This window comes from Oncorhynchus masou, unplaced genomic scaffold, assembly GCF_036934945.1.
Source record: "Oncorhynchus masou masou isolate Uvic2021 unplaced genomic scaffold, UVic_Omas_1.1 unplaced_scaffold_965, whole genome shotgun sequence".
Lineage (NCBI taxonomy): Eukaryota > Metazoa > Chordata > Actinopteri > Salmoniformes > Salmonidae > Oncorhynchus > Oncorhynchus masou.
Genome location: NW_027016152.1, coordinates 1 through 121,149, shown reverse-complemented (window position 1 = coordinate 121,149; position 121,149 = coordinate 1). Strand labels below are relative to the sequence as shown.

Here is a 121,149-nt window from a genome sequence, read left to right as displayed (position 1 = left end):
TGGCTCGTTCAGTGTGACAGGGCCTAGGTCTGCTGATTCAGTACCACTAGGTCTTGGCTCGTTCAGTGTGACAGGGCCTAGGTCTGCTGATTCAGTACCACTAGGTCTTGGCTCGTTCAGTGTGACAGGGCCTAGGTCTGCTGATTCAGTACCACTAGGTCTTGGCTCGTTCAGTGTGACAGGGCCTAGGTCTGCTGATTCAGTACCACTAGGTCTTGGCTCGTTCAGTGTGACAGGGCCTAGGTCTGCTGATTCAGTACCACTAGGTCTTGGCTCGTTCAGTGTGACAGGGCCTAGGTCTGCTGATTCAGTACCACTAGGTCTTGGCTCGTTCAGTGATTCAGTACCACTAGGGCTCAGTGTGACTAGGTCTGCTGATTCAGTACCACTAGGTCTTGGCTCGTTCAGTGTGACAGGGCCTAGGTCTGCTGATTCAGTACCACCAGGTCTTGGGTCTTGGCTACCACCAGGTTCAGTGTGACAGGGCCTAGGTCTGCTGATTCAGTACCACCAGGTCTTGGCTCGTTCAGTGTGACAGGGCCTAGGTCTGCTGATTCAGTACCACCAGGTGTGACAGGGCCTAGGTCTGCTGATTCAGTACCACTAGGTCTTGGCTCAGTGTTCAGTGTGACAGGGCCTAGGTCTGACAGGGCCTAGGTCTGCTGATTCAGTACCACCAGGTCTTGCTCAATGTGACAGTAGGTCTGCTGATTCAGTACCACAGGTCTTGGCTTCAGTGTGACAGGGCCTAGGTCTGTGTGACAGGGCCTAGGTCTGCTGATTCAGTGTACCACTATTCAGTACCACTAGGTCTTGGGTTCAGTGTGACAGGGCCTTCGTAGGGCCCTAGTGTCTGCTGATTCGCCGTAGGCACAAAGTTCTTTATCGTGCAGTGTGGCTGGTGTTACGAGCCAATCCCCGGTGACTGACCAATAGGAACACGGCCGGCACATGAGTAGGCACACAATAATATGATTATTGTGAATAGTCAGATTAATATAATAGTTTGATTTAAACATTTACATGCTTTATATACTTTCAGTTTGTCCCGAACTCACTTCTCTCGTGCTAATGCAAATAATCTACCAAAAAACACAAATTCCTATGATTTACAGCGTTAAATAATGAGAACAATATTTATTGTAAACAAATGTTTCATTTTGTCATTATAACAAGCAACAAATCTTTGTGGAAATCGGTTGCAGCTCAAGTCGAATACAAAACCCACAATGGAATGCTCTCTCTGGGCTGGCTAGGTAGCTAGCTATGTAGCTACACACAATAACAACAAAGTCAATATCAGCACGTGAAGTCGCTAGTTAAGCTGTAAAATCGCCTGATTTCACAGACGGACCACTTTGAAGTCAAGTCATGGTGAAAATAGTTATTTTACCCACTGAGAGAAGACACCAAACTGACAGGAGTGTCTGATTTGTATATTATCCCTTTATAAGCTCCAGCTGGCAAGCAGAACCAGGTGATAAGTTAACAAAAGAACAACGTCCTGCAGGAGGATGGCTCTCAAGGAGAATGGGTTGAACACCGCTGGTTTACGGCAATGTCAACTACGCTACTTCACTGTCAATGATATTAGACAACAGTTACCTTGTAGAAGGCAATGGGCCCCAGTTTAGCTGTATCTCTCACACAGTGTAGCAGGCCCTGGAACAGAAGAAACACAATCCAAGACGATAAAAGACACTTCTTAATGCAGCTCATGGTCGATGGTTGAAAACAACCCATTTCTAACTCCCCCATCCCTCATTTACCTTCCCTCCCTCCCAATACCGTCGTCCCTCATTTACCCTCCATCTCTCATTTACCCTCATTTGCCCTCTGTCCCTCATTTACCCTCATTTGCCCTCCGGCCCTCATTTTGCCCTCCGGCCCTCATTTGCCCTCCGTCCCTCATTTGCCCTCCGTCCCTCATTTGCCCTCCGTCCCTCATTTGCCCCTCCGTCCCTCATTTGCCCTCCGTCCCTCATTTGCCCTCCGTCCCTCATTTGCCCTCCGTCCCTCATTTGCCCTCCGTCCCTCATTTGCCCTCATTTGCCCTCCGTACCTCATTTACCCTCCGGCCCTCATTTACCCTCTGGCCCCTCATTTACCCTCCATCCTCATTTACCCTCTGGCCCTCATTTGCCCTCCATCCCTCATTTACCCTCATTTGCCCTCCGTCCCTCATTGCCCTCCGGCCCTCCCTCCCTGACCATCAACAACAGAACTGTCAGAGCAATGAGGAGCAGCAGCCTGCCAGATAAAGCCTCCGTGGACCTGATGACATCAGAACAGCAACACAGAGGCCACAGGTGGAGAAGGGTTAGATTTACTGAGGTAAAAGAAAGAGTCATACCAGTTCACAGTGATATCCCTAACAACATCTACCCCGGCATTGTCCTCAGTCCTGGGGAGTCAGAACCCACCGTGAATACACATGTTAACTCTATCCCTCAACAGCAACACCCTGATTCAATGAATCATCTAGCCCTTAACTAGTTGTATCGGGGGGTGGGACAGTGTTAGGCTACAGTCCTGCAAATACCTAGGACTGGAACTGACAAGCCCTGATCTACAGTATACACACACTTACCACATATTCCCCTTTGAGTTCATCAGCCTGGTCTTCAAGACATCCAGTGGTTGGCACAGGACAGTGGCACAGCCTCCCTACACAGAGAAGCAGAGGGCATTTATACACCACTAACCCAGAGCTCCTGTGTCTCCACACCACTAACCCACCGCTCCTGTCTCCACACCACTAACCCACAGCCCCTGTCTCGTTGCCTTTCTAATGTGTAGACTGGACACTCACTGCGATGAGGCTGGCCAGGAAGTGAGTTAGAATGTTATCTTGCATGGCTCCAGTCCCCAGAACCAGCTGCTTGGCCTGATCATAACAGGCCAGCTACAGAGAAATAAAATAGAAGTTAAATCTAGCTGATACATTTTGGACAAAGACACACACGTAATACCCCCACAGACACAAACCCACCATAGGCCCTTACCTGTCCAACAGTGACCAGTGCTCCTCTAGAAGATGCCATTGTGGCTCCAGAGAACAGCTTCTTCATTCCCTCTATGGAGAAATACTGTCATGAGTGCAACTGCGTCCCTTCAAATCGTCCAGTGACTTCAACCTCGCCTGATCCCAACGATCCACCATCAAATCAACCCTTACTTACCCTCTTTCCATACCCGGAACAGTCCATCGAGTGCATGAGCATAACTGGAAGAGATGGAGGAAAAACAACACTTGTGTAGGTCAACATCTCTCCAAAGATGATCCTTAACAGCGTTATGGAAGTTATCATATTATGTTACTATACTTAACTCACATACTCACTTTCTCCTGAGTTCTAGTGGTACTTTAACGTCATTCTGCATTCTGGATCAGGGGGAATGTGGCAAGTGTGAATGTTTGGCCCTGTACATTTGTTCACTGAGTTGAAAGGACAGGCAACTCCAGTCCTCTGGGGCCTGATTGGTGTCATATTTTGTCCCCAGCTAACACATCTGACTCCAATAATCAACTAGTCATGATCTTCAGTTTAGAACGCAATCAGTTTAATCAGCTGTATTTGCTAGGGCTGATGGGGGAACAGTGTGAAACCACTCCAGTCCCCCTGAGGGCTGTTGTCCAGTCCTGATCTATTGAATGGTTGAGTAAAGCAATACAGAGCCTTGTAAAAGTATTCATCTCCCTTGGCATTTTTCCTATTTTGTTGCATTACAACCTGTAATGTAAATGGATTTTCATTTGGATTTCATGTAATGGACAAACACAAAATAGTCCAAATTGGTGAAGTGAAATTTAAAAAAGTACTTGTTTCAAAAAAAAATGAAAAAATCAAAAATGGAAAAGTGGTGTGTGTTTATGTATTCACCCCTTTGATATGAAGCCCCTAAATAAGATCTGGTGCAACCAATTACCTTCAGAAGTCACAGTTAGTTAAATAAAGTCCACCTGTGTTCAATCTAAGTGTCACATGATCTGTCACATGATCTCAGTATATAAACATACACCTGTTCTGAAAGGCCCCAGAGTCTGCAACACCACCAAGCAAGGGGCACCACCAAGCAAGGGCACCACCAAGCAAGCAGCACCATGAAGACCAAGGAGCTCTCCAAACAGGTCAGGGACAAAGTTGTGGAGAAGTACAGATCAGGGTTGGGTTATAAAAAAAAATCAGAAAATTTGAACATCTCACAGAGCACCATTAAATCCATTATTAACAAATGGAAAGAATATGGCAGCACAACAAACCTGGCAAGAGAGGGCCGCCCACCAAAACTCACGGACCAGGCAAGGAGGGCATTAATCAGGAGGCAACAAAGAGACCAAGGATGACCCTGAAGGAGCTGCAAAGCTCCATAGCAGAGATTGGAGTATCTGTCCACAGGACCACTTTAATCTGTACACTCCACAGAGCTGGGCTTTATGGAAGCGTAGCCAGAAAAAAAAAAGCCATTGCTTAAAAAAAAAAAAGCAAACACATTTGGTGTTTGCCAAACGGCAAGTGGGAGACTCCCAAACTTATGGAAGAAGGTATTCTGGTTAGATGAGACTAAAATGTAGATTTTTGGCCATCAAGGAAAACGCTATGTCTGGCGCAAACCTCCCCATCACCCCAAGAACATCATCCCCACAGTGAAGCATGGTGGTGGCAGGATCATGCTGTGGGTATGTTTTTCCATCGGCAGGGACTGGGAAACTGGTCAGAATTGAATGACAGTTAAATTCTTGAGGGAAACCTGTTTCAGTCTTCAAGAGATTTGAGACTGGGTAGAGGTTCACCTTCCAGCAGGCCAATGACCCTAAGCATGCTGCTAAAGCAACACTCATGGTTTAAGGGGAAACATTTAAATGTCTTGGAATGGCCGAGTCTGTGGTATGACTTAAAGATTTCTGTACACCAGCGGAACCCATCCAACTTGAAGGAGCTGGAGCAGCTTTGCTTTGAAGAATGAGCAAAAGTCCCAGTGGCTAGATGTGCCAAGCTTATAGAAACATACCCCAAGAGACCTGCAGCTGTAATTGCTGCAACACGTGGCTTTACAAATAATTGACTATGGGGGGAGTGAATAGTTATGCACGCTCAAGTTCTGTTTTTTGTCTTATTTCTTGTTTGTTTCACAAAAAATATTATGAATTTTCAAAGTGGTATGTATTTTGTGTGAATCAAATTATACAACCTCCAAAAAAATCTATTTTAATTCCAGGTTGTAAGGCAACAAAATATGGAAAATGCCAAGGGGGTGAATACTTTCACAGGCCACTGTATACTGCATGTCATCCACGACATCTAGTAGACATTATCAACCATGGACAACTGCAATACAATTCTTAAAATATACAAATCAGTCATCTTATTTCTAGATTTGACTCACCTGACATTAACCATGTCTGCTGGGGTCCCAATGAATCCCCGGCAAATCCTACAGACAGACAGATATGAACCATACTGCTGGGGTCACTATAAATCCACAGACAGACAGATATGAACCATACTGCTGGGGTCACTATAAATAAATAAATAAAGAGACAGACAGACAGACAGACAGACAGACAGACAGACAGACAGACAGACATGAACCATACTGCTGGGGTCACTATAAATCCACAGACAACGGTGAGAGACTTATACACAGTATTGTGGTGACCTGTACAGTGGGGAGGACAGGCTCGCTGTAATGGCTGGAGCGGAATTAGTGAAATGATATTAAACCGTTTTCCAGGTGTTCTATACCATTCCATTTACTCCGTTCCAGACTTTATTATGAGTCGTCCTCCCCTCAGCAGCCTCCTGTGATACGTTCCACCCAGCACGGTTCCAGCAACTATAGTGGATGTGTAATCTTGGCCCAGTTCGGTAGTGTGAAAGGTGTACAACAGAGCATTACAGAACTAATCATGTTGTCATTAGAGCCAGCTGGGTTTAGGTCTGTGTAGCAACAGATAACACTGTGGTTAAAACACAGTGTGAATACAGTGTGTGTACCTCCAACCAACCCCAGAAGGACCTTCTGGTAGAAGGGCATGGGACCATGGGTCCTGTCCTTCATCTGATCACTCACTGTCTCATAGATGGCGAAGCGGGACAGAGAATAAGTCATCTGGGGGGGGCAGAGATAATATTTGATTAATTCACCTTTATTTAACCAGGTAGGCCAGTTGAGAACAAGTAATCACAAACAACAACAGATTTACACATGGAATAAACAAATGTACAGTCAATAACACAATTGAAAAAGTCTATATACAGTGTGTGCAAATGGCGTAAGGAGGTAAGGCAATAAATAGGCCACAGTAGCAAATTAATTACAATATAGCAAGTTAACACTGGAGTGATAGATGTGGAAGTAGAAATACTGGTGTGCAAAATAGCAGAAAAGTAAATAAATAACAATATGGGGATGAGGTAGTCGGATGGGCTATTTACAGATGGGCTGTGTACAGCTGCAGCGATCGGTAAGCTGCTCAGACAGCTGATGCTTAAAGTTAGTGAGGGATATATAAGTCTCCAACTTCAGCGATTTCTGCAATTCGTTCCAGTCATTGGCTGCAGAGAACTGGAAGGAAAGGCAGCCAAAGGAGGTGTTAGCTTTGGGGATGACCAGTAAAATATACCTGCTGGAGCACGTGCTACGGGTTGGGTGTTGTTCTGGTGACCAGCGAGCTGAGATAAGGCGGAGCTTTACCTAGCAAAGACTTATAGTTGACCTGGAGCCAGTGGGTCTGGCGACGAATATGTAGCGAGGGCCAGCCGTCGAGAGCATACAGGTCGCAGTGGTTGGTGGTATATGGGGCTTTGGGGCTTTGGTGACAAAACGGATGGCACTGTGATAGACTACATCCAATTTGCTGAATAGAGTGTTTTTTGTGAGTCTTTTGTGAGTCTATTTTGTAAATGACATCGCTGAAGTCAAGGATCGGTAGGATAGTGAGTTTTACGAGGGTATGTTTGGCAGCGTGAGTGAAGGAGGCTTTGTTGCGAAGCCAATTCTAGATTTAATTTTGGATTGGAGATGTTTAATATGAGTCTGGAAGGAGAGTTTACAGTCTAGCCAGACACCTAGGTATTTGTAGTTGTCCACATATTCTAAGTCAGAACCGTCCAGAGTAGTGATGCTAGTCGGGCGGGCAGGTGCAGGCAGCAATCGGTTGAAAAGCATGCATTTAGTTTTAATAGCCTTTAAGAGCAGTTGGAGGCCACGGAAGGAGTGTTGTATGGCATTGAAGCTTGTTTGGAGGTTTGTTAACACAGTGTCCAAAGAAGGGCCAGATGTATACAGAATGGTGTTGTCATGACTGTCCTGATCAGGTCAGGTTACAGGAGACCACAACCCTACAGATTATCTCTCAACCCCACCAGAGGAGGAGAGATCTAGGGGTCTGAAGATGTGGGGGTTTATGACCCCTCACGCCCCTGGTAAATCTTAGGCCACAGACAACATTCCTTTGTCCTGTTACTATGGAGAACCAGCCTCAGAACATTAAACATGAAATAAAGGGACTTTGGCACAATGGCTTCCGTCAGCCACGATGGTGGTCATGACGATAGATGGAATATGAAAATGTCTGTCATTTTTTGTTTTGTTATTAAAGGTTAATAAATTACATTTTTATGAAAATATTGTAACGTTAAGAGTTTTCCTAGTATATGTTTGATGTTTATACATTGTACGTTGTGTGGGAAATGTCCAAATCAAAGAGAATGTTTTGGTAAAGACAAAATGTTAAGTTGGGTTGTCTAAAATTGGATTTGAGTAAAATCTAGAGCTTGCCCTTAACTTGGTACACCCAGAGAATTGCCCTAAAGGAGGTTACGCACACTTCTGACCAGAGGGTATAAAACCTGTGCGTGAAGAATTAACAGATCAGACTAAGTGACCCGAGCTGCAGCCGAGGTCTAAAAAGGTGAATTCAAGTCGAACCGCCTAGCCTCCACTCCCCATTGAATCGTGGTATCTACACTGTTTCATTCCTACGCTGTGAGCTCTGAGCTACAGAGCTGTCTGTCCTCAGAAGAGCCATTCCAGAGCGAGGGAACAGACTCCTAAGCCAAAAGGACACTGACATCGTGAGGACAACCAGAGAGTTGCGCCAGAGAAGTGCGTCATTGAGCAGCCTGAACGGTTCACGCGGAGAATCCACAGAGACCTTCCCCACGTAATTACATCATTATATTCTAACCCATAAGAGCGGCAGTTTGGGGCAAGGCTCGGGTTAGAATAAGCATAGCTGACAAATTCACCCAAATGTATATTTCTCTCGTGTACTCTTTCTCTCTCTTTTAAATCCCCATTTTGGGTAACACGCGTCATAGTGTGTTGGCCCGTTATACTAAATTTTAATCAATAGCCTAGAATGTGTATGTATATCTTTTATCATAACTGATTAGCGGCTGTTGTAAAATCGATATTCTTTGAGTTCATTTGGGAAATAGAAACTCAATAAAATCTAATTTTCCCATGGTGCCCCAGGTTAATGAGTTAATAATTGCTTGATTCAGTTAATCACGTAATTAGAAATCTTTAATCATTCGATGAGCAACAGTCGTCACATTAACTAATACAACGTCACGACAGTGTCGTCTGCGTAGAGGTGGATCAAGGAATCACCCGCAGCAAGAGGGACATCGTTGATATATACAGAGAAAAGAGTCGGCCCGAGAATTGAACCCTGTGGTACCCCCATGGAGACTTCCAGAGGTCTGGACAAAAAGCCCTCCGATTTGACACACTGAACTTTATCAGAGAAGTAGTTGGTGAACCAGGCGAGGCAGTCATTTGAGAAACCAAAGCTGTTGAGTCTGCCGATAAGAAAATGTTGATTGACAGAGTCGAAAGCCTTGGCAAGGTCGATGAAGACGGCTGCACAGTACTGTCTTTTATCGATGGCGGTTATGATATTGTTTAGTACCTTGAGCGTGGCTGAGGTGCACCCGTGACGGCTCGGAAACCAGATTGCACAGCGGAGAAGGTACGGTGGGATTCGAGATGGTCAGTGGCAGGGCAGGATGGATATAAGTCTGTAACAGTTTGGGTCTAGAGTGTCACCCCTTTGAAGAGGGGGATGATCGCGGCAGCTTTCCAATCTTTAGAGATCTCGGACGATACAAAAGAGAGGTTGAACAGGCTGGTAATAGGGGTTGTAACAACGGCGGTGGATAATTTTAGAAAGGGAGGGTCCAGATTGTCTAGCCCAGCTGATTTGTACGGGTCCGGGTTTTGCAGCTCTTTCAGAACATGTGCTAACTGGATTTGGGTGAAGGAGAAGCTGAGGAGGCTTGGGAAAGTAGCTACGGGGGGTGCGAAACTGTTGGCCGGGATTGGGGTAGCCAGGAGGAAAGCACAGCTAGCCGTAGAGAAATGCTTATTGAAATTCCCAATTATCGAGGATTTATCGGTGGTGACAGTGTTTCCTAGCCTCAGTGCAGTGGGCAGCTGGGAGGAGGTGCTCTTATTCTGCATGGACTTTCCAGTGTCCCAAAACTTTTTGGAGTTAGAGCTACAGGATGCAAATTTGTATTTGAAAAAGCTGGCCTTTGCTTTCCTAACTGACTGCTTGTTTGGACCTGTCCGGGGGGGGGCCTCGGATGGGGCCACAGTATCTCCTGACCCCTCCTGTCTCAGCCTCCAGTATTTATGCTGCAGTAGTTTGTGTCGGGGGCTTGGGTCAGTTTGTTATATCTGGAGTACTTCTCCTGTCCTATCCGGTGTCCTGTGTGAATTTAAGTATGCCCTCTCTAATTTCTTTTTCTCTCCCGGAGGACCTGAGCCCTAGGACCATGCCTCAGGACTACCTGGCATGATGACTCCTTGCTGTCCCCAGTCCACCTGGCCGTGCTGCTGCTCCAGTTTCAACTGTTCTGCCTGTGATTATTATTATTTGACCATGCTGGTCATTTATGAACATTTGAACGCCTTGGCCATGTTCTGTTATAATCTCCACCTGGCACAGCCAGAAGAGGACTGGCCACCCCTCATAGCCTGGTTCCTCTCTAGGTTTCGGCCTTTCTAGGGAGTTTTTCCTAGCCACCGTGCTTCTACACCTGCATTGCTTGCTGTTTGGGGTTTTAGGCTGGGTTTCTGTACAACACTTTGAGACATCAGCTGATGTACGAAGGGCAATATAAATAAATTTGTTTTGATTTGATTTGTATTGGTTCCTGACTTCCCTGAAAAGTTGCATATCACGGGGACTATTTGATGCTAGTGCCACAGACTATTGATCATGGGGACATTAGAACATACAGAATATGACAAGAAGTGTATTTAACATAACGATCTTGGAGGCGATGGCGGTGTGCGTATTTACCCACCTGTCTGCAGAGGGAGGCGCTGAGGCCGCTGTAGAGAGCCAGAACACCTTCTCTCTGCACCACACTCATGGTCATTCCCATCATCCTCATCCTCACCTCGTGCTGTGTCTGGAGGTGCACCTGGAGGAGAACAGATATCAGAAACCAGGAAGAGACACAGTAGAGAGGAGTCAATGTCAATGTAACGTTTTAGTATTACTGTTTTTAAATGAATAAATAGCTACATTCGGTGTGATGTTGATAATGCATCAACTGGAAGTCAAAGTTCACACAGAACAACAACAGTCAAAGACCAAGGTCTAAATGTTTACATGACAACTGGTGGACGTGATGATGTCAGACTCACAACTCCCACTTTCTCCACGACCGAGATAAGGAACCATCAAGAAGACTCAACACAAATATTACAACCAGTAAAGTGAACTGTAGAATTCACTAGTATTAAATATTGGGCTAGTAGGAGAGCCGATGAAGTGAACTGTTAGGCCTAATTCATAGAAACGTCATACCATTGGTACAATTCAGCCCATTTGTTATTTTTGCGGAAGTCCTGAAGGCCAAGGAAGAAGAAAAGAAACGTAGAGCCTTAGAATAATCTGAACGGCTTGGCATCTAGTCCGAACGACTTGGCATCTAGTCCGAACGACTTGGCATATAGTCCGAACGACTTGGCGTATAGTCCGAACGACTTGGCGTATAGTCCGAACGACTTGGCATATAGTCCGAACGACTTGGCATATAGTCCGAACGACTTGGCATATAGTCCGAACGACTTGGCATATAGTCCGAACGACTTGGCATATAGTCCGAACGACTTGGCATATAGTCCGAACGACTTGGTATATAGTCCGAGCGACTTGGCATATAGTCCGAACGACTTGGCATATAGTCCGAACGACTTGGCATATAGTCCGAACGACTTGGCATATAGTCCGAACGACTTGGCATATAGTCCGAACGACTTGGCATATAGTCCGAACGACTTGGTATATAGTCGAACGACTTGGTATATAGTCCGAACGACTTGGCATATAGTCCGAACGACTTGGCATATAGTCCGAACGACTTGGTATATAGTCCGAACGACTTAGTTATTATATATTTTTTTACTAGGTCGTTTCAAACCTGCTACTAAGTCATTTAAATGAGATACTGAGTCAATTGAACCACTTACTATTTTGTTCAAATGACATATTGTTATTTTGTCTAATTAGGCCTCATTTGTTATGCAGTGCCAGTTGTCAGTTGTCCTCGTCAGACCGTTGTTGCAGCCATTCATTTACTGATTCTATCCATTGATATGATTATTTATCGACAGTTATTTGATAGCCAGGTATTTGATAGCCAGGTATTTGATAGCCTAAAGCAGGGCTGCTTTTGGATGCCAGGGCATGTAAGTGAGCCAACAAAATCTCACGATTTTACACATTTTACTTCAGATGTTGATGTTTACTGACGATGTGCTTTCGACATCTGGGGTTGTTCCTAGTGCTCAGCATAGGAGGTTGTGTGTTCAATCCCAGTGGAAAACACATTTAAATACACTGCTCAAAAAACAAAGGGAACACTTAAACAACACAATGCAACTCCAAGTCAAACACACTTCTGTGAAATCAAACTGTCCACTTAGGAAGCAACACTGACTGACAATAAATTTCACATGCTCTTGTGCAAATGGAATAGACAACAGGTGGAAATTATAGGCAATTAGCAAGACACACCCAATAAAGGAGTGGTTCTGCAGGTGGTGACCACAGACCACTTCTCAGTTCCTATGCTTCCTGGCTGATGTTTTGGTCACTTTTGAATGCTGGCGGTACTTTCACTCTATTGGTAGCATGAGACAGAGTCTACAACCCACACAAGTGGCTCAGGTAGTGCAGCTCATCCAGGATGGCACATCAATGCGAGCTGTGGCAAGAAGGTTTGCTGTGTCTGTCAGCGTAGTGTCCAGAGCATTTAGGCGCTACCAGGAGACAGGCCAGTACATCAGGAGATGTGGAGAAGGCCGTAGGAGGGCAACAACCCAGCAGCAGGACCGCTACCTCCGCCTTTGTGCAAGGAGGAGCAGGAGGAGCACTGCCAGAGCCCTGCAAAACGACCTCCAGCAGGCCACAAATGTACATGTGTCTGCTCAAACGGTCAGAAACAGACTCCATGAGGGTGGTGTGAGGGCCCGACGTCCACAGGTGGAGGTTGTGCTTACAGCCCAACACCGTGCAGGACATTTGGCATTTGCCAGAGAACACCAATATTGGCAAATTCGCCACTGGCGCCCTGTGCTCTTCACAGATGAGAGCAGGTTCACACTGAGCAGATGTGACAGACGTGGCAGTCTGGAGACGCCGTGGAGAACGTTCTGCTGCCTGCAACATCCTCCAGCATGACCGGTTTGGTGATGGGTCAGTCATGGTGTGGGGTGGCATTTCTTTGGGGGGCCGCGCCACGTTGCACCACAGACTGTCAGGGTAGCCTAGTGGTTAGAGCGTTGGACTAGTAACCGTGAGTTCAAACCCCCGAGCTGACAAGGTACAAATCTGTCGTTCTGCCCCTGAACAGGCACTGTTCCCAGGCCGTCATTGAAAATAAGAATGTGTTCTTAACTGACTTGCCTGGTTAAATAAAGGTAAAATATAGAAACTGTCCAGGAGTTGGCGGATGCTTTAGTCCAGGTCTGGGAGGAGATCCCTCAGGAGACCATCCGCCACCTCATCAGGAGCATGCCCAGGCGTTGTAGGGAGGTCATACTGGCACGTGGAGGCGCCACACACTACTGAGCCTCATGTTGACTTGTTTTAAGGACATTACATCAAAGTTGGATCAGCCTGTAGTGTGGTTTTCCACTTTAATTTTGAGTGTGACTCCAAATCCAGACCTCCATGGGTTGATAAATTTGATTTCCATTGATAATTTGTGTGTGATTTTGTTGTCAGCACATTCAACTATGTAAAGAAAAAGTATTTAATAAGAATATTTCATTCATTCAGATCTAGGATGTGTTATTTTAGTGTTCCCATTATTTTTTGAGCAGTATATATATATATATATTTTATGTTTTAACCCTATCCAAAACGTAACCCTTAAATGAACCATTTAGAATGAATAAAGAATGGATGCTGAGCAGGAGGAGCAACCCAGGCTGTCAAAAAACACTTTGATTTGTGATGTTTGGAGAAACGTGGATAAGCGTCAGAATCTGAAGTCAAATTAGTAAAACGGATAGCTCTTGTTGGTCCACTTACATGCTCTGGCATTCAAACGCAGCTTGATCAAAAACTGTCAATGAATAATCATATCATTCACCTGTATTTACCCACCCCAAAAAATGAATATGCTACCTTAAAGAACTACAAATACCATGATGATCTGGACCAGACTGACGAATCGAGACAAAGGTAAGAATCTCTGGATTAACTGTCTAATGTTAGCAAAATGTTGCAATGAATACATTGGCTGCATTTCTGTAAATGGACAATTATGTGAACTGTCTTGTGCAAGTTTTAAATTGATACAAAACCTGTTAGAAAATGTGTCAGCTAGAGAAGACATGCAGAAACTTGTAGGGATTAGTAGTCTTGCGTGAAGTCTACTTTGATGCTAATTAGCATGTTCAAAATCAGAGAGTAAATAGAGGTGAATATATTGACAAATATATTGCAAATATATTGTCACCTTGTCCGAGAGAGAGATTTACATGGTTATCGTAACTTTACGCCAGGGTAAACCGACACGAAACACAGCACTTATTTTTAAGTGATTCTAAAATCCCCCATGGGGAAAATTCATGGTGGAAAAACTATTTTTGATGGGTATTATGACGCCTCCACTGTGGGGCTCTATAAATGCAGATATTGACTCCTTAAATCAAGCATACTTTAGTGGCAAAGTCAATTGCGCGCTGGGCTTCGGGACAGAATCACTCATTGCATGTTACATTACAATATCTTACCTTGATCAGATCCCCTCTGCATATCTTACCTTGATCAGATCTAAGGGGTGTGTAATACTGGCGGCAGCACTTGAGGAAAGTCCACCGAAATACCATCGCGACCGGCGTTTCTCCGACATGTTTCCAAGTGTCCTGTTGTTTAATCAAACCAGAGACACCTTGTCTGGGCCGTCTTGTGTTAGCCTATCCAGTGACACCTGCTTGGACCCACACTACCTTATTTCAACTCCCGAGCTAGAGATTTATTGGCCTGTGTCAGATAATGTCCAAAACTGGCGATTGGTGGAAAATGTTTCCCGGTTCTTGCGCCGTTCTTTCCGCGGCATTTCATACAAAACGCATGGCAAAACGTCGCCTATATTACATATGAATACTGCTAGCCTGGTTGACGCAACTCACGAGTTTAGTGTTAGCAAGCTGCACCAAAGTCTTTTAAACTTGTATGGACCTATTATGGAACGAACATACATCTCGACCAATGAGGCGATTCGATTAATCTGGCCCGGGTAAGCGTGTTTTCCACCGGGAGAAAGTTGATTGCATTCCTTTTAGAACCGGGCTGAGCCAGTTGCCCTGTTCAAAGCCCACGACTAAATCGGCTCAAAACAAAAAGTGACGTATTTAGCACGTGGAGTTAAGAGTGCGATTCTGTATTTGCACATTGTAAAAGTGATTGCTTTTGAAAAAACGCTTAATCTGCGTTTCGAAAATTAGAATATATATTTAATGGAAAAGGGATGCATGTATGTAGATGATGCAAAATGCTGCGTGGTGGACATGACCGTGCTGTGCCGATTACTGCCATAGACCGGTGCCCCGCGGTTCAGCATAATCGAATCCGCCCGGTATCTCGTTTCGCAACAGCTGTGTTGTAGTAGTCATTCAAAAACCTCCCAAGTTACACACCTACTCTTCTAAGAACCAAACATCAGATTTTCTTTCTATATCTGATATTTTTTTACTGACTGTCCACACTCCGTTGTACATCTGACACACATCAGATGTGCGCATTTTCACTGACGTAGCCTCTGACGTAACAAACAGACGCCATGCTCATTTCAAGTCACCAAATGTCTGGGTGGTTGTCATGATAATGGCAGGTCGTGAAATAAAAACAGATCAAAAAGAATCTGATCTGAGCATCCAGACAAAGATCACATATGGAGGATAGGGTTTTTATCAGGGTTGAGATCCACTTAGGCTATGTTCAAACAGGTAGCTCAATTCTGAATATTTTTTCCCACTAATTAGTCAAAACAAAAAAAAGTACCCAATTTTTCTCCCCAATTTGAAAACGATCTTGTCTCATCGCTGCAACTCCCCAACGGACTCGGGAGAGAAGGCCAAGTTATCCATCCTCCAAATCTTTATTTAAACTAGACAGTTAACACCCACTTGCTTAACCTGAAAGCCAGCTGCACCAATGTGTTGGAGGAAACATGTACAACTGACGATCGAAGTCAGCCTGCAGACGCCCGGCCCGCCACAAGGAGTCGCTAGAGCACGACGAGCCAAGTAAAGATCCCCCGGCCAAACTCTCCCCTAACCCGGACGACGCTGGGCCAAACTCTCCCTAACCCGGACGACGCTGGGCCAAACTCTCCCCTAACCCGGACGACGCTGGGCCAAACTCTCCCCAACCCGGACGATGCTGGGCCAATTGGGATTGAATCCCAGGCTGTAGTGATGCCTCAACAGACCGCTGCACCACTCGGGAAGCCGACTAATTGGTCTTTTGACCAATCACATCAGATCTTTTCAGAGCTTATCTGATTGGTCAAAAGACCACTTAGTGGGAAAAAATGTCAGAATTTGGTCTGCTTGTGTAAACGCAGGTATAAATCCAAGTCAAAAGATGAGATTCCATGTGTTTTGTTGCTGTTTACACATTAAGGTAAAGACCAGATATATCAGATATGTATCAGATATGCAAATAATTGTCAAATGATCAGAATTGGGCTGCCTGTGTAATAGAGGTCTAATTTGCCTTGTCAGCTGGTGTTCAAGTGGGTGTGCTCTTTTTTAGAAACTAGCGCGCACTGGAAACATGATTCAACGTAGGCACATAGTCTTTCCACAACTTTGACACACAGCATGGGCCCAGCCAACACTGCCAGAATAACCAGGGAAAATAGGCTTTTGTTTTGTGCCAATCTTCCCAGCATGGAAAACAAGTGCATGTCACTGAACGTGTTGTCTCATGATAGCCACTGACCACTTCTGATCCAACTCAGGAGACAAGGTTATACGAGTCTCTGCAGGTTTTCTCAACTACTCTGTAATAAATATTCCTCTGTACAAATACTTGTTAGAATAGACACTAGATCAGAATGTTCTTTACTGTGCAGGAGGATCCGTCTGCTGGTCAAACATTACCCATGTGTCTTGAGGGTGGGAGAGAATTCTACTTTGCTCTACCATCTCGTGCCAAGACTGGACGCAGCTGGTTCCACCCTGAGTGGAAGTGTGGCCTACGTGACTGATGTAAAAATAGTAGCCAAGACCCCTCCCTGCTCCTGTAGTGTTGTGGAATACAGCTGCCCTCTACATAGCTGTAGATGACCTACGGTACTGGGCTCTGACCTGTAAGAGGGCTTCAATAGAACCTAAACCGAGGAACCAATTTTGGTTTCCGGTCAGACTGGCAGACAGTGGACCCAAAGATGTCGAGGGTTTAGAAAAACATTCAGAACCCAGCTTGACAGAGGTCAAACGGACAAAGGTTTTCACAAACAACAACAACAACGTCACTTCTCACGTTATTACACAGCTATGATTATATTGTGTTGAGATATAACACAAGTGCAACATGTCATGGACCCGTGTTAAACTGGGCCTGGAGCCCATCTGGTTAAGACCAGCGTGGTTTTCATAAGCTGTCAGTGGTATGTGGGGTAACAGAGAAGATACACAGAAACACATGGTGCAAGAAATAGTAAGGAGACACCCACTCCTTCTCTCCCTCCACTGACTGTCTGACACCCACTCCTTCTCTCCCTCCACTGACTGTCTGACACCCACTCCTTCTCTCCCTCCACTGACTGTCTGACACCCACTCCTTCTCTCCCTCCACTGGCTGTCTGACACCCACTCCTTCTCTCCCTCCACTGGCTGTCTGACACCCACTCCTTCTCTCCCTCCACTGACTGTCTGACACCCACTCCTTCTCTCCCTCCACTGACTGTCTGACACCCACTCCTTCTCTCCCTCCACTGACTGTCACTGCATGAAGAGCAGTGACACCCCCCCTCCTCCTAGCCTGGGGGGGCTGGTCTAAAGAAACACATGAAGAAAATGTAGGCCTGTTCATTTATCTGACAGGATAGACTTATATGGCCCATGTCATTTTATATTATACGATTTTATAGTAAAAAGAATATTACTGAATATTTTTTACATTCCAGAGGAGGTGCATATATGAGGTGGCTATGTTCTATACATTAGATTGAGTTATTTGGCAACTTTAGTGGTGAATGATACAAACCTTAGAATGTGTTAGAAGTCAACACAAACTGCATGGTGCAATTTCAGGATACTGACGATTTGAGAAGGTCTTGCACTCAGTTCGCGATGCGACTACAGGATACTGACGATCTGAGAAGGTCTTGCACTCAGTTCAGCGATGCGACTACAGGATACTGACGATCTGAGAAGGTCTTGCACTCAGTTCCGTGATGCGACTACAGGATACTGACGATCTGAGAAGGTCTTGCACTCAGTTCAGCGATGCGACTACAGGATACTGACGATTTGAGAAGGTCTTGCACTCAGTTCCGCGATGCGACTACAGGATACTGACGATTTGAGAAGGTCTTGCACTCAGTTCCGCGATGCGACTACAGGATACTGACGATTTGAGAAGGTCTTGCACTTAGTTCCGCGATGCGACTACAGGATACTGACGATCTGAGAAGGTCTTGCACTCAGTTCAGCGATGCGACTACAGGATACTGACGATCTGAGAAGGTCTTGCACTCAGTTCCGTGATGCGACTACAGGATACTGACGATCTGAGAAGGTCTTGCACTCAGTTCAGCGATGCGACTACAGGATACTGACGATTTGAGAAGGTCTTGCACTCAGTTCCGCGATGCGACTACAGGATACTGACGATTTGAGAAGGTCTTGCACTCAGTTCCGCGATGCGACTACAGGATACTGACGATTTGAGAAGGTCTTGCACTCAGTTCCGTGATGCGACTACAGGATACTGACGATCTGAGAAGGTCTTGCACTCAGTTCCGCGATGCGACTACAGGATACTGACGATCTGAGAAGGTCTTGCACTCAGTTCCGCGATGCGACTACAGGATACTGACGATTTGAGAAGGTCTTGCACTCAGTTCCGCGATGCGACTACAGGATACTGACGATCTGAGGTCTTGAACTCCAGTTCCGCGATGCGACTACAGGATACTGACGATTTGAGAAGGTCTTGCACTCAGTTCGCGATGCGACTACAGGATACTGACGATTTGAGAAGGTCTTGCACTCAGTTCCGAGATGCGACTACAGGATACTGACGATCTGAGAAGGTCTTGCACTCAGTTCCGCGATGCGACTACAGGATACTGACGATTTGAGAAGGTCTTGCACTCAGTTCCGAGATGCGACTACAGGATACTGACGATCTGAAGGTCTTGCACTCAGTTCCGCGATGCGACTACAGGATACTGACGATTTGAGAAGGTCTTGCACTCAGTTCCGCGATGCGACTACAGGATACTGACGATCTGAGAAGGTCTTGCACTCAGTTCCGCGATGCGACTACAGGATACTGACGATCTGAGAAGGTCTTGCACTCAGTTCCGCGATGCGACTACAGGATACTGACGATTTGAGAAGGTCTTGCACTCAGTTCCGAGATGCGACTACAGGATACTGACGATCTGAGAAGGTCTTGCACTCAGTTCGCGATGCGACTACAGGATACTGACGATCTGAGAAGGTCTTGCACTCAGTTCCTTGCATCAGGCTACACACCCTCTTCTCTAATCAAGTGATCATATTTTCACCCATCAGACTATTCTCAATTTAATCTTGCTTTTGCTAATATTTGAAATGAGTTTGGATTTAAAATGGCCCATTATGAAATGGGCAGGAACAGGGGGAAATAGATATCATCTGTATACACTGGAAGAGGTAAATGGGAGGCCGTTTCCCGCCGGTTCCTTTTCAACGGTGCCTGGTTCGCTCCTCCGGTTAGGTCACTCCACGCATCAACCATCAACCTCCACGGGTTCTCTAACGTTGTTCCTGAAACTACTCAGTGCTTCATTAGGAAAACCAAGTGGAATCTGTTCAGGAACATCGATAAGTAAAAAAAAATTCACAAAACATAATTAATTAAACTGTTGACAACCCCTCTCTCTGCGAGCTGAAAAAAGAAATGAAGGAGAGGAGATGGAAACACACGGCGGTGAGATATTCTATAGTTAAAAGGTGATGTCAGCCTATTAATTATGAAGATATAATAAAATACCCTATAACTAGGCTATTATATACCCTATACCTAGGCTATTATATACCCTATAACTATGCTATTATATGCCCTATAACTAGTCTATTATATACCCTATAACTAGTCTATTATATACCCTATAACTAGGCTATTATATACCCTATAACTAGTCTATTATATACCCTATAACTAGTCTATTATATACCCTATAACTAGGCTATTATATACCCTATAACTAGGCTATTATATACCCTATAACTAGGCTATTATATACCCTATAACTAGGCTATTATATACCCTATAACTAGGCTATTATATACCCTATAACTAGGCTATTATATACCCTATAACTAGGCTATTATATACCCTATAACTAGGCTATTATATACCCTATAACTAGGCTATTATATACCCTATAACTAGGCTATTATATACCCTATAACTAGGCTATTATATACCCTATAACTAGGCTATTATATACCCTATAACTAGGCTATTATATACCCTATAACTAGTCTATTATATACCCTATAACTAGTCTATTATATACCCTATAACTAGGCTATTATATACCCTATAACTAGTCTATTATATACCCTATAACTATGCTATTATATACCCCATAACTATGCTATTATATGCCCTATAACTAGGCTATTATATGCCCTATAACTAGGCTATTATATACCCTATAACTAGGCTATTATAAAATCAAATAGAAATTCACAATAATTGTAGGCTAACTCTGTAAGCCACCCTGCACAATCAATGAATCAACAGCATCACCTATATGTTCTCTCCCAGACTCATGGAGACAGTCTGGATCGTAGCATAAGGTAACCAGTCCATCCAACAGCATCACCTATATGTTCTCTCCCAGACTCATGGAGACAGTCTGGATTGTAGCATAAGGTAACCAGTCCATCCAGTATGTATAATAATACCATCACTCAAAAGGCCATTACCAGCCTTTGTAAAGGCCCGACCAATGATGAAGCAAAGACATCTTACATAAATGTTTTGTAATGTTTTTCTGCCTTTAGTAATTATGCAGTGCAGTAGGCGATGTATTGTATACATCATTACTTTAGTTCTCGTGTGTGGGGGTTATATAGGCATATCTACAAGCTCTAACATGCTTATGGGTGTTTTTAATGAATCATCACCTTAGAAAGCAATGCTGTATTAAGGCGTTGAAACAACATCGACCAGGACCATGTTTTGGGTTCTACCAAGGCATGTCCAGAGTGCACAAGAGGAGATTACTGTGACTCACATAGAGTCACGTTGGTCTTGTGGCTGCTGGTGTGGCGGTAATATGGTCAACACAACAGCCCAAGCTGGAGAGAAAAATGTGCCGTTTTAAAAGCTAATTTCCTGCAGTTCTACACATTTTGCCATAGGGTGGAGAGAAATGTTTGCCATCCCCAGTTGGTCATTTTTTATTTTATCTTTATTTAACTAGGCAAGTCAGTTAAGAACAAATTCTTATTTTCAATGACGGCCTAGAAACAGTGTGTTAACTGCCTTGTTCAGGGGCAGAACGACAGATTTGTACCTTGTCAGCTCTGGGATTTGAACTTGCAACCTTTCGGTTACTAGTCCAACACTAACCACTAAACCCCATGTTTTGACCATGATTGCTTGCTGGCCTCTATAGACTAATTTACCAATCTAAATGTTTAGTTGACATGGCTGATTGAGTGACTGTCAGTGGTCGACATAAAGAGAAAAGCTGCTGATGTAAAACCACGTTTCTAAATTGCACCTTGGTGTATTCTACTATTATAACTCAACAGTAAGTTGAGATCCCATGGGACTTACCTTTTGGGAGGAGGGATTGATCCGTGGGCCTACAGAATCAGGCCAGTTGCCCTGGTCTGGGCGAATCAGCAAAGCTCTCTTTTGCCCCCTAGTGGCTCTTACATATTACAATGCACTTTGTTTCAAATTCTAATGAATTCAAAATATAGATGTCGAACACCAAACAAAGCTTTACATAAAAAATAAATATGTAATCCCATCATTATGAATACATTTCACATAGGTACTATTTAATAATCGTTCACAGTCTTTACAGCACAATCTGTCAAATGTGATCCAATGTAAGATTATATTCAACCAACCAAAGAAATGTAACTTGTTTTATTTTTTTTAATCACTTCATCATTGATCCTATATCAGCCATACAGTATAAAGACCAGGGGTTGGAACCAAAATTATTTTTTCCAATCGTTCCGAACAGGAAAATACAAATTTAACTGTTACGTTCCACTGTTCCGACCGGAAAAATAACTTTCTGAACCGGTTCAAACCAAACAAAAGTACCGGTTTATAGCGTTCCTTCCTATTCCTTTTATAACCTTTAAAATCAACCTGCCCCCCCTTCACATTTAGCTAATTAAATGACTTCACCAATCAGTGCGGATAGAGCCGGAGGGGTGGGGGCCTAAACATGCACACACACTGGTACAGAGTTTCAGCTTGCAGGCAGATACTGGAATATGTTTCTGAGTGACAGAGTGAGGGCTTTGCCTTGGCACTTTGTTTGCGTTTTTTTGTGAGAGTAGAAACAACGCCTGGAATGTAAAAGAACGTTATTAACCGGTTCCCATGCTTTTAAAATGATGGTTCTGTTCCGGAACAGCATGGATCACTTTCGTTCCAGGTTCAGTTTCTGCTACTACATTATTTTCCGGCTTTTCAGTTCTGTTCCGGGTTCCAACCCGTAATGAAGACACAGCTCCGTTCTCCTGGTTCTAGATAACACGAGTCTGTTACCAGTCAGGGGGAGGGGTTCTAAAAAAGCTTGGTTGCCAACGTGGTACCTCAGTCCTCTTGATGACCCACTCACACCACTCATAGAACAACCAGCCAAATGTCCATTTGACGAATTTGGTTCATTGACGCACATAAAATACCTGCGGAGGCTGGTGGGAGGAGCTATAGGAGGACAGGCTTATTGTAATGGCTGACATGGAATTAATGGAATCCAATGGAAACCGCTTGTTCGACGCCGTTCCATAATTCCATTCCAGCCATGACGATGAGCCTGTCCTCCTATAGCTCCTCCCACCAGCCTCCTCTGGAGAATACAGACAGTCAAATGTAGATATTTCAATGGTGTCACCGTGGAGGCTGGGTTGTCAGGGGAAATAACATGCCACGTTAACGACGAGGCTTCCAGGGAAACTCACCCCAGACGAATACAGACATGAGGCCAAGTCCAGCTTGAATGCAGACCAATGGGCAAAAGTACCAGACTGATAGATGGGCAAAAGTACCCATTATCCACCCTTCTCCTGTACCCTCATATTCCCAGTCGTGGACTTTTAAACATGGGACATTGGCTTGAGGGAGTTTTGAGTTTCCACCATTGTTAAACCAAATTCGAGAAAGAACCCAAGAGAAGTGCACACTTCGGGAGAAGGGTGGAGAATCGGGACAGAGCCAGCCACACAGACGAACAAACAAGACAAACGGGCGAGGGAACTGACGAGCGGCCGGGCGGTGGGCGGGTGCGTTCAGGCTCTGAGCCTGAGGAGTCCAGTCTGAGTTAGTTTCTCCCGCCCCACACCGTCCAGTTGGTAGCTAGTACAGCAACGTTGTCAAAAAGGCTAGATTTTAGTTTCCTTTTCCAAGGCATTGGTTCCTTTGTTTTTTTCCTGCTGTATACAACAGAAAGATAGACAGGAGTAACAGCAGCCAGACAGTGGATGGGGTCAGTCGGGTGGAGGGATGGAGAGAGGAGAGACGGTCTACTCCAGCACCACAGTGCCCCCTGCTGTCTCCAGGACCGTCTTCAGCTTCTCCGCCTCCTCTTTGGACACATTGGCTCTGATCTCCTGGGGGAGGGACTCAACCAACTTCTTAGCCTGGTAGAGGACAGAGGAGATCAGTGATCTACAGTAACAATAACACACAGCAACCAACTTCTTAACCTACTATATACATAGAGAGCAGTACCACAGAGTGAAAGGCCTCCAACTTCTTAACCTACTATATACATACAGAGAGCAGTACCACAGAGTGAAAGGTCTCCAACTTCTTAACCTACTATATACATACAGAGAGCAGTACCACAGAGTGAAAGGTCTCCAACTTCTTAACCTACTATATACATAGAGAGCGGTACCACAGAGTGAAAGGCCTCCAACTTCTTAACCTACTATATACATACAGAGAGCAGTACCACAGAGAGAAAGGCCTCCAACTTCTTAACCTACTATATACATACAGAGAGCAGTACCACAGAGTGAAAGGCCCCCAACTTCTTAACCTACTATATACATACAGAGAGCAGTACCACAGAGAGAAAGGCCTCCAACTTCTTAACCTACTATATACATACAGAGAGCAGTACCACAGAGTGAAAGGCCTCCAACTTCTTAACCTACTATATACATACAGAGAGCAGTACCAGAGTGAAAGGCCTCCAACTTCTTAACCTACTATATACATACAGAGAGCAGTACCACAGAGTGAAAGGCCTCCAACTTCTTAACCTACTATATACATACAGAGAGCAGAACCACAGAGTGAAAGGTCTCCAACTTCTTAACCTACTATATACATAGAGAGCAGTACCACAGAGTGAAAGGTCTCCAACTTCTGAACCTACTATATACATACAGAGAGCAGTACCACAGAGTGAAAGGCCCCCAACTTCTGAACCTACTATATACATACAGAGAGCAGTACCACAGAGTGAAAGGCCCCCAACTTCTTAACCTACTATATACATACAGAGAGCAGTACCACAGAGTGAAAGGCCTCCAACTTCTTAACCTACTATATACATACAGAGAGCAGTACCACAGAGTGAAAGGCCTCCAACTTCTGAACCTACTATATACATACAGAGAGCAGTACCACAGAGTGAAAGGCCTCCAACTTCTTAACCTACTATATACATACAGAGAGCAGTACCACAGAGAGAAAGGCCTCCAACTTCTTAACCTACTATATACATACAGAGAGCAGTACCACAGAGTGAAAGGCCTCCAACTTCTTAACCTACTATATACATACAGAGAGCAGTACCACAGAGTGAAAGGCCCCCAACTTCTTAACCTACTATATACATACAGAGAGCAGTACCACAGAGTGAAAGGCCTCCAACTTCTTAACCTACTATATACATACAGAGAGCAGTACCACAGAGTGAAAGGCCTCCAACTTCTGAACCTACTATATACATACAGAGAGCAGTACCACAGAGTGAAAGGCCTCCAACTTCTTAACCTACTATATACATACAGAGAGCAGTACCACAGAGTGAAAGGCCTCCAACTTCTTAACCTACTATATACATACAGAGAGCAGTACCACAGAGAGAAAGGCCTCCAACTTCTGAACCTACTATATACATAGAGAGCAGTACCACAGAGTGAAAGGTCTCCAACTTCTTAACCTACTATATACATACAGAGAGAACAGAGAAGTCCGCCAACTTCTTAACCTACTATATACATACAGAGAGAACAGAGAAGTCCGCCAACTTCTTAACCTACTATATACATACAGAGAGAACAGAGAAGTCCGCCAACTTCTTAACCTACTATATACATACAGAGAGCAGTACCACAGAGAGAAAGGCCTCCAACTTCTTAACCTACTATATACATACAGAGAGCAGTACCACAGAGTGAAAGGCCCCCAACTTCTTAACCTACTATATACATAGAGAGCAGGACGACAGAGTGAAAGGCCTCCAACTTCTTAACCTACTATATACATACAGAGAGCAGTACCACAGAGTGAAAGGCCTCCAACCCAGAGCTATCCTAGGTCTCAGATTGATTTGACTCCTTTAAGCGTGGACACTGGAACATGTGTGGTCAGAGATGGAATGGACAAATGATTAGAAAGACAGGAAAGAACTGAAGAATCCTTGTCTGGCTGTGACATCACACAGAGACAAACAGACCATCTGACCTGCACCAGGTTCAAGCCTTGATGAGTTCTTCCAGTTCTTCACTTCCTTTATGAGTTTCACTTTCTCCGCTGCCTTCAGTTCTGTCAGTTTTACTGTGAAGTGAGTCTTCTCTTTCTTGACTGGTGCCACGTCCTCTTCCACTGCCTGAAGGAGCAGAATGAACACAATGCCAGGTGAAAACATGCTCCATCTACGCCCTGAGGACACTACATGACATGTTTATGTGTACAGTCAAGCACAACGATTGCATTGCAGTAAAGAAGCTTCCATTGGGCATTGAAACTAAACGACGTTATAGCCTTTATAGATAAAAGGCCAATGAGCTCTGCAGGGGTACCTCCTAGATCAAGTCATGTGGGGTGAGGGGTAACCACGGGCGTCGTGCAAGGGCGGGGTAACCACGGGGCGTCGTGCAAGGGCGGGGTAAACGGGCGTCGTGCAAGGGCGGGGTAACCACGGGGCGTCGGTAAGGGCGGGGTAACCACGGGCGTCGTGCAAGGGCGGGGTAACCACGGGCGTCGGCAAGGGCGGGGTAACCACGGGCGTCGTGCAAGGGCGGGGTAACCACGGGCGTCGTGTCAAGGGCGGGTGGCAACCACGGGCGGAAGGTAAGGGCGGGCAAGAACCACGGGCGTCTAAGGGCGGGAACCACGGGCGTCGAGGCAAGGGCGGGGTAACCATCTGGGCTCGTGCAAGGGCGGGGTAACCACGGGCGCGTGCAAGGGCGGGTAACCACGGGCGTCGCGGCAAGGGCGGGTCTCCACGGGCGTCAGGCAAGGGCGGGGTACCAGGGCGTCAGGGCGGGGTAACCACGGGCGTCAGTGCAAGGGCGGGTAACCACGGGCGTCGTGCAAGGGCGGGGTAACCACGGGCGTCGTGCAAGGGCGGGGTAACCACGGGGCGTCAGGTGCAAAGGGGGCACCACGGGCGTCAGGCAAGGGCGGGTAACCACGGGCGTCGTGTAAGGGCGGGTAACCACGGGCGATTGTAAGGGCGGGTAACCACGGGCGTCAGGCAAGGGCGGGTAACCACGGGCGTCTTTAAGGGCGGGTAACCACGGGCGTCAGGTAAGGGGGTAACCACGGGGGGGCAAGGGCGGGTAACCACGGGGCGTCGTGCAAGATGGGTAACCACGGGCGCGGTAAGGGCGGGTAACCACGGGCGTCAGGCAAGGGCGGGGTAACCACGGGCGTCAGGCAAGGGCGGGTAACCACGGGGGCGTCGGTAAGGGCGGGTAACCACGGGCGTCAGGTAAGGGCGGGGTAACCACGGGCGTCAGGTGCAAGGGCGGGGTAACCACGGGCGTCGTGTAAGGGCGGGGTAACCACGGGGCGTCGTGCAAGGGCGGGGTAACCACGGGGCGGTGCAAGGGGCGGGGTAACCACGGCGTCGTGCAAGGGCGGGGTAACCACGGGCGCGTGCAAGCGGGGGGCGGGGTAACCACGGGGCGTCGCAAGGGCGGGGTAACCCAAGGGCGGGGTAACCACGGGGCGTCGTGCAAGGGCGGGGTAACCACGGGCGTCGTGCAAGGGCGGGGTAACCACGGGGCGTCGTGCAAGGGCGGGGTAACCACGGGGCGTCGGTACCACGGGCGTAAGGGGGGTAACCACGGGGCGTCGTGTAAAGGGCGGGGTAACCACGGGGCGTCGTGTAAGGGGCGGGGTAACCACGGGGCGTCGTGTAAGGGCGGGGTAACCACGGGGCGTCGTGTAAGGGCGGGGTAACCACGGGGCGTCGTGTAAGGGCGGGGTAACCACGGGGCGTCGTGTAAGGGCGGGGTAACCACGGGGCGTCGTGTAAGGGCGGGGTAACCACGGGGCGTCGTGTAAGGGCGGGGTAACCACGGGCGGGCGTCGTGTAAGGACGGGGTAACCCACGGGGCGTCGTGGTAAGGGCGGGGTAACCACGGGCGTCGGTAAGGGCGGGGTAACCACGGGGCGTCGTGTAAGGGCGGGGTAACCACGGGCGTCGTGTAAGGGCGGGGTAGCGTCAGTAAAGAAGCTTGATAAACGTATTGAATAAAACACAGAAACACACTGAAACAATCCCTGTCTTACCAGAGCTGCAGGTGTTGCTGCTGCAGTCATGGCTCCCATTGGCATCATCCCAACATCCTGGATATTCAGGGTTTTCTGGGACAAAAAAATTAAAACATACTTTATTGGAGAAGTCATTGAGCCGATCAAAATGTTACTCATCACATGCCTCGTTAACAACAGGTGTAGACCAACAGTGACATGCTGACTTAGACCTTCCCAGCAATACAGAGAGAAAGACAGTCGAAATAATAAAGTAAAACAAGTAATAATAAATACACAATGAGTAATGATACACATGGGGTATCAGTTAATGTAGCGGCAGGTAGCCTAGCGGTTAGAGTGTAGGGGCGGCAGGTAGCCTAGCGGTTAGAGTGTAGGGGCGGCAGGTAGCCTAGCGGTTAGGAGTGTAGGGGGCAGGTAGAGTGTAGGGGCGGCAGGTAGTCTAGTGGTTAGAGTGTAGGGGCGGCAGGTAGACTAGTGGTTAGAGTGTAGGGGCGGCAGGTAGAGTGTAGGGGCGGCAGGTAGTCTAGTGGTTAGAGTGTAGGGGCGGCAGGTAGAGTGTAGGGGCGGCAGGTAGTCTAGTGGTTAGAGTGTAGGGGCGGCAGGTAGACTAGTGGTTAGAGTGTAGGGGCGGCAGGTAGCCTAGCGGTTAGAGTGTAGGGCGGCAGGTAGCCTAGCGGTTAGAGTGTAGGGGCGGCAGGTAGCCTAGCGGTTAGAGTGTAGGGGCGGCAGGTAGCCTAGCGGTTAGAGTGTAGGGCGGCAGGTAGCCTAGCGGTTAGAGTGTAGGGACGGCAGGTAGCCTAGCGGTTAGAGTGTAGGGGCGGCAGGTAGCCTAGCGGTTAGAGTGTAGGGGCGGCAGGTAGCCTAGCGGTTAGAGTGTAGGGGCGGCAGGTAGCCTAGCGGTTAGAGTGTAGGGGCGGCAGGTAGCCTAGCGCTTAGAGTGTAGGGGCGGCAGGTAGCCTAGCGGTTAGAGTGTAGGGGCGGCAGGGTAGCCTAGCGGTTAGAGTGTAGGGGCGGCAGGGTAGCCTAGCGGTTAGAGTGTAGGGGCGGCAGGTAGACTAGCGGTTAGAGTGTAGGGGCGGCAGGTAGACTAGCGGTTAGAGTGTAGGGGCGGCAGGTAGACTAGCGGTTAGAGTGTAGGGGCGGCAGGTAGACTAGCGGTTAGAGTGTAGGGGCGGCAGGTAGACTAGTGGTTAGAGTGTAGGGGCGGCAGGTAGTCTAGTGGTTAGAGTGTAGGGGCGGCAGGTAGACTAGTGGTTAGAGTGTAGGGGGGCAGGTAGCAGGTAGACTAGTGGTTAGAGTGTAGGGGCGGCAGGTAGACTAGTGGTTAGAGTGTGGTGGGGCAGCAGGTAGCCTAGTGGTTAGAGTGTAGGGCGGCAGGTAGTCTAGTGGTTAGAGTGTAGGGGCGGCAGGTAGTCTAGTGGTTAGAGTGTAGGGGCGGCAGGTAGCCTAGTGGTTAGAGTGTAGGGGCGGCAGGTAGCCTAGCGGTTAGAGTGTAGGGGCGGCAGGTAGCCTAGTGGTTAGAGTGTAGGGGCAGCAGGTAGCCTAGCGGTTAGAGTGTAGGGGCAGCAGGTAGCCTAGCGGTTAGAGTGTAGGGGCGGCAGGTAGCCTAGTGGTTAGAGTGTAGGGGCGGCAGGTAGACTAGTGGTTAGAGTGTAGGGGCGGCAGGGTAGCCTAGTGGTTAGAGTGTAGGGGCGGCAGGTAGCCTAGCGGTTAGAGTGTAGGGGCAGCAGGTAGCCTAGCGGTTAGAGTGTAGGGGCAGCAGGTAGCCTAGCGGTTAGAGTGTAGGGGCAGCAGGTAGCCTAGCAGGGGCAGCAGGTAGCCTAGTGGTTAGAGTGTAGGGGCGGTTAGGTAGACTAGTGGTTAGAGTGTAGGGGCGGCAGGGTAGCCTAGTGGTTAGAGTGTTAGACCTGTAACCAAAAGGTTGCAAGTTTGAATCCCCGAGCTGACAAGGTAAAAATCTGCTATTCTGCCCCTGAACAAGGCAGTTAACCCACCGTTCCTAGGCCATCACTGTAAATAACAATGTGTTCTTAACGGACCTGCCTAGTTAAACAAAAGTTAAACAATAAAAATACATTAACTCTATGGAATAATACACACACTGCTCAAAACAATAAAGGGAACACTAAAATAACATCCTAGATCTGAATGAATGAAATATTCTTATTAAATACTTTTTCTTTACATAGTTGAATGTGCTGACAACAAAATCACACAAAAATGATCAATGGAAATCAAATTTAAAATCAACCCATGGAGGTCTGGATTTGGAGTCACACTCAAAATTAAAGTGGAAAACCACACTACAGGCTGATCCAACTTTGATGTAATGTCCTTAAAACAAGTCAAAATGAGGCTCAGTAGTGTGTGTGGCCTCCACGTGCCTGTATGACCTCCCTACAACGCCTGGGCATGCTCCTGATGAGGTGGCGGATGGTCTCCTGAGGGATCTCCTCCCAGACCTGGACTAAAGCATCCGCCAACTCCTGGACAGTCTGTGGTGCAACGTGGCGTTGGTGGATGGAGCGAGACATGATGCCCCAGATGTGCTCAATTAGATTCAGGTCTGGGGAACGGGCGGGCCAGTCCATAGCATCAATGCCTTCCTCTTGCTGACACACTCAAGCCACATGAGGTCTAGCATTGTCTTGCATTAGGAGGAACCCATGGCCAACCACACCAGCATATGGTCTCACAAGGTGTCTGAGGATCTCATCTTGGTACCTAATGGCAGTCAGGCTACCTCTGGCGAGCACATGGAGGGCTGTGCGGCCCCCCAAAGAAATGCCACCCCACACCATGACTGACCCACCACCAAACCGGTCATGCTGGAGGATGTTGCAGGCAGCAGAACGTTATCCACGGCGTCTCCAGACTGTCACGTCTGTCACATGTGCTCAGTGTGAACCTGCTTTCATCTGTAAAGAGCACAGGGCGCCAGTGGCGAATTTGCCAAACTTGGTGTTCTCTGGCAAATGCCAAACGTCCTGCACGGTGTTGGGCTGTAAGCACAACCCCCACCTGTGGACGTCAGGCCCTCATACCACCCTCATGGAGTCTGTTTCTGACCGTTTGAGCAGACACATGCACATGTCTGCACATTTGTCCGTCTCATGCTACCACTAGAGCGAAAGCACCGCCAGCATTCAAAAGTGACCAAAACATCAGCCAGGAAGCATAGGAACTGAGAAGTGGTCTGTGGTCACCTCCTGCAGAACCACTCCTTTATTGGGGGTGTCTTGCTAGTTGCCTATAATTTCCACCTGTTGTCTATTCCATTTGCACAACAGCATGTGAAATTTATTGTCAATCAGTGTTGCTTCCTAAGTTGACAGTTTGATTTCACAGAAGTGTGATTGACTTGGAGTTACATTGTGTTGTTTAAGTGTTCCCTTTATTTTTTTGAGCAGTGTATATATAGATACCATGGTATAGAGGTAGATACTAGAACTATGTATATAGGACAATGTGCTATAATTTATGACACTGACTGTGTGGCACTGGATACGAGCGTCTGCTAAATGACTCAGATGCCCACGTCTCCTTAGGTTAATCTACATGTTCCAGTTCCATACCTTGAGGAGCTCATTGAGGTCTGACACCTCTAACAGGGTGAGGCTGGTGATGTCGTGTACCAGCTGGGTGATTTTGGGGGGTACTGTTTGGGGGCTCCATCCAGAGGGGGACGGCGATGACAGCAGAAAGGCTGGCTGGGCTGGTCCCGAGTGTTCGGAGGGCACATGACGTTGGTGTCTGGAGCTCCTGCCTGGGGAAACAAAATCACACAGTTAATGTATTGTTTTATTGAACCTTTATTTAACTAGGCAGGTCAGTTAAGAACACATTCGTATTCACAAACCCGGACGACGCTGGGCCAATTGTGTCGCCGCCCTATGGGACTCCCAATCACGGCCGGATGTGATGCAGCCTGGATTCGAACCAGGTACTGCAGTGACGCCTCTTGCACTGAGATGCAAGGTAAGTTGCTAGCTGGCATTGCTAGCTAGCATCTATCTTAACATAATCAATAGTTAACTACACACGGTTGATGATATTACTCGTTTATCTAGCTTATCCTGCGTTGCATATAATCGATGCGGTGCCTGTTAATGATTTCATCGAATCACATCCTACTTCGCCAAACGGGTGATGATTTAACAACCGCATTCGCGAAAAAAGCACTGTCGTTGCACCAATGTACCTAACCATAAACATCAATGCCTTTCTTAAATCAATACACAAGTATATATTTTTAAACCTGCATATTTAGTTAATATTGCCTGCTAACATGATTTTTTTTTAAATCAGGAAATTGTGTCACTTCTCTTGCGTTCAGGGTATATGCAGCAGTTTGGGCCGCCTGGCTCGTTGTGAACTGTGTGAAGACCATTTCTTCCTAACAAAGTTTGCCAGAATTTTAGATAATTATGACATTGAAGGTTGTACAATGTAACAGCAACATTTACACTTAAGGATGCCACCCGGTGCCAGAACGGTTCCGTATTTCACTGAAAGAATAAACTTTGTCTTCTAAAGGAGTTTCCGGATTTGACCAAATTAATGACCTAAGGCTCATATTTCTGTGTGTTAATTATAATTAAGTCTATGATTTGATATTTGATAGAGCAGTCTGACTGAGCGGTGGTAGGCAACAGCTGGCTCGTAAACATTCATTCAAACAGCACTTTCCTGCGTTTGCCAGCAACTCTTCGCTGTGCTTCAAGCATTGAGCTGTTTATGACTTCAAGCCTATCGACTCCCGAGATTAGGCTGGCAATACTAAAGTACCTATTAGAACATCCAATAGTCAAAGGTATATGAAATACAAATGGTATAGAGAGAAATAGTCCTATAATTCCTATAATAACTACAACCCAAAACGTCTTACCTGGGAATATTGAAGACTCAAGTTAAAAGGAACCACCAGCTTTCATATGTTCTCATGTTCTGAGCAAAGAACTTAAACATTAGCTTTTTTACATAGCACATATTGCACTTTGACTTTCTTCTCCAACACTTTGTTTTTGCATTATTTAAACCAAATTGAACATGTTTCATAATTGATTTGAGACTAAATTGATTTTATTTATGTAATTAAGTTAACATTTAAAAAAAGTGTTCATTCAATGTTGTTGTAATTGTCACTATTAGCCGATTAAATCGGTATCGGCTTCCTTTGGTCCTCCAATGAAAAATCATAATCGGTCGACCTCTACATTCAATCCAGTGTTTCCTCTGTAGAGCGTGCATCCCGTCCACCTAAAATAGTTTGGTTTCTATTGGTTTAAATGGACAGTTTTGGTGCAAATTAATTTACAACTATGCACTAATGAATTAGATTTAGGCTCCTGGATGTGACTTTAGGGGCCTTTTGAGTCCCATCTGTAAAACCCTCTAGGCCTAAGGGAATGAGTGATTCAATGTTGTCACAGATCTCTCAAAGATTCTTCAAATCCACCAGCTAGTACTATCGCAGTAGCTAGTTAGCTGCTATTTCTCATCCTAATTTTCCACCTGGTTCAGTTGGGAAAGGGAATACTTAGTTAGTTGCACAACTGAATGCATTCAACCAAAATGTGTCATCCGCATTTAACCCAACCCCCCTGAATCAGTTGTACAACTGCCACGGTAAGGTCGACAGGAGCATTATACAATGGTGAAAATCTATACAAATCACCAATCAGAACCGGGAGGGAAGCTCTAGCAAGGTACAGGATATGACAACCATTTGTCAAAGTTAAACACAAATGCCGTACAAGAAACACATGACCTTGACTGGCACGTCTCATAAGGAAGGAACGGGGTGCATTAGGTCCGTGGAACTGGCTAACGTTATTTACTGCAGAGCCTACTCGCTCTAGATTACAAGTTAGTTAGCTGGTTTTACAACACATTCCCCGTGACGGATTAAACCATTTGGCTGCAAGAGTGTTCCTCACTAGCTAGCTAACGAGGAATTGATGGCATTGCGGTTGGCTAGCTAGCCGGCTGATCATAAAATCTGTTCTTCACAAAGCAAATGAATGAGCCCAGTGTTATTATGTTAATAGTTCTACGTGATTCCGACTATTTGGGGCACATAAATGGTTAATGCATGGCAAATTAGCTAGCAATTCTCTGCCCTTGACGCGTTTAGCGTTAGCAAACCATCTAGCTCCTGTGTCCCACTGTTCTAGAATTTACACAAGCAGCTACGATCCCCGGTTATGACACCCGCTTACCGACGAGTCTTTGCGGAGATTCGCAGCGCGGTCCGAATGCAGTGTCTTGTGCAGTACATGTTTATTATTTGTGCCCCCGGATCTCCTCCAGATATTTCCAATTCACAGAGTCGCAGCGTTGCCTGTCAGTCCTGGTCCTTCTCCCTCAATAGCACATGGCGTCCTCCACTCTCTGTTACTGACCTACCCACAATGCATTGCACCACAAACGAGTTGTAGTTCGACTTAAATAACTTTATTAACAAAGTAGCTTTTGTCAATCTCAGTGTGTGCATCTCTCTCTCAATTCAATTGACTTTATTGATATGGCAAAGTATACATATTGAAAAATATAAATCTATATTTTATATATATATATATATACATTTATACATACACATATATATATATTTATACACACATTTATACATACACACATATATATATATATACACATTTATACATACACACATATATATATATATATATATATATACATTTATACATACACACATATATATATATATACATTTATACATACACACATATATATATATTTATACATATATAATTATATATAAATAAATATATATTTATACATATATAATTATATATAAATAAATGGTGGGACCAACAGCAATAATAATAGTAGTAGTGGACATGGGATTACCATTAACAACAACAATATTAATCAGAATAACAATACATTAAAGCAGTGTCAACATTACTGAGAAGACACATGACATGGTATGAAAGACAAAACAAAACAAGATGGGAAATATTATCAACATTACATTGCACTTTTCACTGGCTGCCCCTCAGGTTGTGGCAGAAGGACACATTGGACTAGTAACCGGAAGGTTGCAAGTTCAAACCCCCGAGCTGACAAGGTACAAATCTGTCGCTCTGCCCCTGAACAGGCAGTTAACCCACAGTTCCTAGGCCGTCATTTAAAATAAGAATTTGTTCTTAACTGACTTGCCAAGTTAAATAAGGGTAAATAAATGTTCAGTAGTTCCAAAACATTCAGTGATTTTGCAGAGAGCCACATCAATTTTACAGAAATACTCATTATAAATGTTGATTGAAATACAAATGTTATACATGGAACTTTAGATACACTTCTCCTTAATACAACCGCTGTGTCAGATTTCAAAAAAGCTTAACGGAAAAAGCAAACCATGCAATAATCGGAGTACAGAGCTCAGAGACCCAACAAGCCAAAAAGATATCCGCCATATTGTGCAGTCAACAGAAGTCAGAAATAACATTATAAATACTCACTTACCTTTGATGATCTTCATCAGAATGCACTCCCAGGAATCCCAGTTCCACAGTAAATGTTTGAAATGTTTGATTTGTTCGATAATGTCCATCATTTATGTCCAAATAGCTACTTTTGTTAGAGCCACGTAAGCGAAAGTCACGAAGCGCGTTCACTAGGAGCAGACAGTCCGTTACAGTCCGTAGAAACATGTCAAACGATGTAAAGACTCAATCTTTAGGATGTTTTTAATATAAATCTTCAATAATGTTCCAACCGGATAATTCCTTTGTCTGTCGAAAAGCAATGGAGTGCGAGCTACCTCTCATGTGAATGCGTGTGACCAGCTCATGGCACTCTGCCAGACCACTGACTCAAAGAGCCCTTATGAGCCCCTCCTTTACAGTAGAAGCCTCAAACAAGTTTCTAAAGACAGCTGACATCAAGCCTTAGGAAGTGCAACATGACCAATATCCCACTGTATCTTCAATAGTGAATGAGTTGAAAATCAACCAACTCAGATTTCTCACTTCCTGGTTGGATTTTTTCTCAGGTTTTTACCTGCCATATGAGTTAGTCATAGGCCATAGGTGTTTTTTTTCTCTCTCTCTCTCCCCTCTCTCTCTCTCTCTCTCCCTCCCTCCGTGCTCAAAGTTACGTCCTTCTGTCTAGAAAGATCTCCCATTTAGGAAGAGGAGTGTTGTTCACTAGTGCTTTAAGAATCCTCTGAACCAAGTTATCACATGACCCATCTGCCCTACAGGCTATTACCCATCAGCCACCTCCCAGTCCCAGCCTCCACCAATATGTCATGTCCTGAGCCTCTCCAGAGCAGCTCAAGAAAAGGTGAGTGTAAAACAGTACTATTTACCCCATAACAACAGTTTTATAATGATGATATACATTAGTCTGTAATTGTTGTAGGTTGGCTTTGTAGGCACAGATTGGACTGTGTGGTTGATAGTCTATGCGTTATAACCTTTCTCTCTCTCTTGCTATCTTCCCCCTCTATCTGTCTCGCTCTCTCTCCCCTCCAGACCATGCTAATCTCTCCTCTAGCAGACAGGAACCAGAAGGAGTTGTGTTCAGTGTTGTGTGATGTGTTGGAGGAGCTGTCTCACAGGGAACTGTTTGCCTTAGAGCTGGGCTCTGGCACCGGAAAGCATGTGGTAAACTTCGCCATGGCAACGCCCTTCATCACCTGGCAACGCCCTTCATCACCTGGCAACCGTCAGACATCAAAGAGGAGTCCCGTGACAGGTGGGCCCTGCTAGGACCAAATACAGTATATATTACTATATAAATACAGTATATATTACTATATAAATACAGTATATATTACTATATAAATACAGTATATATTTGGTTGATGAAAATACAAGTGTTATAGACAATTTGTCTTACCATGGACTGATGAAGTATGTGAACCCCTAGGCTAATGACTTCTCCAAAAGCTAATTGGAGTCAGCTAACCTGGAGTCCACTCACACAATTCAATCATTTTAACGGTAGGTTTATTTGAACAGCGAGAGACAGAATAACATAATAATAATGCCACTAAGTCATGTTTTGCAGAGGTGTCAAATACTTATTTCCCTCATTTAAATGCAAATCAATTTATAACATTTTTGACATGCATTTCTCTGGATTTCTTTGTTTTTATTCTGTCTCTCACTGTTCAAATAAACCTACCATTAAAATTATAGACTGTTCCTTTCTTTGTCAGTATGCAAACGTACAAAATCAGCAGGGGATCAAATACTTTTTCCCCTCACTGTAGATGCGAGAACTGTATAAAGTCTAATTCGGAAGTTTACATACACTAAGGTTGGAGTCATTAAAACTTGTTTTCTTACCACTCCACATGTCTTGTTAACAAACTGTAGTTTTTGAAGTTGGTTAGGACATCTACTTTGTGCATGACACAAGTAATTTTTCCAACAATTGTTTACAGAGAGATTATTTCACTTACAGTGCCTTGCGAAAGTATTCGGCCCCCTTGAACTTTGCAACCTTTTGCCACATTTCAGGCTTCAAACATAGATATTAAACTGTATTTTTTTTTTTTGTCAAGAATCAACAACAAGTGGGACACAATCATGAAGTGGAAGGACATTTATTGGATATTTCAAACTTTTTTAACAAATCAAAAACTGAAAAATTGGGCGTCCAAAATTATTCAGCCCCTTTACTTTCAGTGCAGCAAACTCTCTCCAGAAGTTCAATGAGGATCTCTGAATGATCCAATGTTGACCTAAATGACTAATGATGATAAATACAATCCACCTGTGTGTAATCAAGTCTCCGTATAAATGCACCTGCACTGTGATAGTCTCAGAGGTCCGTTAAAAGCGCAGAGAGCATCATGAAGAACAAGGAACACACCAGGCAGGTCCGAGATACTGTTGTGAAGAAGTTTAAAGCCGGATTTGGATACAAAAAGATTTCCCAAGCTTTAAACATCCCAAGGAGCACTGTGCAAGCGATAATATTGAAATGGAAGGAAATGGAAGGAGTATCAGACCACTGCAAATCTACCAAGACCTGGCCGTCCCTCTAAACTTTCAGCTCATACAAGGAGAAGACTGATCAGAGATGCAGCCAAGAGGCCCATGATCACTCTTTATGAACTCCAGAGATCTACAGCTGAGGTGGGAGACTCTGTCCATAGGACAACAATCAGTCGTATATTGCACAAATCTGGCCTTTATGGAAGAGTGGCAAGAAGAAAGCCATTTCTTAAAGATATCCATAAAAAGTGTCGTTTAAAGTTTGCCACAAGCCACCTGGGAGACACACCAAACATGTGGAAGAAGGTGCTCTGGTCAGATGAAACCAAAATTGAACTTTTTGGCAACAATGCAAACGTTATGTTTGGCGTAAAAGCAACACAGCTCATCACCCTGAACACACCATACCCACTGTCAAACATGGTGGTGGCAGCATCATGGTTTGGGCCTGCTTTTCTTCAGCAGGGACAGGGAAGATGGTTAAAATTGATGGGAAGATGGATGGAGCCAAATACAGGACCATTCTGGAAGAAAACCTAATGGAGTCTGCGAAAGACCTGAGACTGGGACTGAGATTTGTCTTCCAACAAGACAATGATCCAAAACATAAAGCAAGATCTACAATGGAATGGTTCAAAAATAAACATATCCAGGTGTTAGAATGGCCAAGTCAAAGTCCAAACCTGAATCCAATCGAGAATCTGTGGAAAGAACTGAAAACTGCTGTTCACAAATGATCTCCATCCAACCTCACTGAGCTCGAGCTGTTTTGCAAGGAGGAATGGGAAAAAATTTCAGTCTCTCGATGTGCAAAACTGATAGAGACATACCCCAAGCGACTTACAGCTGTAATCGCAGCAAAAGGTGGCGCTACAAAGTGTTAACTTAAGGGGGCTGAATAATTTTGCACGCCCAATTTTTCAGTTTTTGATTTGTTAAAAAAGTTTGAAATATCCAATAAATGTCGTTCCACTTCATGATTGTGTCCCACTTGTTGTTGATTCTTCACAAAAAAATACAGTTTTATATCTTTATGTTTGAAGCCTGAAATGTGGCAAAAGGTTGCAAAGTTCAAGGGGGCCGAATACTTTCGCAAGGCACTGTATATATATATATATATATATAGATGCCATGATATAGAGGTAGATACTAGAACTATATGAAGTCTAATATATATATAGATAGATGTAGATACTGCAACAGTCCATTACTCTGAACCCTCTTGTTATCTGACCTCTCTGATTCTGTATGGTTGTTGGTTGTTGGCAGATGCCCCACTGTATATATATATATATATATATATATATATTAGATAGATGCCCTGATATAGATGTAGATACTGCAACAGTCCATTACTCTGAACCCTCTTGTTACCTGACCACTCTGATTCTGTATGGTTGTTGGTTGTTAGCAGATGCTTTCTTGTATTTCTCATATCCATCTTATATCCCGACGCACTAAACAGGCTCACATTGTAATTACATTTTCAACAAGGTAATTACAATGTAATAACAAGGCTATTGTCTGACCACGAGCGTCAAGTCATAAAATGTCATATTTTGCCGGGCTGCACTGGCTCCAACATGTCATACTGTCTATGGAACCTATGGGGTCATGGCTCCAACATGTCATACTGTCTATGGAACCTATGGGGTCATGGCTCCAACATGTCATACTGTCTATGGAACCTATGGGGTCATGGCTCCAACCTGTCATACTGTCTATGGAACCTATGGGGTCATGGCTCCAACATGTCATACTGTCTATGGAACCTATGGGGTCATGGCTCCAACATGTCATACTGTCTATGGAACCTATGGGGTCATGGCTCCAGTGGGTGTGATGTTATTTTGCAGTGTCAGATCCTACATAGCGGCGACCAAAGTGAAGACCGTGCTGCAGCGTGTGCACTTGGACGCCAGCGAACCCTGGGAGAAGTGGGCGGGCCTTCCACGCGGGGCCTGTGATGTCACCGTGGCCATTAACCTGCTTCAGTACAGCTCATTCGACACCGTAGAGGTAGGCCTTACACGTCAGATCAGCATTATACGCATCATATTTGGCTGTGAAGTTCTATGAATGTATGAGTGAAGATGTGTCAGTCACTTATAGCCAGTGTGAAGTGCCAGAGTCTGGGTCTCTGTTTCTCTCCCCAGGGCGTCGTCAAAGGATCAGGCCAGATCCTTAGACAAAATGGTCTCTTGATCACACATGGGGTAGGTATCATGGATGGGGGGGAAGATGTTTTTTTAACGTCAGACACCTCTCTCGCTCCCCAGCCCTACGCCATCAACGGCACCATCACCCCCAGCTGTATGGAGGACTTGGACCAGGAACTATGACAGATCTGAGTTATTACATCATAAGAGAGGAGCTGGCCAATGCGGAGCTACTACCATATCGCTTCTTCCCATTAGTTCACTCAGGGTTGAGGGTCAAAGTCATGAATCCCAACCGTCACTCTGTTTTACCATGTCAGCTCTGTTCCCCTACAGGAACCCAGGGTGGGGTCTACCAGACATCGACATTCTGTTCCCCTACAGGAACCCAAGGTGGGGTCTACCAGACATCGACATTCTGAGACAGCTCTGTTCCCCTACAGGAACCCAGGGTGGGGTCTACCAGACATCAATGTTCTGAGACAGCTCTGTTCCCCTACAGGAACCCAGGGTGGGGTCTACCAGACATCAATGTTCTGAGACAGCTCTGTTCCCCTACAGGAACCCAGGGTGGGGTCTACCAGACATCAATGTTCTGAGACAGCTGGCGTTTGGGAACGGGATGCGCATGGAGAGGATGGTGAGCCTCTTTAACCAGTCTGCTGGTGTGTATGTATAAACTAATGGATCTTTAAGGATGGACTATACTGTACACACAGAACATGTAACATGGGTGTCTGCTACTAGCTCAGTCCTTCTATAAGGATGGACTATACTGTACACACAGAACATGTGACATGGGTGTCTGCTGTTAGCTCAGTCCTATGAGGATGTTTAGGACCAAGCCTTCAGAATATGTAACATAGAAGGTATATCAGCTGTTTAGTCAGTCCTTCTATAAGGATGTTTAGGACCAAGCCTTCAGAATATGTAATATAGAAGGTATATCTGCTACTAGCTCAGTCCTTCTATAAGGATGTTTAGGACCAAGCCTTCATTTGTTTTCCCAGATAGAGATGGAACAGTATAATAAATGCCTGGTCTTCAGGAAACGTTGACATGGAAACAGGGCTTCTTCTGCATCTGAACAGACATCCTAATGACCCATATTTTAAACATGTATTTATGTAAATAAAGTATGTTTAATGCAAAAAAAAAATGTGTACCCTTTAATTTTCTGCTCCTAAATGACAATGCATCGAGCCTGGTCCCAGATCTATTTGTGCACCTGCCAACTGCATGGCAATGAGTGACAAGGAGTTGGCATGACAACAGACTGGCACTCCGCCTACTTCAGATTCCAAAGATAATATGACAGAAAACACACTAAAGCAGGTGGACAAGAGAAGAACAAGATATTTATTAAATATAATCTTAAAATGACTTTAAAGAAGTCAGACAGAAAGAAGATCATTAATGGTGAAGTAAATAAGTTCAAAGACGGCGTCAAAGGGGGTTCCATAAGAAGACACTGATTGGGTGGATGTTGCATCACATGTTACATCACATGTTACATCACATGCACATACCCTGAAGAACTGACAACCACCACCTCTCCACTCCCGGCCCACAGGGTTCTAAAAGACACTCTGAAGGGTGGATCTCAAAAGGTATTTACCTGATTCCCCCCTACGTCCTCTCTCTCTCTCCTAGAGAAGAACCAAGGAAAGGAACCGAGGAATTGAGGAAATGGCTTTGTGATTAAACCGAACTTTACTGAAACTAGCACCAGAAACAAAATGGATGCCCATCTAATGTAGAGTCCCCCTCTACAGATAACTCCACCTCAGCCCTGTCTACACCTCAGCACCCACAGATACACACCTATAGGGCTTTTATCAAAAGTAGTGCACTATACTGGAAAAAGAGTGCTATTTAGGACACACCCAGTCAGAGGGTCTCTCTACTTGCTCATAGGCTGTGTTTATACAGGCAGACCCATTCTGGGGGTTTTGACACTAATTGATCTTTGACCAATCAGGTCAGATCTTTTGCCACTAATTGGTCAAAAGATCAGAATGGGACTGCCTTTGTAAACAGCCATATAGACCCGACTGCAACCCTCTGGATAACTGCTAGTTAATATTTGGCAATGGAACTACATGTGTAATCTTAAGTTATATTCACACTAGTTCCTCCTGGAGTGTGATGCAAGGCATTGTGGTTAATGGAGTTGTTGGGAGAGACCCATTATGTCAACAGTTGCGACACGGGACACCTTGAGAGAGTGATGGTGGTAATCGGTCTCTGGAGCTGTGAATATTGGGAATTGTAGTTCCACACTGGATGTAAGTGTTCTATTGTAGTCCCATACTGCTTCCCCTCAGCCAGTCTGATTGGTGAGAAGATGTCAGAAGTGTAAAACCTTAATAAAAAAGGGTACTTTCTTTCTCCCAAGTTCTCAATCATCAACTCAAAAGCTTTAGTGAAAAACACTACCAAGCCGTAGCAACATAAGATGACCCATCTATACTTTAAAATGAGCTCTGTGTGTCTCTGACACTCTCACTAGAACCCTGGAACCTGTTAGAGGTGCTTTCTGTGCTCCGTCCTACATCTTTCCTTCACTCATCTCTCCAGTCACTCTCACAGCCCCTGTCAACCAATCAGGCAGTATGAAACATGTCCAATCACCACAATATGACCCCAGAACAGTTACTGCTGTAACACCTGACATGTTCATGGAAATAACGACTTCAACATGCAACTAGCTTATTCAAATATGAGAAAGGACGGCTATGGTCTTGTCTTAGATTCCATTCATATTTGATTTGTTCCTTTATTATACCACTGACTAGATGAGCTTCAGATATTAGTTTCAGAAGAGAAAGACTACATACATTATCAGAGAGAGAGAGAGAGAGAGAGAGAGAGAGAGAGAGAGAGAGAGAGAGAGACAGAGAGAGACAGAGAGAGACAGAGAGAGACAGAGAGAGACAGAGAGAGACAGAGAGAGACAGAGAGAGACAGAGAGAGACAGAGAGAGACAGAGAGGTGAGATTAGGACAGAACACTGTAGCAAAACACATTAAAAGGGGAAGTGTTTCTTATAAGTTCAGGTAGTCCCTCCCCGTCTAGGTTCCTAGTGAATACAACCCTGGGGTACGCATGGTACATAGTAACACTACCTAACCCCCTCCTCACTCCTCTCATCCGCCATGTCAGCTGAGGGAGAGAGGATGCCTAGGAGGAGAGGTAACATGTCTGTTACAGAACTATAATATTTCACAACATTGCCGTAACAGAAACAGAAACAATGTGAGAAACATGTGTGTTTGTTGGGGAATCCAGGCCACAAGCCCAGCAGAGAGAGAGAGGAGGACAGAAGAGGAGAAGAGAGGTGAGGACAGAAGAGAGGTGAGGACAGAAGAGAGGTGAGGACAGAAGAGGAGAGAGGACAGAAGAGAGAGAGGACAGAAGAGGAGAGAGGACAGAAGAGGAGAGAGGACAGAAGAGGAGAGAGGTGAAGACAGAAGAGGAGAGAGAGGGTGTAGTAGTGTGTTGAACCCTGCCAGCAGCAGGTGGTAATGTTAAGCTGAGCTAGCCAGGTGGATGGATCAGTCGAAGGAGATGAGCTGTGCCTCGCTGCCTGGATGGACCTGCGGAGGCTGCTGCTGCTGAACCTGCTGCTGGGGGCCACCAGGGGAGCCATCTACACAGAGAAAGACAGAAGTAGTGTGAGAGATTATACATATATATATAGAGAGAGTGAGAGTGAGAGAGAGAGGAAGGGAAGAGGGCGAGAGAGAGGAAGGGAAGAGGGCGAGAGAGAGGAAGGGAAGAGGGCGAGAGAGAGGGAGGGAGAAAGAGAGGGCGAGAGAGAGGGAGAAAGAGAGGAAGAGAGGGATAGAGCAGAGGGAGAGAGGAAGAGCAGGAAGAGCGGAGAGAGAGTGGAAGAGCGGAGGAAGAGAGGAGGGAGAGAGAGGAAGAAGAGAGAGAGGAAGAGTGGAGGGAGAGAGCGGAAGGAGAGAGAGAGGAAGAGAGGGGAGAAGAGAGAAACCAAGAACTCCTACCTGTTGGTACATGGGCTGTTGTCCTGGGCCCTGCATGTAGGGTTGTTGTGGGGGCATGTTGGGGTCCTGCCCAGGTAGGGCTGCCATCATACTCTGCATGGCGTAGGGTGGAGGGTAGGCCACGTAGGACATACCGTTAGTGGGAGGAGGCTGGGACATGGGGGCAGAGACTGGGCCTGGGACACCACGTTCTGCTGAGACCAATGACAAGAAAACATTAACATTACGGACGTCGCTAACAGATGATTTAAAGCCTACATGTAGAATGTATTATGATGTGGTTATAATAGATTATAACCACTAGTCATGAGCCGCTTGACTCCCTTTATAAACATCATCACATTATGATGCTAAATAAGGAGGAGGAGCCACGTTGAGCTTCAACTCCCTTTATAAACATCATCACACTATGATGCTAAGGAGGAGGAGCCACATTGACTGACTCAGTTTATAAACATCATCACATTATGATGCTAAGGAGGAGGAGCCACATTAACCTTTGACTCCCTTTATAAACATCATCACACTATGATGCTAAATAAGGAGGAGGAGGAGCCACGTTGACCTTTGACTCCTTTATAATCATCATCACACTATGATGCTAAATAAGGAGGAGGAGGAGCCACGTTGACCTTTGACTCCCTTTATAAACATCATCACATTATGATGTTAAATAAGGAGGAGGAGCCACGTTGACCTTTGACTCCTTTATAAACATCATCACATTATGATGATGAGGAGGAGGAGCCACGTTGACCTTTGACTCCCTTTATAAACATCATCACATTATGATGAGGAGGAGGAGGAGCCACGTTGACCTTTGACTCCTTTATAAACATCATCACATTATGATGAGGAGGAGGAGGAGCCACGTTGACCTTTGACTCCCTTTATAAACATCATCACATTATGATGAGGAGGAGGAGGAGCCACGTTGACCTTTGACTCCCTTTATAAACATCATCACATTATGATGCTAAATAAGGAGGAGGAGGAGCCACGTTGACCTTTGACTCCCTTTATAAACATCATCACACTATGATGATGAGGAGGAGGAGGAGCTTTGGAAAGTCAGTGAGGACCGGGACACAAAATGAAAGAGGGACATGAAACCTGAAGGCCATTTTAAAAGGACTCCAGGTAAGTGGTACCGGAGCACCAGGTCCCAATGGATAGTGCCAACTGTCATGAAGGAGGAAGTTTAGTGAAGGAGGAATAATGGTGGCAACAGTTTGAGGAAGGCCCTTTCCTGTTTCAGCATGACGTTGCCCCCGAGCTCAAAGCCAGGTCCATACAGAAATGGTTTGTCGAGATCAGTGTACCAAGAGGCTTCTTAACAGCTTCTACCCCCAAAACCATAAGACTCCTGACCAGCTAATCAAAGGGCGACCCAGACCCTCTTTAACACTGCTGCTACTCTCTGTTATCATCTATGCATAGTCACTTTAACTCTACCTACATGTACATATTACCTCAATTACCTCAGCTAACCGTGCCCTAAGCTCATTAACTCTGTACCGGTACCCCTGTATGTAGCCTCACTACTGTTATTTTACTGCTGCTCTTTAATTATTTGTTACTTTTATTTTCTATTGTTTTACTTAACACTTATTCATCAATGCAGTTTTAAGAATATAATTAAAGGCTTTAAATAAGCATTTCACTGTAAGGTCTCTACTCCTGTTGGTTAAGGGTTTTAAATAAGCATCTCACTGTAAGGTCTCTACTCCTGTTGGTTGAGGGCTTTAAATAAGCATTTCACTGTAAGGTCTCTACACCTGTTGGTTAAGGGCTCATGTGACAAACAGCATTTGATTTGATCTGTATTGCTGAGCCTCTCATTGGGACTTGACATCAGGCATTACATCATGTGGTTCACATTAAGGAGGAAACCTAGTTACCTTGACGACAAACTCAGCATGACGAAGTCCACGAGCACGTTTCCATTTCAACACCAATAGTATCGTAACAGGCATGACATTCCCCCCTCTGTTCTCACCTGGTATCCCTGTGTGGGTGTGGGCTGGTAGTTAGAGTAGGCGGGGCTAGTAGTGGGCGGGGCCTGGCCAGGGGGTGCAGGCTGCCCATTGGTTCCTGCAGGCTGGTACATGTACATGTTGGGGTCTGGAGCAGGGAGGCAAACACAGGAGCGTCACGTTACAGAAAGTTAATGTACACAATATATACAGAAGTATGTGGACACCCCTTCAAATTAGTGGATTCAGCTATTTCAGCCACACCCACTGCTGACAGGTGTATAAAATCAAGCACACAGCCATGCAATCTCCATAGACAAAAATTGACAGTAGAATGGCCCGTACTGAAGAACTCAGAGACTTTCAACGTGACACCGTCATAGGATGCCACCTTTCCAACAAGTCTGCTTGTCACATTTCTGCCCTGCTCGAGTTTCCCCGGTCAACTGTAAGTGCTGTTATTGTGAAGTGGAAACACCTAGGAGCTCAAGCTCACAGAACAGGAAAGCTGAGTGCTGAAGCATGTAAAAATCATCTATCCTCGATTGCAAGACTCACTACCAAGTTCCCAACTGCCTCTGGAAGCAACGTCAGCACAAGAACTTGAAATGGGTTTCCATGGCCGAGCAGCCGCACACAAGACTAAGATCACCATGCTCAATGGGTTTGGAGGATGCCAGGAGAATGATAACAGGCCCAATGGATAGTGCCAACGGTCATGAAGGAGGAAGTTCAGCGAAGGAGGAATAATGGTGGCAACAGTATGAGGAAGGCCCTTTCCTGTTTCAGCATGACGTTGCCCCTGAGCACAAAGCCAGGTCCATACAGAAACTACCATGCTGGCCCCTAGACTAACTACCATGCTATTCAACAAGACATGCTGGCCCCTAGACTAACTACCATGCTGGCCCCTAGACTAACTACCATGCTGGCGCCTAGACTAACTACCATGCTGGCCCCCAGACTAACTACCATGCTGGCCCCTAGACTAACTACCATGCTGGCGCCTAGACTAACTACCATGCTGGCCCCCAGACTAACTACCATGCTGGTCCCCAGACTAACTACCATGCTGGTCCCCAGACTAACTACCATGCTGGTCCCCAGACTAACTACCATGCTGGTCCCCAGACTAACTACCATGCTGGCCCCTAGACTAACTACCATGCTGGCCCCTAAGACTAACTACCATGCTGGCCCCTAAGACTAACTACCATGCTGGCCCCCAGACTAACTACCATGCTGGCCCCCAGACTAACTACCATGCTGGCCCCTAGACTAACTACCATGCTGGCCCCCAAACTAACTACCATGCTATTCAAGTAGACATGCTGGCCCCCAGACTAACTACCATGCTATTCAACTAGACATCCCCAGGCTAACTACCATGCTATTCAACTAGACACAATGGTCACCAGACTAACTACCATGCTATTCAACTAGACATGCTGGTCACCAGACTAACGACCATGCTATTCAACTAGACATGCTGGTCCCTAGACTAACTACCATGCTATTCAACAAGACATGCTGGTCCCTAGACTAACTACCATGCTATTCAACTAGACATGCTGGTCCCTAGACTAACTACCATGCTATTCAACTAGACATCCCTAGGCTAACTACCATGCTATTCAACCAGACATACTGGTCCCGTGGCTAACAACCATGCTATTCAACTAGACATCCCTAGACTAACTACCATGCTATTCAACTAGACATGCTGGTCCCTAGACTAACTACCATGCTATTCAACTAGACATGCTGGTCCCTAGACTAACTACCATGCTATTCAACTAGACATCCCTAGGCTAACTACCATGCTATTCAACCAGACATACTGGTCCCGTGGCTAACTACCATGCTATTCAACTAGACATTCCTAGACAAACTACCATGCTATTCAACTAGACAAACATTTGACTCATTGGGGTCTGTACTAACCTGGAGGCATGGCCTGGTACTGTCCTGGTCCAGGCTGGTTCATGTAGACGTTGTGCATGGGCGACCCCTCCACTGACCCTGAGGGGCTAAAGGTGCCTGGGTAACTGGGGGGTCCCCCCGGCTGCCCGTACACCACCCCTCCTGCCACGTTGGGGGGCAAAGACTGCATCTAGGGTGAAAAGGAGAGGAATTTACACAAGAGCTGGACAAAAAGAACAGCCACTAAGGGAAACGCCAGGTGAAACTCCTGCAGCAACCGTTTACACAGAACCTCTATAGACTAACAGTATCGTGACACACCTGCCCCAAGGATCTGCTTGAAGACTAACTCCCCCGTGTGCCGGCCAGAGAGAAGGCCTCTAACCTGTGGGCAGGGTATAGTGTAGTGTATACCTCTGGGCAGGGTATAGTGTCTACCTGTGGGCAGGGTATAGTATAGTGTCTACCTGTGGGCATGGTATAGTGTAGTGTCTACCTGTGGGCAGGGTATAGTGTAGTGTCTACCTGTGGGCAGGGTATAGTGTAGTGTCTACCTGTGGGCAGGGTATAGTGTAGTGTCTACCTGTGGGCAGTGTAGTGTCTACCTGTGGGCATGGTATAGTGTAGTGTCTACCTGTGGGCAGGGTATAGTGTCTACCTGTGGGCAGGGTATAGTATAGTGTCTACCTGTGGGCATGGTATAGTGTATTGTGCAGTGTATAGTATAGTGCACCTGTGGGCATGGTATAGTGTAGTGTCTACCTGTGGGCAGGGTATAGTGTAGTGTCTACCTGTGGGCAGGGTGTATACCTGTGGGCAGGGTATAGTGTCTACCTGTGGGCAGGGTATAGTGTAGTGTCTACCTGTGGGCAGTGTCTACCTGTATAGGTGTAGTGTCTACCTGTGGGCAGGGTATAGTGTAGTGTCTACCTGTGGGCAGGGTATAGTGTAGTGTCTACCTGTGGGCAGGGTATAGTATAGTGTCTACCTGTGGGCAGGGTATAGTATAGTGTCTACCTGTGGGCATGGTATAGTGTAGTGTCTACCTGTGGGCAGGGTATAGTGTAGTGTCTACCTGTGGGCAGGGTATAGTGTAGTGTCTACCTGTGGGCAGGGTATAGTGTAGTGTCTACCTGTGGGCAGGGTATAGTATAGTGTCTACCTGTGGGCAGGGTATAGTGTAGTGTCTACCTGTGGGCAGGGTATAGTGTAGTGTCTACCTGTGGGCAGGGTATAGTATAGTCTACCTGGTATAGTGTAGTGGGTCTACCTGTGGGTATAGTGTAGTGTCTACCTGTGGGCATGGTATAGTGTAGTGTCTACCTGTGGGCAGGGTATAGTATAGTGTCTACCTGTGGGCAGGGTATAGTGTAGTGTCTACCTGTGGGCAGGGTATAGTGTAGTGTCTACCTGTGGGCAGGGTATAGTATAGTGTCTACCTGTGGGTGGGCATAGGTAGTGTCTACCTGTGGGCAGGGTAGTGTCTACCTGTGGGCAGGGTATAGTGTAGTGTCTACCTGTGGGCAGGGTATAGTGTAGTGTCTACCTGTGGGCAGGGTATAGTGTAGTGTCTACCTGTGGGCAGGGTATAGTGTAGTGTCTACCTGTGGGCAGGGTATAGTGTAGTGTCTACCTGTGGGCAGGGTATAGTGTAGTGTCTACCTGTGGGCAGGGTATAGTGTAGTGTCTACCTGTGGGCAGGGTATAGTGTAGTGTCTACCTGTGGGCAGGGTATAGTGTCTACCTGTGGGCAGGGTATAGTGTCTACCTGTGGGCATGGTATAGTGTAGTGTCTACCTGTGGGCAGGGTATAGTGTAGTGTCTACCTGTGGGCAGGGTATAGTGTAGTGTCTACCTGTGGGCAGGGTATAGTGTAGTGTCTACCTGTGGGCAGGGTATAGTGTAGTGTCTACCTGTGGGCAGGGTATAGTGTAGTGTCTACCTGTGGGCAGGGTATAGTATAGGTATGGGCATGGTATAGTGTAGTGTCTACCTGTGGGCAGGGTATAGTATAGTGTCTACCTGTGGGCAGGGTATAGTGTAGTGTCTACCTGTGGGCAGGGTATAGTGTAGTGTCTACCTGTGGGCAGGGTATAGTGTCTACCTGTGGGCAGGGTATAGTGTAGTGTCTACCTGTGGGCATGGTATAGTGTAGTGTCTACCTGTGTGGGTATAGTGGTATAGTGTAGTGTCTACCTGTGGGCAGGGTATAGTGTAGTGTCTACCTGTGGGCAGGGTATAGTGTAGTGTCTACCTGTGGGCAGGGTATAGTGTAGTGTCTACCTGTGGGCAGGGTATAGTGTAGTGTCTACCTGTGGGCAGGGTATAGTGTAGTGTCTACCTGTGGGCAGGGTATAGTGTAGTGTATAGTGTAGTGTCTACCTGTGGGCAGGGTATAGTGTAGTGTCTACCTGTGGGCAGGGGGTATAGTGTAGTGTCTACCTGTGGGCAGGGTATATAGTGTCTACCTGTGGGCATGGTATAGTGTAGTGTCTACCTGTGGGCAGGGTATAGTGTAGTGTCTACCTGTGGGCAGGTTATAGTGTCTACCTGTGGGCAGGGTATAGTGTAGTGTCTACCTGTGGGCATGGTATAGGTAGTGTCTACCTGTGGGCAGGGTATAGTGTCTACCTGTGGGCAGGGTATAGTGTAGTGTCTACCTGTGGGCAGGGTATAGTGTCTACCTGTGGGCAGGGTATAGTGTAGTGTCTACCTGTGGGCAGGGTATAGTAGTGTCTACCTGTGGGCAGGGTATAGTGTAGTGTCTACCTGTGGGCAGGGGTATAGTGTAGTGTCTACCTGTGGGCAGGGTATAGTATAGTGTCTACCTGTGGGCATGGTATAGTGTCTACCTGTGGGCAGGGTATAGTGTAGTGTCTACCTGTGGACAGGGTATAGTGTCGACCTGTGGGCATGGTATAGTGTAGTGTCTACCTGTGGGCATGGTATAGTGTAGTGTCTACCTGTGGGCAGGGTATAGTATAGTGTCTACCTGTGGGCAGGGTATAGTGTAGTGTCTACCTGTGGACAGGGTATAGTGTCTACCTGTGGGCAGGGTATAGTGTAGTGTCTACCTGTGGGCAGGGGTATAGCATAGTGTCTACCTGTGGGCAGGTTATAGCATAGTGTCTACCTGTGGGCATGGTATAGTGTAGTGTCTACCTGTGGGCATGGTATAGTGTAGTGTCTACCTGTGGGCAGGGTATAGTATAGTGTCTACCTGTGGGCAGGGTATAGTGTCTACCTGTGGGCAGGGTATAGTGTAGTGTCTACCTGTGGGCAGGGTATAGTGTCTAACTGTGGGCAGGGTATAGTGTAGTGTCTACCTGTGGGCAGGTTATAGCATAGTGTCTACCTGTGGGCAGGGTATAGCATAGTGTCTACCTGTGGGCATGGTATAGTGTAGTGTCTACCTGTGGGCATGGTATAGTGTAGTGTCTACCTGTGGGCAGGGTATAGTATAGTGTCTACCTGTGGGCAGGGTATAGTGTAGTGTCTACCTGTGGGCAGGGTATAGTGTAGTGTCTACCTGTGGGCAGGGTATATAGTGTCTACCTGTGGGCAGGGTATAGTGTAGTGTCTACCTGTGGGCAGGGTATAGTGTAGTGTCTACCTGTGGGCAGGTATAGTATAGTGTCTACCTGTGGGCATGGTATAGTGTAGTGTCTACCTGTGGGCATGGTATAGTGTAGTGTCTACCTGTGGGCAGGGTATAGTGTAGTGTCTACCTGTGGGCAGGGTATAGTGTAGTGTCTACCTGTGGGCAGGGTATAGTGTAGTGTCTACCTGTGGGCAGGGTATAGTATAGTGTCTACCTGTGGGCAGGGTATAGTGTAGTGTCTACCTGTGGGCAGGGTATAGTGTAGTGTCTACCTGTGGGCAGGGTATAGTGTAGTGTCTACCTGTGGGCAGGGTATAGTGTAGTGTCTACCTGTGGGCAGGGTATAGTGTAGTGTCTACCTGTGGGCACCTGTGGGGGTATAGTGTAGTGTCTACCTGTGGGCATGGTATATAGTGTCTACCTGTGGGCAGGGTATAGTGTCTACCTGTGGGCAGGGTATAGTGTAGTGTCTACCTGTGGGCAGGGTATAGTGGTAGTGTCTACCTGTGGGCAGGGTATAGTGTAGTGTCTACCTGTGGGCAGGGTATAGTGTAGTGTCTACCTGTGGGCAGGGTATAGTGTGTGGACAGGTATAGTATAGTGTCTACCTGTGGGCATGGTATAGTGTAGTGTCTACCTGTGGGCAGGGTATAGTGTCTACCTGTGGGCAGGGTATAGTGTAGTGTCTACCTGTGGGCAGGGTATAGTGTAGTGTCTACCTGTGGGCAGGGTATAGTATAGTGTCTACCTGTGGGCAGGGTATAGTGTAGTGTCTACCTGTGTATAGGCTACCTGTGGGGGTATAGTATAGTGTCTACCTGTGGGCAGGGTATAGTGTAGTGTCTACCTGTGGGCAGGGTATAGTGTCTACCTGTGGGCATGGTATAGTGTAGTGTCTACCTGTGGGCAGGGTATAGTATAGTGTCTACCTGTGGGCATGGTATAGTGTCTACCTGTGGGCAGGGTATAGTGTAGTGTCTACCTGTGGGCAGGGTATAGTGTAGTGTCTACCTGTGGGCATGGTATAGTGTAGTGTCTACCTGTGGGCAGGGTATAGTGTAGTGTCTACCTGTGGGCAGGGTATAGTGTAGTGTCTACCTGTGGGCAGGGTATAGTGTAGTGTCTACCTGTGGGCATGGTATAGTGTGTAGTGTCTACCTGTGGGCAGGGTATAGTATAGTGTCTACCTGTGGGCAGGGTATAGTGTAGTGTCTACCTGTGGGCAGGGTATAGTATAGTGTCTACCTGTGGGCAGGGTATAGTATAGTGTCTACCTGTGGACAGGGTATAGTGTAGTGTCTACCTGTGGGCAGGGTATAGTGTAGTGTCTACCTGTGGGCAGGGTATAGTGTCTACCTGTGGGCAGGGTATAGTGTAGTGTCTACCTGTGGTCTACCAGGGGCATGGCATAGTGTCTACCTGTGGGCAGGTTATGTGGGCATGGTATAGTGTCTACCTGTGGGCAGGGTATAGTGTAGTGTCTACCTGTGGGCATGGTATAGTGTAGTGTCTACCTGTGGACAGGGTATAGTGTCTAACTGTGGGCAGGGTATAGTAGTGTCTACCTGTGGGCAGGTATAGTGTAGTGTCTACCTGTGGGCAGGTTAAAGCACAGTGTCTACCTGTGGGCATGGTATAGTGTAGTGTCTACCTGTGGGCATGGTATAGTGTAGTGTCTACCTGTGGGCAGGGTATAGTGTAGTGTCTACCTGTGGGCAGGGTATAGTATAGTGTCTACCTGTGGGTAGGGTATAGTATAGTGTCTACCTGTGGGCAGGGTATAGTGTAGTGTCTACCTGTGGGCAGGGTAGTGTAGGTATAGGGTATAGTGTCTACCTGTGGGCAGGGTATAGTATAGTGTCTACCTGTGGGCAGGGTATAGTGTAGTGTCTACCTGTGGGCAGGGTATAGTGTAGTGTCTACCTGTGGGTAGGGTATAGTGTAGTGTCTACCTGTGGGCAGGGTATAGTGTAGTGTCTACCTGTGGGCAGGGTATAGTATAGTGTCTACCTGTGGGCAGGGTATAGTATAGTGTCTACCTGTGGGCAGGGTATAGTGTAGTGTCTACCTGTGGGCAGGGTATAGTGTAGTGTCTACCTGTGGGCAGGGTATAGTGTAGTGTCTACCTGTGGGCATGGTATAGTGTCTGCCTGTGGGCAGGGTATAGTATAGTGGTATAGTGTAGTGTCTACCTGTGGGCAGGGTATAGTGTAGTGTCTACCTGTGGGCATGGTATAGTGTAGTGTCTACCTGTGGGCAGGGTATAGTGTAGTGTCTACCTGTGGGCAGGTTATAGTGTCTACTTGTGGGCAGGGTATAGTGTAGTGTCTACCTGTGGGCATGGTATAGTGTAGTGTCTACCTGTGGGCATGGTATAGTGTCTACCTGTGGGCAGGGTATAGTGTAGTGTCTACCTGTGGGCAGGGTATAGTGTCTACCTGTGGGCAGGGTATAGTGTCTACCTGTGGGCAGGGTATAGTGTCTACCTGTGGGCAGGGTATAGTGTAGTGTCTACCTGTGGGCAGGGTATAGTGTAGTGTCTACCTGTGGGCAGGGTATAGTATAGTGTCTACCTGTGGGCAGGGTATAGTGTAGTGTCTACCTGTGGGCAGGGTATAGTATAGTGTCTACCTGTGGGCAGGGTATAGTATAGTGTCTACCTGTGGGCATGGTATGGGTATGTAGTGTCTACCTGTGGGCAGGGTATAGTATAGTGTCTACCTGTGGGCAGGGTATAGTGTAGTGTCTACCTGTGGACAGGGTATAGTGTCTAACTGTGGGCAGGGTATAGTGTAGTGTCTACCTGTGGGCAGGTTATAGCATAGTGTCTACCTGTGGGTTATAGCATAGGTTATGGGCAGGGTATAGTGTCTACCTGTGGGCATGGTATAGTGTAGTGTCTACCTGTGGGCATGGTATAGTGTAGTGTCTACCTGTGGGCAGGGTATAGTATAGTGTCTACCTGTGGGCAGGGTATAGTGTAGTGTCTACCTGTGGACAGGGTATAGTGTAGTGTCTACCTGTGGACAGGGTATAGTGTCTAACTGTGGGCAGGGTATAGTGTAGTGTCTACCTGTGGGCAGGTTATGGGCATAGTGTCTACCTGTGGGCAGGTTATAGCATAGTGTCTACCTGTGGGCATGGTATAGTGTAGTGTCTACCTGTGGGCATGGTATAGTGTAGTGTCTACCTGTGGACCTGTGGGCAGGGTATAGTGTAGTGTCTACCTGTGGACAGGGTATAGTGTCTAACTGTGGGCAGGGTATAGTGTAGTGTCTACCTGTGGGCAGGGGTTAAAGGGTATAGTGTGTCTACCTGTGGGCAGGGTATAGTGTAGTGTCTACCTGTGGGCATGGTATAGTATAGTAGTGTCTACCTGTGGGCAGGGTATAGTGTAGTGTCTACCTGTGGGCAGGGTATAGTATAGTGTCTACCTGTGGGTATAGGGTCTATGGACAGTATAGTGTCTACCTGTGGGCAGGGTATAGTGTAGTGTCTACCTGTGGGCAGGGTATAGTATAGTGTCTACCTGTGGGCATGGTATAGGGTATGGGCAGGGTATAGTGTCTACCTGTGGGCAGGGTATAGTGTAGTGTCTACCTGTGGGCAGGGGGTATAGTGTGGGCAGGGTAGTGTCTACCTGTGGGCAGGGTATAGTATAGTGTACCTGTGGGCAGTATAGTGTCTACCTGTGGGCAGGGTATAGTGTAGTGTCTACCTGTGGGCAGGGTATAGTATAGTGTCTACCTGTGGGCAGGGTATAGTATAGTGTCTACCTGTGGGCAGGGTATAGTATAGTGTCTACCTGTGGGCAGGGTATAGTGTAGTGTCTACCTGTGGGCAGGGTATAGTGTAGTGTCTACCTGTGGGCAGGTGTATAGTGTAGTGTCTACCTGTGGGCAGGGTATAGTGTAGTGTCTACCTGTGGGCATGGTATATAGTGTCTGCCTGTGGGCAGGGTATAGTGTAGTGTCTACCTGTGGGCAGGGTATAGTGTAGTGTCTACCAGTGGGCATGGTATAGTGTCTGCCTGTGGGCAGGGTATAGTGTAGTGTCTACCTGTGGGCAGGGTATAGTGTAGTGTCTACCTGTGGGCATGGTATAGTGTAGTGTCTACCTGTGGGCAGGGTATAGTGTAGTGTCTACCTGTGGGCAGGTTATAGTGTCTACCTGTGGGCAGGGTATAGTGTAGTGTCTACCTGTGGGCATGGTATAGTGTAGTGTCTACCTGTGGGCAGGGTATAGTGTAGTGTCTAACTGTGGGCAGGGTATAGTGTAGTGTCTACCTGTGGGCTACCTGTGGGCAGGGTATAGTGTCTACCTGTGGGCAGGGTATAGTGTAGTGTCTACCTGTGGGCAGGGTATAGTGTCTACCTGTGGGCAGGGTATAGTGTAGTGTCTACCTGTGGGCAGGGTATAGTGTAGTGTCTACCTGTGGGCAGGGTATAGTATAGTGTCTACCTGTGGGCATGGTATAGTGTCTACCTGTGGGCAGGGTATAGTGTAGTGTCTACCTGTGGACAGGGTATAGTGTCTACCTGTGGGCATGGTATAGTGTAGTGTCTACCTGTGGGCATGGTATAGTGTAGTGTCTACCTGTGGGCAGGGGGTAGTGTCTAGTATAGTGTCTACCTGTGGGCAGGGTATAGTGTAGTGTCTACCTGTGGGCAGGGTAGTGTAGTGTCTAACTGTGGGCAGGGTATAGTGTCTAGTGTCTACCTGTGGGCAGGTTATACCTGTGGGCATAGTGTCTACCTGTGGGCAGGTTATAGCATAGTGTCTACCTGTGGGCATGGTATAGTGTAGTGTCTACCTGTGGGCATGGTATAGTGTAGTGTCTACCTGTGGGCAGGGTATAGTATAGTGTCTACCTGTGGACAGGGTATAGTGTCTACCTGTGGACAGGGTATAGTGTCTACCTGTGGACAGGGTATAGTGTAGTGTCTACCTGTGGACAGGGTATAGTGTCTAACTGTGGGCAGGGTATAGCGTAGTGTCTACCTGTGGGCAGGTTATAGCATAGTGTCTACCTGTGGGCAGGTTATAGCATAGTGTCTACCTGTGGGCATGGTATAGTGTAGTGTCTACCTGTGGGCATGGTATAGTGTAGTGTCTACCTGTGGGCAGGGTATAGTATAGTGTCTACCTGTGGGCATGGTATAGTGTAGTGTCTACCTGTGGGCAGGGTATAGTGTAGTGTCTACCTGTGGGCAGGGTATAGTATAGTGTCTACCTGTGGGTAGGGTATAGTATAGTGTCTACCAGTGGGCAGGGTATAGTGTAGTGTCTACCTGTGCGTAGGGTATAGTATAGTGTCTACCTGTGGGCAGGGTATAGTATAGTGTCTACCTGTGGGCAGGGTATAGTGTAGTGTCTACCTGTGGGCAGGGTATAGTGTAGTGTCTACCTGTGGGCAGGGTATAGTGTAGTGTCTACCTGTGGGCAGGGTATAGTGTAGTGTCTACCTGTGGGCAGGGTATAGTGTAGTGTCTACCTGTGGGCAGGGTATAGTGTAGTGTCTACCTGTGGGCAGGGTATAGTGTAGTGTCTACCTGTGGGCAGGGTATAGTGTAGTGTCTACCTGTGGACAGGGTATAGTGTAGTGTCTACCTGTGGGCAGGGTATAGTGTAGTGTCTACCTGTGGACAGGGTATAGTATAGTGTCTACCTGTGGGCAGGGTATAGTGTAGTGTTTACCTGTGGACAGGGTATAGTATAGTGTCTACCTGTGGGCATGGTATAGTGTCTACCTGTGGGCATGGTATAGTATAGTGTCTACCTGTGGGCAGGGTATAGTATAGTGTCTACCTGTGGGCATGGTATAGTGTCTACCTGTGGGCAGGGTATAGTGTCTACCTGTGGGCATGGTATAGTATAGTGTCTACCTGTGGGCAGGGTATAGTGTAGTGTCTACCTGTGGGCATGGTATAGTGTAGTGTCTACCTGTGGGCATGGTATAGTGTAGTGTCTACCTGTGGGCATGGTATAGTGTAGTGTCTACCTGTGGACAGGGTATAGTATAGTGTCTACCTGTGGGCATGGTATAGTGTCTACCTGTGGGCAGGGTATAGTATAGTGTCTACCTGTGGGCAGGGTATAGTGTAGTGTCTACCTGTGGGCATGGTATAGTGTAGTGTCTACCTTGGGCATGGTATAGTGTAGTGTCTACCTGTGGGCATGGTATAGTGTAGTGTCTACCTGTGGGCATGGTATAGTGTAGTGTCTACCTGTGGGCATGGTATAGTGTAGTGTCTAACTGTGGGCAGGGTATAGTGTAGTGTCTACCTGTGGGCAGGTTATAGCGTAGTGTAGCAGTGTCTACCTGTGGGCAGGTTATAGCATAGTGTCTACCTGTGGGCATGGTATAGTGTAGTGTCTACCTGTGGGCATGGTATAGTGTAGTGTCTACCTGTGGGCATGGTATAGTGTAGTGTCTACCTGTGGACAGGGTATAGTGTAGTGTCTACCTGTGGACAGGGTATAGTGTCTAACTGTGGGCAGGGTATAGTGTAGTGTCTACCTGTGGGCAGGTTATAGCATAGTGTCTACCTGTGGGCAGGTTATAGCATAGTGTCTACCTGTGGGCATGGTATAGTGTAGTGTCTACCTGTGGGCATGGTATAGTGTAGTGTCTACCTGTGGACAGGGTATAGTGTCTAACTGTGGGCAGGGTATAGTGTAGTGTCTACCTGTGGGCAGGTTAAAGCACAGTGTCTACCTGTGGGCATGGTATAGTGTAGTGTCTACCTGTGGGCATGGTATAGTGTAGTGTCTACCTGTGGGCATGGTATAGTGTAGTGTCTACCTGTGGGCAGGGTATAGTGTAGTGTCTACCTGTGGGTAGGGTATAGTGTAGTGTCTACCTGTGGGCAGGGTATAGTGTAGTGTCTACCTGTGGGTAGGGTATAGTATAGTGTCTACCTGTGGGCAGGGTATAGTGTAGTGTCTACCTGTGGGCAGGGTATAGTATAGTGTCTACCTGTGGGCAGGGTATAGTATAGTGTCTACCTGTGGGCAGGGTATAGTGTAGTGTCTACCTGTGGGCAGGGTATAGTATAGTGTCTACCTGTGGGTAGGGTATAGTATAGTGTCTACCTGTGGGCAGGGTATAGTGTAGTGTCTACCTGTGGGCAGGGTATAGTATAGTGTCTACCTGTGGGCAGGGTATAGTATAGTGTCTACCTGTGGGCATGGTATAGTGTCTACCTGTGGGCAGGGTATAGTATAGTGTCTACCTGTGGGCATGGTATAGTGCAGTGTCTACCTGTGGGTAGGGTATAGTGTAGTGTCTACCTGTGGGTAGGGTATAGTGTAGTGTCTACCTGTGCGTAGGGCATGGGGAAGGCAGGCATCTGGGCTCTCATCTGGATGGTGTGTTTCTGTTGCTCCAGCCTCATCTGTCTCTCCTTCTCCTGCTCCTGGAGCCGCTGGATGGCCAGCTGACGCTGCATCTCTAGGTACTCCTGAAACAGTCACCACATCAGACACCACATCAGACACCACATACCACCTAACAGGCTGACGCTGCATCTCTAGGTCCTCCTGAATCAGACACCACATCAGACACCATATACCACCTAACAGGCTGACGCTGCATCTCTAGGTCCTCCTGAAACAGACACCACATCAGACACCACATCAGACACCATATACCACCTAACAGGCTGACGCTGCATCTCTAGGTCCTCCTGAAACAGACACCACATCAGACACCACATCAGACACCATATACCACCTAACAGGCTGACGCTGCATCTCTAGGTCCTCCTGAAACAGTCACGACGTTCAGACACCACATCAGACACCACATACCACCTAACAGGCTGACGCTGCATCTCTAGGTACTCCTGAAACAGACACCACATCAGACACCACATCAGACAGCACATACCACCTAACAGGCTGACGCTGCATCTCTAGGTCCTCCTGAAACAGTCACCACATCAGACACCACATCAGACACCACATACCACCTAACAGGCTGACGCTGCATCTCTAGGTACTCCTGAAACAGTCACCCCATCAGACACCATATACCTCATGTGACTAACCCCCTACCGCAGAACAACCCATACCTCATCATGTGAATAACAGGGAAATCACGTTTTTCACTACACTTGGCCTTTAAACACTACAGCTGATCTGTTCTACACAATATATCTGAACAGACTCCCAGCCCTGTTGTTCCCCAGTCTGTCACCTGTTATTATAACATAGCACCCCTCCTAAACAGACTCAGCCCTGTTGTTATCTATAACATAGCACCTCTCCTAAACAGACTCAGCCCTGTTGTTATCTATAACATAGCACCCCTCCTAAACAGACTCAGCCCTGTTGTTATCTATAACATAGCACCTCTCCTAAACAGACTCCAAGCCCTGTTGTTATCTATAACATAGCACCTCTCCTAAACAGACTCAGCCCTGTTGTTATCTATAACATAGCACCTCTCCTAAACAGACTCAGCCCTGTTGTTATCTATAACATAGCACCCCTCCTAAACAGACTCCCAGCCCTGTTATTATCTATAACATAGCACCTCTCCTAAACAGACTCTCAGCCCTGTTGTTATCTATAACATAGCACCTCTCCTAAACAGACTCAGCCCTGTTGTTATCTATAACATAGCACCCCTCCTAAACAGACTCCCAGCCCTGTTGTTATCTATAACATAGCACCCCTCCTAAACAGACTCAGCCCTGTTATTATCTATAACATAGCACCCCTCCTAAACAGACTCAGCCCTGTTATTATCTATAACATAGCACCTCTCCTAAACAGACTCCCAGCCCTGTTGTTCCCCAGTTCTGTCACCTGTTTCTTCTGTCTCATGATCTCTAGTTTCTGGGCCAGCTGGATTTGTCTCTGTCTCTCCGCCTCCTCGGCAGCACGACGCAGCTTCTCTCTGTGCTCGTCTCGTAGAGCGTTCAGGGCGGCTCTCGCATCACGCACCTGGGCCAGCTTGTCCTGCAGACCCTCGTAGTACACTGACAGACAGACATGGAGATGTTTAGTTAGTGGTTAAACGTTACAGGACCAAGACAATAAACATGGTAAACTAACAAGCAGACAGACATGGAGATGTTTAGTTAGTGGTTAAACTGTCTAGGACCAAGACAATAAACATGGTAAACCAACAAGCAGACAGACATGGAGATGTTTAGTTAGTGGTTAAACTGTACAGGACCAAGACAATAAACATGGTAAACTAACAAGCAGACAGACATGGAGATGTTTAGTTAGTGGTTAAATGGTACAGGACCAAGACAATAAACATGGTAAACTAACAAGCAGACAGACATGGAGATGTTTAGTTAGTGGTTAAATGGTACAGGACCAAGACAACAAACATGGTAAACTAACAAGCAGACAGACATGGAGATGTTTAGTTAGTGGTTAAATGGTACAGGACCAAGACAACAAACATGGTAAACCAACAAGCAGACAGACATGCTCACGGTTTGAGCAAGAGTGAGGCCGGGATTGAATCCAATCACAGCTGTGGACAACATGCCATTTCTAGGAAATTCCTGATTGAGACATGTTGTTGACAGTGAATGTGGTCTCCACAAACATGTGAACCTAGTTTTTAAAACAGACATTGCACACAAAGCGCCATCAGATTGAATCCCGGCTTACATAAACAATCACTGAACCAAAGTCACACACACACAGAACCACCCCCACACACACTCAGAACCACCCCCACACACACACACACTCAGAACCCCCCCCACACACACACACGCACTCAGAACCCCCCCCCCCCCCCACACACACACACACTCAGAACCACCACCCCCCCACACACACACACACACTCAGAACCACCCCCCACACACACACACACACACACTCAGAACCACCCCCCCACACACACACACACACACACTCAGAACCACCCCCCCCCACACACACACACACACACTCAGAACCACCCCCCACACACACACACACTCAGAACCACCCCCCCCCCCAAACACACACTCAGAACCACCCCCCCCCCACACACACACACTCAGAACCACCCCCCACACACACACACACACAGAACCACCCCCCACACACACTCAGAACCAAATCTCCCCCTAACTCACGTCTCTTCTCGTCCAGCTGATTGAGGATGTCCAGTAGCTGGGGGTGCATGGTGTTGATGGACTGGAAGAGGGAGAGCACGGCGCTGTCGTTGGTGATGCTGCGACCACGCATGTGGTTACTCTTCATACGGTTCAGGAAGGTGGTGACCGCGTTCTGCAGAGCCTTCAGGAACGCATCGTGGTTCTCCTCCGACTCACCGTTCTGATACTGCTGCTGGGGGTGGGGAAGAAGAGGGAGGAAGGGAGAAAGGGAGGACGGGGACGGGAGAAAGGGAGGACGAGGAGAAAGGGAGGACGAGGAGAAAGGGAGGGACGAGGAGAAAGGGAGGACGAGGAGAAAGGGAGGACGAGGAGAAAGGGAGGAAGAAGAGAGGAGAAAGGGAGGAAGAGGAGAGGAGAAAGGAAAGACGGGGGAGAGAAAGGAGAGGAGGGAAGGTCAATCAGGAAGAACAAACAGCTAATGACAAAGAGCATGTTGTCATTTCTAACCTAAATCTACTTCAATCTCTGCTGCTATGCATGAATTTTCACCTGAACAAATAAGAAACTCCGTTTGTCTTCCATCTCTCATAACACAGCAGTGTACAACTAACCTCCACTATGTTGACTGGAGGCGGGGCCATGACGACTTGTGCTGGGATTGGTGCGACAGTTTCCACTGGCTGGGGCTGGCTGATTGGCAGGGGCTCAGTAGCCAATGGTACGGGGGCAGGGGCAGACGGGGTGGGACTCTTACGTGCCTCTTCCTGTTTCTTCTCCCAGTACGTTCTGTTCAGGTAGCGAGCCAGCTGGAGAGAAAACCATTATAGTTCAGGAATGTCCTCTCAACCAAAACATGACTAGACATACTGACCTGGGACCAGTTTCCCAAACACATAAAGATCGTCTTTAGCAGTAAGATCATACATCCATAGGTGGGCAATGGACAACCAGTGATCTAGTAATTATCTTTATGTTTCTGGGAAACTCACCCCAGTATATAGTTAATTTACACTACAGTGAAGTCTGAGCTCAGTAGACAGCTCAGTAGACAGCTCAGTAGACAGCTCAGAGACAGCTCAGAGACAGCTCAGAGACAGCTCAGTAGACAGCTCAGTAGACAGCTCAGTAGACAGCACAGAGACAGCTCAGTAGACAGCTCAGTAGACAGCTCAGTAGACAGCTCAGAGACAGCTCAGAGACAGCTCAGTAGACAGCTCAGTAGACAGCTCAGAGACAGCTCAGAGACAGCTCAGTAGACAGCTTAGAGACAGCTCAGTAGACAGCTCAGAGACAGCTCAGAGACAGCTCAGTAGACAGCTCAGTAGACAGCTCAGTAGACAGCTCAGAGACAGCTCAGTAGACAGCTCAGTAGACAGCACAGAGACAGCTCAGTAGACAGCTCAGTAGACAGCTCAGAGACAGCTCAGTAGACAGCACAGAGACAGCTCAGAGACAGCTCAGTAGACAGCTCAGTAGACAGCTCAGAGACAGCTCAGTAGACAGCTCAGAGACAGCTCAGTAGACAGCACAGAGACAGCTCAGAGACAGCTCAGTAGACAGCTCAGAGACAGCTCAGAGACAGCTCAGTAGACAGCTCAGAGACAGCTCAGTAGACAGCTCAGTAGACAGCTCAGAGACAGCACAGTAGACAGCTCAGAGACAGCTCAGTAGACAGCACAGAGACAGCTCAGTAGACAGCACAGAGACAGCTCAGTAGACAGCTCAGTAGACAGCTCAGTAGACAGCTCAGTAGACAGCTCAGAGACAGCTCAGTAGACAGCACAGAGACAGCTCAGTAGACAGCACAGAGACAGCTCAGTAGACAGCTCAGAGACAGCACAGAGACAGCTCAGTAGACAGCTCAGAGACAGCTCAGTAGACAGCACAGAGACAGCTCAGTAGACAGCACAGAGACAGCTCAGTAGACAGCTCAGTAGACAGCTCAGTAGACAGCACAGTAGACAGCACAGAGACAGCTCAGTAGACAGCACAGAGACAGCTCAGTAGACAGCACAGAGACAGCTCAGTAGACAGCTCAGTAGACAGCTCAGTAGACAGCACAGAGACAGCTCAGTAGACAGCTCAGTAGACAGCTCAGTAGACAGCTCAGTAGACAGCTCAGTAGACAGCTCAGTAGACAGCTCAGTAGACAGCTCAGTAGACAGCACAGAGACAGCTCAGTAGACAGCTCAGTAGACAGCTCAGTAGACAGCTCAGTAGACAGCTCAGTAGACAGCTCAGTAGACAGCTCAGTAGACAGCTCAGAGACAGCTCAGTAGACAGCTCAGAGACAGCTCAGAGACAGCTCAGAGACAGCTCAGTAGACAGCTCAGTAGACAGCTCAGAGACAGCTCAGAGACAGCTCAGTAGACAGCACAGAGACAGCTCAGTAGACAGCACAGAGACAGCTCAGTAGACAGCTCAGAGACAGCTCAGAGACAGCTCAGAGACAGCTCAGTAGACAGCTCAGTAGACAGCTCAGAGACAGCTCAGTAGACAGCACAGTAGACAGCTCAGAGACAGCTCAGAGACAGCTCAGAGACAGCTCAGAGACAGCTCAGAGACAGCTCAGAGACAGCTCAGAGACAGCTCAGTAGACAGCTCAGAGACAGCTCAGAGACAGCTCAGTAGACAGCACAGAGACAGCTCAGTAGACAGCTCAGTAGACAGCTCAGAGACAGCTCAGTAGACAGCTCAGAGACAGCTCAGTAGACAGCTCAGAGACAGCTCAGTAGACAGCACAGAGACAGCTCAGAGACAGCTCAGTAGACAGCACAGAGACAGCTCAGTAGACAGCTCAGTAGACAGCTCAGTAGACAGCTCAGAGACAGCTCAGAGACAGCTCAGTAGACAGCACAGAGACAGCTCAGTAGACAGCACAGAGACAGCTCAGTAAACAGCTCAGAGACAGCTCAGTAGACAGCTCAGAGACAGCTCAGTAGACAGCTCAGTAGACAGCAGAGTAGACAGCTCAGAGACAGCTCAGTAGACAGCACAGAGACAGCCTAGGGACAGCTCAGAGACAGCTCAGAGACAGCTCAGTAGACAGCTCAGAGACAGCTCAGTAGACAGCTCAGTAGACAGCTCAGAGACAGCTCAGTAGACAGCACAGAGACAGCCTAGGGACAGCTCAGAGACAGCTCAGAGACAGCTCAGTAGACAGCACAGAGACAGCTCAGTAGACAGCTCAGAGACAGCTCAGTAGACAGCTCAGAGACAGCTCAGTAGACAGCTCAGAGACAGCTCAGTAGACAGCACAATAGACAGCTCAGTAGACAGCACAGAGACAGCTCAGAGACAGCTCAGAGACAGCTCAGTAGACAGCTCAGTAGACAGCTCAGTAGACAGCTCAGTAGACAGCTCAGAGACAGCTCAGAGACAGCTCAGAGACAGCTCAGAGACAGCTCAGTAGACAGCTCAGAGACAGCTCAGTAGACAGCTCAGTAGACAGCTCAGAGACAGCTCAGAGACAGCTCAGAGACAGCTCAGAGACAGCTCAGTAGACAGCTCAGTAGACAGCTCAGAGACAGCTCAGTAGACAGCTCAGTAGACAGCTCAGAGACAGCTCAGTAGACAGCTCAGAGACAGCACAGTAGACAGCTCAGAGACAGCTCAGTAGACAGCTCAGAGACAGCTCAGAGACAGCACAGAGACAGCTCAGTAGACAGCTCAGTAGACAGCTCAGAGACAGCACAGTAGACAGCTCAGAGACAGCTCAGTAGACAGCACAGAGACAGCTCAGTAGACAGCACAGAGACAGCTCAGTAGACAGCACAGAGACAGCTCAGTAGACAGCACAGAGACAGCTCAGTAGACAGCTCAGAGACAGCTCAGTAGACAGCACAGAGACAGCTCAGTAGACAGCACAGAGACAGCTCAGTAGACAGCTCAGAGACAGCTCAGTAGACAGCACAGAGACAGCTCAGTAGACAGCTCAGTAGACAGCTCAGTAGACAGCTCAGGAGTGTCAGAGGTGACATGTGTCTTACCTCAGGGTCGACATCTTCAGCTGAGGGAGCAGAGGAGTTCTGTGGAGAACACACACATTATACATCACAACAGAGCCCATACATGGTTTAGTCCCTGCATAGTAATTACAGGTGTATAGACCCCCTGCATAGTAATTACAGGTGCATGGGCCCCCTGCATAGTAATTACAGGTGTATAGGCCCCCTGCATAGTAATTACAGGTGTATAGACCCCCTGCATAGTAATTACAGGTGTATGGGCCCCCTGCATAGTAATTACAGGTGTATAGACCCCCTGCATAGTAATTACAGGTGCATGGGCCCCCCTGCATAGTAATTACAGGTGCATGGGCCCCCTGCATATTAATTACAGGTGCATAGGCCCCCTGCATAGTAATTACAGGTGCATAGACCCCCTGCATAGTAATTACAGGTGCATGGGCCCCCTGCATAGTAATTACAGGTGTATAGACCCCTTCATAGTAATTACAGGTGCATGGGCCCCCTGCATAGTAATTACAGGTGCATGGGCCCCCTGCATAGTAATTACAGGTGTATAGACCCCCTTCATAGTAATTACAGGTGCATGGGCCCCCTGCATATTAATTACAGGTGTATAGGCCCCCTGCATAGTAATTACAGGTGCATGGGCCCCCTGCATAGTAATTACAGGTGTATAGACCCCCTTCATAGTAATTACAGGTGTATAGACCCCCTGCATAGTAATTACAGGTGTATAGACCCCCTGCATAGTAATTACAGGTGTATAGACCCCCTTCATAGTAATTACAGGTGTATAGACCCCCTTCATAGTAATTACAGGTGTATAGACCCCCTGCATAGTAATTACAGGTGTATAGACCCCCTGCATAGTAATTACAGGTGTATAGGCCCCCTGCATAGTAATTACAGGTGTATAGACCCCCTGCATAGTAATTACAGGTGTATGGACCCCCTGCATAGTAATTACAGGTGTATAGACCCCCTGCATAGTAATTACAGGTGCATAGACCCCCTGCATAGTAATTACAGGTGCATGGGCACCCTGCATAGTAATTACAGGTGTATAGACCCCCTGCATAGTAATTACAGGTGCATAGACCCCCTGCATAGTAATTACAGGTGTATAGACCCCCTGCATAGTAATTACAGGTGCATAGACCCCCTGCATAGTAATTACAGGTGCATAGACCCCCTGCATAGTAATTACAGGTGTATAGACCCCCTGCATAGTAATTACAGGTGCATAGACCCCCTGCATAGTAATTACAGGTGCATAGACCCCCTGCATAGTAATTACAGGTGCATAGACCCCCTGCATAGTAATTACAGGTGTATAGACCCCCTGCATAGTAATTACAGGTGTATAGACCCCCTGCATAGTAATTACAGGTGTATAGACCCCCTGCATAGTAATTACAGGTGTATAGACCCCCTGCATAGTAATTACAGGTGTATAGTGGTACTTGAATATACACGTTAGCATAACGACACATACAGACAGAGTACATGTCTCATTCACCTTTTGACCAACTAGGTGGTTATTGTAAAAGATGACTTAGGGGTCGGAAGAAATATTTAGATAAAAAAATATGTGCAGCAGTTCAGTATAATATGGAGCCGTCATAATGTACCAGTTACTAAGTACTGCTCCACAAGAGGCCGAGTGGGGCGGCACGACTTAGTGAAGAAAACAGAGTACATCTATAGAGAGAGAGGGGATGGTGTGAACACAGACTACATCTATAGAGAGAGAGAGGGGATAGTGTGGACACAGAGTACATCTATAGAGAGAGGATGGTGAACACAGAGTACATCTATAGAGAGAGAGGATAGTGTGAACAGAGTACATCTATAGAGAGAGGATGGTGTGACACAGAGTACATCTATAGAGAGAGAGGATGGTGTGAACACAGACTACATCTATAGAGAGAGAGGATGGTGTGAACACAGAGTACATCTATAGAGAGAGAGAGGATAGTGTGGACACAGAGAACATCTATAGAGAGAGGATGGTGTGAACACAGAGAACATCTATAGAGAGAGAGGATGGTGTGAACACAGAGTACATCTATAGAGAGAGAGGATGGTGTGAACACAGTGTACATCTATAGAGAGAGAGAGAGGATGGTGTGAACAGAGTACATCTATAGAGAGAGAGGATGGTGTGAACACAGTGTACATCTATAGAGAGAGAGGATGGTGTGAACAGAGTACATCTATAGAGAGAGAGGATGGTGTGAACACAGTGTACATCTATAGAGAGAGAGGATGGTGTGAACACAGAGTACATCTATAGAGAGAGAGGATGGTGTGAACACAGAGTACATCTATAGAGAGAGAGGATGGTGTGAACACAGAGTACATCTATAGAGAGAGAGAGGATGGTGTGAACACAGAGTACATCTATAGAGAGAGAGAGAGAGAGAGAGAGAGAGAGGATGGTGTGACACAGAGTACATCTATAGAGAGAGAGAGAGAGGATGGTGTGACACAGAGTACATCTATAGAGAGAGAGAGAGAGGATGGTGTGAACACAGAGTACATCTATAGAGAGAGAGAGGATGGTGTGAACACAGAGTACATCTATAGAGAGAGAGAGAGAGGATGGTGTGACACAGAGTACATCTATAGAGAGAGAGAGAGGATGGTGTGAACACAGAGAACATCTATAGAGAGAGAGAGAGGATGGTGTGAACACAGTGTACATCTATAGAGAGAGAGGATGGAGGGAGTGGATGAGAGGAAGTCTTACCACAGGAGAGGAGTAGAGTGAGTTGACGGGCGGGGCTGAGGAGGTGACTGGGGCAGGGTCAGCTTTGGGGTAGACCCCGTACGAGTTCTTCTGTCTCTGTAGACACACAACATGTATCAGTGTCTTTCCATTCCCACTGTGGAGCTACAGTCCCATGATTTATATACAGCACTACCCACCATCCTCTCCTTCTCCTCAGCCTCGCTCTGTGATAGGGCGATGGCCAGCTGAAGCTCCTCCTCCTCCTGCAGGGCCGCCTCGTCCCGTTTGGGGGGCACCTGGTGAGACAGGGAAGAGAGATGAAACCCACAGGGGAGGGAGGCCCGGAGGGGAGAGGGCCAGGGAGGAGAGAGGACAAGGGAGGACCAGGAAAGCCCACACGGGAAAGGGCCAGGGAGGAGAAAGGACCAGGGAGGGGAAGGTTAGAGGAGAAACACCAGGGAGGGGAAGGTTAGAGGAGAAACACCAGGGAGGGGAAGGTTAGAGGAGAAACACCAGGGAGGGGAAGGTTAGAGGAGAAACACCAGGGAGGGGAAGGTTAGAGGAGAAACACCAGGGAGGGGAAGGTTAGAGGAGAAACACCAGGGAGGGGAAGTTTAGAGGAGAAACACCAGGGAGGGGAAGGTTAGAGGAGAAACACCAGGGAGGGGAAGGTTCGAGGAGAAACACCAGGGAGGGGAAGGTTAGAGGAGAAACACCAGGGAGGGGAAGGTTAGAGGAGAAACACCAGGGGGGAAGGTTAGAGGAGAAACACCAGGGAGGGGAAGGTTAGAGGAGAAACACCAGGGAGGGAAGTTTAGAGGAGAAACACCAGGGAGGGGAAGGTTAGAGGAGAAACACCAGGGAGGGGAAGGTTAGAGGAGAAACACCAGGGAGGGTAAGGTTAGAGGAGAAACACCAGGGAGGGGAAGGTTAGAGGAGAAACACCAGGGAGGGGAAGGTTAGAGGAGAAACACCAGGGAGGGGAAGTTTAGAGGAGAAACACCAGGGAGGGGAAGGTTAGAGGAGAAACACCAGGGAGGGGAAGGTTAGAGGAGAAACACCAGGGAGGAGAAGGTTAGAGGAGAAACACCAGGGAGGGGAAGGTTAGAGGAGAAACACCAGGGAGGGGAAGGTTAGAGGAGAAACACCAGGGAGGGGAAGGTTAGAGGAGAAACACCAGGGAAGCAGGGTGTGCATTGGGTAATGAGCCAATGGCTGCGTTCCAGGTGGTCTTCAATGCAGTTGAGCTTCACTTCTCAGAATATTGATTTTTTTATCATATCGTTGCGGTTCCAGGATTGATGGTTAACTTTGAAACAGTCCGACAGACGTTGTGAGATCTGATCATCAGAGGGAGCACTGCTGCCGCCTCGCTCTCCAACCAACGGGGCATGAATCGAGGAGCAGCCTCACTGCAACCACAGACAACCTGGAACCCCACCGCGGTCAAGGAGGCAGGGAGAGACAAACGGGAGACAGCAGGTGGGCCTGGTAAGAATCTAATAACAAAGACGTGTTTTCTGTGTGTTCGAACGGGGAGGGAGAGTTAGGAGAAGGACAAACAGGAGACAGCAGGTGGGCCTGATAAGAATCTAATAACAAAGACTTATTTTCTGTGTTCGAACGGGGATTGGTGATCATTGGGAATCATTTTACCACGTCAAACTACAACCCCCCTCATCGAACTACAACTCCCACGTTGTAGTTTATGGCATGTTAAACTGATCCCCATACATCGTCTCTATTGGGGGAGGATGAGACTGTCTGGGTCTGCACTTGAAATGAAACCCTACTCCCCATGTAGTGCACTACCATAGAGCTCTGGTGGTCACAGCCCAAAGTAGTGCACTACCATAGAGCTCTGGTGGTCACAGCCCAAAGTAGTGCACTACCATAGAGCTCTGGTGGTCACAGCCCAAAGTAGTGCACTACCATAGAGCACTGGTGGTCACAGCCCAAAGTAGTGCACTACCATAGAGCTCTGGTGGTCACAGCCCAAAGTAGTGCACTACCATAGAGCTCTGGTGGTCACAGCCCAAAGTAGTGCACTACCATAGAGCTCTGGTGGTCACAGCCCAAAGTAGTGCACTACCATAGAGCTCTGGTGGTCACAGCCCAAAGTAGTGCACTACCATAGAGCTCTGGTGGTCACAGCCCAAAGTAGTGCACTATGTAGGGAATAGGGGTGCCATTTGGGACGTAAACACCTTGACCCTGGCTATCACCACCAGGGGGTCGTCTCTCAGGCCATACATTCACTTACTGTTTCCTGGACCACTACCTGAGACTGCTGGGACAGGGGGCTGGTCAGGTACTCTGGGGGCAGCTCTGCCGGGCCTGGGGCCACGGACGTGGTTGTCCCGACTGGTTTACCCCTTCAGCTTTCCTAGGCGGGGGAGAGAGGGAAGGGTGGCTGGTGAGGAGAGGGGTCAGAAGGGAGGTCAGGGGTCAGACACACAACTTGGTGAGTCAGAGGTTGTTGGACATGGACAATAAACTGGATGGATGGAAACCGACTGGGAACTGAGCAGCAGAAAGGTATTTACAGTAGAAGATCACTCGTATCCATACAGATCACTCGTATCCATACAGATCACTCGTATCCATACAGATCACTAGTATCCATACAGATCACAGGTATCCATACAGATCACTGGTATCCATACAGATCACTGGTATCCATACAGATCACTGGTATCCATACAGATCACAGGTATCCATACAGATCACTGGTATCCATACAGATCACTCGTATCCATACAGATCACAGGTATCCATACAGATCACAGGTATCCATACAGATCACTCGTATCCATACAGATCACTGGTATCCATACAGATCACTGGTATCCATACAGATCACTCGTATCCATACAGATCACTCGTATCCATACAGATCACTCGTATCCATACAGATCACTCGTACCCATACAGATCACTAGTATCCATACAGATCACAAGTATCCATACAGATCACTAGTATCCATACAGATCACTAGTATCCATACAGATCACAAGTATCCATACAGATCACTAGTATCCATACAGATCACTAGTATCCATACAGATCACAAGTATCCATACAGATCACAAGTATCCATACAGATCACAAGTATCCATACAGATCACAAGTATCCATACAGATCACTGGTATCCATACAGATCACTAGTATCCATACAGATCACAAGTCGGCGGGACATTTTAAATACACAGGCTGATGAAATGGAATTGAGGGTGGTTTTGACTAACTCTCTCGCTCTCTAGCCAGGTAACTCACTCTCTCCAGTCCGTCCTCCCTCCCTCCCGCCAGTGCGTCCTCCCTCCCTCCCTCCCGCCAGTCCGTCCTCCCTCCCTCCCTCCCTCCCCGCCAGTCCGTCCTCCCCCAGTCCGTCCTCCCCCTCCCGCCAGTCCGGTAACTAACTAACTCACTCTCGCTAACACTCTCGGTAACTCTCCCCCTCTCTCTCGGTAACTCTCCCCCCACTCCCGGTAACTCTCACCCTCACTCCCGGTAACTCTCCCCCTCACTCCCGGTAACTCTCCCCCTCACTCCCGGTAACTCTCCCCTCTCTCTCGGTAACTCACTCCCGTAACTCTCCCCCTCACTCCCGGTAACTCTCCCCCTCACTCCCGGTAACTCTCCCCTCACTCCCGGTAACTCTCCCCCTCACTCCCGGTAACTCTCCCCCTCACTCCCGGTAACTCTCCCCCTCACTCCCGGTAACTCTCCCCCTCTCTCTCGGTAACTCTCCCCCTCACTCCCGGTAACTCTCCCCCTCACTCCCGGTAACTCTCCCCCTCTCTCTCGGTAACTCTCCCCCCTCACTCTCGGTAACTCTCCCCCTCACTCTCGGTAACTCTCCCCTCACTCGGTAACTCTCCCCCTCACTCTCGGTAACTCTCCCCCTCACTCCTCGGTAACTCTCCCCCTCACTCGGTAACTCTCCCCCTCACTCTCGGTAACTCTCCCCCTCACTCTCGGTAACTCTCCCCCTCACTCTCGGTAACTCTCCCCCTCACTCTCGGTAACTCTCCCCTCACTCTCGGTAACTCTCCCCCTCACTCTCGGTAACTCTCCCCCTCACTCTCGGTAACTCTCCCCCTCACTCTCGGTAACTCCCCCCTCACTCTCGGTAACTCACTCCCGGTAACTCTCCCCCTCTCTCTCGGTAACTCTCCCCCTCTCTCTCGGTAACTCTCCCCCTCTCTCTCGGTAACTCTCCCCCTCACTCCCGGTAACTCTCCCCCTCACTCTCGGTAACTCTCCCCCTCACTCTCGGTAACTCTCCCCCTCACTCTCGGTAACTCACTCCCGGTAACTCTCCCCCTCTCTCTCGGTAACTCTCCCCCTCTCTCTCGGTAACTCTCCCCCTCACTCCCGGTAACTCTCCCCCTCTCTCCCGGTAACTCTCCCCCTCACTCCCGGTAACTCTCCCCCTCACTCCCGGTAACTCTCCCCCTCACTCCCGGTAACTCTCCCCCTCACTCCCGGTAACTCTCCCCCTCTCTCTCGGTAACTCTCCCCCTCACTCCCGGTAACTCTCCCCCTCACTCCCGGTAACTCTCCCCCTCACTCCCGGTAACTCTCCCCCTCACTCCCGGTAACTCTCCCCTCACTCCCGGTAACTCTCCCCCTCACTCCCGGTAACTCTCCCCCTCACTCCCGGTAACTCTCCCCCTCACTCCCGGTAACTCTCCCCCTCACTCCCGGTAACTCTCCCCCTCACTCCCGGTAACTCTCCCCCTCACTCCCGGTAACTCTCCCCTCACTCCCGGTAACTCTCCCCCTCACTCCCGGTAACTCTCCCCCTCTCTCCGGTAACTCTCCCCCTCACTCTCGGTAACTCTCCCCCTCACTCTCGGTAACTCTCCCCCTCACTCTCGGTAACTCTCCCCCTCACTCTCGGTAACTCTCCCCCTCACTCTCGGTAACTCTCCCCCTCACTCTCGGTAACTCTCCCCCTCACTCTCGGTAACTCTCCCCTCACTCTCGGTAACTCTCCCCCTCCTCTCGGTAACTCTCCCCCTCACTCTCGGTAACTCTCCCCCTCACTCTCGGTAACTCTCCCCCTCACTCTCGGTAACTCTCCCCTCACTCTCGGTAACTCTCCCCCTCTCTCGGTAACTCTCCCCTCACTCTCGGTAACTCTCCCCCTCACTCTCGGTAACTCTCCCCCTCACTCTCGGTAACTCTCCCCCTCACTCTCGGTAACTCTCCCCCTCACTCTCGGTAACTCTCCCCCTCACTCTCGGTAACTCTCCCCCTCACTCTCGGTAACTCTCCCCCTCACTCCCGGTAACTCTCCCCCTCACTCCCGGTAACTCTCCCCCTCACTCCCGGTAACTCTCCCCCTCCCGGGTAACTCTCCCCCTCCCGGGTAACTCTCCCCTCCCGGGTAACTCTCCCCCTCCCGGTAACTCTCCCCTCCCGGTAACTCACTTGTTGAGCAGCTCGTGGCAGGGCTCACACACACGCACTTCCTTCTCGATGCCAAACTTGGGGATGGTGGAGTACTTGGAGGAACACTTCCCACAGAAGATCTGACCACAGGCCCTGCAGTGGTGCTGCAACAGGAGGGAGAGAATGTCAGACAGACAGACAGACAGGCAGACAGACAGACAGGCAGACAGACAGGCAGACAGACAGATCTGACCACAGGCCCTGCAGTGGTGCTGCAACAGGAGGGAGAGAATGTCAGACAGACAGGCAGACAGACAGACAGACAGGCAGGCAGGCAGACAGACAGATCTGACCACAGGCCCTGCAGTGGTGCTGCAACAGGAGGGAGAGAATGTCAGACAGACAGACAGGCAGACAGACAGACAGACAGACAGACAGGCAGGCAGGCAGACAGGCAGGCAGGCAGACAGATCTGACCACAGGCCCTGCAGTGGTGCTGCAACAGGAGGGAGAGAATGTCAGACAGACAGGCAGACAGACAGGCAGGCAGACAGACAGATCTGACCACAGCCCCTGCAGTGGTGCTGCAACAGGAGGGAGAGAATGTCAGACAGACAGGCAGACAGACAGACAGGCAGACAGGCAGGCAGACAGATCTGACCACAGGCCCTGCAGTGGTGCTGCAACAGGAGGGAGAGAATGTCAGACAGACAGACAGACAGGCAGACAGACAGATCTGACCACAGCCCCTGCAGTGGTGCTGCAACAGGAGGGAGAGAATGTCAGACAGACCGAAGACAGACAGACAGACAGACAGGCAGGCAGACAGATCGGACCACAGGCTCTACAGTGGTGCTGCAACAGGAGGGAGAGAATGTCAATAGACCATAACATCTACAAAGTCATATCATTCTCTCCCTTTTACTTACATAATGTGTTACTGGAGGAGGAAGGAAAGAACACATTTCCACACAAACCACTGCTGCTGGTCTGTCCGCCAGTCCGTCCGTCATTCCCACAGCTATTCCTCCCGCCAGTCCGTCCTCCCTCCCTCCAGTCCGTCCCTCCCTCCCTCCAGTCCGTCCTCCCTCCCTCCCTCCCTCCAGTCCGTCCTCCCCTCCCTCCCTCCCTCCAGTCCGTCCTCCCCTCCCTCCCTCCCTCCAGTCCGTCCTCCCTCCCTCCCTCCAGTCCGTCCTCCCCCTCCCGCCAGTCCCTCCTGCCAGTCCCTCCCGCCAGTCCCTCCCTCCCTCCCGCCAGTCCGTCCCCCCCTCCCGCCAGTCCGTCCCCCCGCCAGTCCGTCCTCCCCCCCCCGCCAGTCCGTCCTCCCCCCCGCCAGTCCGTCCTCCCCCCCCCCGCCAGTCCGTCCTCCCCCCCGCCAGTCCGTCCTCCCCCCCGCCAGTCCGTCCTCCCCTCCCGCCAGTCCGTCCTCCCCTCTCCCGCCAGTCCGTCCTCCCCTCCCGCCAGTCCGTCCTCCCCTCCCGCCAGTCCGTCCTCCCTCCCTCCCTCCAGTCCGTCCTCCCTCCCTCCCTCCAGTCCGTCCTCCCTCCTGCCAGTCTACTATTCCGCCAGTCTGCCATGCTACCTTACCTTCCTAGTCATCACTCCAAACTGAACCCGGCATCGATGACACTCCTCCGCATCCACCCAATCTGGAGCCTGGACACACACAGAGAGAGAGAGAGAGAGAGAGAGACATTTGAGGTCCTCTAACAAGCTGAGAACATTCAGTACTAAGGAGTATCGAACCAGAACAACATCAGTGAGAGGAAGACTCTTACTCTCTCTGCAGCGAACATGGCGTCACTCTCCTTGAACTCTGGAAACACGTGACCTGGAACAACAGGAGATACAAGATGTCCAACAATACAGGATAAAGCTTTTTTTTTTTAATACAAGATCAATATTTACTGTGACACTACTCTATTCTGTTTTACTGTGTGTTAGTGACTGTGTCTGAATCCCAGATCATAGCTGACCTCCAGACCCCAAGGAAAACCTGAGGACACCTGAGAGGAAGTGATGACAGCTGCCACCATGTTTCCTCCACCGAGCCAATCTTCTCAGGTCTTCAACTCCTAGGGGGCTGATCTGGGATCTGACTTACCCTCCACCTTCTCAGGTCTTCAGGAGTGTCCAGGGGGCTAGGGGCTGATCTGGGATCTGACTTACCCTCCACCTTCTCAGGTCTTCAGGAGTGTCCAGGGGCTAGGGGCTGATCTGGGATCTGACTTACCCTCCACCTTCTCAGGTCTTCAGGAGTGTCCAGGGGGCTAGGGGCTGATCTGGGATCTGACTTACCCTCCACCTTCTCAGGTCTTCAGGAGTGTCTAGGGGGCTAGGGGCTGATCTGGGATCTGACTTACCCTCCACCTTCATGATCTGGTACGTGTCCTGAACCACCTTGTATTTGGGCTCGTTGCGGAAGGCGTGGGCCCAGGCCTGGATCAGGTAAAGGATCTTATTCCTCACGTTGGGCTCCGTCTGTTTCAAGGGGCAATACATCACCACTCACTGAGTTACAGCCATAGATACACTGTAGTACATCACCACTCACTGAGTTAGTCACAGTACAGATACACTGTAGTACATCACCACTCACTGAGTTAGTCACAGTACAGATACACTGTAGAACATCACCACTCACTGAGTTACAGTCACAGATACACTGTAGAACATCCCCACTCACTGAGTTACAGTCACAGATACACTGTAGTACATCACCACTCACTGAGTTACAGTCATAGGTACACTGTAGTACATCACCACTCACTGAGTTACAGTCACAGATACACTGTAGTACATCACCACTCACTGAGTTAGTCACAGTACAGGTACACTGTAGTACATCACCACTCACTGAGTTACAGTCATAGATACACTGTAGTACATCACCACTCACTGAGTTACAGTCACAGATACACTGTAGTACATCACCACTCACTGAGTTACAGTCATAGATACACTGTAGTACATCACCACTCACTGAGTCACAGTACAGATACACTGTAGTACATCACCACTCACTGAGTCACAGATACACTGTAGTACATCACCACTCACTGAGTCACAGTACAGATACACTGTAGTACATCACCACTCACTGAGTCACAGATACACTGTAGTACATCACCACTCACTGAGTCACAGATACACTGTAGTACATCACCACTCACTGAGTCACAGTACAGATACACTGTAGTACATCACCACTCACTGAGTCACTCACTGAGTCACAGTACAGATACACTGTAGTACATCACCACTCACTGAGTCACAGATACACTGTAGTACATCACCACTCACTGAGTCACAGTACAGATACACTGTAGTACATCACCACTCACTGAGTCACAGTACAGATACACTGTAGTACATCACCACTCACTGAGTCACAGTCACAGATACACTGTAGTACATCACCACTCACTGAGTCACAGATACACTGTAGTACATCACCACTCACTGAGTTAGTCACAGTACAGGTACACTGTAGTACATCACCACTCACTGAGTTAGTCACAGTACAGATACACTGTAGTACATCACCACTCACTGAGTTACAGTCACAGTACAGATACACTGTAGTACATCACCACTCACTGAGTCACAGATACACTGTAGTACATCACCACTCACTGAGTCACAGATACACTGTAGTACATCACCACTCACTGAGTCACAGCCACAGATACACTGTAGTACATCACCACTCACTGAGTCACAGATACACTGTAGTACATCACCACTCACTGAGTCACAGTCACAGATACACTGTAGTACATCACCACTCACTGAGTTACAGTCACAGATACACTGTAGTACATCACCACTCACTGAGTCACAGTACAGATACACTGTAGTACATCACCACTCACTGAGTCACAGATACACTGTAGTACATCACCACTCACTGAGTCACAGTCACAGATACACTGTAGTACATCACCACTCACTGAGTCACAGTCACAGATACACTGTAGTACATCACCACTCACTGAGTCACAGCCACAGATACACTGTAGTACATCACCACTCACTGAGTCACAGGTACACTGTAGTACATCACCACTCACTGAGTTACAGTCACAGATACACTGTAGTACTCAGTGAGTGGTTGTGTACAACTTCACAAGAACTTTTATAGACAGATAAACTGCATTTAAAAACACTACTCTATATTAAGTGCAAAAAAACAAAAAACTGGGCACCTCAGTTCCCTGACAAACACAACACTTCCTTCTTCCAGAATAGAAGATAATACCAGGCTATACTATACTATAATAATATGATAGGAATACACCTAGACTGAAACAAGGTTCTAACTTAGGTAGAGACTTGTTTTACCAGACCAACAAGTCTCTAGAGAAATCCTTCCAACTAAGCTATCTGAGCAGCTAACCGATCGCTGCAGCTGTACATAATCTATTGGTAAATAGCCCACCCATTTCCAGCTACCTCATCCCCACAGTTTTTATTTATTTACTTTTCTGCTCTTTTGCACACCAATATCTCTACCTGTACATGATCATTTATCAATCCAGTGTTAATCTGCAATATTGTAATTATTCGCCTACCTCCTCATGCCTTTTGCACACATTGTATATAGACTCCCCTTTTTTTTCTACTGTGTTATTGACTTGTTAATTGTTTACTCAATGTGTAACTCTGTGTTGTCTGTTCACACTGCTATGCTTTATCTTGGCCAGGACGCAGTTGTAAATGAGAACTTGTTCTCAACTAGTCTACCTGGTTAAATAAAGGTGAAATAAATAAATTAAATAAAAGGTTTCCTTCAGTCCTTTCCCCCTAAATAATCCCATTCCAGACGTCACTTCAGAGACTAAATGTTCAGAGTGTTGTCTTGCTGTGTTCTCTCACAGAGTAGAGACTTGTGTTGGGAAGTCCCTCAGTCGGTCTGACCTGAATCAGCGTGTGACCAAGCTATGACATCACCGTCAGGAAGTCAACAGAAGGTCACCTGACAAGGGTGGGGAGCCAATCAAAAGACTGCAATGTCATGCCGTAACATACCATTCACAATCAGATAGATATGCGTTGTGTAGAACAGATATAACTGTCAGGTAGAATAGGGGCAGCAGCGTAGCCTAGTGGTTAGAACGTTGGACTAGTAACCAAAAGGTTGTGAGTTCGAATCCCGAGCTGCCTCTAGGCCATCATTGAAAATAAGAATTTGTTCTTAACTGGTTAAAAATAGATATTTTACTAATAAAACTGAAATCAGTCTATCTTATTCTGAACATTGCAGATAGAAATGCATTGTGTAGAACATACAATTGACAGTCCTGTAAGGAATCGTGTCAACTCCACTCATTAGGCTACATTTCTATGTGGAAAACTGAATGACCTCTGGCCAGCTCCCAGGTTGTCAGAATACAGGGTTCAAATACTATTTGAAAATCATTTTAAAGACTTGATCAAGGCTTGATTTCGCTCACCTGGAGCAATGCAACCAATAGAATAGTCTGAAAACGGTAAACCCTGCAGATTCTGGCACTCCAGACAGGTTTAAGCAAAACACCAGAAATGTTTGAAAGACTTCGAACCCTATTTGAACCCAGGTCTGCAGTTCACTACAGCACCAGTGGGTGATTATGAGGCTAAGACGCAGGGTGAAAAGGTCATAAGGATTGGAGTCAGCAGCACCAGGCTTAGACATATCCCCAGACAGATCACACTGTGTGTGTAAAAACTAGTACAAACTGTAGCTGGACATGAAGCCGATTTCAGTAGTAGAGGGACCACGAATACGTCTGCTATCGAGACACGGTGGAGAAATCAGAGCAGAGGGAGAGGTGTCCGCTGTGTTATTACAGCCGTTCTGGTGTGCTGTGATCGCCATGGTTACGTCCCAAACCGCACACTATTCCCTACATAGTGCACTACTTTATACCAGAGTCCTATGCGGGCCCTGGTCAAAAGTAGCGCACTAGGAAACAGGGTGTAATTTGGGAGGCAAGCCCATGTCAGCTGACTGGGTCACAGCCGTGTCTTAGCTTCCCTCCTTTACCCAACTCAACCACGAGAGCTCCGGAGATAGAGAGGGCATTCCTTCCACAAGGAGCAGCCTGGGCTGAAGTTTCCTCTAGGTTCAGATCTAGGGTCAGTTTCCCTTCCCCCACTCCAAACCTTAACCATTAGTGGGGCGGGGGGGACAAAACTGACCCAAGATCAGTGTCTAAGGAGAACTTCCCCTCGTCCAGAAGAAACCCTCACGTGATTGGATCAGTACTTCAGTGCTCCAGCTTGACACTCCCAGTTTCTACACTGAGATCACAATAAGTTGTATCTCGTAAAACTGACAGTCGACATAAACACCAAGACATTCCTTTTCTGACCTAAATTGAAATGCTAACATTTATTATTCTAATGTATAGTTTGATTCCTGTCCCTTCATCCTCTTGGCTCACTACAAACACAACTGTTCCTGTCCCTTCATCCTCTTGGCTCACCACAAACATCACTGTTCCTGTCCCTTCATCCTCTTGGCTCACCACAAACATTAATGGTCCTGTCCCTTCATCCTCTTGGCTCACCACAAACACAACTGTTCCTGTCCCTTCATTCTCTTGGCTCACCACAAACACAACTGTTCCTGTCCCTTCATCCTCTTGGCTCACCACAAACATCACTGTTCCTGTCCCTTCATCCTCTTGGCTCACCACAAACATTAATGTTCCTGTCCCTTCATTCTCTTGGCTCACCACAAACATTACTGTTCCTGTCCCTTCATCCTCTTGGCTCACCACAAACATTAATGTTCCTGTCCCTTCATTCTCTTGGCTCACCACAAACATTAATGGTACTGTCCCTTCATTCTCTTGGCTCAAACAAACATTAATGTTCCTGTCCCTTCATTCTCTTGGCTCACCACAAACACAACTGTTCCTGTCCCTTCATTCTCTTGGCTCACCACAAACTTAACTGGCCCTATGAGAGCTGTCTGAATGGAAGTAACCTAAGGAGGAGATTGATGGGATGTAGGCCTGTAGAAGACCACAGCAGACCAGTCCACTCTAGAGTAACACTCCTATACAACAAGGAGGAGATTGTTGGGATGTAGGCCTGTAGAAGACCACAGCAGACCAGTCCACTCTAGAGTAACACTCCTATACAACAAGGAGGAGATTGATGGGATGTAGGCCTGTAGAAGACCAGCAGACCAGTCCACTCTAGAGTAACACTCCTATACAACAAGGAGGAGATTGATGGGATGTAGGCCTGTAGAAGACCAGCAGACCAGTCCACTCTAGAGTAACACTCCTATACAACAAGGAGGAGATTGATGGGATGTAGGCCTGTAGAAGACCAGCAGACCAGTCCACTCTAGAGTAACACTCCTATACAACAAGGAGGAGATTGATGGGATGTAGGCCTGTAGAAGACCAGCAGACCAGTCCACTCTAGAGTAACACTCCTATACAACAAGGAGGAGATTGATGGGATGTAGGCCTGTAGAAGACCAGCAGACCAGTCCACTCTAGAGTAACACTCCTATACAACAAGGAGGAGATTGATGGGATGTAGGCCTGTAGAAGACCAGCAGACCAGTCCACTCTAGAGTAACACTCCTATACAACAAGGAGGAGATTGTTGGGATGTAGGCCTGTAGAAGACCACAGCAGACCAGTCCACTCTAGAGTAACACTCCTATACAACAAGGAGGAGATTGTTGGGATGTAGGCCTGTAGAAGACCACAGCAGACCAGTCCACTCTAGAGTAACACTCCTATACAACAAGGAGGAGATTGTTGGGATGTAGGCCTGTAGAAGACCACAGCAGACCAGTCCACTCTAGAGTAACACTCCTATACAACAAGGAGGAGATTGATGGGATGTAGGCCTGTAGAAGACCACAGCAGACCAGTCCACTCTAGAGTAACACTCCTATACAACAAGGAGGAGATTGATGGGATGTAGGCCTGTAGAAGACCAGCAGACCAGTCCACTCTAGAGTAACACTCCTATACAACAAGGAGGAGATTGATGGGATGTAGGCCTGTAGAAGACCAGCAGACCAGTCCACTCTAGAGTAACACTCCTATACAACAAGGAGGAGATTGATGGGATGTAGGCCTGTAGAAGACCACAGCAGACCAGTCCACTCTAGAGTAACACTCCTATACAACAAGGAGGAGATTGATGGGATGTAGGCCTGTAGAAGACCACAGCAGACCAGTCCACTCTAGAGTAACACTCCTATACAACAAGGAGGAGATTGTTGGGATGTAGGCCTGTAGAAGACCACAGCAGACCAGTCCACTCTAGAGTAACACTCCTATACAACAAGGAGGAGATTGTTGGGATGTAGGCCTGTAGAAGACCACAGCAGACCAGTCCACTCTAGAGTAACACTCCTATACAACAAGGAGGAGATTGATGGGATGTAGGCCTGTAGAAGACCACAGCAGACCAGTCCACTCTAGAGTAACACTCCTATACAACAAGGAGGAGATTGATGGGATGTAGGCCTGTAGAAGACCAGCAGACCAGTCCACTCTAGAGTAACACTCCTATACAACAAGGAGGAGATTGATGGGATGTAGACCTGTAGAAGACCAGCAGACCAGTCCACTCTAGAGTAACACTCCTATACAACAAGGAGGAGATTGATGGGATGTAGGCCTGTAGAAGACCACAGCAGACCAGTCCACTCTAGAGTAACACTCCTATACAACAAGGAGGAGATTGATGGGATGTAGGCCTGTAGAAGACCACAGCAGACCAGTCCACTCTAGAGTAACACTCCTATACAACAAGGAGGAGATTGATGGGATGTAGGCCTGTAGAAGACCACAGCAGACCAGTCCACTCTAGAGTAACACTCCTATACAACAAGGAGGAGATTGATGGGATGTAGGCCTGTAGAAGACCACAGCAGACCAGTCCACTCTAGAGTAACACTCCTATACAACAAGGAGGAGATTGATGGGATGTAGGCCTGTAGAAGACCACAGCAGACCAGTCCACTCTAGAGTAACACTCCTATACAACAAGGAGGAGATTGGTGGGATGTAGGCCTGTAGAAGACCAGCAGACCAGTCCACTCTAGAGTAACACTCCTATACAACAAGGAGGAGATTGATGGGATGTAGGCCTGTAGAAGACCACAGCAGACCAGTCCACTCTAGAGTAACACTCCTATACAACAAGGAGGAGATTGATGGGATGTAGGCCTGTAGAAGACCACAGCAGACCAGTCCACTCTAGAGTAACACTCCTATACAACAAGGAGGAGATTGATGGGATGTAGGCCTGTAGAAGACCACAGCAGACCAGTCCACTCTAGAGTAACACTCCTATACAACAAGGAGGAGATTGATGGGATGTAGGCCTGTAGAAGACCAGAGCAGACCAGTCCACTCTAGAGTAACACTCCTATACAACAAGGAGGAGATTGATGGGATGTAGGCCTGTAGAAGACCACAGCAGACCAGTCCACTCTAGAGTAACACTCCTATACAACAAGGAGGAGATTGATGGGATGTAGGCCTGTAGAAGACCAGAGCAGACCAGTCCACTCTAGAGTAACACTCCTATACAACAAGGAGGAGATTGATGGGATGTAGGCCTGTAGAAGACCACAGCAGACCAGTCCACTCTAGAGTAACACTCCTATACAACAAGGAGGAGATTGGTGGGATGTAGGCCTGTAGAAGACCAGAGCAGACCAGTCCACTCTAGAGTAACACTCCTATACAACAAGGAGGAGATTGATGGGATGTAGGCCTGTAGAAGACCACAGCAGACCAGTCCACTCTAGAGTAACACTCCTATACAACAAGGAGGAGATTGATGGGATGTAGGCCTGTAGAAGACCAGCAGACCAGTCCACTCTAGAGTAACACTACTATACAACAAGGAGTGGAGGTAAGGGTGAGGACGTGACTCCATCACTTGTTTTAAGGAATGACTCATCAGAATGGAGTCCTCCAGGTCTCAATGGAGCGTCCCTGGAGTGGAACTGACAAGTGGAGAGTGGGAGGGGAGAGAGAGAAACATCTGAGTAACCTGCTTTAAATTATTTGGCTTCAGTTGGTTTCAATTAAAACTTTTGGTTTAAGAGACTCTTGATGTTGACCTGTGAGCCTTTGTGCCCCACCTGGGAAATAATGTAAGTGAAATCAAATCAAATTTATTTATATAGCCCTTCGTACATCAGCTGATATCTCAAAGTGCTGTACAGAAACCCAGCCTAAAACCCCAAACAGCAAGCAATGCAGGTGTAGAAGCACGGTGGCTAGGAAAAACTCCCTAGAAAAGCCTAAACCTAGGAAGAAACCTAGAGAGGAACCAGGCTATGAGGGGTGGCCAGTCCTCTTCTGGCTGTGCTGGGTGGAGATTATAACAGAACATGGCCAAGATGTTCAAATGTTCATAGATCACCAGTTTGGTCAAATAATAATAATCACAGTAGTTGTCGAGGGTGCAGCAAGTCAGCACCTCAGGAGGAAATGTCAGTTGGCTTTTCATAGCCGATCATTTAGAGTATCTCTCTGCTATGATGCTAAGAAAGATGACGCATGGCAGGGATGAAAGGAAGGGGTAGAGGGGCTGAAGGAGGGGTGAAGGAGAGGGGCTGAAGGAGGGGTAGAGGGGCTGAAGGAGGGGTAGAGGGGCTGAAGGAGGGGTAGAGGGGCTGAAGGAGGGGTAGAGGGGCTGAAGGAGGGGTAGAGGGGCTGAAGAAGGTGTAGAGGGGCTGAAGGAGGGGTACAGGGGCTGAAGGAGGGGTGAAGAACAGGGGCTGAAGGAGGGGTAGAGGGGCTGAAGGAGGGGGTAGAGGGGCTGAAAGGAGGGGCTGAAGAGGTAGAGGGGCTGAAGAAGGGTAGAGGGGCTGAAGGGGCTGAAGAGGGGCTGAAGGGGAGGTGTGTAGAGGGGCTGAAGGAGGGGTACAGGGGCTGAAGGAGGGTAGAGGGGCTGAAGGAGGGGGTAGGGGCTGGAGGGGTAGAGGGGCTGAAGGAGGGTACAGGGGCTGAAGGAGGGGTACAGGGGCTGAAGGAGGGGAGGGGCTGAAGGAAGGGTACAGGGGCTGAAGGAGGGGTACAGGGGCTGAAGGAGGGGTACAGGGGCTGAAGGAGGGTACAGGGGCTGAAGGAGGGGTAGAGGGGCTGAAGGAGGGGTGAAGGAGGGGGTAGAGGGGCTGAAGGAGGTGTAGAGGGGCTGAAGGAGGGGTACAGGGGCTGAAGGAAGGGTACAGGGGCTGAAGGAGGGGTACAGGGGCTGAAGGAGGGTACAGGGGCTGAAGGAGGGGTACAGGGGGTGAATCTAGACAGGGTCACCTTCAGTAGATCCTTCAGCTCCTCCATGGTGGTTTTACAGGCCACCTCATCATGGACCGTCTGACCACAGTTCTTCACTACTGACTCCAACACCTGACAGGGGGAAGAAACACTCAATCACACTTCACAACACAGAGGCCTAATTCTTCTGATTACGCCTCACGTCAGACCTTTCACAATGTAACTAGCCTGTCACCTTGGTTACACCGACAGCGTCATTACGCAAAATGTTACGCAGCATCATCTGGATATGCGGGCAAACTAAAGTTCAACATTCACCTTCTGCTACCATTTCTGTCAAGCCGTCTACACATACAGTTTGATGCTTACCTTCAACAAATCCAACATGTGCACCACACAGAACACACTGCCTCTGCAATGCTGCAAGGCAAACGCAGCGTTCCACTGGAAACGAACGTACCTCTGGTGTATCAACATGGAATAACGCTGTCGGTGTGATCCAGGCGTGTGTATATATATATATATCTGGATATCATTTCCTGAACGCATTTCTTATTCAAAACATCTGAATGTGGCCCAATGTGAATGACTGATCAGCCATCCTGTAACGCAGCACTAGAAGGTTGTGATTGTGTCATTACAAGTGGGGAGTGGTTCATTACAAGTGGGGAGTGGTTCAGCGTAGATCCACGCAGCATTGGTCGGTCTCGTAACCCACCTCAAGACCATAAAGGACCACATGCGGGTTCTTATCCATCAGCTTCTTCTTAATGGCTCCGATGGCATACTTCGCCCTGCAGGAAGAGAAACACTGATCAGACCAGACACACTTCTATTGTGTGGAGACATGGGGCTAGTTCCAATTATTTTCAAATGGTTCCTTCCTTCCTAGGCCTCGTCACAGAAACACTGATCAGACCAGACACACTTCTATTGTGTGGAGACATGGGGCTAGTTCCAATTATTTTCAAATGGTTCCTTCCTTCCTAGGCCTCGTCACGGAAACACTTAAGGACCTCTCCACTGCAATGATCCAATCACAGAGATTAGGCTAGTGATTACCAGAAGGAAGGAAGGATTCTAAGTATTTGATCAGGGCCGTGGTGTACTCGGCACTCTACTACTCACTGTGTGTCTCCTTGACGAATGAGATCACAGATCTGCAGGATGGACTCCCAGTCTGTCTCCAGCAGTAGCTGACTGGTTGCTTTATCTGCAGACAGAGAGGAGAGGGTTCAGTGTCTCACATGTCTTTCATTCAAGATCATCATAAACATTTTAGTCATTCAGCAGACAACGTTATCCAGAGCGACAGTCACTGCATTAATCTTAAAATAGCTTGGTGAAACAACCACATATCACAGTCGTAGCAAGTAGACTTTTCCTCAATAAAGTAGCTAATCAGCTAAGTCAGTGTTAGTAAGAAAAGAGAAGTGTGAGGGTCTTTTAACCAGGGTGGATAAGACAAAACCTTACACCTGAAAGCATAGGCTATTTCTCTAAACAGTGGAGTTGTGTGTTTACTTGTGAGCAGGTGAAATTGATTGTGACTAGCGCCTATTCAAAATCATTAATGACTCAGAAAGCAGCCTTTCCCACATCACAATTTAGACTACAACATGAACATGTCCAGGCGTGTGGGACTATACAAATGGAACTGATCATATCGTTCCATCACTGTAGTATGAAACAGAGGATTTCTCCGTTCAGTAACTGATGGGGGTGGGGTAGGCCTAGTTAGTGATTAATAGTGAGTGGATCAAGGTATGTTGTTATGGAATGCATTTCTACACAGTAACTAACTAGCTTGCGGCTGTTGCAAAACTAAGAGGAAACGTCGGTAACCGGGAATGAGCCTGTATGTTATTATGATTGACACAAACCTTCGGCCTTTTCTGTTGGCCAGTTTATGATGTGCTGACCTTAATTTATTATGCCAACACAGGGCTCAACAATAGACACATCAATAACATCAGAACACTTGAAGCAATCTACTGATGATTACAGTTGTCAGCGAGTTGTCTAAACTGTTTTGGGGTTGAAGTTAGTCTACGATGAGACTGATAAGAACATATGTCTGGTGACGTTGTCTGGCGCAGTGGGGTGAGCTGGATAGAGCTAATATATCTATAACAACTAGCTAGCTGGATGGCAAATAATGAAAGTTATGCAAATTATAAAAACAATTATTTATGTCTGACGATCGGGGATATCCAACTAAACAAATATGTTTGTATTTTTTATGTCGGGAAAAGCGGGGCGCAGCGCACCCACACAACATCCTCTGATCGCGTTGCTAGCATGCTAACTAGCCAAGCTAACCTAGGCTAGACAAAATGCCTGGCATGTAAGCATAGTGTTTGGTAGATTAAATGACATGTTATTGATAAGCAGTTACACTGCAATACTCGATAGAAAAGACGATACTCGATTAGAGGCCTCGGCCTATCGTCGAACTGAACACAGACAATGCCAAGTTTAGCTAGGTAACGTTAGCTAATGTTAGCTTGTTAGCAGGGCTGTGACACAGCCCCAGACGCCTGCCAAAACAATACGCAAAAAAACAATCACCGGTGTAAAATGTTTAGATACTCATATCTTACCAAGAAGCCTCTCAAATGTACCACCACCCTTTCCCATGGCTGATCCAATGACGCAGGCTAGCTGACGAGAACGTTATTTTTTTTTTTTTTTTGGTCAATCCAACAATTATTTTAACACATCCACTGTATAGATCGCTAGCCAGCTGTAAAGTTATTTGCTACTTCCTACTTCCTGTTTCGGGTTTAGAAACTCTGTGGTTCGGTGGTGAAGTCCGTCTATTCCAAAGGTTGCCCCCTACAGTCTGAAGAGGGGATTGTACAGGGGGACTTGGTTGTGTACAGTTCATTCAAGTGGACATGAGTTCCATAACAGAGGAATATTTTTATGACGGTGCAACAAGAAAGCCTTACTGGGTACTCAATAAATCCTCACAAATGGCGCTTTTCTGATCAGTTGGTTCGCCTCAATTCTACTCAGTTTGATAAAGTGAAATACAGGGAGACATTTAAATGAGAGAACAAATCGGAGGCCCAATTCACAGTCTACATGTGTGAGCCAATTTAATCGACATGAAATTGTTCAAGAGAAGAGAGGGATGGTTAAGTGTTGGTGGGTGGTGGAGCTGCAACCTTCTATGTGTCTAGGCCACAGGAGGTTGGTGGCACTTTAGTTGGGGTGGACTGGTAGCACATACATAGAACACATGGTCTCCATGTGGTTGGTGCCATTCCATCTGTGCAGTCACGGCCATTGTTCTGAGCCATCCTTCCGTCAGCAGCCTCCTGTGGTATTGGCCTACGTCATCAAGTGTTGATCAGGCCCTATCCAGCCATCTATCCATTCCATCACATTGATATGAGGAATAAGAGGAACTGCCTTGCTGTATTTCATCACACTCTCCTCCTCCCTACACTGGTATACATAGGTCTACTTAGGTCATAGATGAGTACATAGAAGCAGAATGCATAGAACGACCCACCCCAATCAAGTCAATGATGGCATTATGGTTGGACTGACAGCCAATGTGAGTGTACCCATCCATATACAAGTCAAATTTCCAGGGTTAGAGGTTCCAAGCCCTTTTCTGTGGATTATATTTCTATGTATGAGTCACTACCTGGCACTCACAACACTGGAGGCCATTGTTTTGGCTGTGCTGCTGATGCTCCATACAATGACATTGTGTCTCTGTCTCTACTAGTCTCTACTGTTAGCTGGTAGGGCTGAACACAGAGAGAGGAAGACTGTCTACTAGTCTCTAAGGTTAGCTGGTAGGGCTGGACACAGAGAGAGGAAGACTGTCTACTAGTCTCTACTGTTAGCTGGTAGGGCTGGACACAGAGAGAGGAAGACTGTCTACTAGTCTCTACTGTTAGCTGGTAGGGCTGGACACAGAGAGAGGAAGACTGTCTACTAGTCTCTACTGTTAGCTGGTAGGGCTGGACACAGAGAGGAAGACTGTCTACTAGTCTCTACTGTTAGCTGGTAGGGCTGAACACAGAGAGAGGAAGACTGTCTACTAGTCTCTACTGTTAGCTGGTAGGGCTGGACACAGAGAGAGGAAGACTGTCTACTAGTCTCTAAGGTTAGCTGGTAGGGCTGGACACACAGAGAGAGGAAGACTGTCTACTAGTCTCTACTGTTAGCTGGTAGGGCTGGACACAGAGAGAGGAAGACTGTCTACTAGTCTCTACTGTTAGCTGGTAGGGCTGAACACAGAGAGAGGAAGACTGTCTACTAGTCTCTACTGTTAGCTGGTAGAGCTGGACACAGAGACAAGCTGCCAAGAGCTTCCTCACCACCCACCAGTCAAAGAAACAAGACGATGTATAAACAACTGCTTATAGCAGATGACAACGTGTTTAATTTAATGAGATGGATACCATTTTGTGTGCAGAAAATCTACTTGAATTAAAAGTAGAATGTGTGTGTTTAAAATATGTGACTTGATTTATTTATATACCTACACTAAGAGGCTACATGCCATGCTCTGTGATCCTTATCTGCTACTGTACAGTTAATGAAAACTGCATTTATATATGATACATTGGTAGTCATTATTAGTGATGTGGGTTGTCATATTTATAAGATGGATAGACCTTATGAAATGGCTTATCAAATTAAAGTAGCTATAACAGCGCTGCAACTGTAGAATCTGAAGGATGTCAACTATGTCTCATGAATACAATAGTTATTACTGGCGCTGAACACATCCCACATAACATGCTTTGACAAAACACACACACACTTACCGTTGGAATGGAGAGATGTTTGTCATTTCTTCTGATGTACTCAATCAACAGTGGAGATTTGACATCAGATCTTCCAGTATATGGAAGGTCATTGTTCTGAAGGAATGTTGACGTAAATATAACTAGCGTAGCCTCCAGTAGACTATTCTAGAGCTGTTTTTCCCCTGCTAATCAACACACAGAGACATTCACAACAATAATAACTGAATAAGGAATGTTGATGTAAATATAACTAGCGTAGCCTCCAGTAGACTATTCTAGAGATGTTTTTCCCCTGCTAATCAACACACAGAGACATTCACAACAATAATAACTCAATAAGAAGACATTGGGGATTTTATGAGTTTAATCAATTCAAAATGATTATGTTATTGTATTACATATTAATCATGTGTTCAAAAACAATGTTGTTCCATTTGTACTGTATGGATCTATTAACTTTGCTCCTATTATATGCTAATTGTGTTCCGGCCCGCCGACTATTATCTCTGAAAACCTTTTGGGCCCCGAGGCAAAAACCTAGCTGACGAACCCTGTCTTACGGTGTATGGGAACGATGCAATGACATCATCACCTGATGATGTCATTGTCAGCCAATCATTTGTGAGGAGCCTGGTTCTGCTGGACTGGAGTCTGAGTCTTAAATTCAATTGAACCCTATATAGTGCACTTTGTTTGATCAGAGCTCATTGTAGTGCACTAGTTTTAAACCAGAGCTCTATGCTTCCATCAAAAGCATGGAATTGTATAGGGAATAGGGTGGTATTTGGGACGCAGGCAGTGTCCCCTAAGAACTGAGGACAGGAGCCCGGTTTTGACATCTAGACTGGACTGGAGACATTGAAACATGGAGATAACTGTACAGTCTGTAGTGATGACCTGATGGGAGATGGAGGATGAGTGGTAGCTGGTTGGGAATAAAAGGCCCTTGGCTGGTGCTCTCTCCATCCGCGCTACACCACACACTCACAGACGTACACACATACACAGTTCCCCATTGTTCCATTGTTCTGTTCCAATCTGCACCACCACTCACAGGTCACAATGGTGACGACATGACCACGTGTTCCGTTACGATGCCAAGACATTTACTCTTGGTGACCATCCTAATCCTTTGGTTTGAAGCGAATATAGGCTCTACTGTATCCTAGAATAGATGAATTCACACAGAGGAGTTTCCCAGAGAGGAATTGAAAGACTGCTGATTTTATTGGGTTTTACACTGACAGACAGACAGACTGACAGACAATAGGGTTATCGGAGGACAACAGGGACACATGAAATAGCAAAATGATTTCACAATTCCCTTCATAACCTCCTACTGCCTCTTTTGAAAGAATGAGAAAAAGCACCACCGAATAATAATAACATTAACATTCCAAAGTATTAAAAAGTATAAATACTAAGAGAGGAGGGTTTTTCATGTTGTCAGGGCGGAATCATGGAATCATAGAATCTCGGAATCATGGAATCACAGAATCATGGGGTTTTGTGGCATTCCGATCAGACGTAACCTTTGACCTGAGCAGCAGGTCCTCTACGGGGGCTGCTGTCGCTGCTGAAGGTCGGAGACCCGGGGATGCCGGGAGGACTCGACCCCGCATACAGCAGCGACCCACCAATCAGGAGCAAGGCCGACGCCCCCCAGCCCAGGTATAGGGCGGGGCCTAGCTCTCTCTTGTGCGGCGCGGCCACGTGGGGATCATAGAAGTCCCTGATAATGGAGTGGGCCGTCCAGCAGATAGGAACCAGGTAGAGAAACCCAGCGATGCCGAACAGAAAGCCGGAGATCCTTGCAATACGAGCCTTCAGACTATTCTGACCAATACACTTGGTGCACTTTACCCCCACCACACCTAGAGCCAGGGCCAGGCCACAGAGGAGGACGGAGAGCACGGTGAGGCCCCGGGCCGCCTGCATGTCGCTGGGCAGGGCCAAGAGACTGTCGTACACCTTGCACTGGATCTGGCCCGTTGATTGGACGATGCAGGTCATCCACAGCCCCTCCCAGATGATCTGAGCCGTCACGATGTTGTTGCCGATGAAGGCGGTGACGCGCCACAGCGGAACAGAGCATACCAGGAAGCCGCCCACCCAGCCAACCAGAGACAAGATCAGGCCCAGGAGCTGCATGCCGGTGGTCGCCATGGTAAAGGTGTCAGGCTGATGTTGTTGTTGTGGCAGTAGTAACGGTTGTGGTGACGGTTGACGATGTCTACCGGTATTTGGCTGGATTTTCGTAAGTATTTGTACCACGTTGGTTGTTACTGGGATGTTAAAGTCCTTTCTCTTTGTGTCACTAAAATAGTCCCAAGCCGTGGAAAGTCTATACACCCCGAAATCTTGAAAAACAGATGTCTTCCTCCTCTTCTTCTTCTTCTTGCCCCTCTCCTTCTCTCTGGTTGATGTGGAGGCCAACTGGGGACAGACGAGGCCAAACGTCCTAACAACCAGATGAAATCAAAAGCAGTGGTTGGTATAATGATCCAGTTGAGGACATTTCTGAACTGCACTTATGCAAATGAACTTCTAAACCACCAGAATAATAGCAAATCATATCATGAATCATTGTGTTTTCTTGATAGCTACCGACACAAATATCTAGAACAAAGTGTAAATAAGATAAATTCCTTAAAAAGATTCACAGAATTACAAATAAAAGTTCTCCAGTAGGCATCTACTGAGAGAGCTAAGAGCTGTGTTGTCAGTCATAAGTACCATTCACCCAGTCTATTGAATCCTACACAGATTAGCATAGCATTCATAAACATTTAAAAGTCCAAATAATCCCAGTGTTTAGCTACTGTAACTAATGTTTATCATAACTATTTGTAAACAGGCAGGGGGGAGGGCCTGAGAGTGACTGGATTCCAGTGTGGACCCGAAGGAGCAGAGAGAGAACGGTTTCCATTGACTGTGCTGCTGTGGGTGTTGGAGCTACGAGCTGCTACGCCTGCCTGGCCGGAACACTGGGTCATCTCAGAAAAACATGAGGAGGATCGGAACACAGCAGGGCTTTCATACAGGACTGGTACAGTGGGCCCAGGCTCTGTTGACTGAGGACCCAGCTCGGTTTAGCTCTGTTCTGGACTGTCTTAATTACACTGGGAGAAATGACAGCTGGACTGATACAATAGATGGATCAATCACTACTTGTATCGGCAAAATTGATAGCGGTTAACCCACTGGGCAAAAATGGGTTGAATCACCGTTGTTTCCACGATATTTCAACAACAACAACAAATCTACGTGATGACGTTGAATCAACGTGGAAAACTTATCGGATCAAAAAGTCCTATTTTTTCCCCACCTAACTTTGAACCTAAATCCAATGACTTGGCGACATTTGTTGTTCATTTCAAGTTGAATTGACGGTTAGTTGACAACTCAACCACATGTAAATCCAAACTTGACATTGAACTGATGTCTGTGCCCAGCGGGGTGATGAAATAAGACGATGATTAAAATATTGTCTAAGAGGGATGGACCTTTAACTTTAACTAGTTTCATTTCAATAAGACTGTGATTAATATAGTCTAACAGGGGACCTTCATCTTTAACTAGTTTCATTTCAATAAGACTGTGATTAATATAGTCTAACAGGGGACCTTCATCTTTAGTTTCCCCTCTCTAGTTTCATTTCAATAAGACTGTGATTAATTTAGTCTAACAGGGGACCTTCATCTTTAGTTTCCCCTCTCTAGTTTCATTTCAATAAGACTGTGATTAATATAGTCTAACAGGGGACCTTCATCTTTAACTAGTTACATTTCAATAAGACGATGATTAATATAGTCTAACAGGGGACCTTCATCTTTAGTTTCCCCTCTCTAGTTTCATTTCAATAAGACTGTGATTAATATAGTCTAACAGGGGACCTTCATCTTTAGTTTCCCCTCTCTAGTTTCATTTCAATAAGACTGTGATTAATAAGGGGACCTTCATCTTTAGTTTCCCCTCTCTAGTTTCATTTCAATAAGACTGTGATTAATATAGTCTAACAGGGGACCTTCATCTTTAGTTTCCCCTCTCTAGTTTCATGCCACATTGTTTAAAAAAATAATAGGCATCGGATAATTAAGCAATAAGGCCTGGGGGGGGGGGGTGGTATATGGCCAATATACCACAGCTAAGGGCTGTTCTTAAGCACGACGCAACGCAGAGTGCCTGGATTTACAGCCCTTAGTCGTGGTATATTGACCATATGCCACAAACCCCGAAGTGCATTATTGCTATTATAAACTGGTTACCCACGTAAATAGAGCAGTAAAAATAAATGATTTGTCGTGCCCGTGGTATACGGTCTGATATACCACGGCTCTCAGCCAATCAACATTCAGGGCTTGAACCACCCAGTTTATAAATTACAGTATCATACTAATGATAAAAGACAATAAACAGATTAGTATAATAGACAGTGAGATCCTAAAAGAGAATAAACACATTAGTATAATAGACAGTGAGATCCTAAAAGAGAATAAACACATTAGTGTAATAGACAGTGAGATCCTAAAAGAGAATAAACACATTAGTGTAATAGACAGTGAGATCCTAAAAGAGAATAAACACATTAGTATTATAGACAGTGAGATCCTAAAAGAGAATAAACACATTAGTGTAATAGACAGTGAGATCCTAAAAGAGAATAAACACATTAGTGTAATAGACAGTGAGATCCTAAAAGAGAATAAACACATTAGTATAGACAGTGAGATCCTAAAAGAGAATAAACACATTAGTGTAATAGACAGTGAGATCCTAAAAGAGAATAAACACATTAGTGTAATAGACAGTGAGATCCTAAAAGAGAATAAACACATTAGTATTATAGACAGTGAGATCCTGACACAGACAGGTCCAACAAGCTACGGAATACACATTCTTAACCATGAGGTGGAATGTTTCAATACCACAATGTTTTTGTTGACTGTACTAACACCGTAGTATTTACAATACACAAACAATACATTAGAGTCCATTAGTCACCTCAGATGGAGTGTGATGGATCTCCTCTCCTCCTCCAAGCAGTCGTGGGAGAGGCAGCGTGTTCTTCAGCAGTCCTGTGGAGCTGTGGTTGTACAGGTCAGAGGTGGATGTAGGTAACCGGTTGGCTGGTTCAGGGGGAGGCAGAGACAGAGGCTTTGAAGGTTCAGCTCAGTCCACAGGTACGAACGAGGACCTGAGAGGTCAGGCTGGCTTCTGCAGAGGGCGAAGAGCTTCAACATCCAGGACAGGACAGGACTGGAGAGAGGGCTGCCCTCTGAGATGCCAGCTAGCGCAAGTCTGTGTGGCAGTGGGTAGAAGCATACGCTTGTGTGTCTGTCAGTGTGTCTGTGTAAGCGTGTGACAGTATGTGTAGCTGTGTTTGTGTGTGTGTGTGTCTCCCAGTGCCTGGTGTTCAAGTACAATGGCATGCTGTTCTCCACTGCTGTTCTCTCTCTCCGACACCCCCACACCATCATCCATTCATTCCTCCATCCATCCAGGCCAACAACCCATTCTGTCTTCTTTTTCATCTTTTCGCCTCGCTTGTTCTTTGATGTGCTCCATTCTTTTCATCTCCCTGTTTCTAATGTGTTATGTGTTCAACTGAAGTTGGTGACTGAGGCGGGTCACAGAGGGCTCTAGTCCAGTTCTCTCCCTTTATTCTACCTCCTGTTCACATGTCTCCTGTCTCCTAAAGACCCGCCTTTAACTTGACCTTTGGGAGCTACGAAAGGACCGTTGTAGCTGTGGTAACCAACCATCAACCCGTTAACCAACGACGAGAATTCAACTAACCAACGAAAGAAACAGGAAGTACTGGGAGAACAGACAGGGATCGAAATAAAACTCCTTTTTTTTACGATTTACAGTTAAGTAATTTACCAGACGCTCTTATCCAGAGTGACTTACAGTCAGTGCATTCATCTTCAAATAGCAAGGTGGGACAACCACATGTAACAGTAAGTCCCTTTTTAACTCACTGAAGTAGTTATCAGCAAGGTCAGTGCTGGTAGGAACAGACAAGTATAATTTCAGTTGGAGGGGAAATAAGAGTGGGATGTCTTATTTAAGATACTCTTTGAAGAGGTACACACGTTTTCAGAAGATGGACAGGGACTCTGCTGTCCTAGCTTCATGATGAAGCTCGTTCCACCACAAGACCATGTCTTATTTAAGATACTCTTTGAAGAGGTACACACGTTTTCAGAAGATGGACAGGGACTCTGCTGTCCTAGCTTCATGAGGAAGCTCGTTCCACCACAAGACCCCCCCAGGGGTGGGAGGACCAAGACACTAGAACGGAGTACTCAGGGTTTTTTATTTTTTTATTTAACCAAACCCTAACCCGGACGACGGTGAGCCAATTGTGCGCCACCCTATGGGACTCCCAATCGCGGCCGGTTGTGATACAGCCTGGAATCAAACCAGGGTCTGTAGTGATGCCTCTAGCACTGAGATGCAGTGCCTTAGACCGCTGCACCACTCGGGAGGTTGGGGTGTAGGGTTTGAGCCTGAAGGCAAGGAGAGGCAGTTCACCTTGCTGCTCCGTAGGTAAACACCCTGGTCTTGTAGTGGATAGTTGGTCTTGTAGTGCGTAGATGGTCTTGTAGTGGATAGATGGTCTTGTAGAGGATAGATGGTCTTGTAGTGGATAGATGGTCTTGTACTGGATAGATGGTCTTGTAGTGGATAGATGGTCTTGTAGTGGATAGATGGTCTTGTAGTGGATAGATGGTCTTGTAGTGGATAGATGGTCTTGTAGTGGATAGTTGGTCTTGTAGTGGATAGTTGGTCTTGTAGTGGATAGTTGGTCTTGTAGAGGATAGATGGTCTTGTAGAGGATAGATGGTCTTGTAGTGGATAGATGGTCTTGTAGTGGATAGATGGTCTTGTAGTGGATAGATGGTCTTGTAGTGGATAGATGGTCTTTTAGTGGGTGGATAGTGAGTGGATAGTCTTGTCGTGGATAGATGGTCTTGTAGTGGATAGATAGTCTTGTAGTGGATAGATGGTCTTGTAGTGGATAGATGGTCTTGTAGTGGATAGATGGTCTTGTAGTGCGTAGATGGTCTTGTAGTGGATAGATGGTCTTGTAGTGGATAGATGGTCTTGTAGAGGATAGATGGTCTTGTAGTGGATAGATGGTCTTGTAGTGGATAGATGGTCTTGTAGTGCGTAGATGGTCTTGTAGTGGATAGATGGTCTTGTAGTGGATAGATGGTCTTGTAGTGGATAGATGGTCTTGTAGTGGATAGTTGGTCTTGTAGTGGATAGATGGTCTTGTAGTGGATAGATGGTCTTGTAGTGGATAGATGGTCTTGTAGTGGATAGTTGGTCTTGTAGTGGATAGATGGTCTTGTAGTGGATAGTTGGTCTTGTAGTGGATAGATAGTCTTGTAGTGGATAGATGGTCTTGTAGTGGATAGATGGTCTTGTAGTGGATAGATGGTCTTGTAGTGGATAGTTGGTCTTGTAGTGGATAGATGGTCTTGTAGTGGATAGATGGTCTTGTAGTGCGTAGATGGTCTTGTAGTGGATAGATGGTCTTGTAGTGGATAGATGGTCTTGTAGTGGATAGTCTTGCAGTGGGTGGGAGCACGTGTCGTGCTGACAACTTTAAAGGCCCAGTTCAATTAAAAACTAGACCTTTCTGTGTTTATATATATTTCCACACTATGAGGTTGGAATAAATCTGTGTAATTTCTGAAATTTCTGATAATGCCCTTGTAGTGTACGAGCTGTTTAAAAAGACCGCCTGAAATGACAGCCTGTTCTGGTGGGATGGAGTTTTGGCCTGCCTGGTGACATCACCAGCTCATAAATAGGTAGTAGACCAATAAGAAAGAGAGTTCCAAACCTCTCTGCCAATAACAGCTAGTTTTCAGTTTCCCCTCCCTTACTCAGACCACTCCCAGACAGTCCTAGCAAAATTATTTTTGAGAAAAAAAAATGAGTTAGCTAATTTTTAGTTTCTCTTTGACCATTTCAATTGAAAACAATCACAGTTAGGCACTTCATTGTTACCCAGAAATGATTTGACATTTAAATAAAAATGTCTGCATTGGACCTTTAAGAAGTTAGGGGCACCAGACAGTCACAGGAGAACCAGAAAAAGAGATGATCGATCCTACCTTTCAAGCACATCACCTGGAGTATCTATCCAGCTGTTAGCCAGCTGTTAGCCAGCTGTTAGCCAGCTGTTAGCCCGCTGTTAGCCCGCTGTTAGCCCGCTGTTAGCTAGCTGTTAGCTAGCTGTTAGCTAGGTAGCATGACTGGACAAGGTTGATACATGAATGGTCAAGGTTCCTTGTAATCAAACAAACAGTTAGGGCCTGCGGCACGGTTTATGAAATGACTCAGTCATTCTAGAACTAGAATGTATCTGAATAATTTACAGATGTTTTAATGATGCACAGAATAAAAAAAAGTCAACACTTTGTAAAAAAAATATACATTTGAGGGTTCATATATACTGCATAAATTACAATTAAAATAAATTATAGCATTACTATTGATTACCCAGCTCATTGCCTGACAACACAAACACTGCATTAACTCAATATTAGGAAAGTAGACGGTTTTTCCAACTGAAAATACAAACGTGAGAGAGGACCGAGTGAGCCTTCCTCTACATTAGGCTACATAATGACATGATTAAATGACTATTCCAGGCGTGGGGGTTAAGTCAGGGGGCTCAGATGCTACAGAAGCTAGTACTAATAGTCAGAGGAGCGATATTCCTGCCCCCGTGTTGCCTCCCAGGACTAAAGAGTGGGTGTAGTCTATCAGTGAAGACATCTGTAAACGTGTGGATGTGAACCCCGGTCTCCGCGCAGTAGAAGGACACTCGGCCCTCCACGTAGTCCAGAAACACCCCCACCTTCCTGGGCTTCTGCTCCAGGCCCACGGGGGTGACAGTGGGGAGGTGTTAGCTACGTATTGACCCCCGCTCTTTAGGCTCAGTGTCCAGAAGCCATTGGCTGGGCTGACTGTAAACTTCCCTTTCCTGTTGATGGACTGTCTGGCCACGCCCAGGTTCCACTCTATCTTCTCTCCCACCTCCACCTCCCAGTAGTACCTGGAATGGAGTCAACATTAGTACCTGGAATGGAGTCAACATTAGTCCAGTAGTACCTGGAATGGAGTCAACATTAGTCCAGTAGTACCTGGAATGGAGTCAACATTAGTCCATTAGTACCTGGAATGGAGTCAACATTAGTACCTGGAATGGAGTCAACATTAGTACCTGGAATGGAGTCAACATTAGTCCAGTAGTACCTGGAAGGGAGTAAACATTAGTACCTGGAATGGAGTCAACATTAGTACCTGGAATGGAGTCAACATTAGTCCAGTAGTACCTGGAATGGAGTCAACATTAGTACCTGGAATGGAGTCAACATTAGTACCTGGAATGGAGTGAACATTAGTCCAGTAGTACCTGGAATGGAGTCAACATTAGTCTAGTAGTACCTGGAATGGAATCAATGTTTTCGTCATTACAACTGATGAACTTTACATTGAAGTCCAGTCCAAATTTTCATCATTCTAACTGATGAACCTTGTATTTTAGTCCAGTCCATGTTTTCATCAATACAACTGATAAACTTTGCATTCAAGTCCAGTCCAGGTTTTCATCATTCTAACTGATGAACCTTGTATTTTAGTCCAGTCCATGTTTTCATCATTATAACTGATTAACCTTGTATTTTAGTCCAGTCCTTGTTTTCATCATTATAACTGATGAACTTTGTATTTTAGTCCAGTCCATGTTTTCATCATTATAACTGATGAACTTAGTATCGAAATCCAGTCCATGTTTTACTACAGCACTAGTTAAGGTAGTTGAATCTGACAATTAATCTTAATGGTTGTACAGTCGTCTCAAATAAAACTGCGAAGGACCTCGGCGTTACTCTGGACCCTGATCTCTCTTTTGAAGAACATATCAAGACCATTTCAAGGACAGCTTTTTTCCATCTATGTAACATTGCAAAAATCAGAAACTTTCTGTCCAAAAATGATGCAGAAAAATTCATCCATGCTTTTGTCACTTCTAGGTTAGACTACTGCAATGCTCTACTTTCCGGCTACCCGGATAAAGCACTAAATAAACTTCAGTTTGTGCTAAATACGGCTGCTAGAATCCTGACTAGAACCAAAAAATTTGATCATATTACTCCAGTGCTAGCCTCCCTACACTGGCTTCCTGTCAAAGCAAGGGCTGATTTCAAGGTTTTACTGCTAACCTACAAAGCATTACATGGGCTTGCTCCTACCTATCTCTCTGATTTGGTCCTGCCGTACATACCTACAAGTACGCTACGGTCACAAGATGCAGGCCTCCTAATTGTCCCTAGAATTTCTAAGCAAACAGCTGGAGGCAGGGCTTTCTCCTATAGAGCTCCATTTTCATGGAACGGTCTGCCTACCCATGTCAGAGACGCAAACTCGGTCTCAACCTTTAAGTCTTTACTGAAGACTCATCTCTTCAGTGGGTCATATGATTGAGTGTAGTCTGGCCCAGGAGTGGGGAGGTGAACGGAAAGGCTCTGGAGCAACGAACCGCCCTTGCTGTCTCTGCCTGGCCGGTTCCCTCTTTCCACTGGGATTCTCTGCCTCTAACCCTATTACAGGGGCTGAGTCACTGGCTTACTGGGGCTCTCTCATGCCGTCCCTGGAAGGGGTGCGTCACCTGAGTGGGTTGATTCACTGATGTGGTCATCCTGTCTGGGTTGGCGTCCCCCTTGGGTTATGCCGTGGGTTGTGCCGTGGGTTGTGCCGTGGCGGAGATCTATATGGGCTATACTCAGCCTTGTCTCAGTATGGTAAGTTGGTGGTTGAAGATATCCCTCTAGTGGTGTGGGGGCTGTGCTTTGGCAAAGTGGGTGGGGTCATATCCTTCCTGTTTGGCCCTGTCCGGGGGTGTCCTCGGATGGGGCCACAGTGTCTCCTGACCCCTCCTGTCTCAGCCTCCAGTATTTATGCTGCAGTAGTTTATGTGTCGGGGGCTGGGGTCAGTTTGTTATATCTGGAGTACTTCTCCTGTCCTATTCAGTGTCCTGTGTGAATCTAAGTGTGCCTTCTCTAATTCTCTCCTTCTCTCTTTCTTTTCTCTCTCGGAGGACCTGAGCCCTAGGACCATGCCCCAGGACTACCTGACATGATGACTCCTTGCTGTCCCCAGTCCACCTGACCGTGTTGCTGCTCCAGTTTCAACTGTTCTGCCTTATTATTATTCAACCATGCTGGTCATTTATGAACATTTGAACATCTTGGCCATGTTCTGTTATAATCTCCACCCGGCACAGCAAGAAGAGAACTGGCCACCCCACATAGCCTGGTTCCTATCTAGGTTTCTTCCTAGGTTTTGGCCTTTCTAGGGAGTTTTTCCTAGCCACCGTGCTTCTACACCTGCATTGATTGCTGTTTGGGGTTTTAGGCTGGGTTTCTGTACAGCACTTTGAGATATCAGCTGATGTACGAAGGGCTTTATAAATACATTTGATTTGATTTGATTTAAGGTAAAGAGCCATGAGTGAATCCTAACTTCTACTTAAGTTTGTATCCCCACAACCTTGTATTCTACTCCAGTCCATGTTTTCATCATTATAACTGATGAACTTTGTATTGAAATCCAGTCCATGTTTTACTACAGCACTAGTTAAGGTAAAGAGCCATGAGTGAATACTAACTTCTACTTAAGTTTGTATCCCCACAATAGTTTCAGTGAAGTTCAACAAACAAACCATATGAGACGGCCTGACAGCCGTTCTAAGAACCATAGATATATGATCATAGATCTTTACGATAATGTAGATATATAGATATACAATGCTATTATACAGGCAAACAGTATAAAGAGGGACATTACATTACCTGCCGCTGCTGAAGGACTCTCTTCCCAGGACGTTGGCCACGCGGTCAAACCTCTTGGGGTTGTCTGGGACCTCCTGGTGTTTGTCTGTGTGTCGCACCTGTTTCCGGTCGTCTGAGACCGAGAGGAAGGCGTGGGCCGTCTTGGGACTCAGGGAGATGTCTACTAGGGTAGAGGAAGGAGAGAGAAACATATAAGTACCATGGCAACAGAAAACTCACCTTGGTAAAACAAGTACTTTGAACGCCCAATGCCGCGATTCTTAATTCAATATCAAATTATTTTCTGAGTAATAATTATGTATCTTACTCTAATAGATTTCCATTAAAATGGGCAAAATTTTTAAAGTATTTCTCAAGCCAGATTTTGGCTCGGACTGTCTGCGAGTGGTCTGAGGGGGAGGGGAAAACTGAAGACGAGCCGTTATTGGCAGAGAGGTTTGGAACTCTTTGTTATTAGTCTATTAACCAATTTACCACATTGTGATGTCTCAATGGAAAGCCTAAACTTCCGCCCACGCACACCTGCTGATTAAGATTGTATTTTCAACCAAAAACGATCAGGAAATAACACTTTTCCACACTTTTACAGTGTTAGTTTCATCAGCTGTTGTACAATATGATATAAAACACAGAAAAACTGAATTTTGACTGCACTGGTCCTTTAAGAACAACAAAAAAATAGATATTATGGAGCATCTAACTCTTTGGGCAGGTGGAGACATACCTGTGTATTTCTGTATTTTCTTCAGCTCTGCAAAAGATAACAGTTCCAGTAAGAATCATTCCCAGACAAACAGATCTGACATTTCACTCACCCTAAAGATAACAGCTCCATAAGAATCCTTCCCAGACTAACAGATCTGACATTTCACTCACCCTAAAGATAACAGCTCCATAAGAATCCTTCCCAGACTAACAGATCTGACATTTCACTCACCCTAAAGATAACAGCTCCATAAGAATCCTTCCCAGACTAACAGACCTGACATTTCACTCACCCTAAAGATAACAGCTCCATAAGAATCCTTCCCAGACTAACAGATCTGACATTTCACTCACCCTAAAGATAACAGCTCCATAAGAATCCTTCCCAGACTAACAGATCTGACATTTCACTCACCCTAAAGATAACAGCTCCATAAGAATCCTTCCCAGACTAACAGACCTGACATTTCACTCACCCTAAAGATAACAGCTCCATAAGAATCCTTCCCAGACTAACAGATCTGACATTTCACTCACCCTAAAGATAACAGCTCCATAAGAATCCTTCCCAGACTAACAGATCTGACATTTCACTCACCCTAAAGATAACAGCTCCATAAGAATCCTTCCCAGACTAACAGATCTGACATTTCACTCACCCTAAAGATAACAGCTCCATAAGAATCCTTCCCAGACTAACAGATCTGACATTTCACTCACCCTAAAGATAACAGCTCCATAAGAATCCTTCCCAGACTAACAGATCTGACATTTCATTCACCCTAAAGATAACAGCTCCATAAGAATCCTTCCCAGACTAACAGATCTGACATTTCACTCACCCTAAAGATAACAGCTCCATAAGAATCCTTCCCAGACTAACAGATCTGACATTTCACTCACCCTAAAGATAACAGCTCCATAAGAATCCTTCCCAGACTAACAGATCTGACATTTCACTCACCCTAAAGATAACAGCTCCATAAGAATCCTTCCCAGACTAACAGATCTGACATTTCACTCACCCTAAAGATATACAGTAGAATAATCCAATCATTTATCAGATGCTGACAGATGTCTAATCAACACAAAACATGTGGTCTACTAAATTGTTGAGGGTGGATGTAGAACTGTAAGAGATGGATCCAGTATGATATGATTGTATCTGTAGTGTAAATACTAACCAGCTTTAGAGAGTCTACAGAGCTCTCCTTTAACCATGTCCATCAGGTCTGACACTGCTCTCCTGGTCACGCCCATACAGGGGTCTGTCTCCATGGAAACCTTGGACCAGTCCCTCCTCTCAAAGTAGCCCGTGGTGGAAGTGGTGCTCTGCAACGTTCATAGAGGACAAACAAACAAACACGGTTATATTTTAAGATTAAATATAAGTGGTTGGGAGACTAATTTAAGGGTTCAAGCCTTTTCTTCTGTAGTCATGATAATTAATAAACTCTGTTTCTGTTAATGGAAATGAAAACATGATGAAACAAAGATCAACATGTAGACCTACTGTGTCCTAATCTACATTATAAACCAGGTAGTTTGGGTCCTGAATTCTGATTGGCTGAAATCCGAGGTATATCAGACATTATAAACTGGGTGGTTCGAGCCCTGAATGCTGATTGGCTGGATGTCGTGGTATACCACGGGTATGAAAGAACATGTATTTTTACTGTTCTAATGACGTTGGCAACCAGTTTTAAGGTGTGTATCCAGTCCGTAGTCTGCGTTGCGTCGTGCATAAGAACAGCCCTTGGCTCTGGTATATTGATTATATGCCACACCCCCTCGGGCCTTATTGCTTAAGTATATGATTACCGCTCTGGGGTGTAGTTTCCCCAAAGTACAGATCTAGGATCAGCTACCTTTCCCTCAATCTGAACCTTAACCATTAGTGGATAAAATGCTAAACTGGTCCCAAACTGGCGTCTAGGGCGACTTCACCCTACCCCATGCTTACCACTGCAACACTCTTCTGACCACCACCACCACCACAGAGCTCATCATGGCTCTGCTGAGAATGACAAGGCCCCAGGTCAGTGTCTCCATTCCTCAGCTGTAGAATCTCCTGTTCCAGCTCCTTCACCAGCTTCTCAACAATCCTCTAAAAAAAACACAAACATTGTTACATTTGGTATATTGACAATCACATTGTATTCTGTCAATAGGTGGTGGATGAGGTGAGTTTTCCCCTTACTGTGTAAAGCGCTTTGTGTAACTCATTCACGAGAAAGGAGCTAAATAAATCCAATCCGTTATTATTTTTAATCTAAGTTTATAAATTGATAAATAAATCAGAGTATTACTGTACATTACAGACCTCCTCCTCCCCCTGTCTCTCCTCAATGGCTGCCACCACGGCCTTGTGGCTCTTCTCCATGGAACTGACAAGGGCAGAGAACACCTTCTGGCTCTCACGCACCTCCCTCACACACGAGTTCTGATTGGACAAAAGACATGTCTGTATCTCAGATGAGTTCTAATTGGACACGAGACGGTCAATATCTCAGACATCAGTTCTGATTGGATAAAATACATGTCTGTATCTCACATCACTTTAAGATGATAAGGTGTGATTGGACAAAACATGTATGTGGTAAGGGTGGTGGATTTGTCTAACTCATCTAGATCTACATAAGGGCGTAGGGTGTAGGGCCTCTCTAACCCTGTACCTGGAGATCTACCATCCTGTAGGGCCTCTAACCCTTTAACCTGGGGAGATACCATCATGTAGGGCCTCTCTAACCCTGTACCTGGAGAGATACCATCCTGTAGGACCTCTCTCACCCTGTACCAGGAGAGATACCATCCTGTAGGACCTCTCTAACCCTGTACCAGGAGAGATACCATCCTGTAGTTCTCTCTAACCCTGTACCTGGAGATCTACCATCCTGTAGGACCTCTCTAACCCTGTACCTGGAGAGATACCATCCTGTAGGACCTCTCAAACCCTGTACTTGGAGAGATACCATCCTGTAGGACCTCTCTAACCCTGTACCTGGAGATATACCATCCTGTAGGACCTCTCTAACCCTGTACCTGGAGAGATACCATCCTGTAGGACCTCTCTAACCCTGTACCAGGAGAGATACCATCCTGTAGGACCTCTCTAACCCTGTACCAGGGAGATACCATCCTGTAGTTCTCTCTAACCCTGTACCTGGAGATCTACCATCCTGTAGGACCTCTCTAACCCTGTACCTGGAGAGATACCATCCTGTAGGACCTCTCAAACCCTGTACTTGGAGAGATACCATCCTGTAGGACCTCTCTAACCCTGTACCTGGAGAGATACCATACTGTAGGACCTCTCTAACCCTGTACCTGGAGAGATACCATCCTGTAGGACCTCTCTAACCCTGTACCTGGAGAGATACCATCCTGAAGGACCTCTCTAACCCTGTACCTGGAGAGATACCATCCTGTAGGACCTCTCTAATCCTGTACCTGGAGAGATACCATCCTGTAGGACCTCTCTAACCCTGTACCTGGAGAGATACCATCCTGAAGGACCTCTCTAACCCTGTACCTGGAGAGATACCATCCTGTAGGACCTCTCTAACCCTGTGCCTGGAGAGATACCATCCTGTAGTTCTCTCTAACCCTGTACCTGGAGATCTACCATCCTGTAGGACCTCTCTAACCCTGTACCTGGAGAGATACCATCCTGTAGGACCTCTCTAACCCTGTACCTGGAGAGATACCATCCTGTAGGACCTCTCTAACCCTGTGCCTGGAGAGATACCATCCTGTAGGACCTCTCAAACCCTGTACCTGGAGAGATACCATCCTGTAGGACCTCTCTAACCCTGTGCCTGGAGAGATACCATCCTGTAGTTCTCTCTAACCCTGTACCTGGAGAGATACCATCCTGTAGGACCTCTCTAACCCTGTACCAGGAGAGATACCATCCTGTAGGACCTCTCTAACCCTGTACCAGGAGAGATACCATCCTGTAGTTCTCTCTAACCCTGTACCTGGAGAGATACCATCCTGTAGGACCTCTCAAACCCTGTACCTGGAGAGATACCATCCTGTAGGATCTCTCTAACCCTGTACCTGGAGAGATACCATCCTGTAGGACCTCTCTAACCCTGTGCCTGGAGAGATACCATCCTGTAGGACCTCTCGAACCCTGTACCTGGAGAGATACCATCCTGTAGGGCCTCTCAAACCCTGTACTTGGAGATATACCATCCTGTAGGACCTCTCTAACACTGTACCTGGAGAGATACCATCCTGTAGGACCTCTCTAACCCTGTACCAGGAGAGATACCATCCTGTAGGACCTCTCTAACCCTGTACCAGGAGAGATACCATCCTGTAGTTCTCTCTAACCCTGTACCTGGAGATCTACCATCCTGTAGGACCTCTCTAACCCTGTACCTGGAGAGATACCATCCTGTAGGACCTCTCAAACCCTGTACTTGGAGAGATACCATCCTGTAGGACCTCTCTAACCCTGTACCTGGAGAGATACCATACTGTAGGACCTCTCTAACCCTGTACCTGGAGAGATACCATCCTGTAGGACCTCTTTAACCCTGTACCTGGAGAGATACCATCCTGTAGGACCTCTCTAATCCTGTACCTGGAGAGATACCATCCTGTAGGACCTCTCTAACCCTGTACCTGGGGAGATACCATCCTGAAGGACCTCTCTAACCCTGTACCTGGAGAGATACCATCCTGTAGGACCTCTCTAATCCTGTACCTGGAGAGATACCATCCTGTAGGACCTCTCTAACCCTGTGCCTGGAGAGATACCATCCTGTAGTTCTCTCTAACCCTGTACCTGGAGAGATACCATCCTGTAGGACCTCTCTAACCCTGTACCAGGAGAGATACCATCCTGTAGTTCTCTCTAACCCTGTACATGGAGAGATACCATCCTGTAGGACCTCTCTAACCCTGTACCAGGAGAGATACCATCCTGTAGTTCTCTCTAACCCTGTACCTGGAGATCTACCATCCTGTAGGACCTCTCTAACCGTGTACCTGGAGAGATACCATCCTGTAGGACCTCTCTAATCCTGTACCTGGAGAGATACCATCCTGTAGTTCTCTCTAACCCTGTACCTGGAGATCTACCATCCTGTAGGACCTCTCTAACCCTGTACCTGGAGAGATACCATCCTGTAGGACCTCTCTAACCCTGTACCTGGAGAGATACCATCCTGTAGGACCTCTCTAACCCTGTGCCTGGAGAGATACCATCCTGTAGGACCTCTCTAACCCTGTACCTGGAGATCTACCATCCTGTAGGACCTCTCTAACCCTGTACCTGGAGAGATACCATCCTGTAGGAACTCTCTAATCCTGTACCTGGAGAGATACCATCCTGTAGGAACTCTCTAATCCTGTACCTGGAGAGATACCATCCTGTAGGAACTCTCTAATCCTGTACCTGGAGAGATACCATCCTGTAGGTTTTCACTACAACCCTAATCTAGTGCACCTGATTCTAATAATTAGCTGGTTGATAAACTGAATCAGGTTAGTTATAACTGGAGTTGGAGTTAGGTAGCTCTCCAGGAACAGGCTTGGAGAGCCCTGGTGTAGGAGCTAGGGGCCCATTTGGGATCGGGACTCACTTTGAGGAGCTGCAGGGAGTGTCTGAGTCTGTCAACTTTCTTCAGTCGCTCCTGGATCATCTGGTCAATGTCTACAACCTGCGGCTGCAGAAGAGGATTACAGCAAGGTATCATAACATCAAGAGGATTACACCAAGGTATCATGACATCAAGATGATTACACCAAGGTATCATGACACCAAGGTATCATAACATCAAGATGATTACATCAAGGTATCATGACACCAAGGTATCATGACATCAAGATGATTACATCAAGGTATCATAGCATCAAGAGGATTACACCAAGGTATCATAACATCTAGAGGATTACACCAAGGTATCATAACATTGAGAGGATTACACCAAGGTATCATAACATCAAGAGGATTACACCAAGGTATCATAGCATCAAGAGGATTACACCAAGGTATCATGACACCAAGGTATCTATTACAGGTACACCGTAGCCTCTTGAACCTCTTAATGTCACAATATGTTGCACTAAGGTCAGTAGAGTACCGTGTCGTGGCTCTCCTCGGGGCTCTCAGGCCGTGTCTTCCTGTAGTTGTCACAGACGTCAGCCAGGATGCGGTTGACACTAAGGTCTGGCCTGGAATGGAACAACCTCTTGCAGAGGGGACAGTAGTCTGAACGGTGCCGGGTCCAGTACCTGTAATGAGCCCAGTCCATGTTTTTATTATGCTGATGATACGCTCAGTACTCCAGTCCATATTTTACTCATGCACTATTTGAGCTTCAGAGCTAGTGAACAACAATGTATGGATCCTCTGCAATGCTTTCAATAAAGTTCAACAAACGATAGACACCCCCGACCTCCATTTTTTATAATCGTAAGATAAAGAGGGACGTACCCACACAGGCAGGCCTGACAGAAACTGTGGCCACACGGAGTCGTCACGGGACTGCTGAAGATGTCCTTACACAGCGGACACAGGAAGTGCCTCTCGGAGACGAGGCTGATGGTAGAGATGGTAGATGCCATGCCCTGGAAGGACGCCATAGAAGTCAATCAACTCATCCTTTCCGTACCCCTCTTTTCCCTCTGCCCCGCTAATCCATCTCTCCACCCTTTCCAATTCCCCTTTTTCTAAAAGGTCCAAGTTCAATATATCACGAGATTAAGCATGAAACACTTTGTAGTAACAGATACCTGTAGTGTACTGCCTCTCATTAACAGGGAATCAACTTTCACTGGAGGCATGTCCCCCCCCCACATTCTGAAATTGCATTTTTATCTCCGCCCATTACTATTGTAATGTGATACAAAAACAAGGCACTGGAAGGCTTTAGGACCATGAGGACGTCTCCGTGCGGTCGCGTAGACTGTTTGGAAAATATAAACATGCCCCCCCCCCACAGTTTTATCATTGTCGTCCCCTCACTTCTACAAACCAAAGTTGCACCCCATTACATATCAATATAGAGATTAAATGTAATGTCAGGTCTCTCTGAACACCTTCATGTTCTTGTCACGTTATACTTCCATTTGATAGGCCAGACAAGAGTTCACTGGTACAGTTTTATTTTTAAACAAGTTATTGAAGGTTTCCCCCATTCATTTTCTCCCCACGGAAGGAGAGCGTGCGTTAAAAGCCACAGTATTCACTCGCTTCAAGGTTAAACTGAATCAACTAGTCAGTTGGGTTACACTGCCTTCAGAAAGTATTCAGACCCCTTGACTTTTTCCACGTGTTGTTAGATTACAGCCTTATTCTAAAATGTATTAAATTGTCCCCTCCCCTCCCTCAATCTACACACACAATACCCCATGATGAAAAGCAAAGCAAAAACAGGTTTAGACATTTTTTCAAATTTATTACAATTTTTAAAATGGAAATATTGGTATTCAGACACCAGTGATTACAGCATTGAGTCTTAGTAATGACACTACAAGCTTGGCACACCTGCTTTTTGGGGGTTTCTCCCATTCTGCTCTGCAGATCCTCCCAAACTCTGTCAGGTCGGATGAGGAGCGTTGCTGCACAGCTATTTTCAGGTCTCTCCGGAGATGTTCAATCGGGTTCAAGTCCGAGCTCTGGCGGGGCCACTCAAGAAGATTCAGAGATTTGTCATGAAGCCATTCATGCATTCCCTTGGCTGTGTGCTTTGGGTCATTGTCCTGTTGGAAGGTGAACCGTCGCCCCAGTCTGAGGACCTGAGAGCTATTAAGCAGGTTTTCATCAAGGATCTCTTTGTACTTTGCTATGTTCATCTTTGCCTCGATGCTGACTAGTCTCCCAGTCCCTGCCGATGAAAAACATCCCCACAACAGGATTCTGTCACCACCATGCTTCACCGTAGGGATGGTGCCAGGTATTCAGGCCAAAGAGATCAATCTTGGTTTCATCAGACCAGAGAATCTTGTTTCTCATGGTCTGAGAGTCTTTAGGTGCCTTTTTGCAAACTCCAAGCAGGCTGTCATGTGACTTTTACTGAGGAGTGGTTTCCACCTGGCCTTAAAAGGCCTGATTTGTGGAGTGCTGCAGAGATGGTTGTCCTTCTGGAAGGTTCTCCCATCTCCACAGATTAATTCTAGAGCTCTGTCAGTGACCATTGGTGTCAGGACCCGGTTACGAACCTGGGTCTCCGGAGTGAGAAACAGTCACTTAACCAACTGAGCCACGAATAGTCAGCAGAACCCAGAAGATGAGGCAGACACAGCAGTACTTAAGACGGTGTATTTAATAAAGTAAAAAAAGGAGAAGTCCTTCAATACAAAATGGCAAATCCAAAAGGTGGTAGGTATGGCAGAAAAAAGCCTCAAGAGATACTCAAAACAAAAACAGAATTCCACAAGAGCCTCCACCGGAAACGACAAGAATACACAGAACACTAGGGCTGGGTGCTAACATACAAACACAGAGCACAGAACTGAGGGAAATTAAGGGTTTAAATACAATCAGGGGAAACGAGGCACAGGTGCAAATAATAATGGGGAACAAGGGAAAAAACATAAGGTCAAAAAGCACAATGGGGGCATCTAGTGACCAAAACCCGGAACAACCCTGGCCAAATCCTGACAGAATCCCCCTAGGAACGGCTCCTGACGTTCCTACCAGCTCTCTCAGGGTGGAGGGCCCTGAACTGACGAATGAGGTCAGGGTCCAGGACGTCTTTGGCAGGAACCCAGGAGCGCTCCTCGGGACCGTAAGCCTTCCCAGTCCACCAGATACTGCCAGGACCGCTGCACCCGGCGGGAATCCAGTATCCGATGGACGGTATAAGCCGGCTGGCCTCCAATGACACGAGGCGGAGGGGAGGTCTGTCTGCCGGGACAAGGGGAGAAAAACAACAGGTTTTAACAATGAAATGTGAAATGTGGGATTAATCTTAAGGGATCTGGGTAAGTGTAGGCGATAAGAAACTGGGTTAACTCTCCTGGCAACCTTGAAGGGACCGATGTATTTTTGGGACAGCTTGCGAGACTCCACCCGTAGAGGTAAGTCTCTTGTGGAGAGCCAGACTCTCTGGCCGGGGCGCAGGGTAGGCCCGGGACGGCGACGTCTGTTGGCTTGTTGTTGGTACCTCTGTGAGGAACGCATAAGATTAAGACGGGTCTTCCTCCACATAAGCCGACGGCGTCTGACGAACTTCAAGGCTGAACGCACTCTGACTTCTGCCTCCTGGTCCGGGAACAATGGAGGAGCATAGCCAAACTGACACTCGTGCGGGGACATACCAGTGGAGGAGGAGCGCAAGGTGTTGTGCGCGTATTCGGCCCAAACAATAAAGGATGACCATGTGGACGGGTTGTCACGAGTCATACATCGGAGGGTGGTTTCCAGCTCTTGATTCATCCTCTCTGTTTGGCCGTTGGACTCCGGATGGTACCCTGAAGATAGACTGGCAGAAGCCCCCATAAGTTGGCAGAAGGCCTTCCAAAACCTTGAGGCGAACTGGGGACCTCTGTCAGAAACCATATCTTGAGGAATGCCGAAGACTCGGAACACATGATTAATTACCAACTCAGCCGTTTCCTTGGCAGAAGGTAACTTAGTCAGAGGGACGAACCTGGCCGCCTTTGAAAACCTGTCGATTATGACTAGGATAGTAGTATTGCCATGGGATGGAGGAAGTCCAGTAATAAAGTCCAATGAGATATGGGACCAGGGTCTGTGGGGAACAGGTAAAGGGTGAAGGAGTCCTTGAGGGCGGAGGTGAGAAGATTTGCCCTGGCAGCACACGGGACAGGCATTGACGAAAGTGGCAACGTCTTCTCTTATGGTAGGCCACCAGAACTTACGCTGGATGAACTCCAAGGTGCGACCTACGCCCGGATGACAGGTGAGGCGAGAGGAGTGCCCCCACAGAAGGACCTGAGTCCTCACTGCCTTGGGGACAAACAACCGATTGGCAGGACCTCCTTTCGGGTCCGGTTCGCTAGCTTGAGCACGTCTCACGGTATCCTCAACTTGCCACGAGATCGGAGCCACAATCTTAGCAGCAGGAAGGACAGGCATGTCCGTGTCATCTCGAATGGCAGGAGCGTAGACTCGGGACAGGGCATCCGGTTTGAGATTCTTCGACCCGGGCCGATAGGTGAGGATAAACTGGAATCGATTGAAGAAAAGAGACCATCTAGCTTGTCTAGAGTTCAACCGCTTCGCCTGCTGGATATACTCCAGATTTTTGTGGTCCGTAAGCACTTGAAACGGGTGAGAAGCCCCCTCGAGCCAGTGTCTCCATTCCTTCAATGCCATCTTAACCGCTAGGAGTTCACGATCCCCACATCGTAGTTCCTCTCAGTCGGGGTAAGCCGGTGTGAGAAGAAAGCGCACGGATGAAGCTTCTTGTCTTCACCCCTCTGAGACAGGACAGCTCCAACACCAACCTCTGATGCGTCTACCTCCACCACAAATGGTTCATCCGTAGTCGGTAGTATCAGGATGGGAGCAGAGAGAACGCGCTGCTTGAGTCCTTGGAAGGCCGTCTCAGCTTCTCTTCCCCACAAAAACCTTGCATTGCCACCCTTGGTTAAAGCTGAGAGAGGGGCTGCCACCAAGCTGAAGTTCTTGATGAACTTGCGGTAAAAGTTTGTGAAGCCCAGGAAACGCTGAACTTCCTTAACGGATTTGGGGGTGGGCCAATCCGCTACCGCCCCTACCTTCCTGGGGTCCATTTGGACTCGACCGGGTTCCACTACAAATCCCAGGAATTGTACTCGGGATGAATGGAATTCACATTTTTCCAGCTTAACGTACAGATGGCTGTCCAGGAGGCGTTTGAGTACTTGTCTGACATGCTTAGTGTGTTCTTGAAGGGAGCTCGAAAAGATGAGGATGTCATCCAAGTAAACGAACACAAATATGTTAAGCATATCCCTAAGCACATCGTTTATGAGCGCTTGGAACACCGCTGGGGCGTTGGTCAGGCCGAAGGGCATCACCAAGTATTCATAGTGACCAGTAGGCGTGTTGAAAGCGGTCTTCCACTCGTCACCAGGTCTGATCCGCACAAGATGGTATGCGTTCCGCAGGTCAAGCTTAGTGAAAACAACTGCTTCCTGGAACAGCTCGAAGGCTGTGGCCATAAGGGGTAGCGGGTAACGGTTACGGACGGTTATGGCATTGAGTCCCCGGTAGTCGATGCAAGGACGTAATCCACCGTCTTTCTTGGCCACAAAGAAAAACCCTGCTCCCGCCGGGAGGTGGATGGACGCATGAGGCCTGCTTCCAGAGCGTCCTTGATGTAGGTATCCATAGCAGCTCGTTCGGGTGGAGATAGGGAAAGATCCGACCCCTGGGGGCAAGTCCCCGGAAACAGGTCGATGGGGCAATCGTAAGGTCTATGGGGTGGTAGCATGGTGGCCCTCTGTTTGCTAAACACCAGTTTGAGGTCATGGTAACACTCGGGAACTCGGGTCAGGTCGATGGATTCTAAAGACTCGGGAGTAGAACTCGGGAATTCTGGAAAATACAAGTAGCTTGGCACGTAGGGACCCCACTGCTTGATAGTGCTCACAGACCAGTCGATGTGAGGGTTATGGCTGTGAAGCCAGGGGTATCCAAGGACGAGAGGGAACTCGGAACAGGAGATCAAATGAAAGTTCATCAATTCCTGGTGTTGTGAAACTGAAAGTCGCAAGGAGGTAGTGACATGAGTGACAAGTCCAGATCCCAAAGGGCTTCCATCCAATGTAGTGACCCTCATGGGTTCACTTAGAGGTTCAGAGGGAACGCCATTCTCCTTCGCCCAGACACCATCCATGAAGTTACCTGCGGCTCCAGAGTCTACCAAGGCTTGAAGGTGAAGCTTGTGGTTGTCCCAGGAGAGGGTGACTGGAATGAGCAGACGGGAGTTGGACGGATGGGAGGAGGTTATGTTTCCCGTTACAGTTCCCCCGGTCTGTACGGGACAGAGCGTTTCCCTGGAGCCCGGGACACGTGGAACGGAAATGGCCCGGTTTGCCGCAATATAGACAGCGTCGCTCCCTCATCCGGCGGTCTCTCTCAGCCTGGGAGATGCGTCCAATCTGCATGGGTTCCGATGGAGCCAGCGAGGATAAAGGTGGGGACTCGGAGCTGGGACTGATAGGGGCTAGAGGTCTACGGTTGAGTTCTCTCTCTCTCAGACGCTGGTCAATGCGTGAGGCCAACTTGATCAGGGACTCGAGATTGTCCGGTGGTTCCCGAGTGGCCAGTTCATCTTGGATAGTGTCGGAAAGGCCTTTCAGAAAGCACACCGTGAGCGCCTCGTTGTTCCAGCCACTTGCTGCTGCCACCGTGCGGAACTGGATGGCACAGTCCGTCACGCTGCGTCAACCTTGGTGGAGAGTCAGGAGCTGTTTGGCTGAGTCAGAACCACTGCTTGGGCCTTGAAACACTCGTTTGAATTCCTCAGCAAAGGCAGAGTAGCTGGCACAGCAGGAACTATGGGCATCCCACACAGCAGTAGCCCAGGCCAGGGCTTTTTCCGACAGCAGGGTGATGATTTCAGCGATCTTAGACCGGTCTGTGGGAAACGACGAGGGTTGTAGCTCAAAGGAGAGAGAACATTGGGTGAGAAACCCTTTACAAGCACTTGGATCACCTGAGAACCGTTGGGGAGGTGGAAGACGAGGTTCAGCCAGGGGGTTAACTGCCATGGGTACATGAATCTGAGGTACTGGGACGGGAACTGTTGCCGGGGTAAGACGATCAGATATTTGCTTAATGGAAGTCAGCATCTCCGACAGAAGATGAGAATGTCTAGCCATTAACCTCTTGGAACTCTAGGGGCGCAATTTCATTTTTGGATGAAAAACGTTCCCGTTTTAAACAAGATATTTTGTCACATAAAGATGCTCGACTATGCATATAATTGCTACTGTTCGAAAGAAAACACTCTGACGTGTCCAGAAATACAAATATCTTCTCTGTGCGTGCCCTTTAACGTGAGCTTCAGGCAAAACCAAGATGACTTGGCATCCAGGAAATGACAAGGATTTTTGAGGCTCTGTCTTTCATGATCTCCTTATATGGCTGTGAACGCAAGAGGAATGAGTCTGCCCTTTCTGTCGTTTCCCCAAGGTGTCTGCAGCATTGTGACGTATTTGTAGGCAGATCGTTGGAAGATTGACCATAAGAGACCACATTTACCACGTGTCCGCCCGGTGTCCTGCGCCGAAATTGGTGCGCAAAAGTCACCTGCCAGTATTTTTCCATGGGGCAGAGAGAGAAAAGCAAGCTTCCAAGAACTGCATGTCAATGAAGAGATATGTGAAAAAACACCTTGAGGATTGATTCCAAACAACGTTTGCCATGTTTCGGTCGATATTATGTAGTTAATCCGGAAAAAGTTTCACGTTGTAGGTGACTGCATTTCGGTTCGTTTCGGTAGCCAGGCGCAATGTAGAAAACGGAACGATTTCTCCTACACACAGACGCTTTCAGGAAACACTGCGCATTTGGTATGTGGCTGGGAGTCTCCTCATTGAAAACATCAGAAGCTCTTCAAAGGTAAATGATTTTATTTATTTGGTTATCTGGCTTTTGTGAAAATGTTGCGTGCTACATGCTACACAAAATGCTATGCTAGCTTTGCATACTCTTACACAAATTAGTCAATTTCTATGGTTCAAAAGCATATTTTGAAAATCTGAGATGACAGTGTTGTTAAGAAAAGGCTAAGCTTGAGAGCAAACGCATTATTTTAATTTTACTTGCGATTTTCAGAAATCGTTAACGTTGCGTTATGCTAATGAGCCTGAGGCTTAGTCACAATCCCGGATCCGGGATGGGGAGTTTCAAGAGGTTAAGGCCTCTTGCTGAACCAGGCGGCTTCGTGGCGTTGGACAGTCTCCTGGTGGTGGGACAGCATGGCAAAAAGGTCCTGGGAACTGGCTGCCTCTGGGTTCATTTTTGGCTCTGTGTTTCTGTCAGGACCCGGTTACGAACCTGGGTCTCCAGAGTGAGAAACAGTCACTTAACCAACTGAGCCACGAATAGTCAGCAGAACCCAGAAGATGAGGCAGACACAGCAGTACTTAAGACGGTGTATTTAATAAAGTAAAAAAAGGAGAAGTCCTTCAATACAAAATGGCAAATCCAAAAGGTGGTAGGTATAGCACAAAAAAGCCTCAAGAGATACTCAAAACAAAAACAGAATTCCACAAGAGCCTCCACCGGAAACGACAAGAATACACAGAACACTAGGGCTGGGTGCTAACATACAAACACAGAGCACAGAACTGAGGGAAACTAAGAGTTTAAATACAATCAGGGGAAACGAGGCACAGGTGCAAATAATAATGGGGAACAAGGCAAAAAACATAAGGTCAAAAAGCACAATGGGGGCATCTAGTGACCAAAACCCGGAACAACCCTGGCCAAATCCTGACACATTGGGTTCTTAGTCACCTCCCTGACAATTGCCCTTCTCCCCCAACTGCTCAGTTTGGCCGGGCGGCCAGCTCTAGGAAGAGTCTTGGTGGTTCCAAACTTCTTCCATCTAAGAATGTTTTGGTACCCTTCACCAGATCTGTGCCTCAACACAATCCTGTCTCGGGGCTCTTCAGACAATTCCTTCGACCTCATGGCTTGGTTTTTGCTCTGACAAGCACTGTCAACTGTGGGACCTTATATAGACAGGTGTGTGTCTTTCCTAATCATGTCCAATCAATTGAATTTACCACAGGTCGGACTCCAATCAAGTTGTAGAAACGTCTCAAGGATGATCAATGGAAACTGGATGCACCTGAGCTCAATTTTGAGTCTCATAGCAACAGGGTCTGAGTAAATGAGGTATTTCTGTTCATAGATTTTTTATAAATTTGCCACCCCAAAAAATCTAAAAAACTGTTTTTGCTTTGTCACTATGGGGTATTGTGTGTAGATTGCTGAGGATTTTTATTTATTTAATTCATTTTAGAATAAGGCTGTAGCGAAAATACTTTCCTAAGGCACTGTTTTCTCTCAGCAAGGAATATAATACAATCATACTTTCCAAGGTGAAATAACAATAACAATAACAAAGACTGATTCATTCAATAACCTCTTTCCCATTTTGCTGATAAATAACACGCTGAAGAAGGACAGAGGTTTATAAAACTCATCGGTTCTGAAACCCAAGGACAGTGGAGGGCTACTGAAGTTAAGATGTTAACACTGACTAGAGGGAACATATAGTATTTTGTCTTAAATATAGTGTGCATCTAGGATCCTCTCTGAAGTTCTGGAGACTTCAATAGATCCAGACCCGCTTCTGATAATCCTGGGAGTGTGATTCCCTAAACGGATTAACCTACAAAAACAACTCATCTCTAATTTCTGCAAAAAAACTAATCTTGTTGTTTTGGAAAAGGAGGGAAGTGTATGTCGTGTTATATTTGTTTTGTACCCAGAACTCTGGGTCTTGTTGTTCCTGTCTGCTCTCTTATGTTTAGATAAGAATTGTACACTTGTCTTTTATACCAAAACACCATTCTTGTGTGTGTTCAATAAACAATATTTGAAAGAAAATATAGTCTGCATCCTAAATGGCACCCTATTCCCTATGGGGCCCTGGGTCAAAAGTAGTGCACTATCAAGGAAATAGGGTGCCATTTGCAATATTGGAGAGGAAGCCATTTAGACTTGGTGCAGCCAACAGACTCCCAACATAAAAGCTATGACCTCATGTCCTTGACATCACCACAGCGAGCAAAGTCACATTCCAGCTAATCCAATCTGATTGGATGAAAGACAGGATGTGGAGATTATCAAAGGAAGTGAATTGTTATCAACTCCACGTTCAAACATGTTTCTTTATCAAGCAGTGAATGCTTGTCTTTGGATATTTCACTTTTGGAACTCTTTCAGGTCACAGATTCACCTGAGCTCGCCTAATGTTTCTGTGTGTCTCATAGCCAAGTCAGTTATGTGATCATGTGTGTCATTCAAAGAAAAGTGTATCTGTCTCTGTCTTTCTGTCTGTCTGTCCGTCTCTGTCTCTGTCTGGCTCTGTCTGTCTGTCTGTCTGTCTGTCTGTCTGTCTGTCTGTCTGTCTGTCTGTCTGTCTGTCTGTCTGTCCGTCCGTCTCTGTCTCTCTGGCTCTGTCTGTCTGTCTGTCTGTCTGTCTGTCTGTCTGTCTGTCTGTCTGTCTGTCTGTCTGTCTGTCTGTCTGTCCGTCCGTCTCTGTCTCTCTGGCTCTGTCTGTCTGTCTGTCTGTCTGTCTGTCTGTCTGTCCGTCTCTGTCTCTCTGGCTCTGTCTGTCTGTCTCTGTCTCTCTGGCTCTGTCTGTCTGTCTGTCTGTCTGTCTGTCTGTCTGTCTGTCTGTCTGTCCGTCTCTGTCTCTCTGTCTCTCTGGCTCTGTCTGTCTGTCTGTGTGTTTGAGAGACAGAGAGCGTAAAAATTCCCTGGTATGCAGTAGAACAGGTAACACCGAGTATTCTGTTACATAATGAAGGAATCAACACAACACTCAACACCTGCATGACCTCTTCCAGCTGTTATTCTCACGAGAATCACAACTGTTTTGTTTTTACCTCAAAGCGCTGTTGTATGTCCTCTCTTTTACCAGTAAAAAACAAACAGTGTAGTACCTATAAAGTTGTGACTTCCTGAACTGAGAAGAGTGTCGCCCTGACCTGTTCAGTCGTAACCATGTTGTAAAAGAAAATGGATGTTCCACCTACTGTTCTGAACAGAGAGCCGACGTCCTGACAAGGAGGATTGATTAGAATAAGACGTATTGTTCCCAAGCTGTGTTCAATATTTACAACCTGTGTTCAGTACGATGTTAACAAGTTAAACCTACCTGTCCCACTTATTCCTGGCCAGGTGCTCAGAGCTTCGGTCGCTAGTCAGTCTGTGTCTCTTCCTGTATTCAGAGTCCAGGTGACAGGTGAGAGTTCCTAGAAAGGTGCGTGTGGGTGGGGTTTAATCCAGGTGTGTTCAGCTGTTGTCAGTCAATCAGGCGTTTGTTTTGGGAGGAGCCTGTAACCTTAGACATTGGCTACGTCCCAATTATCTCTCCTTCCTCCTGAAGTGTGCACTTCACCACTCCCCACGAACTTAAAAGCATTTGATTGGTGGAGCCACGGACTGTAGGCTCCAATCTGATTGGAGGACGTATTTCTATATTTCCTATATTCATTTAAAATAAGTAAAAGTGAAGTAAACAAGTTGCACACTTGGGGAGAAGGGGCAATGTTAGGTAAGGCTCCACCCTGTTAGAGCTGACAAACAGCAGCACTGGGCCCTACAGTCGCTCTGGTCCAGGGTGTTAGCGCTGACAAACAGCAGCACTGGGCCCTGCAGTAGCTCTGGTCCAGGGTGTTAGAGCTGACAAACAGCAGCACTGGGCCCTGCAGTAGCTCTGGTCCAGGGTGTTAGAGCTGACAAACAGCAGCACTGGGCCCTGCAGTCGCTCTGGTCCAGGGTGTTAGAGCTGACAAACAGCAGCACTGGGCCCTACAGTCGCTCTGGTCCAGGGTGTTAGAGCTGACAAACAGCAGCACTGGGCCCTGCAGTAGCTCTGGTCCAGGGTGTTAGAGCTGACAAACAGCAGCACAGGGCCCTGCAGTAGCTCTGGTCCAGGGTGTTAGAGCTGACAAACAGCAGCACTGGGCCCTGCAGTAGCTCTGGTCCAGGGTGTTAGAGCTGACAAACAGCAGCACTGGGTCCTGCAGTAGCTCTGGTCCAGGGTGTTAGAGCTGTCAAACAGCAGCACTGGGCCTTGCAGTAGCTCTGGTCCAGGGTGTGTTAGTGTGGCTTGCTAACACTGATCCTTCCTGAAGGTTCAATAACACCCTGGACCAGAGCTAGCCCTGTAGAAGCTAGTCTTGTCCACTAGCCTGCGCTGTCTCTCTGTACTGTATCAGTTGAGCCTGTGGATGAGACTATGTGGTGGCTCACCTTGTCCCCAGCCTCAACTGCCACACACAGAGACAGAGACAGACAGAGACAGAGAGATGAGAGAGAGAGAGGTACTGTGCAGTACAGTATCAGTGGGTTCTGCAGCCAGAGATCCAGTAGTCATCGTGGAAGGCTGGACACCACAGCCCTGCTAGAGTGGATTTGTGCAGCTGTGAACGAGTTTAGCTGTGTAGGAGTTTAGCCGTGAAGGACTTTAGCTATGAAGGAGTTTAGCTGTGAAGGAGTTTAGCTATGAAGGAGTTTAGCTGTGTAGCTGTGAAGGAGTTTAGCCGTGTAGGAGTTTAGCCGTGAAGGAGTTTAGCCGTGAAGGAGTTTAGCCGTGAAGGAGTTTAGCTGTGAAGGACTTTAGCTGTGAAGGAGTTTAGCTGTGAAGGAGTTTAGCCATGAAGGAGTTTAGCCGTGAAGGAGTTTAGCTGTGAAGGAGTTTAGCCGAGAAGGAGTTTAGCTGTGAAGGAGTTTAGCCGAGAAGGAGTTTAGCTGTGAAGGAGTTTAGCCGAGAAGGAGTTTAGCCGTGAAGGAGTTTAGCTGTGAAGGAGTTTAGCCATGAAGGAGTTTAGCCGTGAAGGAGTTTAGCTATGAAGGAGTTTAGCCGAGAAGGAGTTTAGCTGTGAAGGAGTTTAGCCGAGAAGGAGTTTAGCTGTGAAGGAGTTTAGGAGAAGGAGTTTAGCCGTGAAGGAGTTTAGCTGTGAAGGAGTTTAGCCGAGAAGGAGTTTAGCTGTGAAGGAGTTTAGCCGTGAAGGAGTTTAGCCGAGAAGGAGTTTAGCTGTGAAGGAGTGCTGGAGGGAAGGCTGGTGGAAAGATGAAGTGGAATGTCTTTGAGATGGAAGTGTTGAAGCTGAAAGAGCAAGAGAACCTATAGGGAGACAGACTGGTCTCTCCTGATTGAACTGTCTGTCAGACTGTTTCAGTACAGTATGCAATGGAAGATCAGATATGTGCTTTAACACAATACAAATACCACAGGGAAGCAAAACAGGGATTTTTTTTTTTTTAATTTTAAAGAAGGAATTTATTAGGCAAAATAGAGACATACTCCTCAAGAGCTG

At 47.0% G+C, this 121,149-nt stretch overlaps 2 protein-coding genes and 4 pseudogenes across 2 annotated transcripts; 1 reads left to right on the top strand and 5 right to left on the bottom strand.

The window, feature by feature from the left end:
- Positions 1–904: 904 nt before the first annotated feature.
- On the bottom strand, positions 905–14,576 carry LOC135538435 (mitochondrial dicarboxylate carrier-like). Its single transcript, XM_064964329.1, has 11 exons — positions 14,304–14,576; positions 10,326–10,445; positions 5,978–6,114; positions 5,389–5,436; positions 3,344–3,385; positions 3,183–3,226; positions 3,006–3,076; positions 2,813–2,905; positions 2,597–2,667; positions 1,606–1,669; positions 905–925 (listed from the first exon to the last, which is right to left on the bottom strand). The coding sequence occupies exons 1-11, from the start codon at positions 14,391–14,393 to the stop codon at positions 905–907; spliced, it is 801 nt and encodes a 266-aa protein (XP_064820401.1). The 5' UTR covers positions 14,394–14,576.
- Positions 14,577–21,768: 7,192 nt separating this feature from the next.
- On the bottom strand, positions 21,769–34,134 carry LOC135538446 (large ribosomal subunit protein bL12m-like; annotated as a pseudogene).
- A 2,085-nt stretch (positions 34,135–36,219) lies between these two features.
- On the top strand, positions 36,220–40,979 carry LOC135538439 (methyltransferase-like 26 B; annotated as a pseudogene).
- A 207-nt stretch (positions 40,980–41,186) lies between these two features.
- LOC135538438 (hepatocyte growth factor-regulated tyrosine kinase substrate-like) lies at positions 41,187–87,597 on the bottom strand (annotated as a pseudogene).
- A 3,188-nt stretch (positions 87,598–90,785) lies between these two features.
- LOC135538443 (claudin-6-like) lies at positions 90,786–94,913 on the bottom strand. Its single transcript, XM_064964342.1, has 2 exons — positions 94,588–94,913; positions 90,786–92,044 (listed from the first exon to the last, which is right to left on the bottom strand). The coding sequence occupies exon 2, from the start codon at positions 91,747–91,749 to the stop codon at positions 91,105–91,107; it is 645 nt and encodes a 214-aa protein (XP_064820414.1). The 5' UTR covers positions 91,750–92,044; positions 94,588–94,913; the 3' UTR covers positions 90,786–91,104.
- A 2,994-nt stretch (positions 94,914–97,907) lies between these two features.
- Positions 97,908–119,081, bottom strand: LOC135538442 (E3 ubiquitin-protein ligase TRIM39-like; annotated as a pseudogene).
- Positions 119,082–121,149: the final 2,068 nt, after the last annotated feature.

Bases quoted from the DNA above. Each gene is read 5' to 3' on its own strand.
- LOC135538443 (XM_064964342.1), bottom strand. From the start codon at position 91,749: ATGGCGACCACCGGCATGCAGCTCCTGGGCCTGATCTTGTCTCTGGTT.
- LOC135538435 (XM_064964329.1), bottom strand. From the start codon at position 14,393: ATGTCGGAGAAACGCCGGTCGCGATGGTATTTCGGTGGACTTTCCTCA. The intron at 3,386-5,388 runs GTGAGTCAAATC...CCCCTGATCCAG, and splicing joins GCAGACATGGTTAATGTCAG to AATGCAGAATGACGTTAAAG. The intron at 3,077-3,182 runs GTAAGTAAGGGT...ATTTCTCCATAG, and splicing joins GTTCCGGGTATGGAAAGAGG to AGGGAATGAAGAAGCTGTTC.